The sequence below is a fragment of the Scatophagus argus genome, chromosome 23, assembly GCF_020382885.2.
Source record: "Scatophagus argus isolate fScaArg1 chromosome 23, fScaArg1.pri, whole genome shotgun sequence".
Classification (NCBI taxonomy): Eukaryota; Metazoa; Chordata; class Actinopteri; family Scatophagidae; genus Scatophagus; species Scatophagus argus.
Window position 1 is genome coordinate 12,202,268 of NC_058515.1, and position 125,348 is coordinate 12,327,615.

The 125,348-nt window shown below is 42.4% G+C and overlaps 20 protein-coding genes across 37 annotated transcripts in view; 14 read left to right on the forward strand and 6 right to left on the reverse strand.

Moving 5' to 3' along the window:
- arhgef11 (Rho guanine nucleotide exchange factor (GEF) 11) overlaps nt 1-9,419 on the reverse strand; it is a 19,511-nt gene extending 10,092 nt beyond the window's left edge. For 2 of the 3 annotated variants that reach the window (XM_046380226.1, XM_046380223.1), the window contains exons 1-19: nt 7,667-9,419; nt 5,063-5,154; nt 4,870-4,974; nt 4,527-4,576; nt 4,376-4,433; nt 4,081-4,280; nt 3,906-3,977; nt 3,582-3,689; nt 3,208-3,256; nt 3,005-3,042; nt 2,789-2,881; nt 2,260-2,328; nt 2,012-2,116; nt 1,751-1,849; nt 1,501-1,543; nt 1,244-1,340; nt 961-1,083; nt 364-387; nt 35-161 (exon numbers count right to left, since the gene is read on the reverse strand). In XM_046380226.1, coding sequence (XP_046236182.1) covers nt 35-161; nt 364-387; nt 961-1,083; nt 1,244-1,340; nt 1,501-1,543; nt 1,751-1,849; nt 2,012-2,116; nt 2,260-2,328; nt 2,789-2,881; nt 3,005-3,042; nt 3,208-3,256; nt 3,582-3,689; nt 3,906-3,977; nt 4,081-4,280; nt 4,376-4,433; nt 4,527-4,576; nt 4,870-4,974; nt 5,063-5,154; nt 7,667-7,701 — 1,587 coding nt within the window. In that variant the 5' untranslated portion in view covers nt 7,702-9,419. Of the gene's footprint in view, nt 1-34; nt 162-363; nt 388-960; nt 1,084-1,243; nt 1,341-1,500; nt 1,544-1,750; nt 1,850-2,011; nt 2,117-2,259; nt 2,329-2,788; nt 2,882-3,004; nt 3,043-3,207; nt 3,257-3,581; nt 3,690-3,905; nt 3,978-4,080; nt 4,281-4,375; nt 4,434-4,526; nt 4,577-4,869; nt 4,975-5,062; nt 5,155-5,482; nt 5,533-7,666 lie in introns of those variants that run through there. The other variant, XM_046380225.1, reaches the window with a different exon arrangement.
- Nucleotides 9,420-10,446: 1,027 nt separating this feature from the next.
- Nucleotides 10,447-15,166, forward strand: myadma (myeloid associated differentiation marker a). 2 transcript variants are annotated; one of them, XM_046381475.1, is made up of 2 exons: nt 10,447-10,600; nt 13,125-15,166. In XM_046381475.1, exon 2 carries the CDS (start codon nt 13,213-13,215, stop codon nt 14,059-14,061), a length of 849 nt encoding a protein of 282 aa, XP_046237431.1. In that variant the 5' UTR covers nt 10,447-10,600; nt 13,125-13,212; the 3' UTR covers nt 14,062-15,166. The 2 variants fall into 2 exon arrangements, with proteins under 2 accessions (XP_046237431.1, XP_046237432.1); XM_046381476.1 differs by lacking the exon at nt 10,447-10,600 and adding an exon at nt 10,649-10,823.
- Nucleotides 15,167-15,296: 130 nt separating this feature from the next.
- On the forward strand, nt 15,297-17,397 carry LOC124054934 (GTPase IMAP family member 7-like). Its single transcript, XM_046381477.1, has 2 exons — nt 15,297-15,626; nt 16,131-17,397. Exons 1-2 carry the CDS (start codon nt 15,620-15,622, stop codon nt 16,916-16,918), a joined length of 795 nt encoding a protein of 264 aa, XP_046237433.1. The 5' UTR covers nt 15,297-15,619; the 3' UTR covers nt 16,919-17,397.
- Nucleotides 17,398-18,240: 843 nt separating this feature from the next.
- Nucleotides 18,241-20,327, forward strand: LOC124055057 (GTPase IMAP family member 7-like). Its single transcript, XM_046381652.1, has 2 exons — nt 18,241-18,545; nt 18,919-20,327. The coding sequence occupies exons 1-2, from the start codon at nt 18,539-18,541 to the stop codon at nt 19,950-19,952; spliced, it is 1,041 nt and encodes a 346-aa protein (XP_046237608.1). The 5' UTR covers nt 18,241-18,538; the 3' UTR covers nt 19,953-20,327.
- Nucleotides 20,328-21,429: 1,102 nt separating this feature from the next.
- Nucleotides 21,430-24,213, forward strand: LOC124054567 (GTPase IMAP family member 7-like). The gene is made up of 2 exons (XM_046380725.1): nt 21,430-21,813; nt 22,285-24,213. The coding sequence occupies exons 1-2, from the start codon at nt 21,807-21,809 to the stop codon at nt 23,265-23,267; spliced, it is 990 nt and encodes a 329-aa protein (XP_046236681.1). The 5' UTR covers nt 21,430-21,806; the 3' UTR covers nt 23,268-24,213.
- Nucleotides 24,214-24,468: 255 nt separating this feature from the next.
- Nucleotides 24,469-27,946, forward strand: LOC124054839 (tripartite motif-containing protein 16-like). Its single transcript, XM_046381258.1, has 7 exons — nt 24,469-24,737; nt 25,150-25,554; nt 25,702-25,797; nt 25,963-26,196; nt 26,387-26,549; nt 26,635-26,694; nt 26,806-27,946. Exons 1-7 carry the CDS (start codon nt 24,528-24,530, stop codon nt 27,360-27,362), a joined length of 1,725 nt encoding a protein of 574 aa, XP_046237214.1. The 5' UTR covers nt 24,469-24,527; the 3' UTR covers nt 27,363-27,946.
- A 493-nt stretch (nt 27,947-28,439) lies between these two features.
- On the forward strand, nt 28,440-33,520 carry LOC124054835. Of its 2 annotated transcripts, none has more exons than XM_046381253.1 (7): nt 28,440-28,784; nt 29,589-29,713; nt 29,925-30,119; nt 30,653-30,889; nt 31,042-31,266; nt 31,550-31,619; nt 31,902-33,520. In XM_046381253.1, the coding sequence occupies exons 1-7, from the start codon at nt 28,610-28,612 to the stop codon at nt 32,984-32,986; spliced, it is 2,112 nt and encodes a 703-aa protein (XP_046237209.1). In that variant the 5' UTR covers nt 28,440-28,609; the 3' UTR covers nt 32,987-33,520. The 2 variants fall into 2 exon arrangements, with proteins under 2 accessions (XP_046237209.1, XP_046237210.1); XM_046381254.1 differs by lacking the exon at nt 28,440-28,784 and adding an exon at nt 28,837-29,389.
- Nucleotides 33,521-33,643: 123 nt separating this feature from the next.
- Nucleotides 33,644-39,657, forward strand: ltb4r2a (leukotriene B4 receptor 2a). 2 transcript variants are annotated; one of them, XM_046381284.1, is made up of 5 exons: nt 33,644-34,189; nt 36,964-37,512; nt 38,014-38,214; nt 38,314-38,354; nt 38,576-39,657. In XM_046381284.1, exons 2-5 carry the CDS (start codon nt 36,973-36,975, stop codon nt 38,817-38,819), a joined length of 1,026 nt encoding a protein of 341 aa, XP_046237240.1. In that variant the 5' UTR covers nt 33,644-34,189; nt 36,964-36,972; the 3' UTR covers nt 38,820-39,657. The 2 variants fall into 2 exon arrangements, with proteins under 2 accessions (XP_046237240.1, XP_046237238.1); XM_046381282.1 differs by lacking the exon at nt 33,644-34,189 and adding an exon at nt 34,265-34,404.
- A 155-nt stretch (nt 39,658-39,812) lies between these two features.
- ltb4r (leukotriene B4 receptor) lies at nt 39,813-44,397 on the forward strand. The gene is made up of 4 exons (XM_046381267.1): nt 39,813-40,411; nt 41,247-41,797; nt 42,327-42,603; nt 43,326-44,397. Exons 2-4 carry the CDS (start codon nt 41,304-41,306, stop codon nt 43,722-43,724), a joined length of 1,170 nt encoding a protein of 389 aa, XP_046237223.1. The 5' UTR covers nt 39,813-40,411; nt 41,247-41,303; the 3' UTR covers nt 43,725-44,397.
- A 5,684-nt stretch (nt 44,398-50,081) lies between these two features.
- LOC124054832 (solute carrier family 12 member 3-like) lies at nt 50,082-60,269 on the forward strand. Its single transcript, XM_046381250.1, has 28 exons — nt 50,082-50,187; nt 50,719-50,914; nt 51,019-51,175; nt 51,389-51,520; nt 51,649-51,724; nt 51,826-51,921; nt 52,158-52,297; nt 52,473-52,583; nt 52,716-52,827; nt 52,941-53,071; nt 53,158-53,242; nt 53,506-53,663; nt 53,783-53,890; nt 54,364-54,487; nt 54,675-54,776; nt 55,034-55,189; nt 55,295-55,394; nt 55,495-55,606; nt 55,713-55,847; nt 56,018-56,124; nt 56,276-56,358; nt 56,474-56,542; nt 56,651-56,755; nt 56,995-57,106; nt 57,442-57,528; nt 57,614-57,749; nt 57,919-57,986; nt 58,638-60,269. The coding sequence occupies exons 2-28, from the start codon at nt 50,742-50,744 to the stop codon at nt 58,774-58,776; spliced, it is 3,114 nt and encodes a 1,037-aa protein (XP_046237206.1). The 5' UTR covers nt 50,082-50,187; nt 50,719-50,741; the 3' UTR covers nt 58,777-60,269.
- A 135-nt stretch (nt 60,270-60,404) lies between these two features.
- On the forward strand, nt 60,405-63,359 carry LOC124054848 (macrophage mannose receptor 1-like). Its single transcript, XM_046381270.1, has 5 exons — nt 60,405-60,602; nt 61,210-61,250; nt 61,606-61,980; nt 62,217-62,570; nt 62,821-63,359. The coding sequence occupies exons 2-5, from the start codon at nt 61,217-61,219 to the stop codon at nt 63,162-63,164; spliced, it is 1,107 nt and encodes a 368-aa protein (XP_046237226.1). The 5' UTR covers nt 60,405-60,602; nt 61,210-61,216; the 3' UTR covers nt 63,165-63,359.
- Nucleotides 63,360-64,072: 713 nt separating this feature from the next.
- On the forward strand, nt 64,073-73,769 carry LOC124054828 (protein mono-ADP-ribosyltransferase PARP14-like). 2 transcript variants are annotated; one of them, XM_046381244.1, is made up of 15 exons: nt 64,073-64,377; nt 65,461-65,594; nt 65,800-67,914; nt 68,080-68,316; nt 68,406-68,630; nt 68,737-68,803; nt 69,019-69,162; nt 69,292-69,351; nt 69,568-69,744; nt 69,831-69,969; nt 70,089-70,144; nt 70,493-71,200; nt 71,297-71,430; nt 71,531-71,708; nt 72,301-73,769. In XM_046381244.1, exons 1-15 carry the CDS (start codon nt 64,203-64,205, stop codon nt 72,579-72,581), a joined length of 4,830 nt encoding a protein of 1,609 aa, XP_046237200.1. In that variant the 5' UTR covers nt 64,073-64,202; the 3' UTR covers nt 72,582-73,769. The 2 variants fall into 2 exon arrangements, with proteins under 2 accessions (XP_046237200.1, XP_046237201.1); XM_046381245.1 differs by having other exon boundaries at nt 65,803-67,914.
- On the reverse strand, nt 72,955-74,225 carry LOC124054853 (complement C1q-like protein 2). The gene is made up of 3 exons (XM_046381285.1): nt 73,859-74,225; nt 73,375-73,503; nt 72,955-73,238 (listed from the first exon to the last, which is right to left on the reverse strand). Exons 1-3 carry the CDS (start codon nt 74,223-74,225, stop codon nt 72,955-72,957), a joined length of 780 nt encoding a protein of 259 aa, XP_046237241.1.
- A 68-nt stretch (nt 74,226-74,293) lies between these two features.
- si:ch211-63p21.8 (kelch-like protein 33) lies at nt 74,294-78,196 on the forward strand. The gene is made up of 4 exons (XM_046381252.1): nt 74,294-75,908; nt 76,013-76,961; nt 77,078-77,248; nt 77,400-78,196. Exons 1-4 carry the CDS (start codon nt 75,098-75,100, stop codon nt 77,917-77,919), a joined length of 2,451 nt encoding a protein of 816 aa, XP_046237208.1. The 5' UTR covers nt 74,294-75,097; the 3' UTR covers nt 77,920-78,196.
- A 713-nt stretch (nt 78,197-78,909) lies between these two features.
- Nucleotides 78,910-86,961, reverse strand: LOC124054843 (protein CROWDED NUCLEI 2-like). Of its 2 annotated transcripts, XM_046381265.1 has the most exons (6): nt 86,618-86,961; nt 80,455-80,900; nt 80,163-80,321; nt 79,873-79,959; nt 79,621-79,755; nt 78,910-79,187 (listed from the first exon to the last, which is right to left on the reverse strand). In XM_046381265.1, exons 1-6 carry the CDS (start codon nt 86,833-86,835, stop codon nt 78,922-78,924), a joined length of 1,311 nt encoding a protein of 436 aa, XP_046237221.1. In that variant the 5' UTR covers nt 86,836-86,961; the 3' UTR covers nt 78,910-78,921. The 2 variants fall into 2 exon arrangements, with proteins under 2 accessions (XP_046237221.1, XP_046237220.1); XM_046381264.1 differs by lacking the exon at nt 86,618-86,961 and having other exon boundaries at nt 80,455-81,199.
- A 907-nt stretch (nt 86,962-87,868) lies between these two features.
- LOC124054845 (C-type mannose receptor 2-like) lies at nt 87,869-91,279 on the reverse strand. The gene is made up of 4 exons (XM_046381266.1): nt 90,041-91,279; nt 89,254-89,685; nt 88,659-89,012; nt 87,869-88,408 (listed from the first exon to the last, which is right to left on the reverse strand). Exons 1-4 carry the CDS (start codon nt 90,150-90,152, stop codon nt 88,062-88,064), a joined length of 1,245 nt encoding a protein of 414 aa, XP_046237222.1. The 5' UTR covers nt 90,153-91,279; the 3' UTR covers nt 87,869-88,061.
- A 1,099-nt stretch (nt 91,280-92,378) lies between these two features.
- On the reverse strand, nt 92,379-96,751 carry LOC124054833 (kelch-like protein 33). Its single transcript, XM_046381251.1, has 4 exons — nt 95,614-96,751; nt 94,417-95,356; nt 94,156-94,323; nt 92,379-93,938 (listed from the first exon to the last, which is right to left on the reverse strand). The coding sequence occupies exons 1-4, from the start codon at nt 96,743-96,745 to the stop codon at nt 93,416-93,418; spliced, it is 2,763 nt and encodes a 920-aa protein (XP_046237207.1). The 5' UTR covers nt 96,746-96,751; the 3' UTR covers nt 92,379-93,415.
- Nucleotides 96,752-100,107: 3,356 nt separating this feature from the next.
- si:ch211-63p21.1 lies at nt 100,108-105,456 on the reverse strand. Its single transcript, XM_046381286.1, has 7 exons — nt 105,224-105,456; nt 104,326-104,427; nt 103,875-103,970; nt 103,571-103,645; nt 102,637-102,707; nt 102,377-102,548; nt 100,108-101,718 (listed from the first exon to the last, which is right to left on the reverse strand). Exons 2-7 carry the CDS (start codon nt 104,392-104,394, stop codon nt 101,503-101,505), a joined length of 699 nt encoding a protein of 232 aa, XP_046237242.1. The 5' UTR covers nt 104,395-104,427; nt 105,224-105,456; the 3' UTR covers nt 100,108-101,502.
- A 35-nt stretch (nt 105,457-105,491) lies between these two features.
- On the forward strand, nt 105,492-111,835 carry si:ch211-63p21.2 (FH1/FH2 domain-containing protein 1). Of its 2 annotated transcripts, none has more exons than XM_046381261.1 (9): nt 105,492-106,128; nt 109,284-109,424; nt 109,635-109,817; nt 110,073-110,192; nt 110,276-110,437; nt 110,669-110,928; nt 111,064-111,286; nt 111,377-111,485; nt 111,602-111,835. In XM_046381261.1, the coding sequence occupies exons 2-9, from the start codon at nt 109,311-109,313 to the stop codon at nt 111,628-111,630; spliced, it is 1,200 nt and encodes a 399-aa protein (XP_046237217.1). In that variant the 5' UTR covers nt 105,492-106,128; nt 109,284-109,310; the 3' UTR covers nt 111,631-111,835. The 2 variants fall into 2 exon arrangements, with proteins under 2 accessions (XP_046237217.1, XP_046237216.1); XM_046381260.1 differs by lacking the exon at nt 105,492-106,128 and adding an exon at nt 107,223-108,628.
- A 471-nt stretch (nt 111,836-112,306) lies between these two features.
- Nucleotides 112,307-121,631, forward strand: LOC124054850 (heterogeneous nuclear ribonucleoprotein C). Of its 10 annotated transcripts, XM_046381273.1 has the most exons (11): nt 112,308-112,439; nt 113,485-113,598; nt 113,716-113,863; nt 117,079-117,131; nt 117,692-117,963; nt 118,486-118,558; nt 118,694-118,741; nt 119,241-119,401; nt 119,505-119,618; nt 119,964-120,115; nt 120,578-121,631. In XM_046381273.1, the coding sequence occupies exons 3-11, from the start codon at nt 113,771-113,773 to the stop codon at nt 120,686-120,688; spliced, it is 1,077 nt and encodes a 358-aa protein (XP_046237229.1). In that variant the 5' UTR covers nt 112,308-112,439; nt 113,485-113,598; nt 113,716-113,770; the 3' UTR covers nt 120,689-121,631. The 10 variants fall into 10 exon arrangements, with proteins under 10 accessions (XP_046237231.1, XP_046237229.1, XP_046237228.1 ...); XM_046381272.1 differs by lacking the exon at nt 113,485-113,598; XM_046381276.1 differs by lacking the exons at nt 113,485-113,598; nt 113,716-113,863 and adding an exon at nt 114,322-114,355 and having other exon boundaries at nt 112,334-112,439; nt 117,004-117,131.
- Nucleotides 121,632-125,348: the final 3,717 nt, after the last annotated feature.

Below are 125,348 nucleotides of genomic sequence, written 5' to 3' on the forward strand. Positions count from 1 at the left end.
TTCTCAATTTTGAGTTTTCAGTTGCTGCTCTTACCTTTTTCGTCTTTAAGAAAGGAAGCCACTTCTCCTTCTCTGTGCTCAGACCAGGGAAGACCTTGGAGTCTCTTAGCTTGATACCAGAATGACGCAGGTACAGGAGCACGGCTGACGCCAGCGGAGAACTGAGGGAGAGCGGCGAGGCGGGGGCGGAGCCAGCGAGCGAGAGAAGACAAATAAGGTAGAGGGATATGGTGAGGAGAGCAGACCACGAGGAGGGGGAAACAAACAAAGAAAGAGTGTGCAGAAAGAATTAAAAGCAAATCGCTCTGACAGGTGCTGCTCTTCAGTTAAAGTCCCCTCCAAAGGACGAGACACTTCTCTTACCTTCTGTCCTCTTCGTGCTTTGATCTGCAGTGGGAACAGAAAGAGAGACATTTAAAGGCGGTAAACTCTGTCCGCGAGAAATAAAAAACCCTCAAAGAGATATCCAGGTTAATTCCTCTACGTTAAATCCGCTTCTTTCAGATCCATACAGCAGCACAAGAAGCAGGCTGTGGTGCGGCAGTCATGTGATGGGAATTGGTTTGTGTGCGTATAAAGTCAAAGAGCTAAATGTCATGTGGTTTGCAGGTTTTGTGGCCGTGGTAATGACCTTTGTTATGATACCTTGGGTGAGCTCCTCCTGTTGCTTTGTAATAACAATTTTATTGGGCCCCGACCATCTGACTCCGTTGCCAGGCAAAGCTGCCTCAACAGTCTCAGAGTGGGTGTCTTCATATTCACTTCAGGATTAGAGCCACATGTTCAAGTGCACCACCGCATGATCAGTCAACAGGTGGATTTAAAAAAACAATCTGATCTTCTCTGCCTTGACATCATTTTCACAAAGGTCAGTCAACTCGTCAAGTGAACCTACACCTTGTTGCAGTTTTACAGTTTTTACAACAACAGCAGCAGTATCTGACGAAATCCCACACTCACAGTATTTCCCAGAGGGCGGTGACCTGTCTGTCAACCACCTGTCTCTCCTTCACAGGGTCCCCATCCAGCTGCTGCAGGTCTCCTTCTCCAAACAGAGAACCGAGCCCTATCATCTGCTTGTTCCTATGAAGCACAAGTTTAACAGGTTACTATGAACTCTCCAATATATTATATGATTTATTATTTTATATAGCAGATGGGGAAACAAGCCTTAACTTTCGCTGAGGGTTAATGTTTATCAATGTTACACACACACATGCACACACAGTGTAGCGTAACCTGCCTGTAGTCCTGTATCTGGTCCTGGATGTCTGGCAGCACCTGCTGCTGCAGCTCAGACAGAGGTCCTCTGATGTCCTCCTGAGCATGAAGCCGACTTTCTAAATGGACAATGGACACATTATGTCAGCAGGTTCACTTAATCACCAGCTTTCAGAACAAATATTTACTTGAATTTTTTTGTTTTACCTATTTTAGCTAATTGAAAATCAACATACAATGAACAAAAAACTGACAAGCTCACAGCTCAACTTTTCGTACCTATATCTGTGAGATACTCCTCTCGTGCTTTGATTTTTAGGGGCTGCAAAGGAAAGAAAACAGTTATTTTTCCAATTTCAGACGCTGAGTAATTTCAGATGCAGGACACACAATCATTTCCATTATGTTATGCGAGTGTTTCGTGTGATTTATGCTAAAAGTGGTTATCAGATGTTCTGTGTTGTTCTGTGAGATTTTAACAAACAAGGGAATATTAAGCAGAAAGTCATTATGACGTGTTGGTACACACAGCATCCGGGTCCAGGAAATGAGAGCAGATCTGAGGTGCAAGCGCACGGGCGTCTTTAGGACTGGAACCCAGGTAGGCCTCCACCGACAGGTAAAACAGCTACAGAAGACATGCATAACCATGAATGTAAGCAAGCAAAATAAGATAGAAACATCCTAAAAGAGACTGACTGAGACGGGGCAATATTCACATAATGGTAGTGGAACACTTTGTTTCATTACATTTATTTAAATCTATCAAAAAAATCTAATGCAGACTGACCAGAGGGTTGGGGTCCAGAAGCTGGGTGAAGACGTATCTCATGAACACGGCCATGTGCGCCGGACGTGACTTCAACAACTCGATGTCCTGGAAAGGACCGTCCATCTAAGACAGAGAAAAAGAGGGAAAATATGTATACTCGTATAAATGCAGGAAACAGCAGACTGCAAAGGAAAGACAACTGAAAAATCACATTGAAGCAGATGCATCAGATTCTGCTGGACACACAATGAAAACATCCTTCTCACCTCATTAAATGCATAGCCATCATCTTCTTCATCCTCTTCCTCTGGGCCGATGATCTGGGCCTTTCCACCCTTTGAACACAGACGGTGCACACAAACAGATTTCAGGAAACGCCAGGCACTTGGTCACAGACTTAAGGACACCGACGGCGGGTTCAAATACGTCTGCTCTTTTCATTCATATGCCGAAAATGCGATGCTCAGAACAAAAGAGTCGGATGACATGAAATATGAATTAAGGGCTGTGGTGATAAACTGTCTCCCCAGTCTCACTGCTTGCCTCATATATTTTTAACAGCTATGCAAGACGGTACATGACAGAAATGGAGAAAAGCGGATAAAGAACAGAACTACATGTCTACTACATGTCTACTACATGCTACTGCAGGCTTGTTTTTGCAGGGATAAAACTTTCTTTATGTTCAGTATAACCTCAGCAGAAGAGAGAATGTGACCATGTTGAGTGAGTGCAGGTGAGAGTTTTTATTTCCAGGTAACTCAAAGATAATGCAAGTGCGTGTGTCCATCTCACCGAATCAGGCTGGGTGTGTGTGTCGGAGTTCTGCCGTCGGTGTAGGGGGGTCCTGAAGGTGGATGAGGGGGAGGAGTGGGGACTCTCATAGGCCTGGCGAAGGAGGAGGAGGAGGAGGGAGGACCAGGTTGGGACGGGATGAGTGGGAGCATCTCATACACAGACACACACATACAAGCTCACCAGTTTGCGAAAAGAAAAGATGGCGCAGCCTACCTCCACGTCTCCTTCGCTCGAGTCCATGGACAGCCGACCTGCCGGAGCACAGAGCAGTTTTGCATCACTTATGGTACGACAGATGCTCCCTTCAGAGTGATACCGGAAAACAGAGTCTGTGTATGCTCAGCATTACAGTCTGTGAGAATCACTGTAGCACTGTGACATTTAATTAAATTGGTTAAAGATAAACAGATGCAAACCTTCTCCTGCAATGACGTAGTTTGTGACAGACTCTGATCGCGTTCCCTCCTGGGGAAACAGAATAAAGCACCAATTACCGGTTATATACATTATATGTATGGAGTATGCATGTCATCACTGCAGCTGGATTTACTGACTTTTTGAGCCAAAAAATATAAATAAAAAAATAAAATAAAATAAAATAAAAACTCAGTAACAGGCTGGGAACACAAGTGAGATGGTGATTTGGATTTAAAACCATTTGACACTGCGATCATCACAGTATTTATCTGGTCAATATGTGTGATGCAAATCAAATTTGATTGAAACACAGAGTTAAATGTAAAGACAGGTTTTCTGTGAGTACAGGAAGCCTGTTGTCACGTCTCCTCACCACATCCTGCTGAATCTTGACCCTGACTTGGTGAGCTCTCCTCCTGGCACTTTCAATACGCTCCTCCAGCGATGGCGATGGGTTCTTGAGCATCTCCTCTATCAAGTCCTGTAAATAGGTCAGGTCTGGTTATCAACAGCTGATTTTAGCTGCAAAAGGTCATTGTGACTGATTATGCAGAAAGCATGGCGCAACAAACGGTTACGTAGGACAACACAATGGAATTTAATTATCTTTGCATCTACTGGCAGATGCAGTCAGGGATCTGAACTGTGTCCTGAAACCTGCAGGATCTCAGTTCTGGGACAGGGTGAGTATGTGTACCTGCAGTTCAGCCTCTTCCTGCTCCAGCATTTTCCTGAGTATCTGAGTTGCATGTTTCTGTACTTCTGGGTCCTAAAAAACAGAATTTGTTTCACTCAGTACTAATGCAAAATGACAGCAGATTGGGAAAGAAACTTCACTCTGTGACACTGATCCTTCATACAACGTCATTCACCTGTAGTGGTTTGGGTCCAGTGATTCTTTGGGAGGGGGTGCTGCTCAGTCCAGAGGGCAAGGGTGGAGGTGGAGGGGGTGGAGCCTCCCCACCCAGAGACGTCTTTTGACTGGGTGTGAGGTCAGTGGGGAGGGGCTCTAGGGGCAAGGAGGCAGTTGAAGGGGGCGGTCCCTGTAGCGTCAGAGCTACGTACGTTCCAGCTGTGGGACGGTTCAAAAGAAGTGACAGAATCAGATAAAGGAGGGATTCTTTTTACAGCAAATACACCGAAGAGTTAAGCTTATTCCAAACTCACACTTGATGAGCTTTACGACCTCCTGATGGGACATGGAGGACACCAGTGAGCCGTTCACCTGAGAGACAGAGGGAAAAGAGGAAAATCAGCAACACTAAAAACAGGAAGAACTCAACAGCTGTCAGATTCAGTGTGTTTGCGATGTAAAAACCTTTATGATTCTGTCCCCTTCTTGGACTCCAGCCTTCACTGCTGCACCACCTGTAAAGATGGGTGTAGTACATACAGTGAAGCAAATGCAAAGACAAAGGAAACAAACTTTCTTGAGTCATTTTGTCCACTAACATTTGGTCAGTCCAGCAGAGCCCAAAGATTAAATTATTTTATCCTGCTTCTACATTGGCCTCACAGTGCAGAAGCTATGCAGAAGATCTGGGTAATTTTCCTTGAACATTTCTGGCTTCATGTGCTACTGAGAGACTTTCACAAGAAAGAAGAGGACCCCGCCTCTGACTCTGCATCCAGATTTTACCTTAACAGATCTGTGGTCTTACCTGGTCGGACATTCTGCACTAGCTTGACCCTCTCTCCACACACTGTGAAGCCAAAACCGAGCTGGTCCTTCTGCACGACCACACATCTCTGGACAAGACCAGGACCTGTGAGAGGAGGACGGACAGATGAGGGGTGCATCTGAGGGATAGCAAATTATGAAAAACATAAACAAGTGTGGAATGTCTCAATTACCCGCACTCTCAATAGGGATGTCGGTCGCTGGCTCCCTCTGCTGGGCGGCAGAGGCCTTACGCTCCGAGTCCCCGATGGTCAGACTGCTGAGCCTGGGTTTGAGGGATAAGAGAAAAAGAGGTTTGCCGTGAAACAATATGAAACAAGATGATTTATGAAATGGGTTGGGATAGCTTGTTGCACTGAGAGAGGGAATACCTGACAGGAACAAATGAAGAGGGGAGAAACAATGAAGGTGAGACAAATAAAAAGTGATGGAATAGGCCAAAGAGAAAGAAGGGAAGTAGACACAGCAAGACAGGAGAAAGTCAGAGGCAGAAGATTTAAAGGAAGCGCGTGGTCAGATACTGGGAGGAAGGGACTGAGTACATGAGAAAATGCACGAGAGGCTACAAGAAAGCAGTCGACAGGAAAACTCACCAAGCAGCAAAGGGGCTGAAAGCGAAGCATGACATAAAGGAAGGAAAAGGGGAAAAGAGGACACAGAAAAGAGAGAAAAGAAGTTCAGAGTGAAGACCAATCTGGAAGCAAAAGGACACAAAGAAAGTGACCGAGAGTTCACATGATCCCCACGCCCGTTACACTCTTACAGATTGTAAACACTGAGAGCAGCCTTCACTGGCCAGAATAAATTTATTTAAGGGTGCGTGACACAAGAACACACAGTGTAAACAGTGACGTGATTTGGTATTATTCCAGTGGTTCAATGACTCTCTGCCTTGAAGAGAGAATTCACCCCAAAAGTTAAACATATTCATCCATCCAGATAGATTTGTGTTGTGATTTATTGGAAATAATGGAGATACTGAGCTACTGTACCTGCTTCTAGCTTCTTGAATGTTAAGATTAAACATCATATTTGATACTGTTGGGGTTTGGACTAATTGGTCAGGCAGCACAAGCAATATGAAGACTTCAAATTAGATTCTGGCAAACAAAGATTATTTTCAATTGTTCTTGTAGTTAATTTAAATAAGACCAGTAAGCCCAGAGTAGTCTCCGGACAGATGACACAAAGTCTCTCTAAAAATAGCACACAATAACAGAATAATGGAAGAATTAATTAGATATATCCCTGTACCCAGTCTTACTACTGATTTCCTCTAAGAAAGAGAAGGTGAACTCTGTTATGTTTTTACACCTGCGTGTTCACCTGAGTACACCTAAGCTTGCCCATGTAGGTGGAGTCAGCACTTCATATAAAACGCACCACTGGGGATGCATTGATTGAACCCCCCAAATCGGTATCATAAAACCTGTCAATGCTGACATGATTTGGTGGAGCCATAATGTGACTGATCCATGTGAAACAGAGTGATTATCAATGCCATTATAAAAATCAGTGCTGGGTTATGACTTACGCAGATAAATATGGCTTGATGCATCCCAATGAGCAACAAATCTGAGCATCTTAAACGCCTTTAATATTTATATTAACAGAAAAAAGTGCTGGGTGCCTGTTGCTAACTGCACCTACAGTGCTACCTCAAGATCAGGCCTCCTGAAATGTGCTGCCTCAGCGGTACAATCTGTAGGTGTCATTAACCCCAAACCCTGACATAAGCTCTCGTGGGACAGCTGTCCTACCTGAACGGGTGGGCGTTTGTCTTATTGGCTGCCCTGCTGTTACATGACACACAGACAGAGTAGTAGACATGTGCACAAGAACACACACATACACAGACGGGAAAAAAAGTTGACAGCAGGAGAAACAGGAAAGACACATAATCAAGACACAGATGATCACAGAAACACAGCACAACGCTATGCGGTGAAACGTGCTGATGACTGACAGTAGCCAACAGGATGAACTACAGTATGTTAAGTTTTAGCAGCAGCAGCACTAGTGGGTGAAGAGTCACAGCACGAGATCCAAGCAACAGACAGACACCGAAACACAATATAAACAACAGAAGTGGAAAACTCTGGAAATCCCACAATTCAGATCCCACTGTTGACGTTACGATTCCAAACACAAAAGCTTCTTGTCTCGATCAAGGTCACTGTCTGACTGAACAGGGAAATACAAAGAAGTATGAGTGAGTGTGCAGCTTTTTTAACTCAAAAAAGTTGCACACTGCATTAATGGAAGCATAACAGCATAGGAGAATAAGGAAACGAAAGTGTAATTTCAATGAACAAACATCAGCTGAGCTCTTCATTTTTTGAAGATGATCTACAAAACAACTCCAGGGTTTGTGGAGAGTTCGGCACTGTGCAGCAAACTTTATTTAGCAGATTTTGTTTTAGCACTTGTGAATCGATTCAGAGAAACTGAGGTTAAGAATTGCAGTTCTTATTTGAACTGATATCCTGTCTTTATAAACAAACACAATCGCAAACTCTTTCGTTTTAAGCTGTTTAGAGTGATAAGTTTCAGGCTGTTACCATCGTTATGCTTCCAGTGTTTTATCTCTCTCCTTGTTCCAGAGGGCAGTTTTATCACCTACTAGAAAACAGCAGCCTGTCTGACTAGTATTTCCAGTGGCCAGACTGGACTCCTGATAGATAAAGCCATGTGGATTGGCTGTTCTGGACACACTACATTTTTGAGAAAGCAGGTGAGATGTATCCTTCACAGTAATCGAATGTGTCTCAGTGTACCTGTCCAGTGTAGAGGTCGGCTGGCGGAGACTCATGTCTGCAGCCTTCTGACACTCCTCTGCTTCCTGCTGCGGGATCAACACTGTCACTGGGCCTCTTTTATCATCATCCCCATCATCTCTTTCCTCGTCAGTTTCAGTCCACACAATGGGGCTTCTATGCTGTGCTTTGATCAGATCTTCAGGCTACTTGGAAGCTGGTTCAGATCAGATAGAGTGCTCCTCATGTTAACATCCACCTCAGTGTTTCCAGTTAGATGTCAGCGGGACTTAAAAATAAGGTCCTCGGTATTCCTCTTCACTAGATCACATTAGTGGTTAAAAATAAATACTATAACAAAGGCTATTAGTGGCTTGATGTAGATTCAGGTGTAGTGGATATTGGATAAAGGACAGTCTGCTTCCTCAGAGGTCATCAATCATGAATGACTGTCTCGCTATGCTGCAGGAGGTCAGCAACTCTTATGCTTTTTAGTGTCTATGTAAAGCTAATAAGTTTTAATAAACTCAAAGTATATGCCTCAACGCGCATAACCGACGTGCAGATTAACAGTACAGCATTATTTTAAATGATATTTAGTGGCACCCTGCGATGACACAACTAACCACAACTGCACAGCCAGACAGACTTGTTTACATGCGTGGCTCTCGACAGCTGTGCCGACCTAATAATCCCATACAAGATCAGCATTACCTTAATGATACTCGTCTCTCTGTTAAAAGCTAGATTGCGATATGTTAAAATCTAACGTTGAGTACCCAACGTGATTTCGATAGCTTTAATGTCTGTGTTGATATGTATGTGGCAAGCCAATGCAAATTATTCTGCACAAAAAAATAACGTACCTCAGTCTGGCAAGAAAATCCAACTACCACCCCAATCCAACACGCTTGGGAGCTAACTGTAACTGGCAGAAATTTACATTTTAGCACACTGTAAACAACATACGACCCCAAAGGCTACCGTTTGCTTCGCATTTCTCGTTAAGGAACTAGCTGGCTAATTATCAGATTACCCGACATTGGTTAGCTCTGCTGTTGGGCTTGTAAAAACGAAAGCAACGTACAGAAGTAAAGTTAAAGGTGCTCGTCGACTCTGAGTTGTGTCTTGTGCAATGGACTGACTAGTTAATGATAACAAGCACTTGAATGGGCCTTTCCACGTCCAGCTAGCGTTAGCTTCCCGAAGTTAGAACTATGACAGGGCCTAATTCAGTCCGCCGCATTGCGTTGGTCGTCAGGCCGACCGTAAGCGCAGTGGTCTCGGCGTTGCGCTTCGCCAACGAGTCGGTCTTTTGAGGGGACTAGCTAACCTGCTACAGCTACAAGATGAGAGGCGAGCATGACTAAAACTACATGCAAATGGTTAGATATTACGGTGGTCAAGACAGTGGCAGTCAGTGCAAATTCCAGCTCGAGATATCCCAGAGTCCCGTTTTCGTGCAAATTCAAACACTAAAGCTCGTGTTAGCCAGCTAGCTTGAAGGCAATAAGATTCCAGTAGCGTTAAAGCTCCACCTCAGGTCTCCTTTCCCAGAACAAGTCCCAGTGGTAAAATCCGGTTTGCTTCTCTCTCGTGATCTGCCTGAAGACTCAAAACTTAATCACAGTCGTTGTGCATGTTTATTCCGTCTTCTTTATTCCAGTTCTTTAAATATTGATCTCTGTTGTGTTGTGTCCTGCTGTCTTGACTGGCTGCTGACCCTCCACCATGTTCTCAAAGATCACAGACAAACAGAGCGCAACAGCGCCCCCGTCTGTGTGGACTGTGCTACTGTAGGCACTTTGACGCTACTAGCATGGATCCATGGAAGCTACAGTAAACTGGCATGGAAAACAAATGTACCCCAAAACTACGTACAATGTAAAAAAAATATTGTATGTGGCATTGCGAAATGCAACAGTTTTTGAGAGGAGGAAAGTAAAAACTCTTCTTTCAGTCTTTGTTTTTAAACCTCACCATATATGGCACATTATTCAAACTAAGGCCAAGTCATCTTGTTTATGTTTCGCAACAAACTGAAAAAGATAATAGATGGTGTTTATGTACTTTTCATTTCCCTTATACAGAATCCTGATAGAAATATTTCGTCCTATAATATAATATATTTTGTCCACTGCTCCTGTGTGTGTTCACTGCATGTAATTTGCTGGGTGTTGCATGTGTGTTCAACCAAGGATGTGTTAAATGCAGAGGAAAAATTCAGTTAATTTAAAAATATATTGCCAATAAAGCTGATTCTTCTTCTTCTTCTTAAAAAATTTCCAAGCAGCTGATTCCAGTGTTTGTTGCATCATTTTAATGAAATTATCTCCATCCAATGTGCTTTTTATAGATTTGTAATCACATTTTATGACGTGCATTTGGACTCAGAAAGAGCTGCAGTTTGGATCTCATTTATTTCACAAACTGAAGTGTTATCCCTGCTCAGAAGATCATTTTTATTACAACCACAGCGTAATGAACGTAAGTTTATGCAAGTTGTATACAACTGTTGTTTGATGCAAACTTCTTGCGTATTGCGGAATAGATGTCCGCTTTTTTACACGTTTTAATTCACAATTACGTGCAAACTCTTTAACTCCTCTAGTTTCATTTCCAGTGAAGTACAAGTAAAGTGGACACACCATAAATAGAATTACCAAATACATAAATTCTACTGGCATTCAGTATCCCAGAGTGATGGAAATTTGGCTCAGACTGCACCAGCATGAATTGCAGACGAGTTGCGATGGCCTGACTCAGACTTGGAGATGGAGTCGACACTTTACCAAATATGGCCTGTGCGGGGCGTGGGATCCACTCCGCGGTGAGGTGTCTGCTGGTGGATATGGACCGGGGGGTGGGGGGATGCGCCGCCGAGTTACGCACGTCACTCCAGGAACTTCAAGCTTCTGTCAAAAACACGCAAGACAACTCCAAGCCTAGAAATCGGTAAGATCAGTCTTCAGACGTGAATTCCTTTCTTTCCTGAGGGTGCTGATGCTGAAGTTAGAAGCCAGCGTTTGTCATGGTCTATTTTTGGAGCGGTGAGAAAGAGCCGATAATGGCAAAGTGCTGGGCGCGGTACGTCCGCTACTTGAGACGGAAAACCTGCTCATCACTCACTTAATAAGACTCTTATTCCGTGTCTGTTTGAGAGAATTCACAGTGAAAGGTAGATTAATCTCGTCTGGTTTCTTTATAATGCTGCTGCGTCTGCTCGCAGCCTCGCGTGTCTTCAGCGAGGATGAAACAGGACGTGTTGAGATTTCATGTGTGTGCAGTAGTTGTTTTTAACAAGTTTCTCTGCTCCAATGTGAGCGATCACCTGTCATATTTAGGCTATAAACACAGATGTACGCTTTCACACGGGTTTGTTTCTTAAGCATGCATGGTCAAAATGTGGTTTTCTGCCAGCAGTGGGGTTACACATACCACATCCACATCTTGCTCAGAATGCTTCACCAGGTGTGGTTTTCTCATTTGAGACATTCAGCAGCACCTCTCTCCATAATGGAGGTGGATGAACAAGCATGAGCAGTATGCATAAAGTCACATAATTCACCACAAGGTAAAAGAAAAGGGATTATCATCAACTGTGTTCTGTGTTGCTAATGCAGCTTCCTGCAGACGTGCCATCAGCTCCTCAGAGCTGCTTCCTGTATGACTTTCGTTACATCTAACAGGAAGTGTGGCATAGGAGTTAATGGCTAAAAGACTAATTAGGTTAGCAGTTTTCAGGGTGTGCTCTGGCAGAATGCATGAGCGATTCTCCATCCCTGGGCCTGTGGAGAATCAGCAAGTTGTTAGGCTTTCGGTTAAAGTAAAAGGTGAAAAGCTGTACATTCTGACCTGTAATGACACCCGAGTGTTACCAAGGTCATTTGTCAAACAGAAATGCAATTTAAATTGTATGAATGTCGTGCGTTTTGATCAACCCCTGTGAGAAATGTTACACTATATAGACAAAAGTATTGGGACAAACCTCTTTATTATTGAATTGAGGTGTGGTATGGGAGTGTTTCTCAGGGTTTGTGCTCGGCCCCTGACTTCCAGCGAAGGGAAATCTTAATGCTTCAGCACACCAAGACATTTTGGACAATGCTATGCTTCCAACTTTGTGACAACAGTTTGTTGAAGGCCCTTTTCTATTCCAGCATGACTGTGCCCCAGTGCACAAAGCAAAGCTCCATAAAGACATGGTTGGATGAGTTTGGTGTGGAAGAACTTGACTGGCCCACACAGAGTCCTGACCTCAACCCCATCCAACACCTTTGGGATGAACTGGAACGGAGATTGCGAGCCAGGCCTTTTGGTCCAACATCAGTGTGTGACCTCACAAATGCTCTACTGCATGAATGGGCACAAATTCCTACAAAGAAAACCCCAAATCTTGTTTCAAGCCTTCCCAGAAGTGTGGAAGCTGTTATAGCTGCAAAGCTTCATGCTGCTGGTCTAATGGTCAGGTGTCCCAATACTTTTGTCCATACAGTGTACACTGCTACATTTGAATATATTCTATGAAGGGCAGTCTGGGGCAGTCGTGGATCAGCGGTTAGGGTGTCGGACCCGTAACCGGTGGATCGCTGGTTCGATTCCCCGTCCCGGTGTCCATGGCTGAGGTACCCTTGAGCAAGGTACCTAACCCCCACTGCTCCCCGGGCGCTGCACGCGGTCGCCCACTGCCCCGGGTTTGCTGTGTGTGTGCACGTCACTTGGGTGGGTTAAATGCAGAGAACAAAGATATGTCACTTTCCTATGAAAACAAACATTACTGGCAGCGCATGTAAGAAAAAGCAACCTCCTCCTCTCAAAGTGTGTGGTCTGGAAATTGTGATGCGGCATATGCAGCACGTGTAATGCTGTGATTTTGATCTCACTGAGATGACCTGATTAAATAAAGTTAACATACTGCGTGCATATAGGGTCTAGACTAGGGTTGACTTGAATCTGAACCTGAAATAAAAATCAGCACAGTTTGAACACTAGAGGGCACTGATATCAAACTGTTTACATCCTGGAGTTTGATGTTCTTTCATTTTAGACTGAAGGGACTTTCCAGCTCCTTCAGGTTTAAGCAGGAAAACCCTCATTTCCTGTGAACTCACACTGCACAGGTCGCTGCTTGAACGACCAACCAGTGTTCCTCACACATTCCTCAGTTTTTCCACAGCTGTGGTGAGAGCCCAGACATGCCAGTCAGGAATTAACAACTCATGAATCATTAAATTAGCAGCTCTGATATTGCAGCTTTTCGATATTTGTTTGTCATTTACACAATACATTTGGCTGTGGTTAGGCTATAGGCAAACATACAAAAACAGCAATTGCACATTTTGACCGTAAATAAGACTGCAATTATGACTGGACAGGCAGCATTTACAAGCAGAAAGCTTTGCATCTCTGTGTTTTCAAAAACCACACCGTCATCTCTTTTCCCCAATTTATTCTGATTGTTTTTGTTATCTTTCTGCAGAATATAGGACAAACATCAAAGACTCATCTTAACCCACGCTGCACTACACAAGCCACATTCTTCTCTGGATTGGTTGTGATATCCCATCATGCCGCTGATCGTGCTGCCCACCTCCCAGGTGCTGTGGCTGCGTGTTGCTGCCCTGCTGTTCACCTGCGTGGCCTTCAGTGTCGCAGCACACGGAGCCCATCTGCTCCATGGAGGAATGGCTGACTGGTGCATCTTCTGCTGGGCGTTCAGCTTCGCCTGCACGCTGCTGGTCCTGCTGGTGGAGCTGTTCAACCTCCAGGGTCGAGCCCCAGTGTCCTGGTCCAATTTCCCCATCACCGTCGCCTGCTACGCCGCCCTGCTCTGCCTTTCTGCCTCAGTCATCTTCCCACTTTATTTCATCAAGGACCAGCATATGTATGGAGACGCTCGCAGCTATCGCATCGCCTCCACCGTCTTCTCCTGCTTTGCAACGGTGGCCTACATGGGGGAGGTGAGCCTGTCCAAAGCGAGGCCAGGAGAGGTGACAGGTTACATGGCTACGGCTTCAGGCCTGCTGAAGGTGTGCCAGACCTTTGTGGCCTGTATTATCTTCATCCTGGTCAGTGACCCTGTGTCATACGACCGCCATCCAGCGCTCAAGTGGTGTATGGCCGTGTACTGCATCTGCTTCATCCTCTCCATGGCTGTGGTGGTGCTGTGTGTGGGCGAGTGCACCGGCTGTCTCCCCATCCCCTTCTCCAAGTTCCTGTCAGTGTACGGCCTCCTGGCGGACATCATGTACTTGAGCGCGACCATCCTCTGGCCTGTTTTCCAGTTTGACGAACGCTACCAGCAGAGAGGAAATAATTCAAAAGTGATCGCTGCGGCGGTGTTCACCGCTCTCAACTTCCTGCTTTACCTCGCCGACCTGGCCTATACTGCCAGACTTGTGTTTGTCAACGCTTGAGAAGAGAGGGGGACACACTGAGTGATGGAGAACAGAAATAAAGAATGTAAGAGCTTGACTGGCTTTGCAGAAGAGAGTAGCTGACATTGAATTTCTGATAAAAAAAAATCACATTACTCTTCCTTTTTTGCTGTCTAATTGTAAAGTGCTGTAAAAACTCACTTGCATTGTGTATGTTTATATCTACAGTGACAGTATTTAACCTCTGATGTGAATTGGTCTGTGATAAATGTGTGTAATGTGAATGATCCAAAAGTGGGATTTTAAGTGATGGTGCGACGAAAAAACAAAGTCAGCTTGTGATGCTGTTAAAATAAAGTGAAGTCAACACACTGGAGCACAGGTGAACAGCAGGCCTATCAGTATGGGCACATTTGAAAGAAAGAATTTAAGCAAATAAAATTTTATAACGCTGATTAAAAGACAAGTGCAGCATGTCTTTGTTGCTCGTCATCTGGTGTGGGTGGAGTTCAGGTTACCTAAAGGAGCACCATATTTGCAGATAAGAGGGCGGATGTTATGAATGAGGTTTTAATGAACAGTGATGTTGTTGTTTAAACTCATATCACTGCTTTATGCAGAGAATGTCCAGGCAGAGCCGCTTAACTCAACTTCAAACTTTATTGTCAGTATATTTTTACATGCAGCGAAATTCTTCTTTAACTCATTACTAATTGAACACACACATGCAACGTGCAGTGAGACACACAGGAGCAGTGGGCTGCCATGGCAGGCGCCCAGGGAGCAGCTGGGGGTTAGGTGCCTTGCTCAAGGGCATGTCAGTCTCTTCCTGCTGCAGCATTTTCCTGAGTATCTGAGTTGCATCTTTCTGTACTTCTGAGTCATAAAAAGCAGAATTTGTTTCACTCAGTACTGATGCAAAATGACAGCAGCTTGGGAATGAAACTGAAGTGGTTTGGGTCCAGTGATTCTTTGGGAGGGGGTGCTGTTCAGTCCTTTGACTGGGGGTGAGGTCAGTGTGGAGGGACTCTAAGGGCAAGGAGGCAGTTGAAGGGTGCGGTCCCTGTAGCATCAGAGCTACGTATGTTCCAGCTGTGGAACGGTTCAAAAGAAGAATGACAGAATCAGATAAAGGAGGGAAAACTTAAAAGCATACCAAACTCGATTCGATAAAAGCATTACTAATGGAGGTTCTGGCTTCCTGGAGGGAGTGGTACCGGCGACTCTCCAGTCACAAGCTGCTTCTCCAACATCAGGCCACGACTGCTTCTCGGTGATGCTATCAAACCAGGAGGTGATGCTGCCTGTCCGGACGCTCCATAAGGGCTCGTTTATTTGGTCGACAGGTGTCTCCAACAACATTGTGCTGCCAGGAAACGGCACGAGGAGCTTAGGGAAAACACTTTGCAAACTGTTGAAGAGTTACAGCAGAGAGCTGGAATGTGGACTGTGATGTTTTCATTCCAAAAAGAAGAAAGACGTTTTTGATCTTTTCTTGATCTTTTTGACAGAGTCACTTTTTTGGCAACAGAGCCGCTGATGATTATCAATCCATGCACTTATATAAAAATAGAAGTGCATTTCTGCTTTTGAAAACATGGCCTGTAAGTAAGGATTATTTATTCTCATTCTACCCTCACTTAAAAGTAATAGGTGACGTCTGTTATTTTTAAATTATTCATAATATCTTAAATAACAGTGAGTGATCCACAACACAGAATAATCATTTCAGTTTAAACATGTTTTGCAGATTTATGCAGTTGTATTAGTTTCAAACTGAAATGCTTGTTCACAGTTTTGCAGAAAACCACTTGCACAGAGTCTACTGTTGTTACCATGACAGATGTTTAAAATGGTAAAACAGCAGTATGTTTATCATTAATAGAATGACTTTTGATGTCCAAAGATGTAGTCAAAGATGTAAGCCTAATCTGAACACTTGCAGCCTCTCTGCAGAGGCCAATTGTCTGTGCTTTTCAAGGTTTCAACAAAATATTGTGATCTGAGTTTCACTACTATAGACTGGGTTTTAGACACTGTCTATTTACTGCAGCTGAAGAGACAAACCGGAACAATATCACTGACACAGTGTTGTTAATGTCTTCTAGTGTCAACAAGAAGGATTGTGGTCATGGGAAAAACTGGAGCTGGGAAGAGCAGCCTCATCAACACCATATTTAGAGACACTGTGTTCAAAATAAACCATACAGCTGAGTCCGGAACAAATGAATGTCAAGCAGAAACCAGACCACTCAATGGAAGAAGCATCACTGTGATCGACACTCCTGGGTTTTTTGACACAAAGAGGTCTGAGGAGGAGCTGAAGGCTGAGGTAGTGAGGTGTATCACAGAGTGCTCACCTGGTCCTCACGCTTTTCTCATTGTGCTGAAGGTGGAGAAATTCACTGAGCAGGAGCAGGACATTGTCACTAAAATGTGTCAATATTTCTCTGAAGAAGCTTTCAGATATACCACAGTCCTCTTCACTCATGGTGACCAGCTCTGTGAAGGGCAGAAGATTGAGGAGTTTGTCAGCCACAGTGAGGGCCTGAGTGATCTGGTGAAGAAGTGTGGAGGTCGCTGTCACGTCATGGATAATAAATACTGGAAGAACAACCAACAGGGTGAATACAGGAGCAACCAGTTCCAGGTGGCAGAGCTGCTCAAGACAATAGAGAAGATGACTGAGTCGAATAAAGGAAGGTGCTATACTAATGAGATGCTACAGAAATGGGAGAAGCAAATACGAGAAGAGGAAGATCATATAAAGCAGTCGTCTCCAAACATGTCACAGGAAGCAATCAGAGAGCAGGCTAAAAGCAGTGTTTGGATGAGTTGGTTGGCAGCAGGCATCACTGCAGCAACACTGTTGGGGCTTTTCCTTGGTAGGAGATGAGTGACAGGAGATCGAACAGCAGCATCAATACTGCGAGCAGCAAAAGGAGCGTTTTCATAGGAGACAGAAAGGCAGCAGAAGCCTAACAGTTAATGGGGTCTGCAGCAACAGCTTCTGAACATCAGATGGTTTTAAGCTGCCTGTCACACTCAAGCACACTTTTTGTTCAGTAAAAAGTTTCAAGTAAATTGTGCTGTCCATCCTGATCAGACCAAAGTACATGTTGGACATGCAAGACATCGTCTTTTTGTTGAAGGCTTCAACATGTGAGAGCACTGTATGTTCAGCTTGTGTGCACACCACATATTAGTTACTTTTCTTTATGTATCATCTCACCTGGACATGTCATTTAAATAAAAGTCTTTGTGTTTTCTTTTCTGTTTGGTTCCTCCATAACTTTAAGGTAACTTTGGATTCTGTTTTGTGGGTGTATTTTCTGCTGTGGTATTAATTATTCAACAATAAATCAGTGAATTCTTCATGTGTTTCCAAGTGGCTTTTCTTCAAATAATCATCAACAATCATCCCACTTCACTTTGTTTAGCCTGCAGACGTTAGTTCAGCTGAACAAAGGGTGAACACTGAGCCCAGCAGTGCTCGAGTGGTGGTTTGATCTGCTGCTGCCATTGACAACCAGACCAGGAAACTGGACAAATGGGTGCACTGGATGACTGGATGGTTTGTACAAGTGTATTTCCCTATTTAGATTTAACATGTGTTAACAGGTCTGAAGCATTCAGTCATTCTCAACATCCTCATCAGACCAGATTGACCCAAAGTTTCTTTTTTTGAGAAATGGAACAAACAGGCTGGACTATTCTGACTTCATCATGTACACTTTAATTTACAAACACACATGAATATGTGGTTTTTGCATACCTACATGCATAATTTTATTAAAGCTGAAATAAAATCCTTTATATATCAACTGTGAAAATCACATGTAAAGGGTTAAATCAGGATGTTAACCCGTGTTAACTGTGCTACATGTTGTGAAAGCAGACCAACTTAATCTGACAACAATCATTTTTGAGGTTTATTTTTCAATATACTTATTTGTTGGGATAAAAAATACTTTCAGTCGTTTTCAGCAAGTGCTAATCACTTTTGTGTTGTATTATAACAGCGGTTCCCAACATGTTTCTGTAAGACCCTCACAGCCCTTCTGATGGACTCAAGCACCCCTTCTTCAAAACCACCAATTCACATCTGAATTTATTTCAAACTGAACGGTCAGTTATTGGTTTGCATTTGTACTGCAACCATATGGAGTGATCACAGAGGGAAGTTCCCACCATTCATCCATGACTTTCATAGACTTCAGTTATTTATCCAATACATTTTCTTTTAGTTGTCTATTTCTGATAGAAACCTGTTCTTATTTGAGCTTAGTATATTGCAGAAGATATATGATACCCGTATCCTGCACTTGCGTGAGAACAGTGCAGCGTGTGTTGATCATTCCAGCCGTTTGCAGCCAGCAAACAAGTCAGACGGGTGTAAATAAAAAAACAAAGCCAGTTGTGAGTCAGAACAAGAGAGCAAGAGGAAAGACTCGCAGCAGAAACGTCTTGTCGGTCTGCATAATTTCTTTAAATACAGATTTCGACTTTCGACAGCATGAACGGTAAGTTACTGTACACATTTTATATTTCAGACCTTAAATTCAGTGTCTAGTCAGCTTTAAAACAGGGACTGTGCAAATATAGAGAATGTCTACTCAGCATTCGCAATGCTGTCTTTACTTTTTTACACATTTGAGCTGATTGATGTTTACCATAATTATGCCATCAATTATGAAGCATGCAACATGGAGTAAAGCATGGCCTCTGCTGCTTCTGACTGTTAACTGACATTTTTGTGCTGTTATTAGCCTTATTTCACTGTGTAATAATTATTCTAGTGGAACAAATCACAGGTTAAATCACCTTCCAAATCAAGATAACCACTATGAGTGAAACATACTGATTCACTGATACAAAGTTTTTATTCTCTTCCAGTGTTAAACACAACAAGGATTGTCCTCCTAGGGAAAACTGGAGTTGGAAAGAGCAGCCTGGCTAACAACATATTTGGAGAGGCCAAATTCCAAATACACCATTTCAATGACTTCACGATGCATTGTTCTCTGGCAGAGACTGCATCAGTCAATGGAAGAAGCCTCACTTTGATCGACACTCCTGGTTTCTTTGACCCGGGCAGGTCTGAGGAGGACATGAAGCCCGAGTTCTTGAGGTGTATCACAGAGTGCTCACCTGGTCCTCACGCTTTTCTCATCGTGCTGAAGGTGGAGAAATTCACTGAGCAGGAGCAGGCTGTCATCACACAAATGTGTGAATATTTCTCTGAGAATGCTCTGAGATATGCTGTGGTTGTCTTCACTCATGGTGACCAGCTCCCTGAAGGGCAGAAGATTGAGGAGTTTGTCAGTCACAGTGAGGGCCTGAGTGATCTGGTGAAGCAGTGTGGAGGTCGCTGCCACGTCGTGGATAATAAATACTGGAAGAACAACCAACAGGGTGAATACAGGAGCAACCAGTTCCAGGTGGCAGAGCTGCTCAAGACAATAGAGAAGATGACTGAGGCAAATGAAGGAAGGTACTATACTAATGAGATGCTACAGAAATGTGAGAAACAAATACAAGAAGAGGAAGATCGCATAAAGCAGTCGTCTCCAAACATGTCACAGGAAGCAATCAGAGAGCAGGCTAAAAGAAACGTCTTTAAGAAGCAGGTGGACAAAGCACCTCGGACATGGATTAGAGGCTTAGTCATAGTTGGGTTACTTACGGCTGTCTTAGCTGTGCTGATTAATTTAAAATGTGCAAAGCTACCTAAAGAAGTACAAAATGACAAAGGACCAATAGCTAAAGCAGTGGAAGTGGCAGCTGAAGGTACAGTGGAGCGAGCCAGTACAGTAGAACAGGTAGCAGAGGTGTTGATCACACCAGTGAAAGTCGTACTGAAGACATCTGAAGCTGTAATTAACAAACTCAATGCTTTGTCTGAAAGAATGTACAATCTGTTTGAATGAACCCTGAGAAGAAAGAGATTTAAAAGCAACCCAGCAGACTTCGTGAGGGATGCTGACATATAAATTCTCTCATGTGAAACCACTTATAAACTTAAAACTAAACTTAAAACTGTTTTCCTGCCAAGTGTAGAGTTAACCTCTGTGATTTTTAGTGCTGAATCAACAAAAAGTAAACTTTGAGTTTCTGAAGTATAATTAGAAGTTTGAGGTGTCCAGCTGTTTTGGAACTGGACTCCCATGACAGACTAAAAGTCAGCTCTATGGAGGTGAAATACTAAATTGCTGGTGTTCCTTTAACGGTGATTGTTTTCTATTTCTCTTAATGTGTCACTTTGTTATGAATGAACGGCACAATAAAACAGCTGCTTGCTCACATGTTAGTTGTTTCTTTTTTCACGTTCACGTATGCTGCAGGATAAAGATGAGGACACGATTTTCTTAACTTAACTTTTAAATTCAACTCTTCTTACTTGTGACTGTCTGTGTCGCCAAGGCCTGATATAACTTCTTCCTCTGAGCCATAGACTTTCACTGTTCACAAACACTGGCGTAAGGAATTCTGCATTTACAGGAGAGAAATAATCTGGCTCCAGGCCACAGCTACAACACTGAGGCTTTATTTTTCAGACTGGTTATTTGTACATTTGATTCCTATCAGTTCATTCAGAAACTCGTTCAGCTTGTTCTACCTCTCTCATAGTCAAAACACTTCACCCAATAAAAGGTTATCCTCATTCTTTGGCACAAAATATATATAGACTAAGTGTTCAGTTCATTATGTTAGACATTCTTTTCACCTAAACCTAAAGGAAACTGTGCTTTTCACTGTCCACTTTTAAATGTAACCTGCACTGAGTTTTCAATCAGATTTGGTGGAACTTGCAGCAGTGAAGCAGTGAATGTAGCTCGTTTGTGGAGGATTCATATCATCTCTTGCTGCTTGCTGTCAGCTGTTATGTGTGCACTTTGTTCTGTAATTTCCTGTTTAGCAGCATTCGTAAAAACTGTCATCGCTGTCAGAATCAGAATCAGAATTCCTTTATTTATCCCCGAGGGGAAATTCTTTTTGCACTAGCAGTTCTCCTGACCAAGAAAGAAAAGTGAAAGATATAAAAATAGGATAAACACTTTTTACAATTGAAGTTTGATGGCAACAGACAGGAATGATTTCCTGTGTCGCTCTGTGGTGCATCGTGTCAGAGTCTGCTGCTGAACAAGCTCCTGTAGCTGATCAGCACATTGTGGACGGCTGAGAGGGAAAGTCCAGTATAGTCCTTATTTTGGACAGCATCCTATTCTCAGACACCACTGTCAGAGAGTCCAGTTCCTCTCCCACAACATGGTGGCCTTCTTAATGATTCTATTGAGTCTGTTAGTGTCCCTCACCCTCAGGCAGCTGCCCCAGCAGGCAACAGCATGTGTGATGGCACTGGACACCACCGACTCATAGAACATCCTCAGCATCGTCCTGCAGATGTTGAAGGACCTCAGCCGCTTCAGAAAGTAGAGGCGGCTCTGGCCCTTTCTGTAGACAGTGTCCACGTTCTTGCACCAGTCCAGTTTGTGGTCCAAGTTCACCCCCAAGTACTTGAACAGGTCACATTTCTGAGCTGATTATGTGTAAATAATTAATTATTGGTTATTTTTATGTGTGATATGTTTTCTTGTACTGTATTAGTACAATGAAGATGTGTAGCAGGGACTGAAACAGACGGTGAATGTGACACCTGTTTCATGTGACACCCCTCCCATTGTTTAGGTAAAAACTTAACCCAGCAGGAAATGTAAGTACAGTACAGTCAACAGACAGCAAGGATTATTCCGGGGACTAAAGCGATTCTTTCTTACAAAAACATGGACGGTGAGTTGAGTTTAATTACAAATAGCTCCAGTCTTGCACTGAAAATGCAAATAAAGTAGAAGTTTGTGAAATATTAAGGGTGCTTTGACTGATCAGCCACTGATTGTTATTGGCTGATATCTGATAGAAATAATTTGACAGGTGGATTCTTTAAACGCAGGTGAGAAGAACTGATCACATAAACGCGAGAATCAGTTTCTCTATGAGCAGCTGAAACGCCACAGCAGAACCCAGGGCAGCATCCTGTAGTCCTCAAGAGAATCATTTTAGCTCGTCAGGCTGCAGAAAATGTGTTTGGGCTGAACAGACATCATTTATCAAACAAACTGACCACAGGGATTGTTGACTGGACTTTGCAAATATGTTGCCCTGGTTCAACTAAGAGGACTCAGGAAATCTGCACTGAAATCGGCAGGAGGAGAGTTTGTTAGTTAGCTGTGTACTTATACAAAACTCATTATTGTCTTCCAGTGCCGACTTCAAGAAGGATTGTTCTGCTGGGAAAAACTGGAGCTGGAAAAAGCAGCCTGGCTAACAACATATTTGGAGAGAATTTATTCACCACAAACAATTCTCCCAACTCTGAAGCCAGCAAATGTCAAGCAGAAACCAGATCACTCAATGGAAGAAGTCTCACTTTGACTGACACTCCTGGGTTTTTTGACACAAAGAGGTCTGAGGAGGAGCTGATGGCTGACATCTTGAGGTGTATCACAGAGTGCTCACCTGGTCCTCACGCTTTTCTCATCGTGCTGAAGGTGGAGAAATTCACTGACCAGGAGCAGGACATTGTCACTAAAATGTGTCAATATTTCTCTGAAGAAGCTTTCAGATATACCACAGTCCTCTTCACTCATGGTGACCAGCTCTGTGAAGGGCAGAAGATTGAGGAGTTTGTCAGCCACAGTGAGGGCCTGAGTGATCTGGTGAAGAAGTGTGGAGGTCGCTGCCACGTCGTGGATAATAAATACTGGAAGAACAACCAACAGGGTGAATACAGGAGCAACCAGTTCCAGGTGGCAGAGCTGCTCAAGACAATAGAAAAAATGACTGAGGCAAATAAAGGAAGGTGCTATACTAATGAGATGCTACAAGACGTGAAAAGAGAAATACAAGAAGAGGAAGAACGTATGAGATCAGCAAACATGTCGACAGGAAACATGTCATTGGAAGAGATTAATTCTAAAGCTAAAAACAATGTTTTTGGGAGGTTATTGATCAGATTATCAGGTATTGCAGTCGGTGCCTTGTTAGGAGTTTTCCTTGGTGTGATTTCAGCAAGATCAAGTAAAAGAGAGGACTTGTTATTGGCTGCTCAAAGCAGTGGAGTGGAGGGCCTTATGGCAGGGTTTAAAGCAGCTGGAGGAGCAGAAAGTCCAGGCAAAGCCATGGAGATGGCAGCAACGGCCGTCTTGAGCCAATGTGGACTTTTACCACATCAAAACAACAACTAAAGCTTCTGTAGTAAAAATATGGGAGGTGGTGGTTGATATTTTTTCCATATAAATCATGTTAAAACTAATGGGCGAAACAATAGGGGACTTGTTTTATGTATGGGTGAGGCATTCAAGTTATTGTTGGAAACCAGGATGTGGTGAAGTCCTGTTAAATGTGAGTATCAGTGTGATTAACTAATAAGCTGACACCTGACCGATGATCAATGGTGACCTGCTCTTAAATTAAAGTATAACTCAAAAAAAAAAAGTAATTATAGTTCAACTAGGGGGACGTGGAAGACTTTATTCATTCTGAATTAAAATATCAATGGACTGTCATGAGATTTTTATTTGTGAGATGGAAGTGACTAATAATTTGAAATGACCTACAACTATTTCTCTGAGATGCTGAATAACTGGGTTGTTTGTCATCAGCTGATTCTTTATTGAATAGTTTTTGCATTTTGTTTTGGGTGATTCAACAGCAGCTGTGTGTTTGTCAGTCTCAGCTTTGTTCTTCCAGCTGTAACTGTGAACGTTAAGACTTTATTAGCCCCTGAGCTTTGGAGTTGAGTTAGACAGTAGATGCTATTTTATGTTTATGTTTATTTTTATATTATTACTCTTATATTTTTTTGTTCTGTAACTCTTATTCTATTCTGTTTTTGTATCCTGCTCTTGTAATGCTGCAATTTCCCCTTTGTAGGACAAATAAAGGTTTTCTTATCTTATATTATATTTTCAGTAACTCCTGAGCTCAATCAAAATCAGATCAGCTCTGTCTGGGAAAGATGAAGAACACTTCTAATGATTTTTTGTTTTATCTTTACGATTTTTTTTTTTTTTTAATTGTAATTAAAGGCATGGCTTTTGTCAGAACGTGTATGTTCATTTGAAAAAACTGCTGTGTGCTTGTGTTTTCCAGTATTTGTTGTGTTGGACTACAATAAAATTTAAAAAGTCATTTCATGTTTTAAACATTTCCATGACTGGTTTGAGTTAAAATCAAAATTTTTAGGATTTGCAAAGATTGCAGGCTGTTCTTTCAAATTCTGTGTAAGAGAGAAAAATGTCTCAATGTTTAAATTAAAAAAACAACGGCTTATTTCTGCATTTTAGCTATTTATATAATATTGAATTAAACATATAACGTCGGTTGGCAGTGAACAGAAAGTGAAATCCTTCAACTTGAAGACGTTGGAGGTGGGTTTGCTGTTGAAAGCCCCTTCAAGCAGGAAGAGGAAGCAGACCTGCTGAGCAACAGCAGTAGTGTTCAACATGGAGTTGGATCACAATCAGTTCTGCTGTTCAGTGTGCCTGGACCTGCTAAAAGAGCCAGTAACGATTCCCTGTGGACACAGTTACTGCAAGCACTGCATTGAGGGATGCTGGGACCAGGAAGAGGAGACGGGGACGTACAGCTGCCCTCAGTGCAGGGAGACCTTCACCTCGAGGCCCGTCCTGAGGAGGAACAACATGCTGGCTGAGGTGAGAGCAGGCGGAGAGACACTTCCACTGCTGCTTTTTCACCATCTTTAAAACAGAATTATTGTATAAATCTACTGTCAAAATACTGAAGCCTAATGCTGTGGTGTCACTATTTGTGACTACAATTTATCACAAGTTAAAAGTGGCAGTATGGGCGAACCGAAATACATAATTAGTTGATCAAATTCTTATTGTGACACCGTGTGGCCATAAGCATTTCTGTTCTTAATACTTGGAATGTGTGTAAGCAAAATATTTAATTTTATGGCTTATGCTGTCAGCCTATTTGTAATCTTTTGCTATTTGTGGTCCTGCAAAATATGAAGGTATTTCACCTACAGGTCCAACCACAATGAGAAGAGTCTCAGAGTGAGATACTGCAGTATTTGTCATCTGTAGTATTTTCTCACAGGTTGTTGAGAAGCTGAAGAAGTCAAGCACCCATCAGGCTTCTCCAAATCCTCCACCTCCTCCACCACCTGCTGCTGCTGCTGCTGAGGCCTGTGCTGGTCCAGCAGATGTTGCCTGTGATTTCTGTTGTGAGACCAGACCCAACAAAGCCACGATGTCTTGTCTGACATGTTTGGCGTCTTACTGTCCAGCTCACCTCGAGCCTCACTACAGCGTTCCTGTTCTGAAGAAGCACCAGCTGGTCTCGACCACAATCCCGCTGCAGAAAAAGATGTGTGAAAAGCACAACAAGCTGATGGAGGTCTACTGCCAGACAGACAGGAAGTGCGTGTGCTATCTGTGCATTCTAGATGAACATAAGCAACACAGCACGCTGTCAGCTGCAGCAGAGAGGGAACGGGAACAGGTAGAAACTAATGAACATGATGCACACACTGACGCTTCGGGTTTAGTCAAAACTGTTATTACCCCTTGTGAGTGAAACATACAATAATCGTATTAATAAAACTGATGACACTGAGACATTTGCTGTCCCATCAACAATCTCTTCCAGAAACAGCTGAGTGCAAGACAAAAGGAGGTCCAGCAGAGATTCAAGGAGCGCGAAAAGGAGCTGAATGTGCTCATCCAAGCTCTGAAGGATTTCAAGGTGTGCAGTTTAGGCTTCAGGTTTTGATCCTGTGTCTGTACTGACCACCACAGAAGAAGTCTCATCCAGGATTTGATATCTGATAACCTCCCCAACTATCAGAACTTTGCCACAGAGAACGTATTTTCTCAAGTAAAATCTTGATGCTTTTCTTTGTATGAACAGAGTTGTAGTAAGACTGCAGTGAAGACCAGTGATGATATCTTTGATCAGCTGATCTCCTCCATGAAGGATAAACGCACTTTGGCGCAGAAGCTGATCACAGATCAGGAGAAAACTGCCATCGCTCAGGCTGAGAAGCTGCAGCTGCAGCTCGAGGAGGAGATCACCAGCCTGAGGAGGAGGGACGCCGAGCTGGAACAGCTTTCTCATGTGGACGACAACATCCACTTCATTCAGGTACCACAAGTACATACCGTATATCAGAGCCTGTACAGTGGCCATGTGCAGTTTTTCAGTATTTTATCAGTATAATTTTTATGCTATGTCAGTTCCACTATGTCAGTGCATGATGACCATATCAGAAGAGTTAGGGTTGGTTTTGTTCTAATTTCTCTGCTCTTTATTTTATGTCTGTATGTGCTTTCAGACTTTCAAGACCCTCTCGGCCCCCTGTGAAAATCCAGACTTACCTTGTGGTCCTCCTGTTTGTCCAAAACGTTGGTTCAAATCCGTGACTGACTGTGTGTCTAAGCTGAAGGATGACATGGAGAGCCTCCTGAAAGACACATGGCCCAAAATCTCTGCCACAGGTACTTGAAATCTAAAACTCCAGGATTATGCAGTGGTTTGATTTGGGCCTAGTGGTATTTAAAATGTTTTTTTTTTTTAAATCAGTGTCCACAATCAAAGTTGTGCTGCCTCCTGAGCCAAAGACCCGAGAGGATTTTTTACGCTGTGAGTAAACCGATTAATTTTATAGTTTCAGAATATAAGAGAACACTGAAACACAACAGAATCTTAAAAAGTTGATCTTAATTTATTTTTCCTGTTCTGCCCTTCTGTCAGATTCCTGTCCTCTAACACTGGAAAAGAACTCAGCCCCTGAATATCTGACCATTTCACAAGATTACCGGCGAGTGACGAGTACAGCCCCTAGGAATCATTATAGATGTTATGAGTTGTCTGAGAGTTATGAGTACTCTGACAGCATAACAAAACTCAGACAGGTGCTGTGCAGAGAGGGTTTGTCAGGGCGATGTTACTGGGAGGTCAGTTTAAGTGGTCGGATTTGGTCTGTGGCAGTGTCATACAAAGACGCATCGGACTCAGAGTTTGGAAGTAATAATGGGTCATGGAGTCTAGACTGCTCCCAAAATGGTTGCTCTTTTCGACATAACAGGACAGCAGTTAAAGCATCAGGCACTAAAACTTCCAAGATCGGAGTGTACCTGGATTACGAGGCAGACACTTTGGCCTTTTATAAAGTCGACTCTAACATGATGACTCTGCTCCACAAAGAACAGGCCACATTCACTCAGCCTCTGTATCCTGGTCTCGGGCTGAGGAATGATGGATCTTACTCAAGCAAAAGATATCATGCAGAGCTGATGAAGTTGTGGTGATAAAATACATATTGAGGTGGTTAAAATATGCCACTGGTGACAGGGCTGTAATTATCCCTCCAATACAAAGAGTGATATCATGTAGAGTAAGGAGTCTGAAACTGATTGTTCCAACAGCAGTCATGCAAAAGCTTGTGCTGGGGTTCACACACACACAGCTGCAGGACTACAGGTACTAGCAGTAGTAATAATGATAATGTGTTTAGTTTTGATAGTGATAGTGCATTAATGTCCCATTAAGCTTTTCCCAGTGTGTCCTTTTTCCTTCTGTTTAGACTCAGTGACCTCATATTGTTCAGCATGTACTCTCACTTGAGAGTTTAAAACCAACAAATGAGAAGAGAGCAGCATTTGAGAGGTGATGCTTCTTAAGGAAGGGAGGGAGGCCAGAGTTATGTGGTTGTATTCCTCTGTGTACCAGTTGCAGTTTACATCCATGTCCAAGTGTACTTCTTCATGAAATGGAAGTTATCACTGTATTTTTTAATTTTCTCTGCATGTACCAGTAAATGTCATGTAAACTTATGGTTTAGACAAATATGTGGTTGGCACTTTGGCACTATCTGAATAAACTCAATTGAAACTGAATTTTATTGAGCTTTTGTTCAGCACATAGTTACACTGCAAAAATAAATAACACCAAATGAAGGACAACATATTTCTTTGTCGAAAGAACAAACTTACTTCTTTCTTCATGCAAAGCCAATATGAGAGAAAACACGAATATTTTCCATTAACAACAGTTTTATTCTGCATTTTGTCATCTTGTTGATGTGTACGTCTGTCAGTTTGTGAAAAAGCTATGGGTAACTGCTTCAATATTTGATTTAATAGGGTTAAAATAAAAGAAAGATAAATATTTAAAGTAAGTAAGTGACATATTTTGTCATTGGAGGGAACTCACTCCAACGAAATTTGTTCTCTGCATTTAACCCACCCAAGTGACGTGCACACACACAGCAAACCCGGGGCAGTGGGCGACCGCGTGCAGCGCCCGGGGAGCAGTGGGGGTTAGGTACCTTGCTCAAGGGTACCTCAGCCATGGACACCGGGACGGGGAATCGAACCAGCGATCCACCGGTTACGGGTCCGACACCCTAACCGCTGATCCACGACTGCCCCAAGGAAATAAAGGCTGGTTTATTCTGGAAACAAACACGGCACCTCCCAGTTCCCTCTCCTCCTTCAGCACTGGGGAACAGCTGAGCTCGTCCAGCAGGATCACAGAGGACGCTGAGCTCTTCATTATGGGTGATACTTATCAATATCCCGTTTTCTTTGAGTGTGACAGTCTGCTCGGGGACCAAATTAAGAAAATAGAGAAGTATTTCCGTATTCGCCGCAGATCAGGCGGAGGGGACTGCGGACCTTTGACTTGTGTGGACGGCAGAATCTACAGCGTCGCGTTCAAAGACCAGAGAGGTGGACTTTAATAACATAACTGTATTAATGCAATTGTTCTGTTTGATTCGTGTTTCAATTCAAGTTTAAATGTGTTTCTCTTGTTTAATATGTGAATTGTTGCCCATTGTCGGCCAATCTAGGATAAACAAGGAGCTGTGTTTGTACTGTTAAATAACTGCATTAAGAAGCTTTCAGATTTGGGCTGTTGAAACTTTATTATACGTGGGCTATATAACAAAATAAACAAAAACATAAACAAAATCGAGGTATAGGCTTACTGAAAACACTGGGGGGTCATCGACCTGAAACCCGTAAGTTTCGTTTTCCTTGGAAAGTGAAAGCTGCTGCTTCTGCCAGGAGGATGACCTTAAAGCAGCCGAGTTTCTTGAACGGTCCAGTACGTTCACATATGACATGTAGTATTTAAGTATCAAACGGATTTAACAAAAGACAAGTCAAATCCCAGCTTTGATTCACCGCGCCTGCTGACTGAATCGACAGGAAGTGAAATCAGCTGTTATCAAAAGTATCAATACCAGTATCGGTTGTTAAAGTACTCTGCTACAAGTACAGCAGAGTACAGAACAGACACTGAACAGCATATGAAGTTACAACTGATGGAAGTGTGCAGCATATTTTAACTTCTTTATGTACTGTTAGATAGTTTAATCTATAGCAAAGCATCATATTTTACTGAATTATATGTTTTGTTTGTAAAATCCTAATATGTCGCTCTGCACTGTGGTGAAGACATGTATGAAGTAGCTTGAATAGAAACACTGAAGTAAAGTAAAAATATGCCTCTGTGTTGTTCCTCCTCAGATCAGCAGGCAGTTCTGCAGAGATCTGAACATGATGTGGATGGTGTGGTGTTCACAGTCCGAGCCAGCCTGGAGCCTCACACCTCCTCCCCTGCAGGAGGACAGGGTTTTACAGCACCTGCACAGGTTAGCACAAAACCTCTGTCATTCAGTCAAGCTTTTGTATCCACAAAGTGTACAGTATACTGCTTCATTAGCACAGCATAGTAATGCATGTGAACATTATATGATAGTCAGGACTTTGTTGTTGTAATTCAACTGCTTCTATGCATTTTGGGAATATTTCTCGACGAATAAACTGTTGCTATCATTATTTGGTGGACTGTTTCCGACACAGAGCCCACAGCCCATGCCTGCCTCAACAGCTCCACCAAGTGGTGAAGAGTATGAACTACAACCTGATTCTTACCCCCTCCATGACCTAAAGGAGTGTCCCAAGGCACACAGCAGCACAGCAAGAGGATCCACTGCTGGAGCTCCTGGGAACAGTGTCCATGTAGAGGTCATTCAGGGAACCATTGAGACCCAGCAGGTGGGAAATGTTTCTGAGATTTTAAGAAAATGTGTCAAACCTGTTTAAACTTTTCATGTCTCAGTAATTATGTTGGAGGATAAGAACAACTCAGAGTGACTAATGCTTTGGGATACTCCCATGAGTCTTCCATGTCAGGGATCAAGGATCAAAGTCGTTTATTTGTTCTTGTGCAACAAGAGGTGCAGAAGGAAATGAAAGTTTGTTGTCCCCTTGAGGCTACAAACTTACAGAACAGAAAATAAAAGCTAATTAAATTCGACATAGAGGAGCAGAAATATTTTACTCCATTTCATTTTCCTGTGACTGGATGTTAGCCAAGAAAAAGTCCAAGCCGGGCTTGAATGGATCCCATTCATGGAAAAATATAACAAGCATGAAGGAAATCCCAGCTACTGCATCCACATGTGCCACCAAATATATCCTTATATCTGTGTTTATGTCCTTTACTTTAGGTTACATGTTGTATTTCTTATCAAAACAGAGGAGTGTGGAGTGTTCAGTCCCCAACTTGTATCCCATTGTTGTCCTAGGTGGATGCTGTGGCATCGCCCATGGTCGGCCATCACCCTCTCTCAACTCGTATTGGACAAACTTTGTCCGAGATGGCTGGACACCAGATGAAGGTAAAGTTCCTAGAGGAAGCAGGAGAAGGAATTTTCCCTGGTGACACGGTGCTGGTGGAGGACTTGCCTGGACTTCCATCTCGTGCAGTGTTCTTCCTCAGCCTCATTCCTTGGGATGAAGACCAAGATGGAGCTGCTGTCCAGGTGAAACGGGAGAAGAGCGCTTACAGTTATGTCTGGATTTGTTGCACTTCTGCGAAACCACTTTGTCAGAAGCTGTTTTTCCAGTTCTCTACAGCATACGAGAAGATTTTCTCTGTCTAGCCTTAAAAATAATCACATTCTTGCCTGTTTAGGCTCTGAGACTGGGCATCAACACAATCCTGACTTCCTGTGAGAATAAAGGGTTCGGATCTGTTGCCCTTCCTGTACTCGGAGCTGGAATCGCCCTGCGTTTTCCTGACAGCGTGGTAGCCAGGGTTCTGCTGGAGGAAATTCATTCATTCGAACAGGATCGAGCCAGCAGAACACCACTGCTGGTCCGCATCATCATCCACCCCGATGACGAAGAGCTTAGTGAGGTAGTGGACAATGTGTTGTATGTAATATTGTGCACACACCAAAATGTTTTAGACTTCCAGATATCTTGGCTAGCGACATTGAGTGCGATTCATGTGCCTTGATATTCAAAAATGACACTCTTTTATAAATCATCATACAAAACGAGTACCATCTTAAGTCTCACATTCCCACAGTTCATTATCGTTGAAGTAAAACAACCAGTATAAATAGTTTTTCTCTTAATCAGCTGTGGAAATACTGGAATTGGTACTTAACCTTACACATATTTCTTTGTCTGTGCAGGTCTTCACGCCTGCCCAGGAAGCTCTCCAACTGAAAGAATTCACAAAAGATGTTCACCAACCAGATCAAGGTGTGTATCGATATTATACGACAACACAAAATTGGTATTCAGTCCTGTGGCAACCATTTTTCATGTTTTTTAGGTGTATGCAGACATGAAATTGATGTCATATAGTATAGCAAATGTGCATTTGTTGCTGTTTGGATGAATAGCAGAAGCTTTCTTTACAATTGAAAGATGAATGTGTCATATAACTTTTTTTCTTTGATTTTCAACCAAATTTTCCTCTGCATATATGAACACTATGTATTATAATATTCATTTGCTAGATATGAACATGCTCTTTTCTAGGGCCAACTACAAAGAGGATTGTACTGTTAGGGAAAACTGGATCTGGCAAAAGCAACCTAGCTAACACCATATTTGGAGAAAAGGTATTCATCACAAATCATTCTCCCAACTCTGGAACAAGCGAATGCCAAGCAGAAACCAAATCTGTCAATGGAAGAAGCGTCACTTTGATCGACACGCCTGGTTTATTTGATGCGGGGAGGTCTGAAGAGGAACTGAGGCCTGAGATATTGAGCTGTATCACAGAGTGCGCTCCTGGGCCTCACGCTTTTCTCATTGTGCTTAGAGTGGAGAAATTCACAGAGCACGAGCAGGCTGTCATCAATAAAATATGTCAATATTTCTCTGGAGATGCTCTGAAATATGCTGTGATCGTCTTCACTCATGGCGACCAGCTCCCTAAGGGGATGAAAATCGAGGAGTTTGTCAGTCAGAATGTGAGTCTCAGTGATCTGGTGAAGCAGTGTGGAGGTCGCTGCCACGTCGTGGATAATAAATACTGGAAGAACAAACTGCAGAATAACTACAGGAGCAACCAGTTCCAGGTGGAGGAGCTGCTCAGCACAATTGACAAGATGGTGATGGAAAACAATGGAGGCTACTACACTAATGACATGTTGCAAGCAGTGGAAAATGAAGTACAGGCAGAAGAAGAAGAGATACGACAGAAATCAGGAAACATGTCAGAGGAAGAGATCAGAAAACAAGCTAAAAGCAAAGTGTCTCAGAGGTTTCTGATCCAGCTGGCAGGTACTGCAACAGGGGCACTGTTAGGCGCCTTCTTTGGTGTTGCAGCAATGGTTGGATTAGTTATCACGGCTCTGCACAACACTTCAGGCTTGTTGAAACTCATTAAAAAACCAGCAGTAGGAGGGGTGGCTGCAGCAGCAGCAGCAGGAGGAGGAGAAGTAGCAGTCATAGCTGCTGGAGTCACGGTAGGTTTGGCTGCAGCAGCAACTGGAGCAACTATGGGTGGGATGATAGGACACGAAGCAGCTGAGAGAGCAGAAACACCACAGGAGGCAGCACAGATGGCATTTAATTCTGTCATTGAGAAAAGTAAAGCGCAATTAAAGCAACTGTAGCTGATATTTTCATGACTGCAGTGTCTCAAATGTCTGAACACCTTGAGAGGCTGTGCTGCGTTCTCATTTTGTTTAAAGTGACTCTTCTGTTATTACCGATGGACAGATTTGTGTTTGTAGCCAACTTCTGCCTCCACCACCTCTGGAGGAAAACATCTGCACTGTAAATGGTCCACTTTGTTCACCAGCTGGACAGTTTGGTCTGACTGTCTGCCGTTTGGTGCTGAGCACAACACCAGCTGTCTGTAGAGGCTGGACCCAAGCCTGATCATAATCAATAGTCAATAATAATAGTAGCCAGAAAATCAGAACAATGAGTTTAAAGAAGTTAATAGTCTCCATAGAGCTGAATGAAACTGGGTGATGAGTCTTTTTTGGGGATTTGACTTTATGAGGGACGACTTTCAGATTTAACTGACTTCAAGATGTTGGCTGATGATTCACTTCCTTCCACTGATTTGTTTCTCTGTATTGAGCTATTGTTGATTTGTTCTAAATCAGTTTTTCAACAATAAAAGCGCTGATTGTGCACAAGTTTTGTCATTTGTACATTTTGTTGTAATATTCAGGAGTGGTTTGCCTCTTTGTATTCTTATACTGCACCTTCAAGCTCTGACCAGCAGGGGGCTCCTTTAAACAAACCAATCAGAGGAGGTCAGAGGTCAAGTTAAGACAGCTTATGCACATTGACAGGGCATCATAACAATGTCAAGTTATATTTTTTGGGTTTGGCCACCTGGCATAAAGACTTCAGGGTGCGTAACTTTTCCATAAACCTGCAATAACTCACTTAAAGTGCATAAAAATGCCGTCTATATCTCTTTATCTGTTCCCTTGGCTTTTAATTTATGGTTAGACCTGCTTCACATGTCTTCATGCCTGTATGTGAACGTCTGCCTTTGTGAAGCACATTGGTGCAAAACCTGTTTGCTTTTGAAGGAAATGAACTTGAAACTTGAATCTCCATGCAGCGCCATTGAGTTTCAGTGTGCTGAGGTTTTGAGACATCTAAATATCGACTACCACTCAGACGCAATGGGGGTAAACAGAATTTTGTGATCTGCACAGTAAGATAACATGAGGAGAAAAACCTTTTTGGACTTGGGGATGAACTAACCCTTCATTCAGCCGACTCTACACTGACGGAATTCCTCGCTCGACCTGTGACGATGCTGACAGATTGCCAGGACACAGGTCTGCCAGGTAATGGGGACACACCTTCCCCGCTCATTCACTACATGTTGCAGCAAGTATGACAAATCAATGGAGAGCGACAGTGACGGAGAGTGGGTGGGGGGAAAACGTGGGGAGAAGAAAGGGTGAAAGCAAAAGGAAGAAAACACAACATTTGCAACAGAGTCAGATATCCAGCTCCTGGTGTCTTCTTTCTTCTGTTGGGATTTCTAGTGGATGAACTGGTGAGTCTGTCTCATTTTCCTGTCTCCCAGTCACGAGTTCATGTCAGTTTCAGTCAGCAGCAACCCTGCGGTTACAATTCACCGAAGTCAGTCGAAGTTTTCTGCTGCTGTGGGAGCAGAAACAAGGAAGTTTTGTTGTCTTTTTTTAGGATTTGCAAGAGTTTATGAACAACTTGTCTATTTGTGCGGCTAAATCTGTCTTAATCTCTGACTCTGTATGTTGTAAGGGTTCTGCATGTATGATTTTTCTTGTATGTAGGTGTGAACAGGTGTGTTTTACAAAGTATGTGCATGAGTCACAGAAAACACACAAACACACCTTTTGAGTCAGTCAGGTTTTATAGTCTGTGACTTTTTTTTTTTTTACAGGGAGCTCTGTTTGAAGAAATGATAATAAATAGCAAAAAAGTAAGGGAAGAAAGCAAATGTTAATCATCTGAATTCCGAAAACAAAAGATTGAAAAGCAAACGATACCACGCACAAGCGGGACAAAAGCAGAAAAGATTCGACATCCCCGGCTGGTTTTAGCCGGTGATGTGTCGCACCGTGGGGACATTGCACAATGTGACACAGTTTTATCACCTGCTGCTGCTTTGATGCCACCGTCGGTGTGGTTTGACCGGCTTTCGGTAAACACTGAGCCATGTGGTCACACTTCTTTCATCTCTTCTTCTGAAGACTTTGAAGTGCTTTTATCCAGTGATATTACATTAACAACCAGCTTCCTGTTACTACATCAGCATAGAAATTTTGTTAAGATGTGAAAAGTAATTTATTTTGCTGTCATTGTCAATGTTTTGCTTCTGTTTCATTTGCGTGCTGCATGCGTTTATTTACTAATTTATTTCTTTTCATTACCGGTACATAATTGCATTTTATTTGATTGCCACAGGACATTTTTGGTGGTTTATAAATTAATTGACCTAACCTTTAAATGATCTGTTATTCAACGTACAATTAGGGGAGTATATGTCATGAACTAATAATTTGGCATTTTCTACAGGTCCCACCCCCTGAGAGGTGATACAAATTAAATGCTTATACAAATTAAGTACTGCTAAACACTAACTGAGCAGTACCAAAAAGTAAATCTTCATAATCCAACCAATGTCTCAGTGTTTGTACCAGTTATATCATCTGCTGCAAACTTACTCACCACTACAGCCAATTACACACTAATTTTCACTGTAATAATCCATAATTACAGCACAAGTAGCTGGGAGATATCAAACAGGTTTGGTTACAATATTATATAGAGTGAGTGTGTGAGTTAGATGCATTTGGATGGACGTATTAGATTGCCTGCACAACGGCACTGACGCTGCATGTTTGAGCGCGCTCTGAATGTAACAGTCAAGATGTGTCAAACAAGTGATGACATGCCACTTTTTTAAAACGTTTTTCCGCTAACATGAAATATCTATAGTAAATATTTTGCCTGGCAGGAGCCTACAGGATGCAGTTAGGGGAATTATCTGTACGAATCTCTTATAACTGACAGGCTCTGTATTAACTCGCAGTTATTCATATACCTAAAGTGTACATAGATTTTAAAGTGCGGCTCCAAATATCTCATATAATAAGGCTGGTGATATTTTATATTTTTAATATTGTCATGAATAAATCCCATAAAGAGACCCTAACCCAAAATGTGTTCTGCATCTTTCAATACTGGCACTAATTCCCTCCAAGGGTTCTGGTGCACTCATCCCCAAACCCACTTGATTCTAATGAGTGAATCATGAATGAATGTACACTCAAATATGAGCTGCCTGAAAAATATAAACCTCTTGATGAAGCAGTTAGTGGTACTCGAGTCAGAACCAGACATGGAGGTCTAGCATTCACAGTAGCCTTCTGAAGCAGCTAAACATCAGACACATTTAAAAGTTCTAGTGCATCACATAAAATCTCAAGGTGCAACCTGCAGCTGTCAGATGAATGAAGTGGAGTAAAAATAGCATAAAATCAAAATGCTACAAGGTAAATAGGTGAACATAAATTTTCCAGATGGGTGTCTATGTAGTTGTGGTCATAATGTGTGTGTCTATTTGTGTTTTATTGATTACTGAGTTCACTTTTCTTATGTGAAGCACATCAAATTGCTTTTTTGACCCTAGAATTAACTTAAAAATTAAATTAACCTTTAACCAAATCATTGCTCAAACCCTGACACCAGCAGAACGTCTGTTGCTCTGCACTCGTGTCTGGTCTCGTTGTTCAGGAATTAAGAATCCCAGTTAAAACCTGTTACACTTGCGCCACACTCCCACGCTTTGCTGCAAAAGTGCATACTTGTATTGTCAAGCTTGAGGTCCGTGCCAGATAAAACACAGAGTTGGAGTCAGAGATGAGGGTATTTATTAGTCAGAAAATAGTATTGAAGGACTTTGGATTATTTTTTTTTCCTTTTTTGGAAAACTGCCTTGGAAATACACTCTCCTACTGATTCTTAATTATTTTAATGCTTTGTTACCGTTTGTACAAGGCAACATTTCCCGTTGTATTTCACGTCCCTTAAAAAGTACAATTAATGGACTCTCTTTTGTGACAAAAAGGTGACAAAAATGTCCCTGAGCAACGGATCCTCCATGGCAGGAAACGAGACCATAGTGGATAATCCAACTGCCACCACGATGGGCGCCCTCATCCTGAGCCTCGTCTTCCTACTTGGCTTCCCTGGAAACTTCTTCATCGTGTGGAGCATCCTGGCCCGCGCCCGAAAGCAAACAGTCACCACCCTTCTCATCCTCAACCTCGCCATCGCCGACGGCTCACTGATGTCTCTCACCCCCTTCTTCATCGTCTACCTGGTTTTGAAGAAATGGGTGTTTGGGAATATAATGTGTAAGGTCCTCTTCTACCTGTGTCTGCTCAACATGTACGCCTCCATCCAGCTCATCATGCTCATGAGCATCTACAGGCTGGTGGCCGTGCTGTGGCCGCAGCGACTCGGTCTTTTCACCGGCCGCAAGACGGTATTGCGGGTGCTGGCTGTGGTGTGGGTGCTGGTGATGGTCGCCTCCATCCCTGCGCTGATCTTCAGAAGAGTGGAGAAAGCAAGAAATACTTTCGTGTGTGACTCATTCCATGACAGTCACAACCACGTGAGTGAAACAATACCTGAATAAACTGTTTTCAAGTTATCAGTGACAGTGAACACCAGGAATTAAATGACAGGTTTATATCACTTCCAATCACAAGTCAAGGTGTCAAGGTTGCCATTAAACTGCCTGGGAAGAGGTGAAGCCGTTTCCTCATGAGGAATACTTTGCTGAATGAGTTGCTGGCTTCATGAATGTCTTAAAGCAATGGATTTTTGTCATTTAAACATATAAAAGGTTTGTGACTGACAAGTTGTACGGAGTTAAGAAAGTAGCCTGGGGTTAAACAGTTTGTCATTTTTCATGTGTACAAATGAGTGAATATCAACATGAATACCTTCAAGCAGTTATCCCCGCATACAAACCATATCCTGTTTCATTTGGCTCAGACTGAGGTCACCAGACCTCTGGTGCTCACTCCCCACTTTTGTTCCTGTTAATGCAGAATATCTGAATATTCATTTCTGGTTTTCCTCTTATTCTTATTCTTCTGCCCCTGCACAGGTGGTCCTCCAGTACACGCTGGAGCTCGTGCTGGGGTTTTTAATCCCCTACGGGATCATTGTAGTCAGTTACATATGCATCTTACGGCGGATCCGAAACACCAAGTTCGGCCGTCGCATTCGTAGCGAGAAGCTCATCCTGGCCATAGTGTTGACCTTCTGCCTCTTTTGGTTGCCTTACCACATCATCAACATGGTGCAAGTATGTCACACGTCCTGTTTCGACACATTCTTTGAACTCTTATGGCCTGTATTCTCCGTGCTGACCATGTCATTTTTCACTGCTCCGTCTTGTTCTCAGGTAACATGGGCTTTGTGTCCAGAGGGTGAAGTAAAACAAATGTAAGTGATGACACAACAGTCGATTGTCACTGCTCTCATCCTTTACAGGGTGCACACATGGGAAGAAATGAGTCAGGTGCGGTGGTTCAAGAGTCCAAATGAGGCTGTTTGGACATTTTGGAACACATGATGTTTAATTTAAGTATTATTATTTTAAGCATTACATAAAATTAAATGCTCTGTGTCTAATAAAATGCTCTGCTCACTTTCCCACCCACCAGGCTGAATAAAATATGGCACAGCAGCCGTGCTGTCACCTCTTCCATAGCCTTCATCAGCAGCTGTGCCAACCCAGTGCTCTACTTCTTCGCAGGAAAGTCGTACATCCGGCGAGAGGGCCTGTCATTCATGGCTCGCTTGTTCGAAGGCACGGGGCTGGATTCGGTAAGCAGGAAGAGCCGACAGAACAGCCAGAACAGCCGCGACAAAGACAAAGACACAGATGCCGTCATGCTAAAGCAGTAAAGATCCAGGATCTTTTCTGAACTGGTGCTCCAATGTTGAACCAGTGGAGAGTGACAGGTAGAGGATACAAGTCCAAAAGCACGCCTGAAACTGGATTTTAAACCACTCAGGCCTGGTTCCTGACGGTTAAGAAGAGATTCAGCAGCACTTCAGATTCATGAATCTTTCTTCCAAATGAGACTGTTACAAACTTTAGAAGGGATGTAACTGGACCTACTGACCAGGGAAGAGCCTGCCGCCTGACGCATCCTAAAGGGACATTGTTGTGTCTGAGATGGTGCTTAAGGACTGTACATTTTATAATACTCGAGCTTTGATCTGTTTTGAACTGTGGAGCGTTATCCAGGACACTGACTCTCATCACACCACCTAAACCCAATTTAATTCAACTAGAGCATTTTTTGTGAGATTTTTTTTATTTTTATGCACTTTTATAATTCAAGATTATGGTACTGAAATGCTAAATATTGTTATGCTTCAGTGAAGATCACAGATTGAAAGTTCAACTTTGTTTTTTTTTTTGTTTGTTTTTTTTGCAATATTTACACTATTTGCATGTTATTGTTAACTATCTTTAAAGTTGTGTGAGTTGATTTTGGCCACTTGGGGGCAGTAGAACAAGCCAGCATGGCCACATTGCCAACATCACCATGGCAGCTCAGGCCAGCTCAGCTATCGCCCTTATTTCACATTACAACATACATCAGTCATTTAATCCATTTTTAACATGAAAATATTAACCAGTACAGCTTTAAAGAGAAACCCCTAAACTGGAATGTTTTAATATTTCACTGTGAGCATGCAGTCTTATAGAAAATAAAATCAGGAAAAATACAAACTTATGTAAAAGGACCTCTTACTGAAAATGTGACACATCACAGCCTTGTTATGCAAATTGGTGCATCTTGTTCATTATACAGTAAGAAACTTGAGAAAGATGGGCGGTGTGGAAAGAGGACTACACTGTGACTCTGCTAAAAGCTGTGATGCAACGTACCAGACAATACACGCCATAGAGTTATGATTTAAGGCTCATGTATCAACTTGATCCTTGTTTAGTTTACTGGAATATATCCCCACCCCCTCTCTTGTGCTCTTCATTTCCGATATTCCTTGTAAATTAAGGCAGCAGTTTCACAAGAACTGATACCAAAAGTATTTCGCTGTGTGAAACGGTTCGGGCTTGATTCTAACATTCATAATCTCTGTTTTCGGGATCACTGCAAAGCAAATGCTGCATCACAAACATCTTCTGTGTCCAAAGTTTTCCATGAAGCTGCCATTCATGCCACCATCAGTGAGTGTGTAATGCACTAATCCGCAATAGTAGGGCAGAAATTGAAGGAGGAAACGATGGCTAAATCACTACCCAGTGAGCTCAAGCTGGTTCTGTGGCCCTGGACTTCCCCTCACATGACTCCTCTTACTCAATATTCATATATTTTTTTAGTTCTTCTCTGCACATGCAATCATAGTAAAGAAGGAAGGCTGGGAGTAAGCAGTAGATCAGACACGGTGTGAAATAAGTGGAAAATCGGTCGGTTTTAGGAGTGGATTTACCATTGGGGTTTTAAAAAAATCATCTGTTGAAGGTCAGTGTGTGAATTTTATATATTTAACTTATTCTAATAGCAAAACTTTGGTGATTTTTCAAATAAATTTTCCTCTACAGAGTTTGAAGACATTAAAATTTTGTGTCACATATTAATAATATTAATATTGTTCAGGACAAGAAACATATGTAATTAAACAAATGAGACAATAAGAAACTTTAAGAAAAGATTATTAATTTAATATTAAATATAACTGAAAACAGCTCATGAGCAATTAATGACTGCTTGTGAGTTCTGTTTTCCTTTTTTAACACAGAAACTGCGGCTGTCGAGAGACCAGATGATTAAAACTTTGAAATTTACGTTGATCCTATCTCTTCCGCTCCTCAATCATTATGCGTTATGAAAAGGAAAAGTCACCTCAGCTCTGCTTACTAATCAGATTCATTCTACACCTGTGCTCCTTCCTGTCCCAGATGTCCCACAGCTTTGATGTTTAGCTTAAGCTCTTGGCTTAGCTAAAGAAGGGGAGTGAAAAACAAAATGTGTGGAATGAAACTTCGAAAAACATGAAGCATAAATCTTTCAAAGCACAAAATTGCATCGACAGCGTAGTTCTTAATTTGCTTGCAAGAAAGACACCTTACACAACACACATTGTGCACATGGTACAAAAGGCATTAAGTGACACTGCATTAATTCCTACTATCTCCACAGAAGTAGCTCGTGACCCTTGACCTCTTGATAATTACAGGAAACTTTGCTGTAGCTCATGTTTCAGAAATTAATTATTGTGCAATGTTTCGCAGCACTAACACATATTCACTTTTCACACTTATACATATCCTGTTTCCTGTCTGTTTGTCTTTTGTAGGTTGAGTCATTTTGACAGCTGTCAAAGCCAAACGAAGATTCTTCAGAGACTCTCCTCATGGCGTCCAACATCACCACCACCTCCGGGCACTCCCCCTCCGCCTCGTTCTCTCTGCCCATCACTCCCTCAGCTCAGGTCGGCATCACCATCCTAACCCTGGCGTTCGTGCTGGGCTTCCCCGGGAACCTGTTTGTGGTTTGGTCAGTGCTCTGCTGGGTGAAGAAGCGCTCAGTGACCTGTTTGTTGGTGCTGAATCTGGCTGCGGCGGATGCATTAGTGCTGCTCAGCGCCCCTTTCTTCCTGCGCTACCTGGCTGGAGGCCGGGGCTGGGAGTTTGGCTCAGCAGCATGCAAGCTGGTGCACTACCTGTCGAGTGTGAACATGTATGTGTCCATTTACCTCATCTGCCTGATGAGCATGGACCGCTGGCTGGCCGTCACCAAGCCTTTTGTGTCCCAGAGAATGAGAACCAAGCGCTCTCTCCTGGTTCTTCTGATGGCTGTCTGGACGTTAGCGTTCATCTTGTCGCTGCCGATGCCTTTCTACCGCAGGTGAGACTAAAATTTGTTTTGTACTTTCGAACCTGAGTTTTAAGTGGCTGCCGCACGGTGTGTTCCACATGAAAGGAACCGAACAGAAATGACAGATCATATACAGATTACAGATTAATAATAAATTTATATCATATATTAAATTTTATTTAATTTTTTTTTATTTTATTCACAACAAATCTAGATTTGACAAGACCACGGACCATTAAAAAATCAGTCACTGATTCAAAATTTAGATTGTTCAAAAGCTTTGTAAGCATGGAGGTCGAACAAGATGACATCAAACCTTCAAGTCAAACCCAATCAGAGCTTCCATTCAAAATTTGGAATTTCTGGGCTTTCAGCTTTGTCTGTCAGTTGTCACACATGTTGGTTTATGCTCATAAAAGTGCTGATATATCTCCTGTAAATTGGGTTTGATAAATTTATCAAGGCGAGTACATTTTGTAACAGATCTGACTGTCTTTGTGACTCATCAGAGCTTTTTTAATTTTCCATTTCTGTGTTTTTTCCTCTTCTTCTCTGACAGTAATCTGCAGAAGGTACTGCCAAACAATGTCACTTTGAAATTTTGCATCCCATACCATTGGGGTAGCGTGGGTCACAAGGTTTTCCAGTACCTGTTTGAGACCTTCATGGGCTGCCTGGTGCCTTTCTCCCTCATCACCACCTGTTACTCCTCCGTCATCTGCCGCCTGCAAAGCGCCAAGTTCAAAAGCAGAGCGAAAAGCAGCCGCCTCATCCTGCTGATCATCTGTACCTTTGCAGTATTCTGGCTGCCCTATCACATCGTCAACGTCATAGAGGTGATTTTTGATGTGCCTTTGTGTCGACGAGATCAGTGTGTTCGCTGAATGGGATAGAAACCGCTTCTGATTCTAGCAGACTGGAACATATAAGCTTTCCAGATATTACTTTTTAGCTTCTTCCACATGAAGTTTTCAAACAGGGTGACTATTTTACTTAATTGTAGAAAGACAGAGCTTTATTTGAAAATGGTTAGTTGAAACAGAACTCATCCCTAATTTTTATTTTCTAGTTATATTAATATATATTACATGATATATAATAGAACATATTAATTTGATTCATTCACAGTCTTTAATTTACATGCAACAGTTTGGTGCATTTTTAAACAGACTCTGTTGCAAGTAAAAGTCATCAATAAAGTTTTATCTTAATCTGTCATATTTTTGTTGATTATATTTTTCATTATTGAACTAAATCTGAAAAAGAACTAGTAACTAAATTTCTCAAATAAATTTGGTGCAATATAGTACAATATTCACCTCTGAAATGCCCAATATAAAGTACCAGAAAATAGAAATATTCAAGTACAAGTACCTCAAAGTTGCACTTAAGTGCAGCTCTTGAATAGATGTACTTCCTTTTGCTGTTGTACTGTTAGAATTAGTGCTGTGGAAATATACTTCATGCTGAAATATGCTGAGGGAGTCATTGTTCAACAATTTTATTTGTTGTTTCCTCCCTTCCTGTAACCTCCCTCACCCCCATTTGCCTTCCCCAGGTGGTCGGTTTGTTGCAGGACAGGAAATCAGTGATCCTGGCAGCAAAAGCGGCCCGTCCAAACGTCACAGCCTTCGCATACTTCAGCAGTGCTGTCAACCCCATTCTCTACGCCTGTGCTGGCAGCTCCCACATCCGCCACGCCGGCCTCAGCTTCATGGGCAAGCTCTTCGAGGCCACCTACTCGGAGAGCAGGAGTACGTCTACCTTCACCCGCAGTGGCCGAACCAGCAGCTCTTCACCGGACGAGAGCTCTGTCCTGCAGACGTTATCTGTCAAACTGGGGAGGCCCTTCAAAGGCAGGAACAGGGACAAGAGCGGCAGCGTGCCAGGCTATGAGGTCGACGAACCTGAACTCAAAACTCTGGCCACTGTGGGCACTGAGCAGAGCAGCGATTAAGCTCTGCTGCATTTTCTTTGGACTGCTTTTCACTTGGACTGGCACAAAATTTTGTGCAGACATTCATGTTGTCCAGATGTTGATTGACGTTGATGATACCTTGACCTCTAGAGCCATGAAGTTGCCATGTACAACCATTGGACAGACTGCCATAAAATTTGGTACACACATGAAAGTTTCTTTTAACATCTCTAATTTGTCCAGTGCTTTGGTGTATAGCCAAACTTCTGCCACGCCACTGGCTTCGGCATGAGCCTCAGCTAACTATCAAATGTTAACATGCTAACACGCTAAGCTAAGATGGTGAACATGGTAGCGATTGTACTTATTTAACATCAGCATATTAGCTCTGTCAGTGTGAGTCTGTTAGCAGGCTAGCATTTACGTTACCATGTCAGTAAAGCCTCACACAGTTGCTAGCTTTTATATGACTTCTAGCAATGTAATGGTCTATTTTGTTTTAAGCCTATAAAAAAAAAAGTTTTGACTTTGCATGGTAGTGATTTTTAAAAATATATATCATAAGAGTTATAATCTAAGATATGTAAATTATATATATTTCCCATTTTTTATTTAATAGTAATGTGTATGATCATTTGTAGTCAGAAACAAAAGACAAAATTATTAATTTAATAACTTTTTTTAATAAAACATGCATCTTTTTCCCAAAGGACACAGAGTACAATTTCTTTTACAGATGTGTGCAATGTTCAGCAGGAACACAACATTGCGACACACACTTTTGACCAAAGCATTCTTCCTTCACTTTTTCATGCATTACCAAGCTAAATTTCCTTTGACATTTCATAACATCTGACTGAAACAACCAAGTTACAACATTTCATGAGGTTGAACTCCTTTATGGTTCAAAGCTAGCCTCAGATTTCTGAGTATCACTGAAGAAAATCGCAAAATGAATGTTTTGCAAGAAACATGAATCATACCTGAATGGACACCAAGTGCTCTTTGCACAAGAACATCCTGGGGACACTACAGGATGATGACACAAAGCCTCTCAAAGCTGAACTTCATCTCTTCATTGATTGGTGGCTTAATAAACTTGTTGCTGACAGCACGCAAGAGGCCTGGGGAGACCCATGCTGAATAGAACATCGAAAAGAATCATCAAAAGAGGTCAACACACATTATCCACAATCTCATACTTTTGTAGTAGGCCTTCAAATACTGTAATAAATCTCTAGCTTGAAGGTTTAGATATTGTTGTTTTCTGTCAGACAGAAGGGTTACTTGTTATTGCAAGAAAGAAACTTTCATACTTCAGCCACATGATAAACATTCCACAACAAATATAAGAATTAATTTATAAATATCTTTAGGTTTTAGGAAATATCATTGTTTTTTTTTTTTTACTTAATTTTACATAATTTTCATTGGCAGGGAAAAATTTTCGAACAAAGAAAGTAAAAAATGAGGGCCACTTGTTGAACCTAATGCAATATAATTCTTAAAATGTGAATTAATGCTGGTTTTTGAATGCCTGAAGTTGTTACAGTGTAAAAGTGTTAAAGCCCAGCAGAATAGAAGAATTAGAAGATGTAAAGATGTAAAGAATAACCGAAAGTTTGAGACACGGGACATGTGACCTGTGTGAAAGCCGCAGGCCAACAAGATATTTGGTTCACCGACTGTGAGTACAGTATTGTAGTTTCTAGTCTGGGCAATACGAGAAGATAAAGAGTCACAGAGCAGCTGCAAGAGAAACTCTACGAAGAAAAAAACTGATAAAAATAAGTAAAAGATTACCAAGAATTACTTTTGATCATTTTACTATCTTTGTTTTTTTTTAGATTTGGCAATGAAACGCACATACACACACACTCGCTTTGTCAATTCTAACTGATGTCTGTCACGGTATGGCAGGAAATCGTTAGTGAGTGCAGTGCAAAACTGTCAAACTGTCACGCAAAGCAGAAATTTCAATGATGTGGGTTGTGTGACCCCATTCAGCATCATGACAAAATGTTCAGTGACGTCAAGTGGTAAAAATTATTTCACATATTGTGGATTTCTTCAGCCTTTACAAAGTGTTTAACCAGCTAAAAGTCTCATTTAAAAATGTTATTTTATTTATTGGGGTTCTACTGGTGTTCAAATTTAGATTGACCAATTTTAACATTCAGGTCATTTAACACATCTTTTAAACTCCATGTATCTCATTTATACCGTAGGCTTTCTGTTTCAAATTTAAAGTTTCAAACCTTCTAACGGTCTCACCCTAATGAGAACACCATGGGTTATTTTGTCAGTCCTTCAAACCCACAAAAGACATTTCACAACTCTTTTAAGAGGCTGACGATCGCTCCAAGTGACGGGTAAACTAATTCCTCTTTTGGGTTGTCCACCACCCAGCTCACAACTGTCCTGAACGCCACTAGCTCGGTATGAGGAAGCGAATTTTACAGGTTTAAGAGTTTCAGGATAAGACAATGATCCAATAACCACAGGATATTAGTTATTATATTATATTAGTAAGAATATTAATTACATAATCACTTTGTAAAGAATTAAATCTGTGTTCCCAGATAAACCCAGATGAATGATATGTTATCTTTTTTTTTTTTTGCTCTATAAATTGATCAAATTCTTAATTTTTTTAAAGAAATTTATTTCTTCATTAATTTACACTGAGCAATTGATGTCTGCCAAAGTATCACTCTTGTATGCCACCAGATTGCACCAAAGTAAAATATTTTAAAATCCTATGCGAAATGGCCAGCAGGAATGCTGCTCCATAGCCAAATTAAAAATAAATTATAAATTAGTATACAGTGTCAATAGTTGAGTACCATAAAATTGTACTTCATTTTAAACGACTGATAAAATAATAATATTAGCTAACTCTTAACATGCAATCAGTCCCTCTGAAACAACTTGTGTGGGGGTAAACGGCAGACATCATCGAACTTCTCCCCTGCAGAGATGCACTGAAAGTGGGCTGGGAGGGACCTCAGTGCAGTTATGAGCCCCCAGATCTGTGACAGTGACGCCGGATAAAAAAAAGACGATAAAACGATGATAAAAAGGTGAACAAAGAGGCATAGACAGAGAATTGCTTCATCAGATCTAATCATGAAAATAAATAAAATGTCTAAAAAAAAATATGCCTTTTAAGACAAGCCTCCAACTGTGGCGCCACCCAGTGACGGCCCACTGAAACATGCTCTGACAGCTTCTTTTTTTGCACTTTCACTCCAGCATGTGTCATAGAGGAGCAAAAACAGACACTCGAAGCATCTGTTGCCCAACAAAGTGATTCACTATGACTATGACTCTCTCGTTTCCACTACTGACACTGTTTCCTCCTCCTGCCCTGCATGAACAACAGCTGATAGTGACAACGTTTCTAAAATATTCTGGGAAAGAGAAACACGCAAAACTGCACACAAAACACAGATGGATGGACACGTTAACCAGAGCGTTGGTGCACCAGTAATAACATAATACAAGCTGGCAGTTGTGGGATGTCTTGGAATTAAGTCTAGTTTGAATTTGCTGTCATTCAGTATGTTTTATCAAGCCTCTGGGGTACACAACATGTGTTTTGTGGAAGGTAAAATTAACTTGTGTATGTTTACAAGAAAACTACACACATTATCTTTAAACCTGGCACAGTTTTGGCCATGCACTGTGATCATCATCTGACAGTGCACTGCAGAGGAGAATCAGATCATTTCATGGGTATAACATGCTCCCACAAAGCAGATCCGGCATAACACTGTATCACACCACTGCCACCTTCTGTCAAACACTCAGAACTCAAACAACTGTGGTCCTTTGTAATTTTGCACCATTGCTTCAGCCTTGTAACCTTCAGTACCTCCTTCAGTACCTCCTTCAGTACCCCCTGTTTGCACCACAGCTATGTAGAACCCTGTTTATCCAAACTGGGACCAAACGATGGGCCCAGATTTTTTAATGTTGAGCCAAAAAATACATCCAGATTTTGATTTGCGGCTTCCAGCACAAGTCTGTGAGCTTGGAAGGAGCAGCCTGGTGGAGATAAAAATGCAGGGAGTAGTTCTTCCTCCTGAATGCTATCGAGGAGAGTGATGAGGGAGCTTAAGTAAGAGGGAAGGACGTAAGCAAAAGCATTTGGGGAAGTCCCCAGGGAGAGATGATGGGGAGTGGTGAAGAGCGTGACGGGCTTTAGCATGTTATGTATCTCTGCCACATTTTCCATCCATTATTCCTCTTTTTGTTTCCTTTTTCTTCTAATTGGTTGCAGTGTCACGACACGGATGAGCAGGCACTTCCTGTGAGAGTGTATTCTACGAAGAAAGAAAGGACAAAAAGGGAGAGGCGAGATAAGGAAAGAGTCTGCACCGGGAAGGCTGCATTCCTAGAAATGTCACATCCGTTGTCATCGCACTTCGTTTTATTTGTTTGTCACCAGACGTGGTCTGATTGCCCTTGTGACCCCTGAGGTGTCTTTCATGTGTCATACACCTGACCTCGCCTACAAAATGATTTGTAAACAGTGTTATTATGACAGACAATCCCAGGTTCACAGAGGTTACGGTAGTCACTCTCATGGCAACACTCTTGATTATGTACACCTCAGAGGTGAATATACACACAGTTGTATCCAGAGTTTTAATGTAAAATGTTAGAAATCACTCAGTATTTCTACAATTTCCCTGCTCGCAGACATGGAATATATCAGCCCCACACTTTCTGTGTAACTATTGTAGGTCTTCACTTTTCACAAGTGGTTGATTTGTGGTTAAAGACTCTGCGCAGACACCAACCTTAGTGATTCCTCCACCAGCGTGGGTGTAGCAGATGACTTTGACCAGAGCACAATGGCACAGTGAGCACGAGGGGCGCAGGAGGCAGGGTTTAATAATACCTGAGTGAATGGCTCTGCGAACAATACGCTGCGAGAAGTTTCCACTTTCAGATAAGCCGCTCAGTATGGAGCCTGTGTTTCTTATACCAAAGGGAAAACGGGTTAAAATAAACTTCTTCAGTGAAAACCTAAAATTACAATCGGTAGTCAGGAGTTCTCCAGGTGAGGCAATTTCACCTCCTGACCTCCTGATGCTTCCTTTGTTGTGTAATCAGCTTCCATCAGCTTCCACTGCTGTTGTTTTTAAACAGCTCACTTTCTGTTTGCCTGTTTACGGATGTAAAACACAACACTTTCTGTCACGTGTTGCAAAGTATACAAACTGTGCATTTTTATGTGAGTTTCCTTATTTTACTCCACGCACAACAAATTCTGTTGTGTTCATAGCATGTTTAAAATGAGACAGTTATTGGCTGTTTCTTTGAATAGATATTGACTGATATTACTTGACTGACAGAACCGTCTTTTAGAATGACTAAAGTCTACGTTGAAGAGTCGGCTAACGTGAGAAATAGATTAAAATAGCTCTCGTATTGTTTTTAGTGTGCATCTCGTGTAAGCAGATGAGGACATGGAGTTTCTTTACGTGCATTGACATCTTATTGACACAGTAAACATCACTAGGTCACGTACATCCACAAATTCTGAAAAAACTAAAAACTTTACATTGAGTCATCCAACAACACCGTATCAGCTCAGCTGTTGTCTCATCTCTGAGCTGTTGAGTCATTTAAGGTTATTGTTGGATTTAGTAAACGAGTAACAATCCCACATGCTTTGAAATAAAAAGAAATATTGTGGCAAAACAAACAGCAATAATACAAATTTCACTCCCAACAAACAAATTATTTCTGTTTTCGTTTTGTCTTGTGTGAATGTTACCATTCTTGTGCCAAACGACTATTAATGTGACATTTTTCAGTGTGTGCCTTTGAGACAATCAAAGACAGTGTGTGTTGTACTTTTGAGTTTACACTACATGGTACATAACTTCTATGTTTTAATATCTGTTCAGCTGTGGTGGCCATCATCAACCACCCACTCGCCCTTCTGTTTACTCCAAACTTTGCAGTTGCTGCTACCAGAAACATAAAACACAACACTTCCTGCGACAAAGACTTTCTCAGAGAACAACTACCAGGAACTAAACATGGAAGATGAAAAATAACAAGGGTTACCTGCTTTTGACCTGGAAAAACTATCGTATTGACTTTTGTATTTTTATTCCACTGTGTGAAAATGATGATAAGGTAAAGGTGATTATGAATTTATTCAACAATTTGCCAAAATATTAGTTGAGGCTTTATTTAAAACTGCAGAATTTATGGAATAAAATAGAGTGGCCTCAGAAAAAAAGCAAAGTTATATTTTAGGGAATTTTCTTTCATTTCTATTTTTTTCCTAATGTACACCATGATACGATATGATGTGGGTTTGTGCATGTGTGTGTGTATGTGTGTGAGGAGGGGGAGGGAGGAAGCTGTGGAAGGAGGGAGGGGATGTCACCCCCCTCACTAAAGGTATAAATATAAAGAGTCGCATTGTGACATGAAAGAAAGAACGTATTTCATCTGCTGGAACAGAAGAACTCATGTGAGTACATAAAAATTCATTTTGCTAGAAATTTAATACTCTTATAGTACTGAAAAGTGAGAACAGTTAAAAGGATTAATTATATTTAAATTTTGTGCTATGATTGGATACATTTATGTTATTGCTGTGAGTTTTAATGATTTATCACTTTCCTTTTACCTTTTAACACCAAGCTCATTGATGTACAGATAATTTATTTTTATTTGTTAGGAGGTTATACAGCATTATCATCAATCTAAGAGGTTGAACTGATCGGTTTGAAACATTATAATCTGGTCTCACTGGAAAGAAATCATAAGTTTACAAAGAAATTCTCACTTAAATTTTTTGGTCACACTGAAGGTTGTCTAGCAGGTGAGAAAAAACGCTTGCACATTCATTGCTTCTAATGCAGGTGTATCTTAGACATGTAGCTCATCGTGTAGCAAAGAAGACTCCCACGCGCTTCCCCTGACTCAGTACTGAATGCCTAATTAGTCAGTGATCAGATGCTAACAATACTTAAAAGCCCTCTTTTCTCCACAACACTAGACCGGAATCAATAAGACGTGTTGATGGGGCAGTTCGCATCCAGAAATGGCGGGTTGGTTCTTCCTCGTGTCCGCTTCTCAACCAATGAGGAAGGACCTCCCAGGTACTCTTCACATCATTTTGATGGCAGGAGTCAGCAACAGGACGGTAACCTCCAGATTCCTCCAACCATCGTGGTCTCCGATGTGGATTCAAGGTTTGTGCAAACTTTCCATTTGAGCACATAGTGGCCATCACTGAAACTGCATCCTATGAAAAATTTACAAATTAGCCTCAGTTTTTTTCTATTTGTTTATGCAGTGGATCGGCGTGTGAGAGATCAAAGATAGATCTGCGGAGATCTTCCATCTACAGCACGTTAGACCTGGTGCCACAGCTGGACCATTACGCCAGCACGCTGCCACGCAGTCAGGCGAGGAGCCGACCATCTCTGGAGGCTCTCCGCAAGGCTTTTGAGGTATCTTTTCCACCTCTGGGAAAAGACCCAGAGACCCACTTAACTCTCTGAAACTGTATAATCCTTTAAAAAGAAAAGATGTATACCAGTATAAACCTTCATTTTGGGTAGAATCACTCTCCATTAATTTCATTATCAAAGTGAAATATCACCGCACATTGTACAGTGCACTTTATAAATGGCTTCCTCTTTTTTTTAATGCATTGTTCTCAGGATGTGGAGGTGACAAGCGCCGCCACAGACTCAGGAGGCATCATTCTGCCGGCGAGCGACAGCGGGAATGAGCAGTCAGAAGCTGAGACGGAAAAAGCTCCTGTTCGATTTGGCTGGATAATTGGAGTCATGGTGAGCAAAGAGACTGAAGGACACGGGCAAAAGCTTTATATGCTGCTTATTTCAGCCGCTTTAATGCTTGATTTATAACGATCATACCAACAAGCACTTACTGGGCTGTTTTTATTGTACTTCCACAGGTTCGTTGCATGCTGAATATTTGGGGAGTCATCTTGTTTCTCCGCCTATCGTGGATCACCTCTCAAGCAGGCATTTGTGAGTTACCCATCCGTTCATTTCTCTGTGGCTTCTTGTCGGCTCTAACGTGCCGTCATCCCTTCATCCTCACCCTCTCATCACCCTCTGTCTCATCTCAGTGTTGACCTGGCTTATTATCCTGATGTCTGTGACGGTGACCTCGGTGACTGCCCTCTCCATCTCTGCCATCGCCACCAACGGGAGGGTGGTCTCAGGTCAGTCACTTCCTGTGTCTCCAACTCTGTGCATGTGAACACAAGTAATGAATACACAGTAATGCACCCATTTTATCCACTGCACAAAAGTTATTCAATGCTCTAGACGTGACTGTAAATAATCTTAATCTTAATGTCTTAAACTTTGTAAATTTACCTTTAAGAGTGAAAACTTGTACGTGTCGTAGCTTGTTAAACTTCCCTCTACAATATTCTATATTAACAACTCACTTCAGGTGGGGCGTATTTCATGATCTCCCGCTCTCTGGGTCCTGAAATTGGCGGACCAATTGGGATGGTCTTTTCTTTCGCCAACGCTCTGGCCTGCGCCCTCAACACCGTCGGCTTTGCAGAGGTGGTCCGTGATCTGCTGCAGGTAATTATCATGCTCCGACACTAAGGACAGATGTGTAATAGCTTGTTTTCCACAACTTGAAGTTAACATGGCTGCATACTCATAAACATTTGAGTTTTGAAGCAAAGGCCCTGTCATGACTCTTGACTAACTTGTTTCCTATGTATGTGTGAAACATTTTGTTTTATTAATGTAGGAGTTTGATGTCGTCATGGTTGACGCGATAAATGACGTCCGCATCGTGGGCGTTATCACGGTAACTGCTCTTCTGCTCATTTCATTGGCAGGAATGGAGTGGGAGTCCAAGGTGAGCACATCCTGACACATCTTATTTAATTTGCTGGATTTGTTTCTATGAATCTGTCACTGACTTTTATTTTTTATTAACCCCCCCCCCCCCCCCCCAATCCTCCACCTCCCTTTTGTCTCAATCTGTCAGACCCAGATTTTGTTCTTTGTAGTCCTCTTGGTCTCGTTTGCCAACTACCTTGTGGGTACATTCATCCCTCCCACTCCAGAGAAACAGTCCATAGGCATCTTTGGGTACCGTGGTGAGTTTTAATAAAGAAACTTAAATTACTTGATAACTATTTAGAAATCTGCACTGTATTGGATTATATAACAAAATATAATTTGCTGTGTTTTTTGTGGTCCCTGTCACCAGCGGACATCTTTTTAGAAAACCTGAAACCAGACTGGAGAGGACCTGAAGGCAACTTTTTCCAAATGTTTGCCATTTTCTTCCCTTCCGCCATTGGCATCCTCTCTGGAGCCAACATCTCCGGAGACCTCAAAGTAAGAAGAGACAGAGACACGTCTTACATCACAGCCATCAAAAATGGCTGCACAAATGGTGACCTATGTATTATTTCCATTTACAGGACCCTGCTACTGCTATTCCCAAAGGCACCCTCATGGCCATTTTCTGGACTACATTCAGCTATCTAGTCATTTCTATAACTGTTGGTAAGTAACTCATTTAACGAGCTAATATTTTGTATTTGAAATCCTAGTGATTATTTGATGTGCTGGTTAAAAGCCAGAAACTGAAACCCAGTAGAAAACAATTCCCCGTTTGGCAGCCAACTCATCCTGGATGTAAACGTTTTCAGAAAAGTTTTTTAAAAAACAGCCAGTGCTTACATTTGCATTACCTTTCAGGGACAATGAAAAACACGTATATCACATTACATTGTGACGATAACATTTATGTCTTTGCTCCTCTCCAGCGTCGTGTGTGGTGCGGGACGCCTCTGGTAATATTACCGACATCCTGAATGGAAACATCACCGATGGTTGCGTGGGTTTGGCGTGTAACATGGGCTGGAACTTCACAGAGTGCATCGAGTCACAGTCTTGTACATTTGGTCTGGCCAACAGTTCAAAGGTACCAACCAATCCAGAATTAAAAAACAAAAAACAATTGACATCTTTTATTTATGGAAAACTTTTTCAATTGAGCACATTTTCCTAAAACTTGCTCTTAATGATGATTATTTCAACCAGGTACTGGGCCAAGTTTCAGGTTTCTACTACCTCATCACTGCTGGAGTGTTTGCAGCCAGCTTGTCATCGGCCCTGGGCTTCCTCGTCTCTGCCCCTAAAGTCTTTCAGGTGAGAAACCACATATGATAAGCCCTGTTCTATCTAAATTGTTCTATTATTAACAAAGCCATTCAACCTTGTATATGGAAATGAAACACATTGAAAGAAACATTAATAATATGATATTCTTTGATGAGGGGGAAGAATTGCACTTCTGTATGTAAGGATGCCCCAACTTTCTGCGTGCTTAGTTATATGCTCGCATTTTGATGCATTCAAAAAAAGCATAAACCATTTAACATTTATGTCTAAATTAAGACAGAGAAACCGTTTTTGAGGCTTAGACTTTTCTGTATTTTCCAGTGACAGATCTAGACAAACCCACCATCCTTGTTTCAATTGCATCTCAAAATGGTGACCACATGTGAGAAAGCAACAAAATAAAGCCAACGCAGAAATGAAGTGTTTAATGGACTAAAGTAAGCGTAAACGTGAAGCACATTTTTGTTTCAAAAGCTTACATTTTCTGTTTCGTCTGCCAGTGTCTTTGCAGAGACAACATATACCCATACATTGGATTCTTTGCAAAGGGTTATGGGAAAAATGACGAGCCACTCCGGGCCTACATTCTTTGCTACATCATTTCTGTAGGCTTCATTCTCATTGGTACGTGAGATCTAAAAAATGTCTGATTATTACTGATTCACACCTTTACTTTTATATACTAATCTCTTGTTCCAGTCATCACACATGTAAGAAAAGAGTTCAAGGACTTTCCATAAGACTGGGATAATTTCTGCCCAGCTCTGATGTCCTAATGTGTTTTTGACGTGTCTCTCCTGTTTTGTCCCAGCTGAGCTGAATACCATCGCCGCCTTGATCTCCAACTTCTTCCTGTGCTCCTATAGCCTCATCAACTTCAGCTGCTTTCATGCTTCGATCACCAACTCCCCCGGTGAGTTAGCTGCTCACGCACAGCAAGGCACACAAGCTGTTTGTCCTGGCCTCTCACTTATGCACTGAAATACCGCAGGTCTTAAGGAATTTGTGTTTTCTGGACCCCCTAATGGTTTTTGTCCACATTTTGTCCAGCTTAGGGGTTTAAATACAAATCAGTTGATGACTTGATTATTTCGAGGTGGGGCTGTGTGAGATTAGAGGTGTAGCAGCACCTGAAATTCATTCACCTTTTGTCATTGTCGCCCCCCTCAGGCTGGAGGCCGTCATTCCACTACTTCAGTAAATGGACAGCTTTGTTTGGAGCAGTGATCTCCGTGGTGCTCATGTTCCTGTTCACCTGGTGGGCTGCTCTCACCACCTTCTGCATCATCTTCTTCCTGTTTGGATACGTCAACTACAACAAGCCAAGTAAGTCCAAGATGAATGTTGTGTGTTAAGAGTGGAATGAGTAAGATCTGGATGCTTCTTCCTCCCTCTTGCCGTTTTGTCACTTGTGCATTTTGGCATCCACAGAGGTGAACTGGGGCTCATCAGTCCAGGCAGGTACTTACAACATGGCTTTGTCCTACTCCGTGTCTCTCTCTGGTGTTGAGGATCATGTTAAGAATTTTAGGTGAGAAGAGATGATAATTGTGTCTTACTTTTTGAGTCACAGTATTTATTTTTACTGCGCTTGCTGAACCTCATCTGTACTCTCTGATGTGTTCTTTCAGACCGCAATGTCTCGTGCTGACTGGGCCACCAAACCAGCGACCAGCTTTGGTGGACTTTGTCGGCTCCTTCACCAAACATATAAGCCTCATGATCTGTGGGGACATCATCATGGTCAGTCATGCAGTCACAGCACAGTTTTGTTCCACTTTCCATCCAGTCATGCTGATTGTCTTTAGTTTGGCATGGATGTTAGATATTGACTTCCTGACTCCTCTAGGAGGAGGACAGGCAGACTCGGCCACAGGATGCCACAGATCGGTTGGTAAAGTGGATGAACAAGAGGAAGGTGCGATCCTTTTACACACCTTTCAGCGCTGACGACCTCAGAGGTGGAGCTCGACACTTGCTACAGGTAAAACATCTTCTGCCTGAGAAGCTGTATGTGGTTATCTGCGGGACCTAACTAGAGAACAATTAATTCATCTTCTGTCTTTGGACACATCATCTGTGGACGCTAAACATTACTTTCAACAGAACATCTGATCATCCTGTGACTAGAGTTTCATCTCACATTTTTTCAAGGCTTCCGGTCTTGGCAAGATGAAGCCCAACACTTTGGTCCTGGGCTTCAAGGCAAACTGGAGGGAAAATTCTCCTGAGAGCATTGAAGATTATATCAACACCATATAGTAAGTGTAGCTAAAGAAAAGAAAGAAAAATATTCTATACATTGATTTACTGGTACTGAAAGATTACAATTCAATAAAACACATTATAAGCTGGCAACTGATGCCTTGATGAAATAAGTAAGTAAGAATAATTTACTTTTCCTATGTCTAGTGATACCTTTGACTCCAACTATTGTTTGTGCATCTTGAGGATGATGGACGGGCTGGACATCTCTGACCAGTTTCAGTTTGAAGGTTAGAATTCCTGTTTGAAAAGATTCGATTTGAATCTTTCCTGTGTCCTTTCCTATACAACATTACGTATCTGTGTAACACTCAGCTAAGAAAGGATATACCATCTGTCCTCCAGATAACCAGGGCTTTGAGCCTGATGAATCTGTTGAAAATGACGACCAGCAATCTCCTGAGGGGGAATCAGGTGAGCACTTACTGTAGATCAAAAAATATTTATTATTATTAATTATATAATTATATAAAGTATAATTATTGCCCCTGCAGCTTACTCTTCCTCCTCTTACTGTTACAGCTGACGACATCTCCGATAAAGGCGACAGCGATCAGATCAAAACTGTGTTTCAGAATGACCAGGGGAAGAAGACCATCGACGTCTACTGGATCGCTGATGACGGAGGTTAGCCTAAAGAGAGGCTAAAGAGGGTTAGATCTGACCACTGAAGCAAAATACATGCATGTTTAAAATTTGAATTACCTATAAGTGAATGCAGATGGGGTGAAAATTTCCCATCAATAATTGCAAAAATGGTCAGTAGACAAGAGACTCGTCTATATCTTTGACTGAAAACATCAGATTGTTGTGGCTCCTCTCTCTGAGCTGCAGTGTTTCTCTTCTTCTTCTTCTTCACTCTTAAGGTCTGACTCTGTTGGTGCCTTACCTGCTCACCAGGAGGAAACGCTGGCACCGCAGTAAGGTCAGGGTCTTCATCATAGGAGATGAACAAAACAAGGAGGAAGGCCGCAATGAGTAAGTTTTTTTTCTGTTTTGCTTTCTGGGATGAGTGAACAATAACATGGGGTAATTATCAGGCTTGGGTCAGATTACCTTGAATTGTAGTCAGTTGCTGAATACAAATGGCTTGACAATTTTTGGAAATGAAAACAGGATAGTTTTATATTAAATTGCATGCATTTATTCACGCAGGTTGATTGGATCTAAGCTTGTTGATGCATTCTGAAGTACTCTGTGACATTTCTGATTTCTTACTCCAGTTCATGGACACTTTTCTGTCACAGTGTGTTATCAGGTGCCTCATGTTTTTTGGAACTGATGTGCTCACACTTTCTTTGCGTTCCTTGTAGGATGATTGCACTGCTGAAGAGGTTTCGTTTGGATGTCAGTGACGTCATAGTGATGACGGACAGTGAGAGGCGTCCACATGCCAAGAAGTATGTTTGCAAAAGATGGTGTTTCAGAGATCTCTGAGCTTAAACATATGCTGACTACTGTCCTTTCATTCTTACTTCTTCTCAGCCTGAGCAGGTTTGTGGACAGTGTCGCCCCCTTCAGGCTACATGATGAACAGCAGGAAAGTGTCTCAGTTCAGGAACTGAGACATAGCACTCCGTGGAAAATATCAGACAAAGAGTTTGAGGCCTTCAAACTTAAGGTGTGTGTGTGTGTGTGTGTGCGTGTCTGTGTGTGTACATCATTCATGTCCAACAGCAACAAGCTGCCACTTTGTCATCCACTGAAAATAAACACATATCACATATCTGTCTGTTCATCAATACCATCACTTGTAAGTGTACTTGATTGTGTTTCCTTTCCCCCCACAGTCTGAGAGAAAAGTGAGACTGAATGAAATCATCCGGAAGAATTCACAACACGCTGCTCTTGTTCTTGTGTGAGTACGCAGTTTCCCAGCAGTTTTATATTTGGCATTTATAAACACGCCAAACTTTTATTAAATGGCACAAACTGATTTATATTTAGTCCCAGTTCATTCCACATGTGTTGGTTGGAGATGAGGTCGGCTCTCTCTCAAACTCAACAGACTCTGAAAACAGTTTCTTTCTGTTCCTGGCTATGTTTGGGGACACTGTAAGGTTACAACAGGAAACAGGCCTTCTCTGCACGCCTGCAGCATAGTTGGAAACACACCAAATGTCTAAAACATCATTGTATGCTGAGGCATTAAACTGGGGCCAAACTGTGTGTTATAATGATCACTTAACATGTGTGCAAAAGGATTAATATCTGACTTGTATAAAGTGAAAACTGTTTTACAGTGGGACGGTGATCTCCATAGTTTGCAGTCTAGGTGTAATTTCTTTGAAGCATGTTTACAAGCCTCTCTTTCAGAATCCTCAGGGATGCAAAATTATATGCAAATAGCAACCAGATCGTGGCTGTTTTCATGGCAGTGTGATTAAACATACAAAGAAGAGATGGAATTATTATCTATTTTAAATCTCCCTGCAAGCAACAACATTCACTAATTTGACTGTTCTTTTAATAATGTTATGATGTGTCCATGTAAATGTGTTTTCTCCAGGAGCCTCCCTGTTCCACACAGCGACTGCCCCAGTGCGCTGTACATGGCCTGGCTCGATACTCTGACCTGCGGCCTCCACTGCCCTGTTGTGCTGATACGAGGGAACCAGCAGAATGTCCTCACCTTCTACTGCCAGTGAAGCTTGACTCACAGGGATGGATATTTAGAGACAGTAAATTAAAATAGTGGCCTGGGAACAGAGGGAAAATGCCACATGAACCTGAGTAAAATGTTGGTGACAAAGGTGGGCTAACACACTTGATAATTTTTGCACATACTAAACATATGTAGGATGTACAGAGTAAGAGCCCCTTCGGACAGTGATGGTGGACAAGTGCAGTTACTTCCATCGGTGTCATCAAGGCCATGTTGAGGATAAAGTGGATGCCAACACCATCTTCCACAGCAATGGCTGAGGAAAAGGAGGAAGACTCCCCTGATGCTGCTCAGCCAGAACCACAGTCTGGAACAAAAAAATGATACAACATGTACCCACCAAAGACCCAAAGAAAGAATGAAGTTCATCCAAGCAGTAAGATAGCCTGAGAAGCCAGCACAGTGATTATAAAGACTGTGCTGTTCTGGGTTGTTCACACCCCTGCAACAGCTCTGGAAATATGGATTTCTGGAAATCTACTAAACACCATTCTTCCAAATGACATTCCCTCATTTGCTGTTTTGATGGTGGTGGGGGAGAGCACTTTCTAATCAGTCTAAAACCTGTTGTAAATGTTCAGTTGGGTTGAGATCTGATGTTGGTGAAGGCCTCAGCATATAATCCATACCGCTCATTCATCATTGTAAGACACCCTTATGTACACTTCACTTGTTATGCTTCATTACTTATTTATTTTACAATTTCCTTTAATTTGTCAGATATCTATATGTGTATGTGTATATTCCATATTCCCTATTCCCTTAATCCTAACCTTAACTTTCTGGTTAGCATTATTGAAACTGGATCACAGAACATGAGCTGAACATACTGAACTGATACCTATTAAATCACTGAGTAGACTGTTGAGGGCCCAAAGAAAAATCGGTTCCCAAAAATATTTAGAGTCCAACCTTATCCTTATTAAACTGCATTGTTGCAGTTTAATAAGGATCTAGGGGGTCATTTACACCCTTCAGGTTTAGAAAAGAAATTTTTAATTGGAGAAGATCTGAGTACAGTCTTCTCCCCTGCTGTGAAACATTTAAGCTTAATGGAAGTATTAATAATTTAATTCTTCTATATTGGGCACCAAAACTATTTCAACTGAAAAAGAATACATTTGGTGTCTGGATTGCATTGTTTTGATGTATTAAAGAAACATTATATTACAGTATGCTGTTCAGGAAATCTGGGAAGTGATCATATGAGGATGTAAGGGAATAAAATGTCTTTGTTAGGCCTTGTTGAACAGTCCATTGAATGGGTCCCAATCAAGTGCTCTTAAGATTAGTGTAGGTGTCCCACTGGGGTCTGTCCTCGGTCCTCTTTGTTTGTTAGATTGAGGCTAGTTAGTAAGCTTGAGATGCTTATTATTGTAATTACAATGTAAATACTGCATAAAATCTGCCATTTTATTCCTTGTTAGAGTGTAACATGTCTGCCACAGATTTCCCACAATAAAACAGACAAAGTGACACAAGTAAGTCGTGCCATGCTTTCCACTAGCAATCCATCTGTGCAATATGTCACACATTTAAGATATTATTTAAGATATTATTATTATTTATTATTATTTTGTTAGATATTAAATGAAATTACAACAATACTAAAGGATACAGACTCATTCTTGTCAACAACGGGGAGGTTCCTGGTACTGATACAAATCTGAAGTTTTTAATATTCAAATGCTGACATCAGTAAGGCGTGTATGAGTATGTGAACAGGACTGTACTGTTATGAGCAGTTTCCATCAGCTCAGAGGGGAGAGATCTCAGAGCAGGTGAAACTCAAGAGAGCAGGAAGGACAGGTAAGTCAAGGTCCTGCTGTAGGTTTATGGTTTGTGTTTAAAAAAAATATCTATTCATACCTGTGCATGTTTGCATATTTAAAATCTGTCTGGACATAATATAAAAAAACTGGCAGTATATTACAATCAAATACAATGATTTTTATTTCAATAAGTTTTAACTTGCTGAAGAGTTTTTATTACCTAAAAAATACTTTGCATAACATAACCTTGTCTCTGCACAGAAAGCTCAAAAACAACAAATCTTAAAAAGCTCTTTGAGTTGTGTTTAGAAATGTCTGTAAGAACATATAGGCCTCGGCGTTAGGGCTCAGAAAATCCAAGAGAACAAAAATAATTGTTGCTGTATTGATATTCTATAGGATGTTATTGTGTCCATGTACATTTTATGATCCGTATTTTATTCAAATCGCACATTTTTATGAACTACAGTAGGAATTCTTAATGTGATTTATTCCCCTGCCTAAACTTTGAGTCCTGAGTTAGATGCAGTGTTTTTGTTTTTTTTTTTACTTGGACATCCAAGAGTTTCATTCTATTTCCCTTAACATGTTGAAATCACTGTGTTTGGTTCACTGCACACTCAAACATCAGTTTCTTCTAACAGATCAAAGATGCCGTGGAGTCTGTTTCTGTTCATTCTGTTGGGTAAGTGGATCATCTCACCAGCTCTACTGCAGTACTGCTGCAGTACGACTGCAAAACAAACACAGGCAAAGATGATTATCAACTGTACCACCAATACAAGAGTGTCTGTGTAATCCTAATGACGCTGTCAGGTCGTAAAGACGATGTGATCTCAGGTTAACAGCTTAATCTGGGTTTATAAACCAGTTTCATTGCTCTCTCTGTAATCATCAAATGAAAGGTTAAAAAAATCCAACTAACTGAACACATTTTAATTAAAAGCACAGTGTGAGCAGCAGGTGTGTGCTAACAAGTCATGATTTTATTTAGTCTTAAAAACCTGTTGTATCACTGCAGTGTTTCCTCTGGTTTTCAGGTCAGTGTTCCTTCCTCACATGTCAACTCTATGAATACCAATTCATTGCTCATAAAAAGATCTGGAAGGACGCCCAGACGTACTGTAGAGAGAATCATACAGACTTGGCTACAGTGTTTGACATGAAAGATGTGAAGAGACTCCAAGATGAAGGTAAAGGTAAAGGTAAAGGTAAAGAAGCCTGGATTGGGTTGTTCAGCCAAACAAGCCCAAATGAATGGAAATGGTCTCTGCCAGGGGTGGAGTTCAATGAGACAGAATGGGATTCTACAGAACCAAATGATAAAATAAAACCAGAGAACTGTGTGAGGATGATCGCTCACAAATGGCAGGATATCCCCTGTTGTTTTGAGCACAAATTTATCTGCTATAATGGTAAGAATATGAACCTTATTTTGTACAATTGCACTGTACATTGATGTATGTTTTTGGATGATAATTATTTCAAGTGATTATATGAGCTTATGAGTGTCATATGTTACTCTCAGGTCACAAGGATCTCAATCTTGTATTTTTATGCCAAGAAAGCAAATTTTTTACTGGTTTTAACTGATAAAAACATTTGTTGTTCCTCAAAACACATCTGAAATGTGTGTGTCTTTACGCCACAGAAACCAATACAACACACAAATTCCATCTGATCGAACAGGAGAAGAAATGGCGAGAGGCTCAGTGTTACTGCAGAAAGTATCACACAGACCTGGTCAGTGGAATAAAACAGTTGAATGACAGGGAGCTAACAAGTAACAACAATTTGTCAAATAAATCCGATAAATGGATAATCGGCCTGTTCAGAGACACCTGGACTTGGTCAGATGGGAGCAGCTTCTCTTTCAGACACTGGAGTCAAAGCTTTTCTGACAGTCAGACAAACGACAAACAATGTGCTTTGATCATGTTGGTTGACAAAGGCAGATGGAAGAGTGAAAGCTGTGACTCAACAAAATCCTTCTTCTGCTATGATGGTGAGTTTAGTTTAGCACTGGAAATTCTGAGTGACTCTGCGTTGTGATGCTTGCACTAATATGATTTCTTCTGTCACTTGAGCTTTGTTCCACGTTAATTTACTTGGATTTAACGATCTTTCACTTTGGCACCAATCACACAAACACTGACTACAGAGTGCAACGTCAATATCAGTATCATCTTACGAAAATCGACACTGAAGCTCGGTGTTTTCAACAAAACTGCTTGCTTTAATTTCTCCTGTGACAGATAAAACAATCCTAATCAAGGAAGAAAAGACGTGGGACGAGGCCTTGGATTACTGCAGGGAGCACCACAATGACCTGGTCTCCATCACTAACCTTGGTGAGCAGAGATGGGTCCAACAGAAAGCCAAGAACGCCACAACGACCCACGTCTGGCTGGGACTGCGCTACACCTGCACTCTGGAATTCTGGTTCTGGATGAGTGACAAGGCCGTCAACTATGAGAACTGGGCCTCAGGTGGAAAGCAGGATGGCTGTGACATGTCTGGAGCCATGGAGACGGGAGGAGAACATAAGTGGGTCAAGCTTCCTGATGCTGAGAAGTTCAACTTTATTTGTTCCAAGTAAAACTTTTTTGTTTTGTGGTTTTTGTTTTTATCTTGAATGAGCTTACTTTACATCTGCTCTCTGGGTTTATTCAGTTTGAGGCAAAGCGCTACATGCACATTAAAGTCAGTTACAAAGTAGTGAAAGACTGAAAGAAATGGTCTTTTTGTTGTTTGTTGTCAAAAATAAAGAACATCTGAATGAGTTCTGACCTAAGTGCTTGTGTCCATGATTCTCACTCCTGCTGCCACTGAAACCCTGTAAAATAAGCTACCAGCAAAGAAATGTACTATAAAAAAAACCCCCAAAAAACCCTTTTACTCAAGTTCTGCAGAAATATATTATTGCTTATTACAATAAGTAGACTGCACTCACATGGTGGTTTACAACATTCACACACAGGTGGCAGAGGCTACCATGCAAGGTGCCCCCTGCTCTGCAGAGCGATAACCACTCACACGATGACTCTTCCTTGCTTGGATTTCAGCTTGTTGCCCAAAGCCCAAAGACGTTTAACATGTGGACTGCAGAGGCCTTGGACTGAACCTCTGGGGCTGTTAGTGCTTCATGTATTTTGTATGCAGCCAACATCTGGGGGTCTTAAATTATGGAAGCTTTACATCATAATTGTATGGTACCACTTAAAAAAGATCTTTTTATTGTTATTGTTTATTTATTGGCAGTGATAAAGATTGGAGATCATGATGGTTTTATATTAAAATTGTGGCAACTGCAACAAAAACACCCATCAATACAAAATACTCAGTCAAGCTATGTAAATTATAAAAATACTTTGTGCCAGAGGGGTGTTTTGAATAAAGTAACAAATGTAACTTGTTGTGAAGTGTTTTCACATGTATGTAAATCGGAATCAGATCTAAAAGGACACGAGTGTCTGCTTTTTGGCTCTGTAGTGCTGCTTCCTTTGCTTCCGGAGCAGCAGGAGGGCGCACTTGGCACCTGATCCTGCAGTCTGCGTTTGGCACAGGACCGCCGCTCACTGCGGTTCCGGTCCTGACATTACAGCGTATGTTTTACAGCAATTCAAGTATTTAAACTATGGAGGATAGTTACCAGTATCCAGTTTTCTTCGAGTGCCCCAGTTTGAACGGAGAGCAAAAGAAGAGGATAGAAAACTACTTCCAGATTCGCCGCAAATCGGGAGGAGGAGATTGCGGCCCCGTAAAGACAATAAATGATAAAGTTTGCAGCATTGCATTTAAAGAGCGAGACGGTAAGGAGGATGCTAAAGTTTTAAATGTTTTTCTGTCTGTCGTGTTGCAGGTGAAAGTGAAAGTACTTTTCTGTGCAGTACATTCAGGTTGTTCTCGTTAAATGATTGTTTTCTTCTATGAAACAGATCAGTTCTACTGGTTGGTGTCACCTTTTCACATGCTGTAACTCGTATGTCTAATGTATATTTAATCAAGTTTGTAAAGCCTGTCTTTTAAAGAATTTCCCCTCGGGGATAATTAAAGGAATTCCGATTCTGATTCTCATTTGCAGTTTCACTTTCACATTTGTTGAACAACATAGAACGAGATTAATGTTATGTTGTCTTAGGTGTTTGAGCTTAGTTATTAGTTGTATCGATTTGCACATCCTTCCTAACAATTCATGTCAGTCTGTCAAGTCCTTCATTTCTGGTTGTGAGAAATGTCATGAAACAACAACAACAACAACAATGGGAGGAACATAAAGGTGTGGCACCGCACAGCAGCTGTTGTGTTTTTTCTTTAGTCGACATGAAAAACTGGATTGTAAGACATTTAAAAGACCTTCACCCCTGTTGCACACAAGACCCCGCAGACGTTTTGCAGTTATTTTGTGGTCATTTCGCTTAACTTTGTAGTAAGGAATGACTGATACGAAACATAAATTAGGAGAAAATGGAAACAGATTCTACTTAAATACAGCATTTCAATAAACTGTACTTCATTACTGTACATTCTGTCACTGGATATTGTACATTTTGACACTAATTGTAGTTATCGATCTCCTTGATTCCAAAAACTGGTAGCAGCCCTGATAAACCATCAGTCATTCCCTCAGTTTTTAGTTTCTTTGTATTTTTTTGTTTTCCAGTTAGATTACATTTCTTTGTGATTATTTTGCACCTCTGAGGTCATGTTGCATCCAGTTTTAGTTTGTTTGTAACTCTTTTTCGTATCTGAGTTGTTTTGGATTTTTCCAGTTTCTTGATTTGAGCAGTCACAGTGGCAGGAATAGATGGTGGAGGATGGAGGGGTAACAAAAATGAAAATTGGTGCTAAAAGACAAAGGCTCTAATAAATCATATTCTCTTGCTCTGTCTCAGCTCAACAGAGAGTCCTGCAGAAATCTGAACATGTGTTGGAGTTTGCAGGTGGTACTCTGGTGCTGCCTGTGCAAGAAAGCCCGGAACTTACAAGCAAGCCAGATAAGCCAAGTCTGGACTCAGCTTCATCACAGGTTAGTGTGGAAAGTCTTCCAAAATAGTGTCTCAGTAAAACTAAACGGACGTTAAAAATTTTTATTGTTATCATCTGGTTTCACTTTTATTGGAACAATAATTCACTCTGTGTTAAGACTCTCTTTCTTGAACACTGTTTTGGATCAGTTACTTTTGTCATGGGCTGAAAACCAAACTTGATATAAATGCATACCTTTCCCTCAGCAGGGTAAGCTGTCCATGCCTGCCTCAACAGCTTCACCAAGTGGTGAAGAATATGAACTACAGTGTGATTCTTACCTCCTCCGTTACCTAAAGGAGTGTCCCAAGGCTGGGAATGAACTGGAGAAAAAACTCGCCTCTCTGGCCTGTTGTGCCCAGCTTCACCCAGAGGATGGAAGGATTTCAGTCCAGAGTTTAGCTCAACATAGTTCTGTAGATGAAGTTAAGGATTGGAAAGCCGAGGTAGATCAACTTTTCGATGTCTATCAGTGCCACTATGAGGTGGACCCTCACAAAATTAAAGCCTTGCTCCAGTCCTGCAGCTCTCGTCAGAACACAGATGAAGTGAAGGTGTACAGTGAGGCTGACCTCGCTGTCGTGGTTGGGAAGCGTGCTCAGGTGAAGGCCAGGTTGATGGATGTAGAGGACTCATGTGTTAAACAAAGTTTACATTTGAGTAAGAAGCAAACCACCATTCGTCGACTTGGCAAAGCCAAACTCCATCTCCTCTGGAAAGAAATTGAGCAGAGTTTGGGACGAGATTTTCCAGGACTGAAGGTCAAACAGGGAGATGAAGGTCAGTTAGTTTTGGAGGGCTCTGTGGAGCAGATTCTGAAGGCTGGAGATCAGATCTCTGGTATGGAGAGTTTGGTGTTAGAAAGGAAAGTTTCCAACATGAACCCACACTTGTTGGCCTTCTTAAAGAAGGCATACGGAGATCCAGTGATGCTTGGTGTCTTTTTAGGGGTTGGTGACAAGGTGGAAATAGAGTTACGAGACACCGAGCTCCGATTTTTCGCCATGTCTGCTGACAAATTGGATGACACAGAAAACAAACTGCAAGAAAAATTCAAGGAAGTTAAAATTACCGTGCCTAACTGCTCCTCTGTGCCACCTGAGCTTAGGGAACGTCTCAAGTCCAAGACAAATGTGATGAATCAGGGGCGACACAGGGCTCAGGTTGTGTTTGGCTCAGACACCACGGTCTGCTTGCTGGGCCACACCAAAGAGGTTGAACAGCTCAGTGAAGCTGTGAAACAGTTTATTTTGGATCAGGCAAGCATAGAATCCCAAGTCACTCTCCCTTTTCCAGAGTTAGTACAAGGCTTACCAGGATTGCTCCAGCTACATAAGTTTGACTATTCAGGAATTACCTTCAATCCTTTAACATCCTCCTTTGAGCCCAAAGTGGTGCTGGAAGGTCCGTCCAGCAAAGTGAGGGAGGTGATGAACAGGCTGGGTCCATTTTTGGATTCATTTGTTCAGAGCAGAGTCACCATTGACCTGCCCGGGGCAGCAAGGTATTTCTTAAGTCCCTCTGGAAGAGAGAACGTTTTAACTCTTGCTCGTTCTCACAAGTGTCTCATACAGCTCCAAGAACAGCATCATGTTACCAGACAGAATTTAGCATCCAGTACAAGCCTCAGTGGCGTAAACACAACAGTTGCCAGCTACAGCCTTCGTGACGGGCTCCAGGTGCTGGTGTGTCAGGGTGACATCACCAAACAAGAGGCTGATGCCCTGGTGAACGCTGCCAATGAAGATCTGGACCACTGTGGAGGCGTTGCTGCTGCTCTGAGTAAGGCAGGTGGCCCAGAGGTTCAGAGGGAGAGCCGTACCTTAGTTAAGAATCATGGGAAAATTTCTGTTGGTGATGTGGTAATAACCACAGGGGGGAACTTAAACTGCAAGAAATTGCTGCATGCTGTGGGGCCTGTATGTGGAAATTCAGGTGGCAATGAACGTGTGTTGCTCGAAAAAACTGTCACTTCTGCTCTGAATATGGCAGAGATGATGGAGTTCAAGTCCATAGCCATGCCCTGTATCAGCTCAGGTTTGTTTGCGGTTCCTGTCGTTGTGTGCTCCGAGGCCATTGTAACTGCTGTTAAGAAGTTTGGCAGTCAGGGAGGGCAAAGTCTGAGCAAAATCATCCTGATTGATAACAGGACAGAGGTGGTGAGGGCCTTGCAGGAAACATGTGATCGTGTTCTGAAAAGGATCTCAACAGGAAATGTTACAATTGTCCCTGACGCTGCAAGAGGAGCCACTGCTGGAGCTTCTGGAGATGTAGAGAGTGTCCATGTGGAGATTGTTCAGGGAACCATCGAGACCCAGCAGGTGAGAAACTTTGCTTTGATCTGAAGCTGCATGAATGTTGATATAAGATGTTTCAGGAGTGTTTATCTTTGTAAACAGATCAGATGCAACAAAATCTACCAAAGATGGCAGTCAGAATTATGTAAGCGTCCACTTGGATAAAATTAGATTGTTGTATTCACCCAGGTGGATGGCCTAGTGTCTCCTATGGCAGGCCATGATCCTCTTTCTACCCGTGTTGGAAATGTTTTATCCAATGTGGTTGGACCTCAGTTGACTACAAAGTTGCATAGGGAAGCAGGAGGAGCGACGCTGCCTGGTCAGACTGTCCTGGTGGAGGGCTTGCCTGGACTAAGGTCTAAAGGAGTGTTCTTCCTCAACCTCGTTTCCTGGAATAATAACCAACATGAAACTGCAGCCCAGGCGAGATGTTTTTGTGCGGTGCTTTATTTTCTCTACCCTCTTAAAAACTCCAGGTGTATACTGACCTTAAAAATCTTTGAATCTTCCAGGTTCTGAGACAGGGAATTAGAAATATTCTGACTTCCTGTGACAGGAAAGGCTATAGATCAGTTGCTCTCCCCGTGCTTGGGACCGGTGCTGTCCTGCGTTTTCCTCACACCACGGTATCCAGGGCTGTGCTGGAAGAGATCCGTGCATTTGAACAGAACCGGTCCAGCAGAACATCCTTCCTGGTCCGATTTGTCATCCACCCCAGTGACAAAGAATCTAGCAAGGTACGAGTACAAAATTGACCAATGATATGACTAATGTGACATAAAATTTTGGTACCTTTTATTTTGCATGTGGAACTGGAATTAAATTTTCACTTTATTACTACAGGCCTTCCAGTCAGCCCAGGAAACTTTGCATCTCAGAGGATTCACGAATGATACTACCCCAGACCAAGGTTAATGTTCTTTTCACTTTCAGGTTGAGCAAGACTTTAATAAATTACTTGTCACCTCAATCTCTAATGCTGCTATAATAATTGGAAACCACAAGGGGGCAGAAGAACACCACTGCTCCCTAATACATCAGTCTTCTTTCACTTTTACATATCAGTTCAGCTCTAACTGAAACTGTGAACCCATGGTTATACTTTTTTTATATTGCCATGACTAGCTTCCTTCTACCGCCATGTGTTGGGAAGTGATGATGAGGTCACAGCCATGTTGGGTGAAGTGACGCTCCAGATGGTCCGTGGGGACATCGTTCACGAGAGAACCGATGTCATAATCAATACAACTGACTTTTCCAGTCATTCTGGTATGACTGACGTATTCTGTAGATGTTATGATTGTCTTTAAATACACTCACACAAATGCAGTCATCCTTTTTTTGAGACTTTTCTATACATTATATTAACCCATAACAGTGTGTTCACAAACTCCATAGGTGTGTCCAAAGCTATTCTGACTGCAGCAGGACCAGCTGTCCAAGCAGAGTTAGCACGAGGTAAGGCCACTTTAATATCGTAACAGTAGTCAGTGCAAATGTATATTAATTCACATTCTTTTTTGACAATTCTCTTGTAATTTATTTAAAAGCTGCATGGAAGCTTAACTTTAATTACGTTCTATTCTCCACAAGTTTTACCATGCAACATCTCATACACATATAAATCGCTGTGTGTGTTCACAGTCCTATTTGCTTCAATCTTTTTTTTGTCAGTGCGAAATCCAGCAGACTCCATGTGCAGCACAGGACCTGGGACACTTGGCTGCAAGGAAATCATTCATGCTGGTTTTAACTGTGACAGTCAAATCATTCGGAAAATGTGCAAAAACATAGTGAAGCAGTGTGAGAGAAAGGGCTACCAGTCAGCGGCCTTCCCAGCTATCAATACTGGTTTGTACCACCTGTAATCAGTCAGTGCAGTAATGTAAATGACATGTCCATATGGACTCACTGCCACTCTCTTTATATCCCATCAGGTGTGGGTGGTATGGACCCTGTCGAAGCTTGTAAAGCCATGCTGGATGGCATGACGTCGGCCATTACAGACTTGAAACCAAAGTCCCTCTCACTGATCCGCATTGTCATCCTACAACAACCGGTCTTTCAGGGTTTCAGGTCAGATATAAATCTCAATTATGTGTACAGCAAGAAACAATCAGAAGCAAAGTTATCATTTTAACATGGTTTGCATTACTCGACTTTTAAACTTCCTGCTCTGTAAAATGTTTTTGCAGATCAGAGCTGGAGAGCCGCTTTGGACAAACAGCCAGACGCCACCTCACCCTGAGAGGTTTGTTTGAGGAATGTCATTTGACAAAATGCATCAGAATCACAGCCTAAAGAATATCATTATCTTAAATGTCATGGGATTACTAATGGTATTCAAATTTATCCTTGTGGGTTCTTGATAACTGCTGCAGCTTTCACACCAATCCGCTCAATACTTGTCAAAGCACAAATGTTAACATTATGGTGGCACTAGAGGAAAAGTCAGGCAATCAGAAGGTTTCATCCTGTGGCGATGATGAATGTCTGTACCATAATTCATGGAATAGTTATTGAAATTTTTCATTCTGGATAGAAGAAGAGAATTTTTATTTTTTTTTTATTTCTCACTTTTTCTTTTTCTTGTTTTTAGAAATAGCTAAACAAAAGCTAATGAAACTCCGAGACAAGTGTTCAGGGACCTCCACAACTTCAGCACGTCAAGGCGAAACTTCCATCTCCTTAAAGCCAAAGCCGGCTGTCGTAAGTGTGATTGGCTGTAGTCCTGACACCAACTGGACTATCAAGAGAGATTTGGAGGGGATCCTACAGAAGCATCTGATAGAAAGGGAGCTGGATGTGCATAATTTTACCATGCTTGGTCCAATGGAGCTGGAGGCGCTGCAAGCTAAAGCCATAATGTTAGACATGAGCCTGGAGTACAGGAGATGTCAAAGATCTGAAGGTGTGGATGGCAACAGAGCACGAAACACAGACAGAGATCGGTCACGGCCAAGGGGAGACGTCTATGTCCTGAAAGGCTTCAAAGAAGATGTTTTGAGCACCATGGAGTTTCTAAACCGAGCAATCCAAAAAGCACTTTGTGATGACCTCGAGGACAAAGAAGAAGCAATGATGGCTCTTAATGTCCAGTGGTCAATTCAGGATGTAGATCTTACCTGGTGGGAGATGAGCCTGCATGACAACTACTTGCTGGAGAAGGCTTACATGAGGAAAGAAGTGTCTGTAGATGTGATGGAACCAAACGGCATGACTGTGAGAGTAAACCTAAGGACAAAAGAAGCAACAAATTGGCAAACAGGTGCCACATACAAAGTAAAAAGGAACGACACACACACAAGTACGTCACATCTTATAGTTTATGTTAAAACCATCCACTTTATTTTAAAACATTTGTTAACAAACCATATTATTAATTATATTACCTCTACCTCAGTGTTAGAGATGCCAACACAATGGGAACCTATGCACAATGAAGTCTTTAAAAAGGTTGAGCTGCCACCTAACTCAGCTGAGTACCAGGACGTAGCTCAGGCTTTCCTCAGAACAGCTAAATACAACATCCGTAAAGTGAGTATGCCAACACACATTTCTCCTTTTCTCATTGTAGGTTTGTAAAGCTCAAGAACCTACAGCACAGACTGAGTAATTGATTGTTTTCTGATTTCAGATTGAGCGTGTGCAAAACCTCTACCTGTGGCAAGCTTACGCTGTGCGTAGGCATCGTATACTTAGCAAGAACGGTTCAGCCGACCTCGGCGAGAAGCTTCTCTACCACGGCACATCGGCAGACTCATGCAACCTTATTGAAAGGGACAGATTTGACAGGAGCTTCGCAGGAACACATGGTAAGGAATGTTGTCCCACCTTGCTGTATTTAATGGATTGAAAATGCAATGTATTTTTCTAAAACAATAAAAAATGAGCAAAACTCAAAATGAGAAGCCACCAACAAAACATCCACATCCTCAAGTATCATTTAGAGAATGCTTGAAGAATTAAAACCCAGATCATGTATGTAGTTATGTGGTTTGCTCAGATTTAAATTGTGGTGGCCTATTTAGATGAGAAGTTTGATGTCACTCTCATGCCTGTCTGTTAAATATGATGCTACAGCTAATAGCTGATGATAGCCACAGGAAGGTTCCTGTCTTTCTTAAGCTGTATCTATCAAATAAAGACAAAAAAAACCTTTAAAAAAGCAGAGGGGCAGTAAAGGTATAGAAGCAACACACAGGGATTTTACAAGGGCTTGTGTGCTGGACTGTCGTTTGACCAGGTGAAGCTAAGCTAAGCTAAAAGGCTCCTGGTTGTAGCTTTGTGAGAGTGCTGCCAATCTTCTCATCTACCTCTCAAAGTGAGATGAATAAAGCAAATTGTACAAAAATATTGAACAGTACCTTTAACCTGATATGTGTCTTTAATGTAATTCTATCACAGCTGCTGTATATGGGAAGGGAGTTTACTTCGCGGTCAATGCAAATTATTCGGCGCGTGGATATTCCCCACCTGACTCATCAGGCCTGAGTCGGATGTATGTTGCTCGTGTCCTGACGGGCCGCTACACTGTTGGTAAATCTTCCATGATAGCCCCCCCTCCCCGAGGCTCAGACCCCACTGACTGCTTCGACAGTGTGGTTGACAATCAGCAGCAGCCCTCCATGTTTGTGATCTTCCACGACGACCAGGCCTACCCCGAATACGTCATCACCTTTAGCTGAGGAAAACTGATTCAGTACTGTACAAATCCTGCCAGATTATGGATGTGCCTTCAATTTCTATTTTCAGTTAATGTTGTAATTTTTTTAAAATAGTTTTGAGCAGTTTTACTCTCTTGACAACACAGAAACTGGAACTGTCTGTAGTATAACAAAAACAATCAGCCAACTAGATTTTAAACAAGGCATTGATTTCAGGGTTTTAAAAAGCGGTGATAATCTTGTGACCAGTTAATCATCATTAAGAATTGCAGCATATGAATGTTTCAATATGATACTTAAAAAGTTGATTGAAAATTCATATTCAAACACTTCAAAATGATTACAATTTAAAATATGCAGCTCAAATTAAGTGCTCACAGTATATTTATACACTTCACACAGGAAAAAGCAAAAATCCACTGAAGGAGGAGTACATATTTCCATTGTCACTGATCCTCCGATTCTCCCAAAGGCAAACATTGATGCTGTCTCCAACTTGTAGCTGCAAGACAGCGCTGTTAGATGCCGAGGAGGGGTTGGTTTGATCATACTCATACCATGAGACTATCTTGTTTCCATTTTTGTATAAACTGCCACCGCAGCTTCCGCTACTTGCTCCCCAGCAGAAGGAATTTAAGGTGAAGTAATAGACTCCCTCCACCGGTGCTGTGAAATAACCTGCAACAACAAAACAGGGGAGAGAAAATAAAATGTTTCTTTGGTATACCCAACCTAACATGCAACACTTCAATAGGTGATGTGTCTGTAGTAAGGACACAAGAGTGTTGAGAAAAGCTCATACTGAAATACTGACCTGTGTTGGGGTTGTAATGTCCTCCCGTGTTGAACAGAACATTTCTGTACACCAGAGGGTAAAGAACACTTACAGGACCAATGGTATCATCAGTTGGGAATGCAGCAGAAAATGCAACCTGAAGCCGCCCTGGGCGATAAAAAGATGAATATATATCATTATACTGTATTTTGTTCCTTTTAAATCTTGAATGTGGGAGTTTCAAAATCTTTTTTTAACAGCAACTGCTGTCTAACACCTGCAGTAAATTTCAAGGCTTCAGTCTATCAGGAATCTCAAAAAAAATAATAAAAAGAAAAAAAAATAATAATGGCAAGATTTTTTCTCAATTTCATCTCAACTTTAAATTGCGAGATTAATGCATTTGTGAAGTAAATAAATATGTACAACCACAACTTTGGTGTGAGTTCATAACTGAAATATTCAGCTAACAACAGGTGGTTTGCATGTCAAGCTATGGCTCTGCATAAACACTGTCACTTACCTTGATTGGCTGTACTTAGTTCAGCCACTTTGCTGTTAAGTGCAGACAGCTTCTTCTCATTGTCCTCCAGCTTTTTGTTTGTTTCTTCCAGTGCTCTCACAGTACCTGCAAGCCTTTCTTTCAGAGCCCCCAGTTCCTTAAGCACTGTGAAGATGGGTGGTTCACAGCTAGGATGGGCTCCTGTTGAGTTTGTTGTCAAAATGACTGGTGTTTCTGGCTCTTGGTTTAAATTCTGGGTTTCAGGCTTCTCTATATAGCTGTCTGCCTGGGCTTCCTGTACCACCTCAGTGATCTGGATCTGACTGTCCTCACCTTGAGAAAGACCGGTAAGCAAACACACAGTCATCATCACGAAGAAGCTCTCCATTCTTCAGCCTGGACTGAATCTCACAGTTTTGTGTAATTTATTGAAATGACTGTTGACTGTCAGTGACAATATGTATTTGTAAGGAAGTGTGGGTTAATAATTGTGTGTGTTTCAAGGATGTTGGAGGCGAATCAAAGCAACTCCAAAATTATCAGATAACATAACATGTTTTGACAGTCGTCTGTTGTTCAAGATATTTTAATGATTTACTACTTAACCATCAAAACAAGTCAAGGTCTGTGTGTGTGTGTGAGTGTGTGTGTGGGTGGGGTATAAAAAAAAATAATGGGCCAGATAAAGAAATGGACTTAAAAATCCACAATGACAGAAACTGATTTAAGGACACAAAAAGCATTGTGGGAAAACAACAGAAACATATAGTGCTGTAAATCAACTTCAGCCACTTTCCATCTGAATCCTTCACAGTTGTTTGTTCGGGATTTGTTATTTGTTATTTTGTTACCATTGTCAATCAAGCTCGACTTTGAACTGGTTCTGTTATAGGCAAATATGTTACCTGACCCTTTATTGATCCGACAATAAGGTGTGACCCAAACACTGAAGTTTATCTCCTTCCTTGATGAACATTACACTGAAGTGTACACAAGTGTGTGCCAAGATGCAGTTGAAACTGAATCCCTGTGACCCAGCAGCTATGAATAGCTGCTTGTTTATGCAGTGAGGAAAGCTGAGTCTGAGAGAAAGGGGATTGAGGGGGTAAGAAAGGCAGAGAAAAGTAAACATGGGAAAAACTAGTAAATTTATCAAGACAAGAGAGTTACGTTTTGCTGGATGTTAACCGCATTTATAAATACCTCAGAAAGACCGCTGCAGGTAGTAGTTCAAAGAGAGAGTTAAGCCCAGCCGGTGACATGGAGTTTACCAGACGTTACCTGCCATTGGAATGGGAAGAGCGATGGAGGAGAGAGAAGGAGAGGCGGAGAAGAGTGATTGAAGATGGCGGAGAAGAAGGGATAGAACAGGACAACCGCGAGCTGAGGAGGATCGTGGCTTACAATGATTCCAGGATGGGGCTAATGAGTGGGAGGGCTAAGACTGAGAGGTCAGAAGTTAAGATAAGTGGTACTAGTCAGGAGGGATTTGGGGAGAATATGAGTGAGGGGGCATTTAGTGATGAAGGACTTGTCCGCTCATACCACAGTGAAACCTATCTTGAAGAAGTATTCATGACCCTGAAAGAATTCAGGGATTCATCCCTTCTCACAGACCTGACTCTGACCATAAATGATGAAAATAGCTATCACGTACACTCTCCTGTCCTGGCCGCTGTTAGCTCCTTCATTCGGGAGATCCTGAGAGATGAAAGTGAAGACAGTGATATGGATTTAGAAATCCAAGGGAGGTCAGTGTCTCTGGGTCCTGAGGTTGATCCCATTGGGCTACAGGCAGTTGTGGATTTTGCCTACACTGGAGTTGTATTGTGTTTGAACAAAGACACCATGGCCCTGATTAAGGCTTCAGCTCAAGCACTAGGCATCCCTAGATTACTGGATCTCTGCGAGAAAGAGGAGAGGATGAGGGACATTGGAAGTCCGAAGAAGGAGGAGCAAAAGATCCCTCCTGTGAAACAGATGAAGATTACTCTTCAGTCCATCAAAAATCTGTGGGCAGACAGAGTGGGGTGTGATGTGATTTTGGATGTGGAAGGGGGTTCGTTCCATGGTTAGTAGACATTATGTCACTCCTGAAATTGAAATCTTTGGGTATCTTGTTGATTATCATTTGATAGTGTTAAAAGTTTGAACTCTTTGCTTGTCTGTCTCAAGTTCACAGAGTTATCCTGGCAGCAAGCAGTGACTACTTCCGTGGCATGTTCACCTGTGGGATGAGGGAATCCCGTCAGACCCGTGTTGTCCTTCCCTCCCTGTTAGCTTCTGAGTTAGAAGCTCTGATTAGCTGCTCCTACAGTGGGACTCTGCCACTTAGCTGGGACTGTGTCTTTGAGATCACCTGCATGGCCCTCCAGCTTCAGTTCCAGCCTGCCCTTTCACTGTGCCTCGACTTTATGAGAAAGAAAATGGAGGCAGGCTCATGCCTGGATGTAGCATCTTTTGCTGAAGCCTATGTGATGTCAGAGCTCCTCGAGGAAGCCAACGACTTCGTACTGAGGAACTTCTGGGAGGTGTCAGGCACGGCAAAGTTTCAAGATCTACCAGCAGAGAAGCTTCTAGACATTGTTTGCTGTGATGGTCTGTGCATACCCTCAGAGTTGACTGTATTTCGAGCTGTATCCTCCTGGATTGAGGCTGATCCTGAGGAGAGATTGAGCCAAGCTGGTTTATTGATGACTGGAGTGCGGTTCCCTCTCATGACCTTTCGAGAGTTTAGGGAGGTGAGGGCGATTAACTTGCGGATGGAGTGTTTCAGGAACAAGGAAGTCGAACTCTATGGTTCAGCACTCAAAGAATTTGGTTTCAGCCTTCCAAAAACTCAGGATCATTGCAGGGTTCGGCATCCCAAAGATGCTCTGGTTTTGATTGGGGGAGACCAGCTGAACCCAGATGCAGGTCAACGTATAGCAAGCAGGGAACTATGGTTTGTAAACTCCCTACGTAGTCTTACAGGATTGGTGAAGGAGATTGAGTGGAGGAAGCTGGGTGAGATGCCAGACAAACCAAAGTTCAGGCATGGAGTAGCAACAATGGCAGAAAGATTGTATGTGGTTGGAGGATGTTACTTCTACACCAAGCATGACATAATGAAATCTGCCTACAGGTAAAAAGAAAATGAATAAAAGAAAGAAAGTTGTACAAATATCTTTTCTCACTTTCAGTAACCCAGATTATCACACAGATCCACAACTGTGGTCTCACCTCTTCCATTTTTACCAGTTACGACCCTGTGCAGAACAGCTGGAAGAGGCTGGCTGACATGCAGGAGTTTAGAAGTAACTTCTCAGTGGCGGTGCACGAGGAACGTCTTTATGCCATTGGTGGAGATAAGGAGATTAACACCAACGTAGACAGTGTTGAGATGTACAACCCACACACCGATTCCTGGAGGTAAGATTAGTGATGTTACACATGAAGAAGACCACAGTATACATCAAAGTGTAACATGCATACATGCACTAAAAATTCAAGGATATTGATATAGATTGGTGTCTTTTTTTGCTGTGTCCTATCTGATGCACCGTTTTTTGACTTTTCTCAGCTTCGTCCATCCCCTAGATCAGGCTCTGAGTGGCCATGCTGTCACTGCCGTAGATGGAGGAATTTTCATTTCTGGTGGTTTCAACTGCAAGTATGAGTGTCTGGTTTCCATGCTCCTGTACCACCCAGAGAGAGGAACCACTTACCTGGCAGACATGGCCAATGACCGGGCCCAGCATTGCATGGAGTCCCTGCAAGGCCATCTTTACGTTGCTGGTGGTGTGTGCAACCTGAGGAAGTTTTACACTGACCAACAAGTCTGTGAGGTGTATGATCCTGTGGCTGATTCCTGGACTGTTTTTGCATCACTGTCTGTGCCCCATGTGGGTGCAGCCTCAGCTGTCCTGGAGGAGAAGATCTACGTCCTGGGCGGGTACTGTCAGGACGATTACAGTGAGTCTGGGCTGGTCCACCGGTTCGACCCCAGCATACAGCGATGGGAGAACATGGGCAAACTGCCTGGGGCTGTTTCTGACATACGGGCCTGTCTGTTCAGATTGCCCCAACACTTAAGACTTTAACAACTGGCTGGTCAAGATCATAATTTTTGGTGTGATCTACTTCTAAAATGTAATGTATAATAAGATGTGGTCCAGCTGAAGTTCTTTTGCGAGAGATGTCACATGAATTTTAGGAATAGCAATAGAAATAGACATAGAAATGGAAAAAGTACACTAAGGAGAAGGCTCAAACATAAAATCCAAAATACTTGTTAACATTCATGTTAATCGTCTATCAAATAGCGACATATTATGACAATATGAATAGTATTTTTTGACTACCTTATTGTGGAGTGACAATTTTTTTTAACACACATATAAATCTGTTTGATTGCTTATTCAAATTCCACTTAAGATATCAATATATTTTTTTTTATTTACTGATGCTTTTTGAAGAGGTAGAAGTGCACACTGTGATCATGTAGAAAATCAGCTTGACTGAAAAAAGTTAAAAAATAAATAGAAAAAAACTACAACATTGCAGCGGTTCAGCAACATTAAAAAGAAAAGAATTTGGTACATATAACATGACATTGTGATCACATAACTCTTCTTTCAAGCTCCACAGATAAAGTGTATCCGTTAAATCACCACATAAGAAACAAAGAAGCCTACATGTTTTTATGGCTAGGATTTGAGTTCTGCATTATGCTCATAATTTAAATGTGTATGGTACAATAAACAGTGCATGTAGCTCTGAAAGTATGAAATAATGTTCATAATATCTAGTCCAGACCTACACCTCAACATTTAGGAAGTGAGTGATGAGCTGTCCTCTCCTTCAGGGTAAGACGATTTTAAGAAAGAATTAATTATGTGTTAACTTTAAGTTGATCCTTCAGATTTATTTAATCATATACAACACGATACATTTTTTGGATTTCAACAAGGAACCTTAATAAGTGAAAGCATTCTCAAGGTGACTGCACTGGTACCTGAGAAACTGCTGAATAGAAGAAGATAAAAATAAAATGCAGGCGTTCTGAAATAAAAATCGTGGCGTCTCGTTCACATTCACAAGATCTATGATGGGAAGACGAGGAACCCGCTGAAGACACTTGTATGTACTTTTCCTCCCTTCCACAGGATGATGTTGACGGTTTCTCCAGCATTCAGTTCAAGAATGACTGTGTTGCTGGTGGTGTCGGTGGAATCTGGTCCTGTGAATTCCCAGGTGCTGACTTGGTAATGGCCGTTCTTCACCAGGATGGCTCCTGACGTGTAGAGGTTGTAGCCAAAGGTCATGAATGAAAAGTGATAAACCCCTTTCCGTGGAGCAGTGAAGATTCCTGCAAAAGACAAAAATTAAAAAACAACCGAATCAGTCAGGAAACGTCAGCTCAACGTCAGGGAGACCTTCAGAGCATGTCTGGTTAACGTCCGTCAGTCCAGTTAATATGTGAACGTCCTTTTGGATGTCTGTGGACATGCAAAACAGGTTCAGTATCTGCATGTTGGACAAGAACTCCTCTTGGATGCCTGCAGATGAGTCGATCTTTGTCATTTTTGCCGCTCAGGAATGCAAGACGTGTTTTGACAAACAGCCATGTTGAAGTACTTGTAAAAATCACAAAATAAAATGACAATTATAAAATGTAGCGAGTTTTGTGTGTGGCAATTTGGTAGTATGATACCTTATATTACATGCAGTGAATTTTAAAGACATGTATTTTCACGTCGTTCCTTGGTCAGTTTTCTGAAGGTTTAGTGTGTAGAACATACCTGTTTTAGGATTGTAAGCATTACCGACGTTTGTGAAGACTTTGTCAAAGACCAGAAGATTGGAGGTGTCCGCAGGTCCCGTGAACACAGCAGGAGACTCGATTACAGTTGCAGAAAATGCCACCTTAGCATTGACTAAAAAGCGTAAAGCAAACATCATTACATTCAGTTCAGACACACAGCCAGTAATATGTGTGTGTGTGTGTGAATATCATCTGAAAATATCTTACAGTCGTTGCTGCTGTCTCTTACCGTTTTCTGTAAGTCTGTCCACGTCATTTCTGAGTTTATTTTGCTCATTAAGTTTTTCCTGAGTTGTGCCCAGTCTGTGTTTTATTTCTATCAACGGAAACAGGATATGGATCATTTTAAAAACAGAATCTAGCATTTCTCCAAGTCATTCCACATCAAAAATGAAAGAAAGAAAGCCTAAACAGCCTAATACCTATTAGACGGTTACTTTATGTTCAGCGTATGAGTTGGAAAATATTAACTGACGGATCAAACTCCATCAGGAGCTATTTAATATCGTCTCCATGTACCTGCAGTGTCTCTCTTGAGCGCGTCAATGTGGGTCCTCTGCTGGTCCACTGTGAGTTTTTGTGTTTTCAACTGTTCATCAACAACAGTGAATCTGCTCTCAGTTTTGTCTCTAAATTCCGCAGCCTGAGATTTTTGTTCATTCAGTTTTGCTCTGAAAGCTTGAAACAAACAAGTCAGAGCATTAATAAAGTAATACATTTTACAGCCGGTTCAAGAACACATTAATGTACGTTGCTGCACGTGTATATCAGTTGTTAGAGCCTGATGTGGACATTATAATATTAAAATTACCTTCGCTGTTTTCTTGTATTTTGTCCAGTTTAGTTCCAAATGTTGTCTTCGTGGCTTCCAGTTTGGATTCAAATTTGCCTTCAAGCTCCTGGGCTTTGGTGTTCAGGTTGGAAAGTTCATTCTTATATACATTCAGGAGTCTTTCTGTGACGTTGAACGCAGCCTCAGTTTCTGTCTCCAGACTTTCAAGCTTGGCTTTCTTTTCCCTCAACTGCCTCTCTGTTGTACCGAGTTTCTTTTCAATCTCCTCCAGGTTCCCCCCTACTGTTTCCCTGTGTGCATGCAGATCTTGAATGTCTCTCTTCATGTCGGCGATGTCATCTTCGTGGCTCTTCAGCTGCGTCTTCGCGTCTCTGAGTCGCATCTCTGTTTGGTTCGCCATCCTTCCAAGGTCCTCCAGTGCACTTGTTAGATTGGTTACTAAGGTTTTCAGCTCACCAATGTCTCTGTTCACAGATGCAAGATGCTCTTTGGTCTTATCGTTCATGTGATCAATCTTTTGTTCCAGCATCTTTTGTTTCTTGTGATGTCCTTCCTGCACAGAATCAAGGTATAAGATGTTTTTGAAATTTGAGCAAATAGTTGGTGTGTCTCCAGGTGGTTCTGGGTCACACAGCAGGTTTTTATTAATCCTGGAAGATGCAACTCCGAGCAGGGTTAGAAGGAAAACCGCCTTGGCATTCATTTTCAGACAAGAGATGGGTTATTTACTCCAAAGCTGTCTGCAAAGTTAGAGCTACTATGCACAAACAAGTTAAGCAGGTCCTTTTATCGTCAATGGGGACAACCCATTTGTGACATTGAGGATGTAGGAAGAGGGTTTGTTCTTCACAGTGAAAAACAAACAAACAGAAAATCCCCTAAATTTTGTGTCTTGTGCACACTTACCCTTCTGAATTAAACCTTTAACTTACGTCTTTGTAAGAGTTCTTTTCGTTGTTCCTTCTTTCTGCCTGTCATCAGTCAGCTGGTCCACATCCTCCTTCTTATCCTCAGCACTCACAGTTCACGGGAGTCTTTCTCTTTTCTCCTTAGCTACATTAACATTAACCATTTTGAGTTATCATTTTGTTTTGCTGCAAAAACATACATCTGCATTTTGAGGTGGGTGTCCTGTGTGTATTCATGTGGAAAATGTAAGCGTGCACCATATTTGCCACGCCAAGCCTCAGGTTGACTGGGTGGAGCTGGTAGGAATGGTGGTCGTGGTCACTGTGGTCATGGTAGTACATTGAAATGAACTAATAAACTTATGAAAAGCTGTAAGTTTAGCATGAGGAAATGCAAAATGTTTCTCATTTTTATACTGCTTTATCATGTTTAGTTTGATCTTCTTTTGACTTTATTGTGTTTTCAGGTGTAAAGGTGGGACCTTGTCCTCAGGTGACTTTCCACCTAAGAGGCCACCTCACACTGTCTGCCTCAGCAGGCAGTTGGATAAGATAAGATAATCCTTTATTAGTCCCATAACTGGGAAATTACATGGGAGATGACATGGAAGGGTCCACCAATCACTGATGTCGGTGATGAGTGAAGTTTTCTGGGTTCGACATGTCCTCAGCTGCTTTTTAGTTATTTCAAACCTCGTCAATCTTACTGAATATAATAATAAACTTTTCAAAAAAGACGTTGCTTGTACTGAAAAGAAACAAAAACTTGATAATAAGAGTAAAAATAAAATAAAAACAAGGATAAAGTGCTATAATTAATGTAATGTAATTAAAAGTCCACTTCAGACTTTTCTCTTCTCAGTGAATTCTGATCTTATCAAGGCGTTCATGGCTTCTGTCATTTATGCATAAAAAATACAAAAGAGATTTCCTTAATGATTGTCACAAACCAAGCAACAAAAGAACCAGGAAATATTTGAATTAAAAATAGTTTTTTCCATTCCTTTAATGGAATTTCACTGTAGGAACCACAATGTGCATGCTACAAATGTACTACTTGCAGCAGATACAACATAACTTTTGTTGAGTGAAGGATGCCAGATGATTTACAGTTTGGCACAATTTTAAACAGAAGCAAACAGCAGCAGTGGATTAGAAATGCATGAAATGTGTGGAACTCTATCATGTTTGAATGGAGTTTCTTGTTTAAAGAATGAATGAGTAGATAAAAGTTAAAAAGAAAGAAACACGAGAAAGGGATAAGTCAAGCATTTCGTCACTAGTGGCTGTGAGCTAAGCTGAACGTGTGGCAGACGGGCAGATAATGATGTGATGGCTGGATAATCATACTGAAAATGTTACACTGTGAACCTTATCACTGAGGCTTTGTACGAGCAAGAAGACAGACAGCCTCAGATTTCATGTCAGCTGTCTCAGGAATGAGGAAATATGAGACGTGGAGGATCATGAAGGAACGAGGATGTGGACTAGAAAACTGCTCATCGGTCTGAACCTCATGGACGGGTTCACAACAGACGGATCAGATGACCCGAGTGATGCAGAACAAACCTGTCACATCACCTGTGTTCAGGAGCTGCTTGGTAGCCTAAATTGCTTGTCACTGGAAGAAGCTGAACTACTGCACGTTTACCTGAGGGAGACTACCAGTAGAAACGCCATCGCATTGAGTTTATTTCAAAATAAGGAAAGATCGAACACAAACCCAAGAAATATAAAACCTGTGCATTCACAGGAAAGGGCAAGAAATATCAGCCTTAAGAAGAACAAGAATCAGCTTTAGTGACAGTATATATATTTTTACATACACACACTGAATTCATCTTCTGCATTTGACCCATCCTTAGTTGAACACACACATGCAACACCCAGCAAATTACATGCAGTGAAACACACACAGGAGCAGTGGGCAGCATCAAGCACCCGGGGAGCATATTGGGAGGTAAAGTGCCTTGCTCAAGGGCACATCAGCCAGCTAATGAAGGGAGGGGGGGGCATTTTTCGCATTAATCACTCCACCACACCCAAATTTTTCCTGCTCGTCCGGTGGGGGAATCGAACCAGTGACCCTCCGATCACAAGCCGCTTCTCCAACCTCTAGGCCACGGCTGCCCCCCAGCTTAAATTACTGTAATGACTTAAATTACAAGAGAAATGAAGGTAAAGAAAAAATAATCATTCCTTTCCTTTTGATAGTTTCATTTGTTAACGTGACCACATGCACAACGATAATAAAGTAATTTAACTACTCAAACCACAAAGAGTTGAGCTATCATCAAGCTATTACTCGCTGACTCTCATTCAGCAGTGAAAACGGTCTCAGTCAGTGTTTTAATACCTGATGTTTCTGGATTACAGCAGGTGATGTGAAAAGGGACAGCAATTCAGGCAGACATTTATTGTCTACAGTCACACATGACATATTCTGCTGGCTGGGGCATATATCAAACGCACCCTTTGCTTCAAGGTTGGTTATTTCAGCTGCTACACATGGTTTCTTAGCTGAGCTGTGCTTCCTGCCCTACTTCATCTTCGTTTGTGAGAAACTGTACCCACTTAGCCCATACTGTCGCACTGGGATCAGGATTGACTGGTGTTTGTGCTGCACACTGGATGGATTTAGCAACAGTGTTGGCTAACTGTTGTAGCAGTAGCAGTGTAGGAGTGGGCCTCAAACACGCTCTACAATCCTGAAGTCTGAAGATTTGCCTCAAGTTTGGGACCTCAGAGACTCTGCAGAGAAAAGTTTCACCGACAGGCCGGACATCACAGCTTTCCTTCGCTGAAGCTAAGTGCTTCCTTTTTGTTTTGTTTACATGCTTATCCTGAGCTGATGTCTATGTCCAGTCTGTGTTCTTGTGTCAGAAAGCTGTGAATGTGCTGTTTGTTGGCTGAGAAGCTCTCGTGCTGCTGCTGCTGCTGAATCCTTTGTAGTGGTTGTTCCATTAATTTCTTGAATCATTTCATTTGGTGTTTGGTGCATTGTGATGCTTTAATATTGCTGCATGGTGTTGAAATATTTGGAAGCCTTGAGTTGAGGCCTTAGCTGGTTTTGCCAATTGCAAATGTTTATTGTATTTTGATCTTAGAAATGAAAGGAACCAAATACACACATTTTAATAACCCTTAAGCAGCGTCGCAAAAGTAGCCATTCCAGAGACATTATTTGTTTGCAAAAGTCACCTTTTATAATTTTAATCTAACATCCTCTGCACATTACATGGTGAGTCATTCACCTTTTAATTCATGTGAAAATCACAAAGCTAATTGCTATTCATACATAGCATTCAGCGAGGAAATTCACACAGGAATCCCCCTCACAAAAGCACTGTTTCTAATCATTTACACTGGGAAGACAAGAAAACCGCTGAAGGTCGTGTGTCCGTTCAGGTTGTCATACACTCTGCCGTTATCCCACAGTTCCATGTACACCTTATCACCAGTAGCCAGCTGCAGAATAACAGAGCCACCGCTACTGTCTGAGCCGTCAGACGTGGGATAATCATATGTTGAAATTTGTCGGATGCCGTTTTTCATCAAAATGGCTCCCATCACGTGAGTGTTGTAGCCATAGGTACTGAAGCTGAAGAAATAGAGACCTTTCACTGGTGCCGTGAAGATTCCTGGAACAGAGCAAAGACAAGCAGATATAAAATGAGTTGCATGAATTACCAGTAGAGTTGAGTTTTATTTCTATGGAGTGTCTCACAGGCAGAGCTGCACTATATAAACAAAAGCACTGCGACACCTGACCATTACGCTGCATTCTAAATACACAGACATTAATATGGAGCTGCCCCCCCCCCTTTGCAGCTCTAACAGCTTCCACTCTTCTGTGAAGGCTTTCCACAACATGTTGGAGTGTTTCTGTGGGAATTTGTGCCCATTCATGCAGTAGAGCATTTGTGAGGTCACACACTGATGTTGGACCAAAAGGCCTGGCTCACAATCTCCGTTCCAGTTCATCCCAAAGGTGTTGGATGGGGTTGAGGTCAGGGCTCTGTGTGGGCCAGTCAAGTTCTTCCACACCAAACTCATCCAACCATGTCTTTATGGAGCTTTGCTTTGTGCACTGGGGCACAGTCATGCTGGAATAGAAAAGGGCCTTCAACAAACTGTTGCCACAAAGTTGGAAGCATAGCATTGTCCAAAATGTCTTGGTGTGCTGAAGCATTAAGATTTCCCTTCACTGGAAGTCAGGGGCCGAGCACAAACCCTGAGAAACAGCTCCATACCGCACATGAATTCAATAATAAAGAGGTATGTCTCAACATTTTTGTCTATATAGTGTACTGTGGAGACAGGTAGGGCCAATGATGTTAGGCTTTATCTAACAGGAAACTGAACAGGAACAGCTTACAGGAAATAGGAGCAGAATGTAGGCTGTAGCCAATAATAACATGAGTGTATTTCTTTCTTTCTTTCTTTCACTGATTGTGAAAGTGATATTGGAAAAAAATTGTGATCAATTTGCCTGAGCAATTTGGTTTCACTCAATCACTGGACTCATGTTGCTAAGAATGACGTTGCTTTGTTGTCTGATCCACATAAAAATATTTGATTAGTGCAGCTTTAAATGCCAATCAGTGATATTCACTAAGCAGTTTTCTGAGGTGAACCAATAGAAATATGTGATATGACACCAGTACCTGTGTTTTGGTCATAACCACTGCCGGTGTTTGAGAAGACCCTTTTGAAAACCAGGGTCTTGTCTGTGCTCGGTCCTCTGTAAACCTCCCCGTGGTCGACCAAGGATGCCGAGAAAGCGATACGAGGAGCATCTGGACAGCCACATACAAGGAGAAATAGTAATATAAGAGATGTAAATCATTTACTTTATCATTTTTAAAAAATAAAAAATGAATACTCGCTGACAAGTACAACACAAAATTACCTTGTAGCATTTTCTTCAGGTTACCTTCAAGTTCTGCTGCTGTGGCATTCAGTCGAGCTTCAACTTTGGCTGAAAAATAAGATCATTTCATTGTCTGTCGTCAGAAATTTTCCTTTGACAGGACTCCACAATAAACCACCATCTCTACCATTCCCACCTCATATCTGAAAGCCAGCTGATTACTAAAAGCAGGAATGTGAAGATCCACTACGAGACAGAACAAGGAGCATCTCTCTGAGCAAACACTTCAAACATCTCGTACCGCTCGCTTCAGACTGGCAACTTTGTTTTTCTTCAGCGGTGTTAAGGTCCTTTAGTTACTAACATTTCCTGCACATTAATGTTTGCAGCCTCGAGGGACAGTCTGGTCTTACCATCCATGGCAGCAATCTTTTGTTCCAGCATTCTTTGGTTGTCTTGGAGTTCTGTCTGTTTAGCATCAAGGTATATAATGTTTTTGTAATTAGAGCAGAAAGTTGGTGTGTCTCCACGTGGCTCTGGGTCACACAGCCGTTGATCTGGGAGTGTGGAAGATGCAACTCGGAGCAGCGCAAGAAGGAAAAGCACCATGTAGGCCATTTTCAGAGATGGGCTTCTTGCACTTGTGAAGGATGCGTGCAAAATGAGTGTGAAAGAAGAAGCTGTGAGGCAGCAAGTGTCCTGAAGCAGCTCCTTTTATGTCCAAATGGGAACAGCCTGTTCATGACACTGAGCACGTAAAAAGACTCGTCTTACAGGAATTTTCTTTTAGGACGGCCCCTTACGATTGAAAGCACGCAAACAGGAAACAAAAGAACTCCTGTTGCTAGGTTGTTTTTTTGGGGGTTTTTTGCCTTTTTTGTCCCTTCTCGGTAATGAGGACACCACAACATCTGACAAAGAAACTTCCTGTCTTTGCCTGAAATTGGTTGAAAATATCAATCTGCCTTATTTCATCTTAGTACATCACTTTCATACTGTCTTTCATCAGTCCTGAGCATTTCCCTCCTCCATCGTCCAGGCTTCGGTTTCTGTTTTCAGTTGATCAAAAGCTGTTAAGAAGCTCTCAGTGGGGTTTATTATTATATATATTCTAAGTGTTTCATAATTGGAGCTCAACACAAAGTACGACTGAGCCTAATGTGACTGTCACAAATAAATGGCCCAATGTCACTCTACATGAAACGAAACTGTTTGCTGTGAGGAAGACAACATCGCCATTGTGTGAAATCTGTTTAATTAAACACAGCTTGACAAAAGATGCCAGTTATGCAATTACAAGAAAATTAGATTACATCAAAAAATATAGTTTTACTTATTATTACCATCACCGTATGTCAACAAAACACTCAGTAATTAAGCTAAGCTAATCAACAGTAAATAGGCTATACCACACACTTTAGAAAGAAGAAAAACATGATTGGAATTACTGATGATACAAATTATTACTTGATGAACGAAGGAGCCACACTTTTTAGAGAGAACTAAAATAACAACTTCAAGGAATAACTAATGAAAGCTGCTTGTTGTCGGCTATTGTGTTTGGCATCCAGCAGTCATGAGACCCATTCAGATGTTCCTGATTTTTAGATGAGCATTTTTAAGATAAGAGATAACGTAAGAACTTTATTGATCCCGAGGGAAAATGTTGGAATTGTTTTTGCAGATTTTTTCATTTCATTGCGACCCTTTTTTGCAGTCTTTCACTACTTTGTAACTGACTTTAATGTGCATGTAGCGCTTTGCCTCAAACTGAATAAACCCAGAGAGTAGATGTAAAGTAAGCTCATTCAAGATAAAAACAAAAACCACAAAACAAAAAAGTTTTACTCCTTGGAACAAATAAAGTTGAACTTCTCAGCATCAGGAAGCTTGACCCACTTATGTTCTCCTCCCGTCTCCATGGCTCCAGACATGTCACAGCCATCCTCCTTTCCACCTGAGGCCCAGTTCTCATAGTTGACGGCCTCGTCACTCATCCAGAACCAGAATTCCAGAGCGCAGGTGTAGCGCAGACCCAGCCAGACGTGGGTCGTTGTGGCGTTCTTGGCTTTCTGTTGGACCCATCTCTGCTCACCAAGGTTAGTGATGGAGACCAGGTCATTGTGGTGCTCCCTGCAGTAATCCAAGGCCTCGTCCCACGTCTTTTCTTCCTTGATTAGGATTATTTTATCTGTCACAGGAGAAATTAAAGCAAGCAGTTTTGTTGAAAACACCGAGCTTCAGTGTCGATTTTCGTAAGATGATATTGATATTGACGTTGCACTCTGTAGTCAGTGTTTGTGTGATTGGTGCCAAAGTGAAAGATCTTTAAATCCAAGTAAATTAACGTGGAACAAAGCTCAAGTGACAGAAGAAATCATATTAGTGCAAGCATCACAACGCAGAGTCACTCAGAATTTCCAGTGCTAAACTAAACTCACCATCATAGCAGAAAAAGGATTTTGTTGAGTTACAGCTTTCACTCTTCCATCTGCCTTTGTTATCCAACATGATCAAAGCACATTGTTTGTCGTTTGTCTGACTGTCAGAAAAGCTTTCATTCCAGTGTCTGAAAGAGAAGCTGCTCCCATCTGACCAAGTCCAGGTGTCTCTGAACAGGCCGATTATCCATTCATCAGATTTATTTGACAAATTGTTGTTACTTCTTAGCTCACTGTCATTCAGCTGTTTTATTCCACTGACCAGGTCTGTGTGATAATTTCTGCAGTAACTCTGAGCCTCTCGCCATTTCTTCTCCTGTTTGATCAGATGGAATTTGTGTGTTGTATTGGTTTCTGTGGCGTAAAGACACACACATTTCAGATGTGTTTTGAGGAACAACAAATGTTTTCATCAGTTAAAACCAGTAAAAAATTTGCTTTCTTGGCATAAAAATACAAGACTGAGATTAAGTCCTTGTGACCTGAGAGTAACATATGACACTCATGAGTTCATATAATCACTTGAAATAATTATCATCCAAAAACATACATCAATGTACAGTGCAGTTGTACAAAATAAGGTTCATATTCTTACCATCATAGCAGATAAATCTGCGTTGTTTCTCATCACAGGGGATATCCTGCCATTTGTGAGCGATCATCCTCACACAGTTCTCTGGTTTTACTTTATCATTTGGTTCTGTAGAACCCCATTCTGTCTCATTGAACTCCACCCCTGGCAGAGACCATTTCCATTCATTTGGGCTTGTTTGGTTGAACAACCCAATCCAGGCTTCTTTACCTTCACCTTCACCTTTACCTTTACCTTCACCTTTACCTTTACCTTCACCTTTACCTTTACCTTTACCTTCACCTTCATCTTGGAGTCTCTTCACATCTTTCATGTCAAACACTGTGGCCAAGTCTGTATGATTCTCTCTACAGTACATCTGGGCTTCCTCCCAGCTCTTTTCATCAGCAATGAATTGGTATTCATAGAGTTGACATGTGAGGAAGGAACACTGACCTGAAAACCAGAGGAAACACTGCAGTGATACAACAGGTTTTTAAGACTAAATAAAATCATGACTTGTTAGCACACACCTACTGCTCACTCTGTCCTTTTAATTAAAATGTGTTCATTTAGTTGGATTTTTTTAACCTTTCATTTGATGATAACAGAGAGAGCAATGAAACTGGTTTATAAACCCAGATTAAGCTGTTAACCTGAGATAACATCGTCTTTACGACCTGACAGCGTCATTAGGATTACACAGACACTCTTGTATTGGTGGTACAGTTGATAATCATCTTTGCCTGTGTTTGTTTTGCAGTCGTACTGCAGTAGTACTGCAGTAGAGCTGGTGAGATGATCCACTTACCCAACAGAATGAACAGAAACAGACTCCACAGCATCTTTGCTCTGTTAGAAGAAACTGATGTTTGAGTGTGCAGTGAACCAAACACAGTGATTTCAAGAGAGTAAATCCACATCACTTACTGAATGTTCAGTTTAAATAAACTACAGCGCTGCTGTCACTCAAGGTGTGTTGTAGTCTAATAAGAGAGAGGAATGTGAGGAAAATAAGCAAATCATAAATAAATCAGATATGACGATGGCTTAATGCACTGAGCCTGGGTGAAATAACAGAAACACCTTGTTTGGAGGTTTGTTAACATATGTTTCCCAATCACAGAGCTGTAGCAAGTGTTTTGAGAGCATTTCTCCAATGTTGTACACATCTCACAACGAAGTGCTGAACCCAAAGATGTGGCAGCATCGAATTACTTGATGAACCTGGCCAAAACACCCCGTGATGCTGAGGTACACAACTGACGATGTGTCCTGCTGGTAAAGCCATCCGTCAAGAACTCCTGAATTAAAAGTGGTGCAAATTCTGTTTTTTTTTTTTTTATCTAATTCTGTTTTTCTTTAATTTGATAATTAATTTTATTTAAGCATGACGTAAAGAACTAGAATTATCCATCCATCCATCCATTTTCTATACCGCTTATCATATTTCAATTCAAAATCAGTTAATTTATAATTGCTTTCTAAAGTTGGTCAGTGCAGTTAGTTGTCTATATTTGAACATTGTAACTGTCCATTCAGCTGGCACATGTCAGACTCCATATTTCTTATGCCGAATTACAGTTCAAATGAAAAGAGTCCACAACAAGTTATATTTGTTAAATAATTCAAAATACCCCTCTGGCACAGTGTCAACAAAAGCTTAACATTATGTGGTAAGCTTCACAAATTATTTATTGAATAAATACTGTGCTGTACTGAGGGGTGTTTTCATTATTGAGACAACACATAAGAATAAAAACCAACTAAGTTACCTTTCCCTCTTCCTGCTCTCGTCAGCCTCTGATCTCTGCTCTTTCTGTGCTGATGGATGCTGCTCACAGCAGTGTATTAATCCTGTTCATACTCTGCGGTTGCCACATTAAGTCAGAATTTGAATATGAAAACATCCAAGGACAACTGTCCATTGTGGACAAGAATACCTTGTTGTCCTTAAAGAGAGGGGTATGTAAACACAATGCAAAATGTGTGGAGAGAGAATGTTTTCAGTGACAAAACTCCATCATCCTACAAGAAATGAAAATCACAAAAAGTCAGGCACCCTGTTTTAAACTGCACCCGAAAAATGGTTTTCTAATCCTGAATATCTGCTAACACACATTCCAATCAACATGCTTGAACAGATTTTTTTTTTAAGAAGTAGTAATGTTACCCGATACAGCGTCCTGGACCACACCACAATATAATGTAGAATGATATGCTTCTTGACCTTGGAAGGTGAGCATGTTACAACTGCAGGTAGTAAAAGCTTGGGTTTACAGCGTATGACATTTCTCTTTGCATGCCACGTTCCATATTTCACAGGCAAACAGAAGCCTGTTGGGACACGGCAACAACAGCACTGCTTCCTCTCTGACACCCGAGGACCCTTCTCAGCGAAGGGAACGCATGTATAAGAAGCTGACTGAGGGGGAAAAAACAACGCCCTCCAAAAACTGCGAGGAAAAATATCCAAGGCACTGCGAGTTTCAGACTGAGGAAATGGAGTTCAGGTATTTGCTCATGCCAACCCTCCTGGGATTCCTGCTGGTGGAGTCAGGGCTTGGTCAGAGAGGTGACATGCACATTTGTGAGTGGCTGAAGTGGAATTAATAAAGAACTTAGAGGACAAACTGAACTATGTAGAAAAATGGCAGAATGATGTGGATGCTCTGGAGACCAGGATAAATGTGACAGAAAGCTGAAGTGGACGGACTGAACAAAGAGAATGAAGGTATGGGATGCATGATGATTATTAATTATTGTCATATATATATTTTTTCCCACCCACATGTATGAGTTTGTCTGTTTTTTTAACTCATACAGGTCTGCAAACAAGATTAACGACAACAGAGGAGGAGGTTTGCAAACTGAAACAGAGCAGCGCTAAAGGTAACATGATCAGATGTTACAGTATGTACATTTCTGTGTCATTTCTACATTTTTAAGGGTTTTTTATAGTACACCATAAATTATTCAGTGGTGCAAGTCACTTTTAGCAGTGATGTTCACTCTTACATTTTGTGTGTGCATGTTAAAGATCTACTGTTAGATAGTTAACATTTATTCTTAACATGACTTGCAGAAACTTTACTCAATATATAATAATAATAATAACTTTATTTATATAATATGAACCAGGTTCCCAAGGAGCTGAACAGCCAGTTAAAAATAAAACTTCCAATCAGGCACAACAGACAAGCAAAGTAAAGTAATATAGAAAATTAAATATGTATATCAATGAGACATATCAATTATTTTGAAGCATATTTTTAAGAGGCTTTAAAACTCACACATCTGCTTCAGGTATTTCAAACAAGAACAAACAAAGTGGAAGAATTTAATGATGCTGTCTGACTCAGCTCTCGAGTGCTGCTGCTGTGCTTGTAGGAGTTTAAAGTTGCACTAATCAAAATGATATTTTGAATTTCCTTTTTGCCACCTCGGGTTCTGAAAAGCCATGATTGCACCTACAAACCTACAACTCTGCCTTTGATAAAATTCATAAAAATAAAACTCCACTTGTAATTCATGCAGCACATTTTACATCTGCTCGGTCTCTATTTCTTCAGCTTCAGTACCTTTGGCTACAACACTCACATGATGGAAGCCATTTTAATGAAACACACGGCATTCGACAAACTTCAACATATGATTATCCCACGTCTGACAGCTCAGACAGTAGCGGTGGCTCTGTTATTCTGCAGCTGGTTACTGGTGATAAGGTGTACATGGAACTGTGGGATAACGGCAGAGTGTATGACAACCTGAATGGACACATGACGTTCAGTGGTTTTCTTGTCCTTTTCTTGTTCACTTTTCCTGTCTCTGGTGTCTTAGCAGCTCCCTCCTGTGTTCATAGCTGCTTATTGCAGCAATGAGTGTAAAAATATTTTTCATTCTTTGTTTTGTTGATTATTGTCTCATCTGTAATGCTCCATAATACATGAAAATTTTCACAAAAGAACCTTTTAAATATTTTACAGATAATTTGAATACACATACCATCAAAAATGCACTACATCACACAAATATCCTACATGGTGTGTCTAAAATTTTAAGTCATATACTCTGTAAGACAACGACATAAAGTTGAGACAAATTGCAAAATGAAAATAGAAAAATGTGAATTGGAAAATTTCCACTGTTTTAACCTGTACAATCCTAAAATTCAGCTCATTACATCTTACAGTCGGAAATGTGGTGGCAAACACAGCAGAGATGCTCGTATGTCATTGTTTGGTCCAGGCATCTTGCCCATGTTCTCCCATCTCTGCGTGGTGGGGTCATAACGATGGACCATCTTCGTGTCACTGTAGTCCTCCTGGCTGTATCCGCCAAGCACATAAAACTTTCCCTCCAAAACTGCACTTCCTGCCCCTACATGTGGCACTGGCAAGGATGTGAAGGCGGTCCAGGAGTTCAGCACTGGATTGTACACCTCACAAGTGAGATGGTCAACAATAGTCATGTTGTCATCTGTGGCGATTCCACCTGCTACGTACAGGCTTTGGCCCACGGCCTCCATACAGTGATGAGCTCGAGGTTTAGCCATGTTAGCCAAGTAAGTGCTTCCTGCCTCCGGGTGATACAGGAACATGGATGCAAGACACTGGTAGTCACCGCTCAGCCCTCCTGAGACAAAAATCTGTCCTTGGAAAACTTTTGCTACATGAGCACTCAGAGGCATATCCAAGGGCCAGCTGAAGCTGAAAGAGAAGATGTTTTATTTTTGTGAAAAGTTTTAAAAAGGTGTACAAAATCAGCCAACTGTTAACTGCCCGCACAATGTACAGATGTTAGCTCCCCAGTATGGTACAAGTTACCAAGTTGGTAGCCAGTGGTTGGGAAAATAGGAAGACCATACCCTTAATTCATATAAAATAGCACACTTTGCTTTGAAAATTAATATCCGTTCCAACATACCTCCAAGAGTTTGTAATGGGGCAGTACTGTTCCACACTCTCTATGTAGTCTGGGTCACAATGTCCGCCGATGGCATATATCTTTCCATCAAGCACGACCACGGAGAAAGAGCACCTCTTTTCCTGCATTTCAGCCAGTCTCTCCCAGCTGTTTTGAAGGGGGTCATACCTACATATGTGGTAAAGTGAGACCATTAAAGTTCATGCCTTTAAAACTCTAAATGGTCGTTTTCAATTGGAATCCAAAATTACCCTGTCTCACCTGTAAACCGAATTCAGGGTGTCGTTGGTGCCATAATACTTCTTGCCTCCAAACACGTATAGTTGTCCTTTGAGCACAGTAACCTCATGCATGTACCTTCCTGGATCTGGCATCTCTCCCAGCTTTCTCCACTCCATGGCCTTTTTTATTCCTGTATGGTTCCTTAAGGAATTCCCAAACCAGAGCTCCCTGCTGATGCTGCGGCTACCCAGGTCTTCAGAAGTCTGGTCACCCCCAATTAAGATCAGGCTCTCTTTTGGCAGGTAGATGCGACAGTGGCTCTGTGGCACAGTCTCGTTTGCACAGAAATCCTCAAAAACTGCCTCATAGAGCTCTGCCAGGCTGCGGTGAGACCACATGTTCAGAGATTGGACCTCTTTGAACTCCTTGAACGTCATCAGGGGAAAGTGGATGGTTTTCATTAGCTCTTTAGCAAGCCTCAGCCTTGTCTTTGGCTTTGCTTGGATCCATGCCACCACTGCTTTGAATACAACAAGCTCTGATGGAACACAGAGCGAGTGACTGTTCAGGTACCTCAGCAGCTGTTTGGCTGGCAGGTCCTTGAACTTTGAGGTGCAAGCCACCTTTTGGAATTGCCGCATGACAAAATCGTCTGCGACTTCAAGAAGCTGCGCCAACTCATAGGCCTCAGCAAAAGATGCCACATCCAGGCAGGAGTGAGGATTTATTTCTTGTTGCAAGAACTTAAGGCACAAGGAGAGGGCAGGTTGATACTGGAGCTGGAGAGCAGTGCTGGTTATCTCAAAGACACATCTCCAGCTGAGGGGGAGAGCCCCACTGTAGGAGCAGTCAATCAGAACCTCCAGCTCTGGAGCCAAAAGGAAGGGGAGGGTCACACGGGGCTGACGGGACTCCCTCATTCCCAAGGTAAACATGCTACGGAAGTAGTCGCTCCACACAGCCAAGATGACTCTGTGGCCTGAAGGGGGGATGGTAACGGGTTCATTTTAAACCCACAACAGAGGACAACAACCGAATTTTTGCTTCTGTGCTTTCAGAGTTTTGGGTAGAAATTTACAAAAGAACACAAATTTTATGTAAAATATGAGCACATGCTTGCATTAAAGCAAAACCAAACAGACTAATGTTTCAAAGTTAATATAAGTCCTCTGACTACTTCATGGGTCGATACAGACCAAATGAACAGAGACCACAACTCAATGGTGGTCTACTCACCATAAAGCGATCCTCCAACAGCTTCCAGAATGACATCACAGCCCACTCGGTCCATCCACAGCTGTTTGATCGACTGGAGAGTGATTTTCATTTGTTCTTCAGTGGACGTTCTTTCCTTATTCTTCTGCTCTCCAGTTTGAGTGGACTTTTCCTCTTCCTCGCTGCAGAGATCCAAGACCCTGGGGGCTCTGAGTGTTTGAGCTGCAGCCTTGATCTGGTGCACTGTGTCCTTGTTCAAACATGAAATGAGACCAGCGTAGGCAAATTCTACAACTGCTTCTAATCCAACATGATCCACTTCTGGACCCAGAGACACTGACCACTTGTGGACTCCATCTTTTCTTTCATCAACTTCACTGTTTTCTATATTGCTTCTACTCAGACTTTCCCAGACGAGGGAGCTGACAGCAGCCAGGACAGGGGAGTGGACAAGATAACTTTTCCCATCCTCTGTGATCAAAGCAAGGTCAGTGAGAAGGGAGGAGTACCTGAACTCTGTCAAGGTGTTGAATACCTCTGTGAGATAATCATCTTTGCAGTAAATCTTTACCACATCTTCATCATCATTATCAACGTCTTCGTCCGCTGTGTGTTCTGCTTCCTCATCATCTGTAGACTCTTCCTCTTCAAGTTTTTTGTGATCATCTTGAAGCTCCTCTTCTTGAATTGTCCAAGATTCTGCTTTTGTTCTTTTCCCATCTGTTAACTTCTCATTTTCATCTTCCTCTTCTGATTTTGAATCAGGATCTTCCAGTTCCTCAGCATCCTCATATTGTTTTTTACCAGCTCTTTGTTCAGCCAAGTTGTAGCCTTCATCCTCACATCCCAAGAAGTCTTTGTCAGATTCCAATGCATCTGACAAGTTTTCATCCTCACTGACTGTTTTACCTTCTCGCCTTGAAGTTTCTTGATTTTGCTGAATGTTCTCATGATCAGTTCTGATCTGTTGTCTGAACTGCTCTGCCAGGTGATGTTGTCCAGTTTTCTCCTCTTCCTGATGTTCCTCTTTCTCATCATCTTTCTCCTCGACCTGCCTTTCTTCCCTCACCTGTCTGTCTTCTTCCTCATTCTCCTCAACATCCCTCTCAAGCTCATGTTCTCCATCTTGCTCTTCCATTTCTTCTGCTTTCATCGCCTCCACCTCCCCATTCTCTTTACCTTCCCTCTCCATTTCATTCTCTACCACCACTACCTTCTCCTCCTCCTCTTCTTCTAGTTCTTCTCCTTCTTTTACATCCTTTCCTTCTTCAGCATCCACCTTCTTGTTCTCGTTAACCTCCCTGTTTATCTCATGTTCTTCCCCATCTTGTTCCTCCTCAGTTTCCTTTATATCACTACCTTCATCCTCTTTTTTGATCTCCTTATCCTCCTTTTCTGCCCCCTTTCCCCCTTCTTCCTCCCCTTCCTCCCCTTGCTCCAGTTGTTCTGTTTTCTTCACATTTTTCTCATCCGCATCCTCATTCTCTTTAACCTCCCATCCCACCTCATTTTCTTCATCTTTTTCCTCCACATCTACCCATTCATCTGCTTCAATCGCATCCCTGTCTTCTTCCTCACCTCCCTTTATGATCTCCTCACACCCCACCTCTACCTCCGTTTCTCTGTCTTCCTCCTTCTCCTCTAAGTACCTCATCTCCATTGCTTCATCCTCCTCTACATCTTCCATCTCACATGCTTCATTTTCTTCCTCATCTTCTCTTACTTCCTCCCTCTCACTGTCAATGTCCTCTCCCTCTTCTTCCTCCCCATCGTCCTCCTCCTCTTCCTCATCGTCGCTGTCCTCCTCTTTAGTCCAACAACTCACCCTCTCCCTCCATCTTCTCCTCCTGTTCTCCTCCATCTCTCCCTTCCATTCTTCCCACTCCTTCTTGAGGCATGGATTAGCAACTTCCATAGTGTCTAGTATCACTTTAATCTGCACTAATCCCTTGAATCCCTCAAAAGGTGTAGATCACTTACTTTTTGCACCGTTTTTGAAGAAAAATGCACAGAGAAAATGATGTTTATCCTGTAATAATCCACTGTTTTGGATGTTGCTGTCAAGTGTTTACATGGGCTTTTTCCTCTTTCCCTGTCTGCAGACACCAGCTGTGTTTTCTATTTGTTCCTCTCCTGCCTCTCTCTCTCCTCCTATGCAAATATTTGAGAGTGCTATTTACAGTGGACTATGTCACGAGGTAATCGAAATTCTAGACTGTTTGGACTGTCATTCTGAGACCTAACAAAGGTTTGTGATGGATTGATGATCATATTTCTTATACTTGACTACACTTTGTCCTCCATCCTTTAGATTTGTTTCTTTATACTGGGTTTCTTTTTGTCATCTATTGCATACAGTATATTTACAAGCCATGCAATGTGTTGTTTTGTGTTTAAGATTTTCACTTTGCAATATATTCCTGTTGTTATCAGTTCTACAGTTTTTAAATTTATACTGTAGATTAAAAGATTTGAGCAAAGCCAGTAACAAGCAAGGCAGCGATCCAGACCTGGAGGCAGCTGGACTTCTGCCTGCCCAACTCTGTGAACCAAGACATCTCGAGGAGCCTTGGCATCTTTATTCTGGACCATATGACTCTGGGATCAGTATTAAATGCCTAGAGGGTCACATTGCTCCTCCATGGCCAAAACAGTGGAATCTGGGTCAAGGATCCAACAGGGGGGCAACAAAACAACCCCATTTACACCTGTCGGCCTTTGTGTCGACAGAAAAAGCAAAACAGCTGGCTCACGCTGTAACCTTGACTTTATGGATCACATGTAGCTGACACAAAAATGCAGCTTCCTTGTTATGACCACATTGTTCACATGGCAACTGGATTTGGTTGCGTCTGTGAATCCACAAAGCCCTTCTTCAGTAACTACTGCTTACTTTAAGACTAATGACTTACCAAATTGAATTGCACCTAAAACTAGTAACAACTTTTGTCATGTGTAAACTGGTTGCTGTAAAATATTTGTTGGGCTAATGTCACAACAAACAAAATCAATTAGCCATGTAAGTGTAAACTGGAAGTAACTGTAGCATCATGGCCTTTAATGTAACGATAACGATACATTACACTTAACTACTACCTAATGTAATTTAGAGTTTGGGAGAACAATTCCAAGGCTCCTAATCTAATCGAACCCCTTTAGTCGTTTAACTTTATGTTACTGGCACAATGTTTTCCTGTATATTGTGTTGTTCTCAGGAAATGCAATTTAAAGTTTCTGTACAGAAGTGAAGCCTAAATTTGCTGGTTACGAGTGCTGCCACCTCGCGCTGATGATGTCAGTTGGAGCCAGAGTCTGTGCAGTAGTGATCAGGTGGTGGAGCTCCTGACCTAGTCACAAGCAGCACTCAGGTGTCAGTCACGACATCAGATTTGGTCCCTTTAACCTTGAGGTAATCTTGCTGTCTAAATGGTTTACAATAACAGCACAAGGTGAGCTTGTACTGAAATGCTTTGAAGTTGAAGCACTGCGAGTGGGTGAGCTGGAAATGAAACTGGTGGGCGACAAAACGCACTCCTACCTGTGGACACAGTGACTGCTCTTTTCACAGCCATTCATGTGTGTGGCGTCTCACACACACACATACTTATTGTACACACATACAGGAAGGTTCAAACAGGCAGACGAGTGAGTCAGGTTATTATTCAACCCCACGCAGGAAGAGAAATTGAATTCATTTAAATAAAATGATATACTGAGCGGCATATTTTAGGAAATTATTTCTTGGCAGATCGAATGTTTGTGTTGTCGCGCGTCTGCGAGCTGCTTCAAATCCACAAATTTACCTGAAGAAGGCTCTGCTGCAAATTTTTAAAAATGAAAGCAAATTAGAGCAGGTTTTCACTCACAAAGCGCCAACACGTCTGTGTGCCACCACGCTCACATGCCGAGTGTGTGAGACAGCAGCTGTGCAGATGTTGCTGTATTCACATCATCACCAACAGTGAGTGTTTTGCCTCTGGGCAGCAGCTCACAATCTACTGATGAAATGAAACGTTTCCTCTGCAGTCCTGACTGTTACCATGACGACACGTGTAGCGAGAGCAGAGTGAGGAGCGCTAACCTCGTTACGGGACCCCCCCACCCCCTTCAGGTGTTTTCGTCAAGAGCAGCAAACACTGGTGGGACACGAGCTTGACTGCATTTCTATTTTTCCTCAAACTGCAGAAGCAGAAGATGTTCACTCGTACGTTTTAAGGCCTTACGAGCGCTTTTCTGAAATTCTCAAATGAATCCCGGTGAAGAAAATCTTAACGGAATAATACAGGATCATCAGAAATATTTGGTAGCGTCTAACCTGGTTCTGTCCAAAAGTGATAAAATCATCCCACCAGCACCCCCGAAACTCACTAAACAACAACTTTCTGTCTCATTTCTTTCTTGAAATTGAAGAGTTTCCTGAAAGTCACCCGTCTGAGGAGCAGTCCTGCATTAACTCCTCACAAAACCACAAGCTGCTGTTTATACACTGCTGTTCTATACGAAAAAACAAGGCTGTTTTTGTCAAAATACAATCTAGTTTTATTGAACTTCTATGGACCCATGAAACACAAAGGTGAACGCACACATGGAAATAAAATGTAAGATTTAAGACAGGTGACACAACAGGCTTAAACAGGGAAAAAGTTACTAAACAGGAACCAAATCAGCTCATACAGGACAGTCTGATTTGAATCTGAAATGAACATTTCTCAACAAAGGATGCAAACAACTCCAACATATTCCTAACTGTAAAAACATACAAAAACAACATAACATCGAACATACAGTACACAAAAGCCACAAGAAAATGGCTTTTTCCCACTTATTTCAGAATAAGCAGCATGACTGATTGTCTAACTCTTCTTCTTAAATAATAATTCAGAAATATAAACACAACATAAATAATATCTAACATGACAGAAACACACGGTCTTACAGCTGAAACACGATTGGATGTTTAAACTGTAAGCGTCTGAAGCGTTTCAACTGCTTCAGCGTGATAAAGTTTCACTTAAGTTCATTTTATACTGAGGTCGGCTTATATTAAAACGTACACGTAAAAGTGCAGGCAGGAGGGAGAAGGATCCAAGTGTTTTTAAATCCGTCTGCAACAAGTAAAGTAATACATGTAGTCCATTCATCAAAGCAACAGATGTAGCGCGGATCATAAGCGATGGGAGCGGTATCACATCTCTCCTGCTATTGCTTTTTAAATTGGGTCATGCTCTATTTTAGAAGTCCCTGCATTCATAAAGTGTATTCCTCAGAGAGAAAAGAGGAGAGGGCCAAGAAGGTGACGGCAGTGCCAAGGAAATGGGAGACGTTCTGTAACAGCAGTTAAGATGCTGCGGTTGGAGCAGAGGGATTGCATAGTTCTGCAGCATCATCGTTTTATTTCTTCTTCTTCTTCTTCTTCTTCATTTTCCTAATGAGCCTGATGTTTTTCCATTTGGAGTTTACCTGCGCAGCCCTGAACCCCCACCCCCACCACCTGAGCCCCACCCCCACGTATCACTCCTGCAGCTCATTACGACTAAGAAGCGAGGCGAGAGGTCTATTTTCACCCAACGGTGGGGGTGAGAAAGTGAGACTTAAGGTGAGATTTTATGTAGCAAAAGCAAGCACTGAGTCAGTGTTGTTTTCGTGGTGAAGAGAGGGTGAAGCAGTACGTGTGCTCTTCTGACCAACTGACCCCAAACGTCCCCGAATATGTTTAAAATTCTTCCTAAACGTGTTTCGTTCTACTGTGGAAAAAGGGGATAAAAAGCAGAGCCATAAAATATGGAGGTTGTGTTCACGCATCTGTAAGGTACTCGACTGTGCAGCGTAAAAGCACCACATTTTGGTTTCCGTTCTGTGCTGTTTTTAGGAACTTTTTGTTGCTGTTCTCTCGAAACAGAAAGTGTCGGGTCAAGCGCTGGCCCACGGGAGGAAGAAAGACACGATAATGAAGACGAGGGAGAGGGAGAGAGGCAGCGAGAGGAGGAGGAGGAGGAGGGGGAGCGAGAGCGAAGGTGGCCACAGAGGCAGCAGACGTCTGAAGCCTCGCGGCGCGTCCGCCGGACTCTTTTGTCTCTCGACGTTTGGCCGGCAGATGACCAGCGGCCTGACCTGTGATATGCTCTCCTGGAAGACGAAGAGGTAAGAGAGAAAACTGAGTTTCAAAGGCACAGTATGTTTACATGTTTTCTGCTCTCTCAATCAATGCAAAATATGTAGTTAGTAGTGAAGCAGCGCGGGATTATGGGAGCTGTTATCCTCTTACAGTGAACACTTTTCTATTTCAAGCCTAAGTTTCTGTTTATCTCTCACCAACTGAACGCTAGAATTTAATTTAACCAGCGAAAATCTCCTGGCATCACAGTTAGCAGGAATAGGACGCTGTCTCTGGTGCAGCTCGTCCACTGAAAGGAAATCAGTTGCCAAATATTCAAATGCATAATAGATTCATCGTTACTGTCATTTTCAAGCAAAAAAATGACTGATTCCAGCCTCTTCAGATGGAAAGATATGCTGATTTTCTTTGTCGTCAGTGATCTCGGAGGTGCCGCCTTGGGAAACTGCGATGACTGTTTTTCACAATTTTTTGATATTGTATGGACTAAACCATTAATCTGTTACTCATAAAAATAACCGTTAGTAGCAGCGAAGTTCCAGTCCTGCTTAAAGGAGAGTCCAGCTGTAACAACACCTGTCTTCTCAAACCTCTGTGCTGCTCTGCCTCGGTGAGCAGCTGTTCACAAATCAGACTAATTAGACTTTACATCTGTGTGTGTGTTTTTACCTCCAGTATGGTCCTGCTGTGTGCTCTCTCAGGGCTGAGCCTGAGGTTCCAGCGATGCGATCTGTGACTCCGCCCGCCGTCGTCCTCGCTCTCCGTGGTGTCTTGCCGCGCGACCCGCGGGCGCTTGCGTCTCCGCGAGCTGATTCGCTGCAGAGAACCTGGCTCCTGGAGTCTGAACCAATCGCGTCAAAGGCACAAGGTCAGACAGCCACGTGGGAGGAGGCACCGTGGGTGAATATGTGTGTTTGTGCACATCAAACCTGCAGTCTGTGTCCTCTATGTCAGCATCTGCATCACTCTCGCCCTGAGGGTCAGACAACACACACTCCTCCTGCAGAGGAATGAAACACAACATCCACACGTACTGTATGGGGGCTTTTATTTTGTAAACGCTGGATGAAACACGACAACGACCTCCAGTGAATCATCACCGACCGCCACTACTTGTAAACTAAAAATAACAACACTTAACGATGGCATTTGTCTGACTGAGTCTTCTCATGCGTCACTTTTAGTTTTTTTTAAATATAACTTTTGTTATTATACGTGAATCAGCCGACACCTCAACATGACTAATGAGCTCGGAGACACCTAATCTGGCTTCCTGTTGTCTGACTTTACTTAGCAGCTCAAATTGTAAAGAGTGATATCAATGCACTGCCGCTAAGTGATGAGTGCTGTTCATCTTGTCTTCCTTTCTGGCCACAGACAGAAGACGATTAGCTTAGCTTAGCTTAGCACGAGCACTGGAGATCAGGGGAAACAGCTAGCGTGGCACGTTCAGGGGGTTAAAGAGCATCTGCCTGCCAACACCTCAAAAGCTCTCTGACCAACACAAAGTGGTTTTACAAGAGGTCACGAACATTTTCTCACCTGAGTTCACAACCCAAATGTTGAACCGTTTCTTCAAATGAAACAGTGAAAACCCATCAGCGCTAACATGGCTTCCACTTTTCTAAGGTGAAACATTCAGTGCTTCAGTTTTTTCCCAGGTGTTAGATTTAAATTCTAAGCATCTGAGAGCCCACATGTCAAAAATCGACTATCGGTTTCAAAATCAGCAGTTCGGGCCTGCATGTAATGAATGTGTGGCTCACATGCTGGAACCTGGAAACCCCAGCTGCCCGCCAAAATAAAAGGCAACCCTAACGTCAAGCCTTCAGACATCAGCACACACACACACTCACACATTACCTCTGTGCCGTATCCCTCAGAGTACCTGGTTTTCATCACTCTGTTTTTTCCACAGTGTTCACACGGGAGTGTGTCCTGAGAAGAAGACGGAGAGAGAGAGAGGCGAAACTCCTTCATTAAATCACTGATTTTAACAAGCGTGACAGCTCCTTTCAGAACATACAGCAAAAGGCGCACAGAGCAGCTGCAGAGCTACAGGGAGGTCAGCAGGCATCTGAAGGCATGCATTCAGAGCACGATTACAGACGAAGAAACGCTCTGAGTGATGGCCGCAGACACTTAAGTGGGAAGCCTGAGCACTCACCGGCGTAGGCGTGTGTGCTTCTGAATAAAGTGTACAGGGACCGGCCTCGCACAGACACAGCACATCTACCTCTCCACAACTCGCCCCCACCTGAGACTGCGAGACAAAGACAGAGAGGATAAACAACTGTGATCCGCTGACTTTTGTCGAGCTTCTCGTTCCTTTCGTCGTCAGCCAGCAGCACGTTGACAAAGTGAAGTTAAAGCGAATGCACCGCAGTATCGTGCAGGATTAACGAGCAGGCCTTCACTCGTCGCATGTCACGAGCAAAAGTTTTTTCATTTCACGCATCAGGTGTCTCGGTGTGATGAGGTTTGCAGCCTTTTCCACCTACTCGTGTTTAAAGGATGTTTGAGTTGCGAGGGCTGATGAATCCAAAGAGGTGACAACATCAGAGCGTCTGACCCCCCCACAAGGCACGCAGGTGGCACGTATCAATACATGAGCTCACCTCACAGTCATTGTCAGACGTCTCTCCGGAGGAAAAGAGGCCGTGGGAGTCCGCTTCCCTCCGCAGCATGACCTCTGACCGGGCTCGCACACTCACGTAGACCTGCCAGGACGCAGAGACAGCACTAACATTAAGCTGGGCTTATTGTGGACGCTTTCTCCTCCTCCTTGCTGTTGAAGATTTGGTGCTTTGTTTACTGTTGGACAAAGGTTAGGAATATTTGGAATGACAAAGCCATTACTTACAGCTCATTGTTAGAATTCATAGATTGTGACGTTTACTTTTACTGTAATGTCCTGTCTAGTCCGTACTAGAAAGCCCATATAATATACTGCTTATTGTTATGCAGGTCTAATAACACTGGATTAGTCTGACAATATCAGCACTGATTGGAAATACATTTATCATTAATCTTTAATTATTTTTAACAATGATAAAATTCGGAATACAAAGCAGGCTGTGATGATAATTAAGCCAACGGACTGATATTTAACTTTTTTTGATGACTGATAACGTTGCACGATTTCTCTTTTCTTCTTACACTAAATAAATTAGTATTTCGATTTTTCTAACGGTGTTACAGTGGTGCACACGTGACGCTGTCTTGCCGCGGGCTCGTGCTGTCAGAGATTTGTCATCCCATCATCTCACTGTAACATCTGCTCCGCCGTGTCCGCACTCCCATTACGTAACAGCCTACGACAGTGAACGTTAGAGCCGGACAACTTTTCAGATAGCGATGCGAGGGCAAGAGACGCTGTCATCGTTTTGTCAAATGACATTCAAACCGATACACACGTTCATCACACAGTTCACACACGCAAACACACATACGTACGGAAAGCGAAAAGAAGTCATTTTAAGCCGCGAGGAAACAGAACAGAGTAATCCGTTTTACCTCAAACGCATCCTGTCCGCCGAACGTGGAATAAACCCATAGAAAGTGAATGGAGTTCTGTATTCAGAGGATGAGCAGGAGAGCGCGGCGGTGCGTCTCATTGTGGCGCGGGGAAGCCATGAGCTCGCGCTGCTTGTGAATGTTTGACATTGTAGCAAATCCTCCGTGTGATGTCAGCCCGAACGATGACAGGCAGCTACAGCGCGGGAGGCGCGCGCTCACCGGGACGCCGAATGTTCCCAAAACAACGCAGGAGCGCGGAAAGCGGAAGGAGGAACTTCCGTTCGAGACTTTCACAATAAAAGGACAACAACAGGAATACGTCCTTGAATATACTACCTATATATATATAGTACCTATATATGCACGCAGGCAAGCATATACTCAGATACTGGCACCACCTTGTATTCTCTGGCGTATTAACTAACAATAAATTGATTATTTAATTGCTGTTACTATCAATTACTACTACATCATATACATAAGTACGGTATATTACAAACAGGCCTATAATACATGTATGTGTTTCTTTGATATTAAAATTTAAAATTAAAAATTGGACCAACCTCAGAGCATGACCTCAAGATCAAGAAGTAAACAAGGACTGACATTTAGGACGTTATCATGTGAGTTCAAACTGTAATTTAGTGGTGCATATTGATAAAATTTCAATCACAGTTGATAATTCAGCTTTGCATTATCTACTTTCAGAAAAGCTTGTTTTGTTTTTGGTCTTCTTCTACCTCTGGCTGGATTCTAGTCCCTGGATTCTGATCTGAAAGTGGTTTCGTGAACCCACCAATCATCACGTCCAAAGGAGGGAGCCTACTTACACGTCTTCAACAATCACAGCCACCACTGCATTGTTGCAATGAATGTGTGGTACATAGCAGTGTGGTACACCGGTATGTAATTGTCTTCCAAGAAAATGAGACGTTTACTTGCATGGAGAAAAAGGTGTGCATCGAGTGGTTTAAAATGAATGCATGATCTTGCTCATAGCACAACCTCGCTCATCTTTTGCAAAAAAACATGTGAGGACTCGTTGGCTCACTGGCAGAAGTGTGGCATGCTAATAACATCAAGTCATCATCCTTATCAACGGTAGACCTTTACATGACAAAATCCAAGCTCACGTCTTAAAAACCATTAATATTCTCAAAGCATTATGTTTCGTTTTCATTTTTGCCCTGATCTTTATCTCACACTGTAAGGCCCTAAGAGAGCTGAACTGCACTGAGTGGTTACGATGAGACAGAGAAGCAGATGAAAAGAGATGCATGCACAGCCACTAGCACACAGACATACACAAAGATCATCAAAGGAAATAACCTGGAAAGGGCTTTTCCCGTGGGGAATCTGTCTGTGCCACATCATCACCAAAATACTGAACAGCTAGGACATCCGTTCACGCTTTCATTTCATGTATTTGAGCATTTGTAGATCATCATTAGTTGGTAGATGTTTAAAAGTCCAAATAACACCTGTTGTCACAGTTGTATGAATTTGGTCAAAGAAATATGTGGTCGCATGACTGCTCCCAGGTGTGCCGAAAAAGAGCTTTCTAAATCCTCTTTTGCAGCAGGCCTGAAAACCCAGTTGATAAATAAATGTTCAAAAGCGCTTTAGCCTCCAAATAGAGCTCATTTTGGCCTAAATGTCCCATGAGCCCCACTGAACGAGATAAAGTGTAATTAGGGGGAGGGAGGGATACTGATTATGGCGGCATGTCGACCATGCAAATGACCCCTCCAAACAGAAGTGCATGCTGGATGTTTTGTGGTCATTCAGCACACGCTTTCTCAATGTTTTTGCTTATAATTGTCTCATTCAGTTGCATATAATATGGCCTTTTTTTTGCAACTGCTGAACTGCACCCCAGTGTTTTATTAGGGAATATTTCTTCCTTTTTAAGATGTGGCCCATGCTGTTCATTAGGCGGATGAGTCATCCACAAAGTTGCATGGAATAATGAAAGGGATGCAGGTCAATAGTGCTCTCTTTTAAGCTCACGGGGGAGAAGGAGAGGCAGATGGAGAGGGAAGTAACAGATCTTCAGTGGCAGATAGAGAGGACTGTGTATACAGATGTAGCAATACAAACAGGAGATGCAGGCTCGATAAGGAAATTAAGGGAAAGGGTGCAACTCAAATAAAACAGGACTCATGCACCAACGGACCAATGCAACTCCCCCCCCTTCTCTCTCTAAAACCCTCACTGACCAATCGTCACTTACTGAAACAGAAACAGAGAGAGAGAGAGAGATGAAAGTCATGGGAGAGCAGCCGAAGCACATCATTTAGATATTCTGGACACGCTGCAGAGAGGCATTCCTTGGATTTTCTCATCAGAATTGGATGCTGGACCAAACACGACATGTAAAAACTCCTATGAATTCCTCCACCTTGACTGAGGACACAGGTTCCTGGCACACACACCCACACACACACACACACACACAGGAAAACAGTGGAACGTCAGACTCAGAGCATCGTTTTTAGATCTGCAGGACTAACGCTGAACCCAAGGCAATTGCAGGGTACAGCGCTGTGAGTACACCCACAGGTGGTTCAAGGATTGCGATTTGGTCGTGTGAGTTATGTGCGCCTGTGGTCGACAAGTGAGGCTGAGCATCCACAGACGTTCAGATGCATATCCACAGTGTCTGAGAGGTTTGTTGACTGCACAGAAGAAGAGAGAAGCAAGGGAACAAGTTTAGCCGCTGCGTGGGATGTAAGGACAAAGCCAAATATGCAGCTGAACGGACCTGGACAGGCCTTGTTTTTTATTTCATTTCTAATATGAGGAGTGTGCTTTTTGGCGTCACTTTTTCTCAAGCACAAAAAAGAAATTCTAACCCGGTTTGTCAAGGTAATCCTATTGATCATCAACAGAACTTTTTTGGAGTGAAAGAGAAGTTTTGAAAGACCAATGAAGGAGTCGGACCAAACCAAGGATAACCCCCTGACCTGGGATTTCGACCAATCCTGGAGTTCATTCCTAAAACCAGCTGCACATCTTTGCCTCAACACCTTGGATTTCTCAGACCTTTGGGATGAAGAAGACAGCACAGAAGACGAGGGAACCAATTCGACCATTGAATCATCAGCATGTTTCAGAGACCCTGCAGCACCCCCTCCTCCTCCACCACCTCCTCCTCCTCCTCCTCCGCTTGCACCACCTTTGCCCTCAGCCTCCAAAGAAGGTACGACGATCAAATGTCGCACCTTGAAGCTCCACTGGAGGGAACTGCAGAGCTTGGCCCCTCTTCCCAGGACGACCCGCTTTGGGAATCAGACTATTTGGGCCAGACTTGAGCCAGTCCATTTGGATACAAACCGACTGGAGTACCTGTTTGAGACTAAAGGGAATAGCACCAGTTTTAATGTGGTTTCTGGGAAGCAGGTAAGACCCATGAGCCAGAATGATGCCTCAGAAGTGGAGTAAGATTGTGCTAACAAAAATGTTTTGTTCTTTTCTTATGGAAAATACCGATTTCTGAAGCAGCTGTAAGCAACATGTTCATTAGCTCGAGTCCTCCCTCAGGAAGTCCTCTGCTCTCCTTGCTTAGGAAGCTTTATGTTAATGAGGTGAATGCCTGCAATGAATCTGTGTTGCTATTTAACTTGATTCCAACAGAGGATGCTGTCTACATTTAGAGTGGACTAAAGGCATCAAGCTGACTCCTTCTCACCTCAAGTGACGAGTTGCGTTAGCAGTTGTGAAGATGGGGACATGAGTAAAGATGTATGCTTCAAGAAAGAAAAGCTGACTCTGACAATTTTAAGCATTTAAACATGGGGACATCTAAATATTTTGTCACAAGGCAGTGTGATATGCCATGAGAGTATCACATTATTCAAGGACACTATGCCACAAACATGTCATTGCAGGACAGGGAAGAAAAAACACGAAAATGTGTTCCATTAAAAGTCTTTACATACGTAATTACACTTACAGAAAGCCGACTTTTAACTACAGTAAGCTAAATGCAACCCTAAAATGCACTAAAAACACTGAGGTATTCTATCTTCATGTCCTTCTTTGTATCCCAACACAGAAGCAGCCATCAGTCTCAGTACTGGGGATGAAGCGGAGTAACATCATAACCATAGCCCTGAGCAAGCTGCCCCCTCCCCGCCTCCTCCCCCCTGCTATCTACAGCATGGACAGCAGTGTGCTGGACGGAGAGGACGTTCAGGTACAGGACAGGTCGTGTCCTACAGAATTTGAGCTCCAGCATTTGCCTAACCTCTAAAGTTTGCTTGTGTAGAATAGGTCATTTATTGCCCTGCTATATTTTCATTATGGCAAAATGGAACCTGGGCACAGTGTAGACAAGGACAGACGCAGCAGAAAGTCCCATCCTGCAGTATGAAATCATCTCTTCCTACGTTTCCTTCTAAAACAGCGGCTTCAAGCTCTAATCCCAACAGAGGAGGAACTTTGTCTGATCAAGGAGGCCAAGGCCCAGAACCCCCACTCCTCTCTGGCGCCAGCTGAGCTCTGCCTCCTCACTTTGGGGGAAATTCCACATCTGAACTCCAGGCTTCAGCTGTGGGCCTTCGCTCTGGACTACGACTCCTTAGAAAGGGTAAGTGAGAGTGGAGCAAACGTGCCATGGAGTGAGGTGGACAGTAATTAACAGCATAAAGACAAATATCTATTTTACTGCCCTGTAAGATATGCAAAAGTGATTCAGTCTGAATTTGAATTTTAAAATAAAACAAAATCTAGGCAGTTGATTAACAAGTAATCTACCAAAACGCCACTGCGATGACTTCCTGTCACCTAGCCAAAAATAAAACATGGATTTGATGACTCACAAACTTGTCCCTCCTCTTATCAGGAAATTGCTGAGCCTCTCTTCCATCTGAAGTTGGCCATGGAACAGCTGTCAGCCAGCCAGACCTTCAGGTGTATTTTAGCAACAGTGTTAGCAATCGGTAATTTTCTCAATGGATGTAAGGTGAGTGCCTTGAGTCTTTTACTGTCCATCACCAAGCACGTTTGAGTGTTACTGAGTCTCACACTACGTATGAATATTCCAAGGCACGCGGTTTTGAGCTGAGTTACCTGGGGAAGCTGTCCCAGGTGAGGGATACGCACACTCGTCAGCCCCTGCTGCATCACGTCTGCGTGCTGCTGATGCAGCTGTACCCACAATCGTCCGACCTCTACTCAGACATCACCGCTGTTACTAAAGCTGGCAAGGTGCGTAGTTGGGCCTGTGTTTGTGTGTGTGTGTATGTGTGTGTGTGTGTGTATGTGTGTGTATGCTGTGCTGATGGAGGATTATCTGGATAAAACAAAAAGCCTGACCACAAATGGTTCCATGTTCAGGATTAGGTGTGAAGGGAGTCCAAAACAAATCAAAAGGAAAACAACGGTTACAGTTCACCTCAAAGTGCAAAAAAATCTCCCTTTTTCTTCTCGTCTTCACAGTGTGACTACTCCCTAGTCCAGTCCAACTTCACCCAGCTACAGGCCCTGTGCAAAGCATCATGGGAGCAGCTAAAGATTCTGGACAAGGCAGAGGACAAGAAGAAAGGAGGACATGCGGAGAAGAGGAGAGGAGGAGGACGACGAGAGGACGAGGTCTTGACTCCAGGGGGCGCCCTGCGTCACAGGTTGCCGAAGATTTTGAAAGAGTGCGAGGAGAGGCTGAAGGTCCTGAAGGCCGTCCATCGTCGGGTTATCAACAGGTGTCGGCGACAGCGTGGTTTATTTAATGACAAGTCATACATCGAGTCCAGTAGCTTCCGTGTTTGAGGCTAAGACTGAACGTTTTTGTTCTGAAGTAAATCTTACTGTTTTCCTCTTCATTTTTATTTCTCCAGATTCCACTCCTTCCTCTTATTCCTCGGCTACTCCAAAGCAATGGTGAGAGACACCAAACCAGAAGACTTCTGCAGAACTGTCAGTAACTTCTCTTTGGAGTACAGGACCACACGGCAGGCCATCCTCCTGCAGAGGGAGAGGGAACGACAGAAAGGTGGAGCAGAGAGCCCGGGGCCCAACACTCCCGCAGGCAGGAGGAAACATCAGCAAACTCCAACACAGGTCTTTATTTCAGATGCTCTTTAAGTGCAGTGTCATTCTGGACATAATGATGGACTGGACTTGTTAATTTACTATCTGCTGATCCACCAGGAAGACGAGGAGCAGCGTAGGCTGGAGGAGGTGCTGAGGACACCCGAGTCCACCCCAAGACTTGACGCCACTCTGCCTCGAAACCGCAGGAGGCTGACTAACATCCAAGGTTGTTCATGTGATACGCACGTCTGAAACAAAACTCAACCCGCTTCTCTTAACTTCGTCTCGTTCTCTTTGTCCCATAAATATGTTATAATGAACCCATATTTGTTTACTTCTCAGGTCCTTTGTCACGGAAACTGACGTGGTGACGCCGCTGATGTGCTTGCAAAAGCCATTCAGTCACTGGTGTATTGGAACAGAACTGATTGTGATTGTTATTTATGTCACTGTTGTCAAAAGTCACTTTTTTTTCTGCAAAATGGACAAGTGCATGAGGTTTCACATATACCATCCAAGTTTTAATCATGTCTGCGTTTCAAAGTCAAAATGCATTAAAATCTTTGATTTAAATCTATGCAACATATATGTGTCAGTGTGTATGTGTGCTCAGGGGAAACATGACAAAATGAACAAAATAAAATAACAATAAAATGTGTAATATCTAAATGAACATTAAATATAAATATAAACATTAACAGGGGTCCCCTGTTCTTGTAAATGTAAAAATAAATATAAACATTAACAGCCCTGTTAATGTTTATCTTTATAGGGCTGTTAATGTTTATATTTATATCTAATGTTAATTTAGATTTAGGCGGCATTTTACAAGAATAAAGCCTCAAAACAAGATAAAAACACAATCTGCTGCTGGCTAATATTCAAATCAATCCAGCGCTGCGTACGTCGTGTACAGTAAACGTCGTCAGTCCCGAGCCAGACTGACAAGCGAATCCGCCAATCCCTGACGAGTACATTCACAGAGGACTGATTGAATATCCAATCAGAAGCTAGGATGCGGCTGTGGGCGTGGCTTTTCAGCTGAGCGTACGAGTCGACGCCATTTCGTGTCCACTGGTTTCAAGGTGATACAAACAGCCCTGCAGAGCCGTAAGCGGATCTTTACCTACTCAAGTAAAAACAGCGTTGACTTTTACTCATTTTTAGTATTAAGCTCCTGGTGAGTATTTTTAACCGAGAGATTTTTCCCTGTTTTTTTTATTTTTTATTTTTTTCCTGACTTTTAACCGTCTTTTGGACTTTTTGTTTTTATTTTTAATGCATTTTTCCTGGCTGGTGTTCCTGAGACTGTGTTGGCTTTAGTGGCGTACATTTTGTGATGGCAGTGTGAGCTGCGCAGAAACTAGTTTTAAGTAGCTTCCACCACGAGATTTTTGCTTTTATTTTTCGAATGAGACATTTGACAACATCCATTTTTCAGGGCTGCTGTGTGCTCTTGTTGTTTAATCTGATTGTGGTCGTGTTTTCGAGGAGAGAGAGATGCAAGATTGTTCCTGTCTTTTCTGGACAGTGTTCAGCACGGGTCTCCCTTTTTCTGGAAATATGTTTTTAAAAGGTTTTTTATTCTCGTCCTGTGTTTTGCCCCCACCCGTAACTTGATTTGCAGTCGTTGACAGTGACTCATGAGACGTGTTTTTCCTGTTTTCTTTGTGATTTTGGCAGTGCTCAGACAGTATGTTTTGTGCAGCAAGTCTTCTCAGGAATGATGTAATTTTTCAGGCAAGATGTTTTTGTTTTTGTTTTTTTTTTGTCCTCCCCCTCAAATTGCAAATGGGTGCGTTTTATTTATTTATTTTTTTTAAGGAGCATTAACACAACAGTGTTTTGATGTGCTGTGCAGTCACGGATCTGGGATTTCTGTAGCATCAGTGTGACATATTTTGTGCATTTGCTAATTTTGATATTATCATTTGAGTTTGTTCGCAGACTCAGAGAGCCGTTCACTTCAGAAGCAGTTTATTCTGAGCTGAGAGCCGCTTAGAGCAGAGCTTAGAGGCCTACAGGGTGTCTGCAGCGAGCTGCAAACAGCCCTGCGCTTCCTAATTGCTCTGTTCCTTTCTTATTCTCCATAGCTTAGACTCATCAGCTCACACATCTGTGAGGAAAAAATAAACCCTCAAGTTTACAGCAAAGGTTTACAGGATAAACTTGCAGTTGATGTGAAACCTCCCCCCATCTAAAATGTAAAACTGTTGCCCCTCCAGCCTTGGCCCCAAGTGTGTCCTCTGGACGTGTCCTTGAGCAGAAGTCACCCTGGGCTCCTGTTCTGCAGCCAGACCTTTACTCCCCCCCCGACTGGATAGTTTCTGTTCACACTGGTTGTTTGGCTTTCTGTGGAAGTTTGAGCACAAATAAGCAGGATTGAGTTTTACAAACAGTATTTGAATAGTTTGTAAACATGTTTTGTTTTTGCTTTTTTTCTCCCCCCTGACCAGCTGAAGTCCTTTCAACACCCCTGAGACAGATGTCCCCTCCTGTACTGAATCATTAATGGTTTTAAGTTTTGAAAGTAAAAATCGAATGGCCGCCATCTTGACTGGCCGTAGAACTGGAGGGAAACCAGCAGCAGACGATGCTGATAAAGTATGACGATGAACACTCATTAATTATTCATTAAACAATCATTTGCTTCTCAAAGGGTCACCGTTTTGTAGCCTGCCTGCAAAGTCTCTGGCTGCTTGTGTTTATTGGTTCTGGATTTCTGACCTCATAACCGCTTTTAAATAAAATGCACACATTCCCTGACACACACATCACTACAGTGCTGAACATTTTAGACTTTCTCCCGAGGTCCCTAATGACATGACTGACGGTTTAGCTGTCAGATGTGGTTTTTGAAATGAGTAAATGAGGCCTCAGCGCAGTGTGACAGTTTGGGTTAATGTGTTTTAGCTTTAGCAGCACGGTTTGAACAAATTCCTGGACGTGTTCTGGCGACGTTAGCATTTAATTTGTCTGCTTTGTCCTCCCTGCTTGTGGTCGTGTTTGTAGTCCATCTTCAGAAGCTTTTCTAATGTCCATTTTTGTTTTCCCCTGTTTAGTTTTTGAAGCCACTTTTTTGAGCAGCGGCAAATCGTAAGTTGGTCTCAGCTTTTTTTTTTCTTTCTTTTTTTTTGGTTTATTTTTCATCTCCAACTTTTGCATCAGTTTTTTTTAAAATGTTCCACTTTTGTTTTCACCCCTTTGTGATTTAGCTTGCCCCCCCCCCTCCCTTTTTGGATTTCCTGTAGAGCAACTAGCATGTAGCGTTTTGTGCTGTCCTAAGTAGAAAATGAACTCTTTGACACTAGCTGCCTCTTACATGGGCTTTCCCACCGTCTTCCCAGGTTTTGATAATCAATTGCTTAATGTGTAGTGTTGATTATGAAACACCCAGTGTGTAGCTGATTGCTGAATAACACTCCCTCCTGCATCCAGCACTTGGATTACGGACTGACACTCACAAAGGCAAAACAAGTCTTGACTTTTGCTGCCTTTGCTTTGTAATGTGGTGTTTTTTTTCCTTTCTTTATGAGTGTGCATGTCATTTGATGGAGTCAAATCTGGTCCACAGGAACCCTAAGATACCTGCTCTTGTTATTGCCCTTTAAAGCATGCCTACTGAATACTGTGACCCACTAACCCTTTCACTTATGGTTAATACTGAACCTATTTGATTAAAAGCAATCACCGTTTGTGTACACTTTTGTCAAATCCAAACCCACAGACGACCGCCATCGCTTCCACTCAGCCTCATCGAACCTTAAGGGTTAAGACTCCTGTTTCCCTTCATCTTTGCTCCCTAAATCTGTAAGGTGCCCACCCACACAAAGGACATCCAGCTTGTACAAAGCTGCTCTGTCCATCATCTTGTCTCATCTGTCTTCAAGCACCGAGAGTCCCGAGAACTGCGGTCGCAGTTTCTTTCACAGTTAAAGCACAAACATTAAAGCAGCACTCACTCATATTACTGATCAGGATGAAAACTGAAGATGTCCAGTAACACCACTATGCTGTTAGTTTAAAGTGGGAGAGGCCACCTTTGGGCCCCTGTATTGCCATGTAAATGCCCTGTGCTAAACACCACAAAGCTTATATTGTTCACTTTATTGAGATAATCAAGCTTTTGTTCAAACTGGTGAATTGGGCCTTGTTTCACTTCTAGGAAGTTCCTTACCAAACACTTGGTAATAAACATGGTGAACTGCCAAGTGGCTTGTTTTTGTTACTGCCAAATCATATTGCACCTGCATGGATAAAAGTCCCAAAGAAGGTGTACAGGCCCACCAGTGTTTACATGTGGCTCATCACTGTTGACCAGGCTGTTTCATGTAAGGTTTTTCCCTTCATTTTGTCCACCCACAGCACGAATATCAACAGATTCTCCATTAAATGTTTCTCTCTTAATGTCCAACAACACAACCTGATTGGTTGTGCTCAGCCTCAGTCATGCAAAACACATTGAGTGCTTGTATATAAACCCTGGACATTCCCACTTGAACCCCCACACGCCATAAAGAATCAGGAACGCTCGCTAAGCGGCCCGTGATAGCCACCCCCCGCCCCTCCACCCTGTCAGCCTGCCAGGCGATACAGCCGGCCCAGCCAAATCATGTAGAGGAGAGCAGAGCCATTAAGCTTTGGCCAGACAAGCCTGCTGCAAACCATGTAATCCCCTGCTAGTAGCTGCCGGGCAGAGCCGGGAAGACTGCCGCTGGGTTACACTTCAGCCCAGCTGGCAGCGCCGTTGTGTTTTGGCAGGTGAGACGTGGTTTTGCAGTCTCTGAAGTTGTTGATAATAAGACAAACAGCCCAAGGGATTGAGAGGAAATGAGCAAAGAAAAAAAAAAGGCAGGGACACCAAAGGCCAGTTACAGCTGGTGTTTAGTCATGGTGAAGGCTTGTCCTGATGCTGAAAGAGAGAAAACCTCACAAAGACTTTATTCATATACAGGGTGTGGACAGAATAACAGAAACTCCTTACATTAAGAGCCTGGAGCACGTGTTTGTAAATCTCTGAGACTGCATGATGGTCACTTCTCATGCTACAGTCAGTACTTTAATGTAATAAATATCGATTAGTTCCTGTGAGGGCTGTAGTGAATAGAGCCCTGTGTCTGGCTTATGCCCCCCCCGCAATGTTACGTAACTCTGCAGTGTTTGCAACTAATGCAGCAGCAGTCAGTGATGCCTCTTTGTACTCGTATTAAAGCTGACGCGCAAACTAATGTGACTTCCTTGTGTCGCTGCCTTTGCGGCTGTGATTTACTCCAGTCGTTGCCTCCTTTGCCGGCAGGTCGTTTGCAAACGCTGTAGATTTACGTGGAGCAGCAGAGAGAAGTCTCAAGCATCATGATGACTTTTGACACCACACAGCCCTGATCCCTCCTAAGCGCTGGCTGAAGCAAACCCAAGGGGAACAGCAGTAAAAGTAGAGAACGTCATCACTGAGGCTGAAAGTGACATCACACTGAACCTTTACTGCAGGGATCGGGTCTTCTTTACTCTCTTTAGGGGCATAGACATTATCATTTTCATTATCGGTTTCAGCAGCACTAATTCAGGAAGTAAAAACGTCTCATTAAAAGCTTCCTCACTAATGCAGTATCTTGTTTTGTCATAACAAACAACCATTTATCCCACAGGTTTTTTTTTTGTTTTTGTTTTTAAACGGCGGCCTCCAATTTTTAAACATTTTACCCACCACCTCCTTCTCTCTCTTTTTGTTTTAATCCCCCAAAAAGGGGTGAGTGTAGTAGATGTCTCCCCACAGTGGTTGACTCCGTCTCATAGTTCCTCGACGACCCTCTTCTCTCCAGCAGACTCACACAGGCAGGCAGGCCTCCACCGACCCGAGTACAGACACAATGGAGTGAGTGCTGGCTGCTTCGTGAGCCCATCACACGAACATGTCTGTTCTGCTGTCTGATATCTGCATATGTGGTTTGTGACTCACAGGCAGAAATGTCTGGTTCCAGCCTCTAAGATGTGGAGGAGTTGCTGCTTTTCTAGTATTTTACATGACGTTAAATTTATTATGTTTTTGTTTTGGCCTGTTGAGTGTAAAAATGTGAGGGTGTTGACTTTGGTTTTGCAAAATTTGGATTTTCTGACATGTACTAGTGAATCAAATTGTGACCAACAGTTGCAGCCCTCTGCAGACCTTCAGTTAAACTGAATAGCTCAGGCAGTGTGTTTGAAGCCCTGCTACCAAGGAGCTTGAACACTCACAAAGTCAAAACTTAACACTGATGTTGGTGCAGAGCTAATCTGCAAATTACTGTGCAGGGAAAACAAAAACATCCTTTCTTCTGCCTCTTCCTGTCTCCATGAACAGCACTGTCCTGTCAACATCGTCCCTGTTCTCAGTTCTCTTTTTCTTCCCCCTTTCCCTGCCCATCCTCCATCTCCCACCTCCCTCCTCCTGTCTAGTTGGTCGTCATCCTCCTCCTCCAGCCTGATGGCCAGCAGCAACGTGACCAACAAGACTGACCCTCGCTCCCTCAACTCCCGCGTCTTCATCGGCAACCTCAACACCCTGTTGGTCACCAAGGCCGACGTGGAGGCCATCTTCTCCAAGTACGGCAAGATCGTTGGCTGCTCCGTGCACAAGGGCTACGCCTTCGTCCAATACTCCAATGAGAGGAACGCCCGGGCCGCCGTGGCCGGGGAGGACGGCCGCATGATCGTGGGACAGGTGCTAGGTGAGATGAACAGGGGCATCCCAGCATGCACCGGGCAAAGGACGAGGAAACACAAGCAGATAAAACCTTAATCCGCTCACACAGTCACATCCTTCACAATTTAAAGTCTGAACCATCAAATTCAAACCCCCTTTCTGTCCCGCAGCTGCCCTCTAGTGCTTAAAACCAGCAATTTAAAAACAAAGACTCAAAGAAGGAATTTAAAAGGATTATTTTGTGCAAGTGACATTTAAATATATAACACATCTGTTGTTAAAGTAAAGTCAGAGAAACAGCTGTTTATGATCTAAATGCGCTGACCTGTCTGGTGCTCCACGCAGGTTAAAATAAATGTGAGTAATTATTTGCAAATGCCACCTGGTGGGCGTAAAACCCGCGTTCATCCTCCAAAATAACAAACCATCAGGCGTAGGGGAAGGAGTGACAAAATGTGTTAATTTAGATTTCACACTTTCTGTCCATAACGTGTTCTGGCGTATTCTCCTGCTCCTGGCAACCGTAACTCTTTCCTCTTCCTCAAAGACATCAACCTGGCAGGCGAACCGAAACCTCACAGATCAAAGACAGTGAAGCGTTCAGCGGGAGACATGTACAGGTGAGTAGGCACTAATTATGCTCACAAATAAGACAGCGATGTCAGTAATTGAGTATTGAAGTTTGGAAAGTCAGAAAGTATTACGTCGTGTTAAAAGGAGTTAATCCCCTCACCCATTCGCTGCTCTCTCCACAGTTCCTCTATTGATTTGGACTATGACTTTCAAAGAGATTACTATGACAGGTAAGCCGTCTGTTCTTTGCATTGTGAAGAAGAATTGCTCATAGTTTTCATCTCTGTATCTGTTCTGCTCTGCAGAGGCAAAGTGCAGTATACAGAAGCACTGAATTTAAGGAAAAGATCCTTTTGGACAGTAAACTGTGAAGCATACAGAAAGATATTAATGCTGCATTTTTTGGTCACTTCAGGGCTCATTGCCATACCTGCACAATAACGAAAACCTTAGCTGTCTCGTCTTTCTGTGGCTGAGAGTGCAGCCTGGGCTGTAATACAGAGACAGAATGCAGTAACTACGCAGTAAATCAGACGTCAGAAGAAGTGCCGAGTTACTATCATTGCTTTATTAATAATAAGATAAGATAATCCTTTATTAGTCCCATAACTGGGAAATTAAAACAAGCTAAACATTCGTGAATGTCAGATTTTGACAGTGATGGAAGTGTACCACTCGGTGCTTGTCGTTGCACCTTGATATTTCTGGATTTCTTTTTCCGTACCTCAGGATGTACTCCTACCAGTCGCGGGTGCCTCCCCCCCCTCCTCCTCTGTCCCGAGCCGTCATTCCCTCGAAACGTCCGAGGGTCAGCCTCAGCGGAGGAGGGAGCAGGCGAAACAAAACCAGCTTCTCCTCCTCCAAGAGCAGCCAGAGGACGTCCCGTACGAGTAGGTACCACAGTTGTGTCCCGGGTCCTGGGCTGTGGCCCAGGTTCATCGCACCCGCGTTAAAGTTCCTCATGACTTTTCAGCTGCTTCTCCCCTCCCACAGTGAAGGCAGATGACCTGCAGACCATCAAGAGGGAGCTCACGCAAATCAAACACAAGGTGGACTACCTGCTCGAGAGCCTCGAGCGCATGGAAAAGGACCACAGCAAGAAGTCAGGTAGGCCTTGATGCAGTAGTGGAGCAAGTTTTCCTGCTGGGCTTTCACTGCCTTATTTTGTGACCAGGACATATTTGAGTAACACAAAAGAAGCAAAATCCATCACTGAAAACACTAAGTTTATAACTTGCATTTCTTTGAGTTATTTTTTCCTTTTCATAAGTCTCAACATATTCCCTCTGACTCATTCTGCACCAGGGTGAGCATATTTAGATTTCAGCTATATAAAATGTACCATAATTTTACATTTTAAAGTGATCCAACAAGTCCCGGCCATCATTTAAGATCTCCAGGTCTGTCAACCTGACTAGCACACTGCGTCACATTTTTTTCGCTCTTCCCCAGAGATGAAAAGCTCCAAAACAGAACCAGGTGAGGTCTCCTCCCTCAACTCCTCCACCTCCAGCAAGAAGGACGACGGCCTGAAACGGGACAGAGAGAGCCAGGAGCTGAACGACTCGGAGGAGGAGGGAGATCTGCTGGAGGACGAAGACGAGGTGAGGGGCGAGGATGAGGAGAGGACGAGCGCAGGTGGTCATGATCCACCTGCCGACCATTTGCACTGTTTACCTCACCTACTCTCACTACATTCACTCCGTACTACCTCACTTTGGACTACCTCCAGAACCATATTTATTTTACTTATCTTATTTTATTTTGTTTTACCTTATTCTATTATTATATGTTACTCGTTCTTACGTTCTATGTATGCACCAATCACCAAGACAAATTCCTAGTAATGTGAAACCTCTTCACTTACATGGCAATAAAGACAATTCTGATTGTTTCTGATTCTAAGACGTCATCCGCTGATGACTTTACCTGATTGCCCAGAGCCTAAAATATCTTCTTCTGTTGTGACATTATGTATTAAAAGTTGATGTATGTGTTAAAGAGCCAGAAACATATCCAGATGTCCCGCATGTGATGAGCTTATTTGCACTCTTCCTCCTGTGCAGATGAAAAGCAGAGGCAGAGAGGAGGATGAGGAGGAGGAGGAAGAGGAGGAGGACGGTGAGCAGGAGGAAGGAGAGGATGACGGCGACAGCGCCAATGGAGACGACTCCTAAACACTACACACACACACACACACACACACACACACATACACAAAACAGATTGTGTATGATTGTATCTCCACGCCAGACTTGTACGCAGTGGTTGTGTGTTCATATCTGCTGAACTGACTGGAAAGTTTTATTATGGATATTTGTTCTCTCGCTTTCTCTCTCTCTCTCTCTCTCTCTCTCACACACACACACGTTGATTCATAAATACATCAAGTAGTTTCTAAATTTTCTTCAAGTTGTTAATTTAATGTTCTGATTTTTTTTTTTGATTTTTTTTTTTTTTTTCCAGCATTGGATAAATGCAAACTCCAACATTCAGACAAAACCACAAGTTCAGTGGATGACAAATGTAATATTATATTACATTATATTATTATAATATTGTATGTTACCTCAGAGCTATAAGCCAATCCAATTTAAAAAGTTTTAGTTTTTTTTTTAGAATACTGTGCTGAATTGATTCCTAAAACCCGAACAGATTTCCACCTGGCTGTGGCTGAATCAAACTGAAACAAATCTGGAGTAAACATAATATAGTGTTGAGACAAAATACCGCACATGGTACTTGTATAAAATGTACAAATTTTAAAATGTAATCCTGAACCAGGTGCTGTACAACTGCCTTCTGACCAGCAGGGGGCAGCGTATCATAAGAACTGACCACACAAAAGACCACAGGGACTTGATTTCTGTTGAAAACCTTCACGTTCTGCTCGTCAGAAACCAACATGAGCATGTACAAAAGCTCACGTCGGACTGCGCAAATGCTCAGACGAAACCCTCCTGGCTCTGAACGTACTTTGGTTTGCTGCTGAGGTGTTGCGCCTTAACTGACCTTGACGTGTGTGATGCAGTGCTACTCCATGTTTGTCCCTTTCTGTTGATGTTTTGTTATGTCGTGCAGCTGCACTGATTAAAGCAAATAAACATCTTTTCCAAGCTATTAGCTTTGGGTGTAATTGTTACAGATGCATTCAGGTGCAGGTGCGAGGCTGCGGGTGGTTTGCGTGCCGCTAAGGTGGAGCTTTATGAATGGTGGATCGAAGCAGAAATTACAGGTTGTTTAACGAGATGACAGGGTGATTGGCATTTGAGAGGGTGAAGCTTTTAAGTGCAGACGACTCAGGTTAAGACTGGAAGCTTGAGGTATTTTTATTACCTCGTCAGAAACTCCTGCTGGTATTTTCAGATCCAGACATGCGTTTAGTTTTGCTTTAATTTGTCCAGATTTTGAGACATTGTTGACGGCAGATGTGCCATTGTATTGGGATGGCGGCGAAAGCTAAATCTAAAGGGGCTTTTCAAACCCTGACACTGTGGGACTCTTTCAGACATAACATGATGATTCTCAGGCAAGTTCGGGAGTAGCTGAAGCATCTTTCTGTGAACTCTAAGTGGATTTGTAGGCATTTATTTGCACTGAAATGGGAGGTAACGATATCTCGTGTAATCTGCAAGTCAGATTGAATGTGTGTCATGTGTGTGTCATGTCTGTGCGTTCAGATTTGACTTTGAGATCACCTCAGGAAGCATCTTTGCCTCCAGGCCCCCTTTTTCATCTCTGACAGTTTGTCAGTAAGACCAAAACTTTGTGCATGACAACACACCACCAGGGGTAAATGAGACGATTGCTTTTGTAATTTTGGGTGATTGGACCCAGATAGAGTGAACACTTCCTTTCACTAAAATAAATTTACATGACGCAAACAAGCTTGTCCATAACTTCATTGCCATTGACCAAATGGCATCAATACACAGCTTCCTTATAAATATACATCATCCTGGCGGGAGTCTGCCAAGGCCTCGGTGCTCCATAGTCAAGGCAAGAGCAGAGAGCTGGCAGGAATAACGATGAATGCAAAGAGGAAAGACGGATAACTAATCAATAAGCAGCAGTCCTGAGGGCGAGCTGTGATTAACGAGGGGACAACAGACAGACGGACGGGGATGGATAATGAGAGTATGGATGATGACGGTGCTGGATGGATGGATGAACAGGCTGCAGAAGACTGGAAGCAGATGGAAGAGTAGCTGACAGATGGAGAGAAGACAGGACGGGCGGAAAAGATTGGGGGGGTGAAGGATGTGGAAACGGTGTGTAACAGTTAAAGTGAGTGTTTGCAGAGCGGTACGTCTGGTTTAAACACCGTCTAAGCATAGGAGGTTGTTCATGTGGACAAAAAACAGAAAAGAAAAAGCTCTTTGCAGCCATGTTGCCGAATGCTAACCCTTTGCTCACACAGGTGTGTGATGCATTGCTCTGTGTGGCTTCTCATCAGCATAGAGGAAAATATGCATCAAGAAAAGGCGAAACAAACCCAAGTTAGATGATGCTTTTGATCATGAAACCTTCGTTCACCTCTAATATCCTGCACCATAGGATGTAAGCATGACTGTGGCTAAATGAGCATTAATGAAATCAAAGAGAGTACAGTGCAGCGGGAGGCTAACGTGGTGTGAACATCGCCCAGTCCAGCAGAATCAGTGGCTCAGTAGGACAGAAGAACACACACACACACACACACAATTTCTCTTGCTTTGACACGTATTTACACACATATACAAGTCCATACCATATAAGGAAGTTAACAAAACTGTGTACATATAGAAATCACCCAGCAGCGACGTGGCAGGTGCCAACCTGAAACAAATTTGTAACGTCAAAACAAGACATGAATGATGGCCGCATTCCATTTCTGTTTGCCAGCTGAGCCCTGTATGGGCATGGTGGCTCAGCTGGCACAACTAAGTGTAGCCAAGCCATTGATTAATGTCATTAGTTACCCCTGTGTGACTAATAACATCACTGATGGCCTCATTATGTTTCTGTCTGCTGTCTTAAACATCCACAGTCAGAGCAGTTTGTAAAGTTAAAATAATTGTTCCATCGCCTATGGAGTTAACGATACTTTAACCTTTCATCACTTTAGCACCTTATTTCTCTGAAGATGCTCTGTGGATAAAGAAAAAGGTCTTCTTTCGCCACAAAAGCATGAAACCTAACAGTTTTGCACCCAGAAATCCCATGCTTCATGAACGTCTCGATCTATTTGCTAAGTCTCTTTCCAAGCCACTTTATCCTATGTTGCTTTCAGTGCTAAACCAACTTTTCTACCTCTTTTCTACTGTTTTGTTTTTGATATTTCAAGATTTTTTTTTCTAATATCTGGCATTTCCCCTCAGGTTCTTTTATGGGCAGCACAGAAAAGATTATATTTCAAGGCAAAATGGGTCCTAACTACCTGCTCAAATAAAGTCATCAATAAAAGTGTTCAAAGTTCAGACTTCAAACCATATGGTGAAATGAGCTAATCGTTGGCTCCCATTGATTTAACTGACAAAAAACAAAATACCTGCGTAAAAATTATTGAACACAAGTGAATGGTGCACCAGCTTATGCAGCCCCGCAGGTGGGCGAGGCCAGCGAGGGAGGGGAGGCAAGAGAGGTCAAGGCCCATACGAAGAGCGGGAGGAAGAAGAAAGCAGGGGATGAGAGGGGTGCGAAAGAGAGGAGGAGGAGGAGGAGGAGGAGGAGGAGGAGGAGGCAGATGAAAGGGGAGAGCTTTACAGGGCTGCAGAGAGGTCACGAAGCAGGGAGAGGAGGGAGGGGAGAGGTGATGAGGAGTGATAGGGAGGGATGGAGCTGAAAGCCTCCGGGGTGATTTATCAGAGTCACCGCTGAGAGCACTTTGTGCCAATGACAGTAAGGGAAGAAGATGTGGAAATCGAAAACAGCATAAAAGACACCCAGAAAAGCAACTGAGCTTATGTGTTTGGCTGTAAGGGAGAGAGAGAGTTTGGAAAACACAGAATGAAATATGAGTTAAACAGAGGAAGAGAAAAGTTGGCCGCCTGCCAGAGTATTTCAGTTTGGTTTTAAACACATCAGCCGGCTTTATGAGTGTGTGTGTGTGTGTGCCAGCATGTGTGTAACAGAAGCAACAATAGCATGAAAGGAAATTTAGACCTGTTTAATGTCAATTTACACCTAATTCCCTGTCCACTGTGGGGGTGCAGCTGGAGAGCCTGCACTGTAAAACTACTGACTGAGAAATAAGGACGACATGGTTCTTGCTCTCATTAGCTGAGTTTCTATCCGCCAGTTTTTATTCATATATTCACTTCGTGCTAAACACCTAGCATTAGGCCTGAGTGACAAGGCACAAAATTAAAAAAGAGACGACTAACTGACTCTGTGTGTTAGGGTAGTGGATTGAAATGTGTGTTAATTTGCATTTTCTTGAAATTCAGTTCAAATGTGATTGACCTGCTGACTGACTTCTTGTGCCCCTCTCAAGTTTACATCGAATACTGATGCAGTTACATAAATGAAGTAAGTCACTTCTCTCAGCCATTTTACTTTTGGTCACACTCACGCAGCTTTACCCAGAGAGCAGTACTACCAAGATTTTGGTTTGGGTTAAAATGAGTTCTGGTTAAGGAAGGATCGTTACTCAAAGGTTCGCTAAGTTTCATGTTTTCAAGCTCTAGTGGTTTACTCTAATAAACAAACAAAACAAAATGTCCCTCCTCAAATGTTCCTTTCCAGACAGAAAGAAAACAACCACACACCCTCTGAGTTTTAGTTTCCTCCTGCAGAAACATGTTTGTGCTGAAGGAAAAGTTCCCCGTCTGTTGTGGCTGCACTTGGTTGCACTTC

What these genes read in the sequence shown, in the direction of transcription:
- myadma (XM_046381475.1), top strand. Translation starts at nt 13,213, where the DNA reads ATGCCGCTGATCGTGCTGCCCACCTCCCAGGTGCTGTGGCTGCGTGTT.
- LOC124054839 (XM_046381258.1), top strand. Translation starts at nt 24,528, where the DNA reads ATGGAGTTGGATCACAATCAGTTCTGCTGTTCAGTGTGCCTGGACCTG. An exon ending in AAGCTCTGAAGGATTTCAAG is followed by an intron (nt 25,798 to 25,962) that starts GTGTGCAGTTTA and finishes TTGTATGAACAG; the next exon opens with AGTTGTAGTAAGACTGCAGT. An exon ending in CCGAGAGGATTTTTTACGCT is followed by an intron (nt 26,695 to 26,805) that starts GTGAGTAAACCG and finishes CCCTTCTGTCAG; the next exon opens with ATTCCTGTCCTCTAACACTG.
- LOC124054835 (XM_046381253.1), top strand. Translation starts at nt 28,610, where the DNA reads ATGGGTGATACTTATCAATATCCCGTTTTCTTTGAGTGTGACAGTCTG. An exon ending in ATGACGAAGAGCTTAGTGAG is followed by an intron (nt 31,267 to 31,549) that starts GTAGTGGACAAT and finishes TTGTCTGTGCAG; the next exon opens with GTCTTCACGCCTGCCCAGGA. An exon ending in TGTTCACCAACCAGATCAAG is followed by an intron (nt 31,620 to 31,901) that starts GTGTGTATCGAT and finishes GCTCTTTTCTAG; the next exon opens with GGCCAACTACAAAGAGGATT.
- ltb4r2a (XM_046381284.1), top strand. Translation starts at nt 36,973, where the DNA reads ATGTCCCTGAGCAACGGATCCTCCATGGCAGGAAACGAGACCATAGTG. An exon ending in ACATCATCAACATGGTGCAA is followed by an intron (nt 38,215 to 38,313) that starts GTATGTCACACG and finishes TCTTGTTCTCAG; the next exon opens with GTAACATGGGCTTTGTGTCC. An exon ending in GAGGGTGAAGTAAAACAAAT is followed by an intron (nt 38,355 to 38,575) that starts GTAAGTGATGAC and finishes CCCACCCACCAG; the next exon opens with GCTGAATAAAATATGGCACA.
- ltb4r (XM_046381267.1), top strand. Translation starts at nt 41,304, where the DNA reads ATGGCGTCCAACATCACCACCACCTCCGGGCACTCCCCCTCCGCCTCG. An exon ending in CCGATGCCTTTCTACCGCAG is followed by an intron (nt 41,798 to 42,326) that starts GTGAGACTAAAA and finishes CTTCTCTGACAG; the next exon opens with TAATCTGCAGAAGGTACTGC. An exon ending in ACATCGTCAACGTCATAGAG is followed by an intron (nt 42,604 to 43,325) that starts GTGATTTTTGAT and finishes TGCCTTCCCCAG; the next exon opens with GTGGTCGGTTTGTTGCAGGA.
- LOC124054832 (XM_046381250.1), top strand. Translation starts at nt 50,742, where the DNA reads ATGGGGCAGTTCGCATCCAGAAATGGCGGGTTGGTTCTTCCTCGTGTC. An exon ending in GAATGGAGTGGGAGTCCAAG is followed by an intron (nt 52,584 to 52,715) that starts GTGAGCACATCC and finishes TCAATCTGTCAG; the next exon opens with ACCCAGATTTTGTTCTTTGT. An exon ending in GATCATGTTAAGAATTTTAG is followed by an intron (nt 55,395 to 55,494) that starts GTGAGAAGAGAT and finishes GTGTTCTTTCAG; the next exon opens with ACCGCAATGTCTCGTGCTGA.
- LOC124054848 (XM_046381270.1), top strand. Translation starts at nt 61,217, where the DNA reads ATGCCGTGGAGTCTGTTTCTGTTCATTCTGTTGG. An exon ending in GTTTCTGTTCATTCTGTTGG is followed by an intron (nt 61,251 to 61,605) that starts GTAAGTGGATCA and finishes TCTGGTTTTCAG; the next exon opens with GTCAGTGTTCCTTCCTCACA. An exon ending in CAAATTTATCTGCTATAATG is followed by an intron (nt 61,981 to 62,216) that starts GTAAGAATATGA and finishes TTTACGCCACAG; the next exon opens with AAACCAATACAACACACAAA.
- LOC124054828 (XM_046381244.1), top strand. Translation starts at nt 64,203, where the DNA reads ATGGAGGATAGTTACCAGTATCCAGTTTTCTTCGAGTGCCCCAGTTTG. An exon ending in GAACCATCGAGACCCAGCAG is followed by an intron (nt 67,915 to 68,079) that starts GTGAGAAACTTT and finishes GTATTCACCCAG; the next exon opens with GTGGATGGCCTAGTGTCTCC. An exon ending in GAGCTTCGCAGGAACACATG is followed by an intron (nt 71,709 to 72,300) that starts GTAAGGAATGTT and finishes ATTCTATCACAG; the next exon opens with CTGCTGTATATGGGAAGGGA.
- LOC124054853 (XM_046381285.1), bottom strand. Translation starts at nt 74,225, where the DNA reads ATGGAGAGCTTCTTCGTGATGATGACTGTGTGTTTGCTTACCGGTCTT. An exon ending in ACTAAGTACAGCCAATCAAG is followed by an intron (nt 73,504 to 73,858) that starts GTAAGTGACAGT and finishes TTTATCGCCCAG; the next exon opens with GGCGGCTTCAGGTTGCATTT. An exon ending in ACATTACAACCCCAACACAG is followed by an intron (nt 73,239 to 73,374) that starts GTCAGTATTTCA and finishes TTGTTGTTGCAG; the next exon opens with GTTATTTCACAGCACCGGTG.
- si:ch211-63p21.8 (XM_046381252.1), top strand. Translation starts at nt 75,098, where the DNA reads ATGGAGTTTACCAGACGTTACCTGCCATTGGAATGGGAAGAGCGATGG. An exon ending in ATAATGAAATCTGCCTACAG is followed by an intron (nt 76,962 to 77,077) that starts GTAAAAAGAAAA and finishes CATTTTTACCAG; the next exon opens with TTACGACCCTGTGCAGAACA. An exon ending in CCACACACCGATTCCTGGAG is followed by an intron (nt 77,249 to 77,399) that starts GTAAGATTAGTG and finishes GACTTTTCTCAG; the next exon opens with CTTCGTCCATCCCCTAGATC.
- LOC124054843 (XM_046381264.1), bottom strand. Translation starts at nt 81,139, where the DNA reads ATGAATGCCAAGGCGGTTTTCCTTCTAACCCTGCTCGGAGTTGCATCT. An exon ending in AATACAAGAAAACAGCGAAG is followed by an intron (nt 80,322 to 80,454) that starts GTAATTTTAATA and finishes GTTTGTTTCAAG; the next exon opens with CTTTCAGAGCAAAACTGAAT. An exon ending in GGACAGACTTACAGAAAACG is followed by an intron (nt 79,756 to 79,872) that starts GTAAGAGACAGC and finishes TACGCTTTTTAG; the next exon opens with TCAATGCTAAGGTGGCATTT.
- LOC124054845 (XM_046381266.1), bottom strand. Translation starts at nt 90,152, where the DNA reads ATGTGGATTTACTCTCTTGAAATCACTGTGTTTGGTTCACTGCACACT. An exon ending in CAGATTTATCTGCTATGATG is followed by an intron (nt 89,013 to 89,253) that starts GTAAGAATATGA and finishes TTTACGCCACAG; the next exon opens with AAACCAATACAACACACAAA. An exon ending in ATCCTTTTTCTGCTATGATG is followed by an intron (nt 88,409 to 88,658) that starts GTGAGTTTAGTT and finishes CTCCTGTGACAG; the next exon opens with ATAAAATAATCCTAATCAAG.
- LOC124054833 (XM_046381251.1), bottom strand. Translation starts at nt 96,745, where the DNA reads ATGAAAGCAGAAGAAATGGAAGAGCAAGATGGAGAACATGAGCTTGAG. An exon ending in ACCCTGAATTCGGTTTACAG is followed by an intron (nt 94,324 to 94,416) that starts GTGAGACAGGGT and finishes CCACATATGTAG; the next exon opens with GTATGACCCCCTTCAAAACA. An exon ending in CCCATTACAAACTCTTGGAG is followed by an intron (nt 93,939 to 94,155) that starts GTATGTTGGAAC and finishes CTTCTCTTTCAG; the next exon opens with CTTCAGCTGGCCCTTGGATA.
- si:ch211-63p21.1 (XM_046381286.1), bottom strand. Translation starts at nt 104,394, where the DNA reads ATGCTGCGGAGGGAAGCGGACTCCCACGGCCTCTTTTCCTCCGGAGAG. An exon ending in AAGCACACACGCCTACGCCG is followed by an intron (nt 103,646 to 103,874) that starts GTGAGTGCTCAG and finishes TCTTCTTCTCAG; the next exon opens with GACACACTCCCGTGTGAACA. An exon ending in ATAGAGGACACAGACTGCAG is followed by an intron (nt 102,549 to 102,636) that starts GTTTGATGTGCA and finishes CGATTGGTTCAG; the next exon opens with ACTCCAGGAGCCAGGTTCTC.
- si:ch211-63p21.2 (XM_046381260.1), top strand. Translation starts at nt 108,155, where the DNA reads ATGAAGGAGTCGGACCAAACCAAGGATAACCCCCTGACCTGGGATTTC. An exon ending in TGGACGGAGAGGACGTTCAG is followed by an intron (nt 109,425 to 109,634) that starts GTACAGGACAGG and finishes CTTCTAAAACAG; the next exon opens with CGGCTTCAAGCTCTAATCCC. An exon ending in CATCGTCGGGTTATCAACAG is followed by an intron (nt 110,929 to 111,063) that starts GTGTCGGCGACA and finishes TTATTTCTCCAG; the next exon opens with ATTCCACTCCTTCCTCTTAT.
- LOC124054850 (XM_046381273.1), top strand. Translation starts at nt 113,771, where the DNA reads ATGGTTTTAAGTTTTGAAAGTAAAAATCGAATGGCCGCCATCTTGACT. An exon ending in CAGCAGACGATGCTGATAAA is followed by an intron (nt 113,864 to 117,078) that starts GTATGACGATGA and finishes TCTTCTCTCCAG; the next exon opens with CAGACTCACACAGGCAGGCA. An exon ending in GGACCACAGCAAGAAGTCAG is followed by an intron (nt 119,619 to 119,963) that starts GTAGGCCTTGAT and finishes GCTCTTCCCCAG; the next exon opens with AGATGAAAAGCTCCAAAACA.